Source organism: Rhinoderma darwinii, chromosome 4 (assembly GCF_050947455.1).
Source record: "Rhinoderma darwinii isolate aRhiDar2 chromosome 4, aRhiDar2.hap1, whole genome shotgun sequence".
Classification (NCBI taxonomy): domain Eukaryota; kingdom Metazoa; phylum Chordata; class Amphibia; order Anura; family Rhinodermatidae; genus Rhinoderma; species Rhinoderma darwinii.
Window position 1 is genome coordinate 341,360,857 of NC_134690.1, and position 144,179 is coordinate 341,505,035.

Consider the following 144,179-nt stretch of genomic DNA (forward strand, 5'->3'; position numbering starts at 1 on the left):
GTCACCACGTAATGGTAAGAGCAGAGTTCACAGCAGCACAGAGTATTTCAGGAGATGAGCGTGCGGATCTTGTGCGGGGTGGTGACTTGCCAATCACGTGAAGGTGTTATTGAGGACAGGAGTGGAGGAGAGGTAACAGACTGAGCTACGTAATGGTAAGAGCAGAGTTCACAGCAGCACTGAATCTGCACGCTCCTCTCCTGAAATACTCTGTGCTGCTGTGAACTCTGTTCTTACCATTACGTAGCTCAGTCTGTTACATCTCCTCCACTCCTGTCCTCTATAACACGTTCACATGATTGGCAAGTCACCACCACGCACAAGATCCGCACGCTCATCTCCTGAAATACTCTGTGCTGCTGTGAACTCTGCTCTTACCATTACGTGGTGACTTGCCAATCATGTGAAGGTGTTCTTGAGGACAGGAGTGGAGGAGAGATAACAGACTGAGAGCTACGTAATGGTAAGAGCAGAGTTCACAACAGCACTGAATCTGCACGCTCATCTCCTGAAATACTCTGTGCTGCCTTAAACTCTGTGGACAGGTCAGGATCCTGTTTCTTTTAAATGCTGCACTGTAGCGTAGCCTTATATAGTGGATCGAGCGGGTTCCCTAGCAGCATTTAAAAGAAACAGGATCCTGACCTGTCCACAGAGTTTAAGGCAGCACAGATTATTTCAGGAGATGAGCACGGGCAGCCGTTCGTTTTTCCGAGCCGTGCTCCCATCATGCACACGACCGTAAAAACACCCGTTATTGCGGGTCGTAATTACGACCCGCAATAACGGGCTCATAGACTTCTGTTACCCACGGGTACCTTTCCGTATTCTCACGGGAAGGTGCCCGTGCCGTTAAAAAAATAGAACATGTTCTATTTTTCTATTTTACGGGCCGTGCTGCTATAATTATAATGACAGCACGGTTCGCAAAAGCGGCCGGCTGCCCGTGGCCGGCCGGCCGTGCTCGTAGTTACGAGTCGTAATTACGAGCACGGCCCGTAAAATAAAAAAATAGAACATGTTCTATCTTTTTAACGGCACGGGCACCTTCCCGTGAGAAAACGGGAAGGTACCCGTGGCTAACAGAAGTCTATGGGCCCGCTATTTCGGGTCGTAATTACGACCCGTGATAACGGGTGTTTTTATGGTCGTGTGCATGAGGCCCCGTAATGACGGGTGGCTACATGTGTGCACCCGTCATTACGGCAGCGTTGCTAGGCGACGTCAGTAAGGGTATGTGCACACACACTAATTACGTCCGTAATTGACGGACGTATTTCGGCCGCAAGTACCGGACCGAACACCCTGCAGGGAGCCGGGCTCCTAGCATCATATTTATGTACGATGCTAGGAGTCCCTGCCTCTCCGTGGAACTACTGTCCCATACTGAAAACATGATTACAGTACGGGACAGTTGTCCTGCAGAGAGGCAGGGACTCCTAGCATCGTACATAAGTATGATGCTAGGAGCCCGGCTCCCTGCACTGTGTTCGGTCCGGTACTTGCGGCCGAAATACGTCCGTCATTTACGGACGTAATTAGTGTGTGTGCACATACACTAAATAGTCACTGTTCAGGGTGCTGAAAGAGTTAACTGATCGGCAGTAACTGTTTCAGTACCCTGGACAGTGACTACCGATCACAGTACCTGTAAAAAAAAAGACGTTCATACTTACCGAGAACTTTCTGCTTCCTCCAGTCCGGTCTCCTGGCCGTTGCCTTGGTGACGCGTCCCTCTCGACATCCGGCCCGACATTCCTTGATGACGATGCAGCCTTGTGAGCGCTGCAGCCAATCACAGGCTGCCGCGGCCTCTGCAGCCAATCACAGGCTGCAGAGGCCTCTGCAGCCAATCACAGGCTGCCGCGTCAGAAAAGGTCGGACTGGAGGAAGAAGAGGGACTCGTCAACAAGACAACGACCGGGTACGTATGAAATGCTTTTTATTTTATTTTTAATCAGCAGCCTCTTTTCTCTATCAGTGATTGATAGAGATAAGTGGCTGCCGATTTGTATAATGTTTTTGACCGGGTTCGGTCAAAACGGGTTCGGCCGAACCCGGTGAAGTTCGGATTCGCTGCGAACCGAACTTTACCGGAAGTTCGGACCGAAACCGGGTTCGGTTGTCCCGGTTCGCTCATCTCTAATTGTGTGAAGGCTGCAATACTGTGAATCGCCGCTACATCCGTGACGACGATTCACAGTGAGCAAGTAGAAATGAAGAGGAAGCAGCGCTCGGACCGACCCATCAGCTATTGATGGCCTATCCTGAGGATGTAACTACATTGTACTGCGACACACGCCACACGAACGTATTTCGGGCGCAAGTCCCGGACCGAACACACTGCAGGGAGCCGGGCTCCTAGCATCATAGTTATGTACGACGCTAGGAGTCCCTGCCTCGCTGCCAGACAACTGTCCCGTACTGAAAACATGTTTTCAGTATGGGACAGTAGTTCCACGGAGAGGCTGGGACTCCTAGCATCGTACATAACTATGATGCTAGGAGCCCGGCTCCCTGCAGTGTGTTCGGTCCGGGACTGGCGGCCGAAATACGTTCCGTCCTTTATGGACCGAACATGCTCGTGTGAATCCAGCAGCCTCACACAAAAGTTTTGTATTTTTTTAAGCTGGTTCACAGAAAAAAATAATTGCAAATTCTACTGGACCAACTGCCTATTTAGAGACAGGCAGCAGCTCCAGGAGCGACATCATAAGGGTAGGAACACACTAGGCGGATATGCTGATTAAAACTCCACAGCTTATCCGCCCTGGTAGCCGCAGGGAATTCCGCCAGCAAAACCGCACCAAATAGTGGCGCAGGTTTTGTGAGGCATGTCCGCTGCGGGAATCCTGCTGGGAAAAAAAGTTTAGACTTGCCCCGGCCGTAGTCAAGGCGACGCGTCTCTCTTCTGAACGAAGCCCGGCCTCCTGGGATGACGCTGTAGACCATGTGACCGCTGCAGCAGTCACATGGGATGAAACGTCATGACAGGAGGCCGGGCTGCGCTAAGAATAGAGGATCGCGTCGCCAGGACTACGGCCGGGGTAAGTCTAAACTTTTTTATAAATTAAAAAAAATACCTTTTTTTTTCTCATTTGTGATTTTTGCGGCTGAAGCGCAGCATTTCCACAACAGAGGAGCAGCGATTCTGCAGCATAAATTGACTTAAAAAACCACACCACAGGTCAATTTTTTTTGCAGCGTGTGGATGAGATTTGTTCAAATCTCATCCACTCTGCTGCGACTGTTATACGCTGCGGATTTTCCGCAATAAAACGTGTTGCATAAAATCTGCAGTGTTCACGCCTAGTGTGTTCCTACCCTAACAATAAGGCCCAGTTCACAGAGTTTTTGGGCCTTGATATTGACTTGGACACTGCGTCGGAATCAGGGCCACAAAACATCCAAAACCGCCTCCCATTGATGTAATCTGAAATCAATGGGAGCCAGTCGCGGAAAAAATAAAAAGCGGCATGTCCTTTCTTGCCGCGGTTCCACCTCTGACCTCCCATCGAAATCAATGGGAGGCAGAAAATGCATTTTTCGCTGCGTTTTTTGTCTGCTGTCCTCAATCGCCGCAGGCAAAAAACGCAGCAAAAAACGGAGCAAAAAACGCAGCAAGATAGTGTGGGCAGGTCAAAATCTTTAAGGAATATTGAGGCAGATTTTTTCTGCCTGCAAAATACTCTGTGTGAACAGGGCCATACATAATCAGCACTTTGAGACACTTTACTCACTGTGTCAGAAGAGCTGCTGGCTCCCACTCCAGTCCTCGTTGTCAGGCGATGTCTTCCAGGCAATGTCTTCGGTCCAGACGTCCAGTTCTTCACTGCCAGCCAGGCTCCAGAAATGGCGGGGATCGTAGAACGCCTGCCGCCGCGCTACATTTGGACTCCTCCCCCTCTCCTTACGCAGCTACGCGGAGGAGGAGGAGGCGGAGGAGGAGGAGGCGGAGGAGGACGAAGAGGACGAGGCGGAGGACGAGGCGGAGGAGGAGGAGGACGAGGAAAACGAGGCGGCGGAGGAGGCGGAGGAGACGGAGGCAGAGGAGGAGGCTTAGGAGGACGAGGTGGAGGAGGACGAGGCTTAGGAGGCGGAGGAGGAAGAGGCAGAGGAGGACGAGGCTTAGGAGGCGGAGGAGGAGGTTTAGGAGGACGAGGCGGAGGAGGACGAGGCTTAGGAGGCGGAGGAGGGCGACGAGGCTTAGGAGGATGAGGCTTAGGAGGACGAGGCTTAGGAGGACGAGGCGGAGGAGGAGGACAAGGCTTAGGAGGCGGAGGAAGACGAGGCGGAGGAGGACGAGGCTTAGGAGGCAGAGGAGGACGAGGCGGCGGAGGAGGAGGAGGAGGCGGAGGAGGACGAGGCTTAGGAGGCAGAGGAGGAGGCTTAGGAGGACGAGGCGGAGGAGGATGAGGCTTAGGAGACGGAGGAGGACGAGGCTTAGGAGGCAGAGGACGAGGCTTAGGAGGACGAGGCTTAGGATGACAAGGCGGAGGAGGACGAGGAGGAGGAGGACGAGGCATAGGAGGCGGATGAGGCGGAGGAGGACGAGGCTTAGGAGGCAGAGGCGGAGGAGGAGGCGGAGGAGGAGGCTTAGGAGGACGAGGCGGAGGAGGAGGACAAGGCTTAGGAGGCGGAGGAAGACGAGGCGGAAGACGACGAGGCTTAGGAGGCGGAGGAGGACGAGGCGGACGAGGCGGCGGAGGAGGAGGCGGAGGAGGACGAGGCTTAGGAGGCGGAGGAGGCTTAGGAGGACGAGGCGGAGGAGGACGAGGCTTAGGAGGCGGAGGAGGAAGAGGCGGAGGAGGACGAGGCTTAGGAGGCGGAGGAGGAAGAGGCGGAGGAGGACGAGGCTTAGGAGGAGCAGGAGGAGGCGGAGGAGGAGGTTTAGGAGGTCGAGGCGGAGGAGGATGAGGCTTAGGAGGCGGAGGAGGACGACGAGGCTTAGGAGGACGAGGCTTAGGAGGACGAGGCTTAGGAGGAGGAGGCGGAGGAGGACGAGGCGGAGGAGGAGGACAAGGCTTAGGAGGCGGAGGAAGACGAGGCGGAGGAGGATGAGGCTTAGGAGGCGGAGGAGGACGAGGCGGACGAGGCGGCGGAGGAGGAGGAGGAGGCGGAGGAGGACGAGGCTTAGGAGGCGGAGGAGGAGGCTTAGGAGGACGAGGCGGAGGAGGATGAGGCTTAGGAGACGGAGGAGGACGAGGCTTAGGATGCAGAGTACGAGGCTTAGGAGGACGAGGCTTAGGAGGACAAGGCGGAGGAGGACGAGGAGGAGGAGGACGAGGCATAGGAGGCGGATGAGGCGGAGGAGGACGAGGCTTAGGAGGCAGAGGCGGAGGAGGAGGCGGAGGAGGAGGCTTAGGAGGACGAGGCGGAGGAGGACAAGGCTTAGGAGGCGGAGGAGGCAGAGGAGGAGGCTTAGGAGGAGGCTTAGGAGGACGAGGCGGAGGAGGACGAGGCTTAGGAAGCGGAGGAGGAGGAGGCGGAGGAGGACGAAGAGTACGAGGCAGAGGAGGACGAGGCGGAGGAGGAGGACGACAAGGAAAACGAGGCGGCGGAGGAGGCGGAGGCTTAGGAGGCAGAGGAGGAGGCTTAGGAGGACGAGGCGGAGGAGGACGAGGCTTAGGAGGCGGAGGAGGAAGAGGCGGAGGAGGAGGCAGAGGAGGAGGTTTAGGAGGACGAGGTGGAGGAGGACGAGGCTTAGGAGGCAGAGGAGGAGGACGAGGCTTAGGAGGACGAGGCTTAGGAGGACGAGGCGGAGGAGGACGAGGCGGAGGAGGAGGACAAGGCTTAGGAGGCGGAGGAAGACGAGGCGGAAGAGGACGAGGCTTAGGAGGCGGAGGAGGACGAGGCGGCGGAGGAGAAGGCGGAGGAGGACGAGGCTTAGGAGGCGGAGGAGGCTTAGGAGGAAGAGGCGGAGGAGGACGAGGCTTAGGAGGCGGAGGAGGAAGAGGCGGAGGAGGACGAGGCTTAGGAGGCGGAGGAGGAAGAGGCGGAGGAGGACGAGGCTTAGGAGGAGCAGGAGGAGGCGGAGGAGGAGGTTTAGGAGGACGAGGCGGAGGAGGAGGAGGCTTAGGAGGCGGAGGAGGAAGAGGCGGAGGAGGACGAGGCTTAGGAGGCGGAGGAGGAGGCGGAGGAGGAGCTTTAGGAGGACGAGGCGGAGGATGACGAGGCTTAGGAGGCGGAGGAGGACGACGAGGCTTAGGAGGACGAGGCTTAGGAGGACGAGGCTTAGGAGGAGGAGGCGGAGGAGGACGAGGCGGAGGAGGAGGACAAGGCTTAGGAGGCGGAGGAAGACGAGGCGGAGGAGGATGAGGCTTAGGAGGCGGAGGAGGACGAGGCGGACGAGGCGGCGGAGGAGGAGGAGGAGGCGGAGGAGGACGAGGCTTAGGAGGCGGAGGAGGAGGCTTAGGAGGACGAGGCGGAGGAGGATGAGGCTTAGGAGGCGGAGGAGGACGAGGCTTAGGAGGCGGAGGACGAGGCTTAGGAGGACGAGGCTTAGGAGGACGAGGCGGAGGAGGACGAGGAGTCGGAGGACGAGGCTTAGGAGGCGGATGAGGCGGAGGAGGACGAGGCTTAGGAGGCAGAGATGGAGGAGGAGGAGGCGGAGGAGGAGGCTTAGGAGGACGAGGCGGAGGAGGACAAGACTTAGGAGGCGGAGGAGGCGGAGGAGGCGGAGGAGGCGGCGGAGTTGGAGGCTTAGGAGGAGGCTTAGGAGGACGAGGCGGAGGAGGACGAGGCTTAGGAGGCGGAGGAGGCGGAGGAGGACGAGGCTTAGGAGGCGGAGGAGGAGGCAGAGGAGGACGAGGCGGAGGAGGACGAGGCTTAGGAGGCGGAGGAGGAAGAGGCGGAGGAGGACGAGGCTTAGGAGGCGGAGGATGAGGCAGAGGAGGAGGTTTAGGAGGACGAGGCGGAGGAGGACGAGGCGGAGGAGGAGGAGGACGACAAGGAAAACGAGGCGGCGGAGGAGGCGGAGGCTTAGGAGGCAGAGGAGGAAGAGGACGAGGCTTAGGAGGCGGAGGAGGAAGAGGCGGAGGAGGAGGCAGAGGAGGAGGTTTAGGAGGACGAGGCGGAGGAGGACGAGGCTTAGGAGGCGGAGGAGGAGGACGAGGCTTAGGAGGACGAGGCTTAGGAGGACGAGGCGGAGGAGGACGAGGCGGAGGAGGAGGACAAGGCTTAGGAGGCGGAGGAAGACGAGGCGGAAGAGGACGAGGCTTAGGAGGCGGAGGAGGACGAGGCGGACGAGGCGGCGGAGGAGGAGGCGGAGGAGGACGAGGCTTAGGAGGCGGAGGAGGTTTAGGAGGACGAGGCGGAGGAGGACGAGGCTTAGGAGGCGGAGGATGAGGCAGAGGAGGAGATTTAGGAGGACTAGGCGGAGGAGGACGAGGCGGAGGAGGAGGAGGACGACAAGGAAAACGAGGCGGCAGAGGAGGCGGAGGCTTAGGAGGCAGAGGAGGAGGAGGACGAGGCTTAGGAGGCGGAGGAGGAAGAGGCGGAGGAGGAGGCAGAGGAGGAGGTTTAGGAGGACGAGGCGGAGGAGGACGAGGCTTAGGAGGCGGAGGAGGAGGACGAGGCTTAGGAGGACGAGGCTTAGGAGGACGAGGCGGAGGAGGACGAGGCTTAGGAGGCGGAGGAGGAAGAGGCGGAGGAGGACGAGGCTTAGGAGGCGGAGGATGAGGCAGAGGAGGAGGTTTAGGAGGACGAGGCGGAGGAGGACGAGGCGGAGGAGGAGGAGGACGACAAGGAAAACGAGGCGGCGGAGGAGGCGGAGGCTTAGGAGGCAGAGGAGGAGGAGGACGAGGCTTAGGAGGCGGAGGAGGAAGAGGCGGAGGAGGAGGCAGAGGAGGAGGTTTAGGAGGACGAGGCGGAGGAGGACGAGGCTTAGGAGGCGGAGGAGGAGGACGAGGCTTAGGAGGACGAGGCTTAGGAGGACGAGGCGGAGGAGGACGAGGCGGAGGAGGAGGACAAGGCTTAGGAGGCGGAGGAAGACGAGGCGGAAGAGGACGAGGCTTAGGAGGCGGAGGAGGACGAGGCGGACGAGGCGGCGGAGGAGGAGGCGGAGGAGGACGAGGCTTAGGAGGCGGAGGAGGCTTAGGAGGACGAGGCGGAGGAGGACGAGGCTTAGGAGGCGGAGGAGGAAGAGGCGGAGGAGGACGAGGCTTAGGAGGCGGAGGAGGAAGAGGCGGAGGAGGACGAGGCTTAGGAGGAGCAGGAGGAGGCGGAGGAGGAGGTTTAGGAGGACGAGGCGGAGGAGGACGAGGCTTAGGAGGCGGAGGAGGAAGAGGCGGAGGAGGACGAGGCTAAGGAGGCGGAGGAGGAGGCGGAGGAGGAGGTTTAGGAGGACGAGGCGGAGGAGGACGAGGCTTAGGAGGCGGAGGAGGACGACGAGGCTTAGGAGGACGAGGCTTAGGAGGACGAGGCTTAGGAGGAGGAGGCGGACGAGGCGGAGGAGGAGGACAAGGCTTAGGAGGCGGAGGAAGACGAGTCGGAGGAGGATGAGGCTTAGGAGGCGGAGGAGGACGAGGCGGACGAGGCGGCGGAGGAGGAGGAGGAGGCGGAGGAGGACGACGAGGCTTAGGAGGCGGAGGAGGAGGCTTAGGAGGACGAGGCGGAGGAGGATGAGGCTTAGGAGGCGGAGGAGGACGAGGCTTAGGAGGCGGAGGACGAGGCTTAGGAGGACGAGGCTTAGGAGGACGAGGCGGAGGAGGACGAGGAGTCCGAGGACGAGGCTTAGGAGGCGGATGAGGCGGAGGAGGACGAGGCTTAGGAGGCAGAGATGGAGGAGGAGGAGGCGGAGGAGGAGGCTTAGGAGGACGAGGCGGAGGAGGACAAGACTTAGGAGGCGGAGGAGGCGGAGGAGGCGGAGGAGGCGGAGGAGGCGGCGGAGTTGGAGGCTTAGGAGGAGGCTTAGGAGGACGAGGCGGAGGAGGACGAGGCTTAGGAGGCGGAGGAGGAGGAGGCGGAGGAGGACGAGGCTTAGGAGGCGGAGGAGGAGGAGGAGGCAGAGGAGGACGAGGCGGAGGAGGACGAGGCTTAGGAGGCGGAGGAGGAAGAGGCGGAGGAGGACGAGGCTTAGGAGGCGGAGGATGAGGCAGAGGAGGAGGTTTAGGAGGACGAGGCGGAGGAGGACGAGGCGGAGGAGGAGGAGGACGACAAGGAAAACGAGGCGGCGGAGGAGGCGGAGGCTTAGGAGGCAGAGGAGGAGGCTTAGGAGGACAAGGCGGAGGAGGACGAGGCGGAGGAGGACGAGGCTTAGGAGGCGGAGGAGGAGGCAGAGGAGGAGGTTTAGGAGGAGGCTTAGGAGGACGAGGCGGAGGAGGACGAGGCTTAGGAAGCGGAGGAGGAGGAGGCGGAGGAGGACGAAGAGGACGAGGCAGAGGAGGACGAGGCGGAGGAGGAGGAGGACGACAAGGAAAACGAGGCGGCGGAGGAGGCGGAGGCTTAGGAGGCAGAGGAGGAGGCTTAGGAGGACGAGGCGGAGGAGGACGAGGCTTAGGAGGCGGAGGAGGAAGAGGCGGAGGAGGAGGCAGAGGAGGAGGTTTAGGAGGACGAGGCGGAGGAGGACGAGGCTTAGGAGGCGGAGGAGGAGGACGAGGCTTAGGAGGACGAGGCTTAGGAGGAAGAGGCGGAGGAGGACGAGGCGGAGGAGGAGGACAAGGCTTAGGAGGCGGAGGAAGACGAGGCGGAAGAGGACGAGGCTTAGGAGGCGGAGGAGGACGAGGCGGACGAGGCGGCGGAGGAGGAGGCGGAGGAGGACGAGGCTTAGGAGGCGGAGGAGGCTTAGGAGGACGAGGCGGAGGAGGACGAGGCTTAGGAGGCGGAGGAGGAAGAGGCAGAGGAGGACGAGGCTTAGGAGGCGGAGGAGGAAGAGGCGGAGGAGGACGAGGCTTAGGAGGAGCAGGAGGAGGCGGAGGAGGAGGTTTAGGAGGACGAGGCGGAGGAGGACGAGGCTTAGGAGGCGGAGGAGGAAGAGGCGGAGGAGGACGAGGCTTAGGAGGACGAGGCGGAGGAGGAGGACAAGGCTTAGGAGGCGGAGGAAGACGAGGCGGAGGAGGACGAGGCTTAGGAGGCGGAGGAGGACGAGGCGGCGGAGGAGGAGGCGGAGGAGGACGAGGCTTAGGAGGCAGAGGAGGAGGCTTAGGAGGACGAGGCGGAGGAGGATGAGGCTTAGGAGACGGAGGAGGACGAGGCTTAGGAGGCAGAGGACGAGGCTTAGGAGGACGAGGCTTAGGATGACAAGGCGGAGGAGGACGAGGAGGAGGAGGACGAGGCATAGGAGGCGGATGAGGCGGAGGAGGACGAGGCTTAGGAGGCAGAGATGGAGGAGGAGGAGGCGGAGGAGGAGGCTTAGGAGGACGATGCGGAGGAGGACAAGACTTAGGAGGCGGAGGAGGCGGAGGAGGCGGAGGAGGCGGCGGAGTTGGAGGCTTAGGAGGAGGCTTAGGAGGACGAGGCGGAGGAGGACGAGGCTTAGGAGGCGGAGGAGGAGGAGGCAGAGGAGGACGAGGCTTAGGAGGCAGAGGAGGAGGCAGAGGAGGACGAGGCGGAGGAGGACGAGGCTTAGGAGGCGGAGGAGGAAGAGGCGGAGGAGGACGAGGCTTAGGAGGCGGAGGATGAGGCAGAGGAGGAGGTTTAGGAGGACGAGGCGGAGGAGGACGAGGCGGAGGAGGAGGAGGACGACAAGGAAAACGAGGCGGCGGAGGAGGCGGAGGCTTAGGAGGCAGAGGAGGAGGCTTAGGAGGACAAGGCGGAGGAGGACGAGGCGGAGGAGGACGAGGCTTAGGAGGCGGAGGAGGAGGCAGAGGAGGAGGTTTAGGAGGACGAGGCGGAGGAGGACGAGGCTTAGGAGGCGGAGGAGGACGACGAGGCTTAGGAGGACGAGGCTTAGGAGGACGAGGCGGAGGAGGACGAGGCAGAGGAGGAGGACAAGGCTTAGGAGGCGGAGGAAGACGAGGCGGAGGAGGATGAGGCTTAGGAGGCGGAGGAGGACGAGGCGGACGAGGCGGCGGAGGAGGAGGAGGAGGCGGAGGAGGACGAGGCTTAGGAGGCGGAGGAGGAGGCTTAGGAGGACGAGGCGGAGGAGGATGAGGCTTAGGAGACGGAGGAGGACGAGGCTTAGGAGGCAGAGGACGAGGCTTAGGAGGACGAGGCTTAGGAGGACAAGGCGGAGGAGGACGAGGAGGAGGAGGACGAGGCATAGGAGGCGGATGAGGCGGAGGAGGACGAGGCTTAGGAGGCAGAGGCGGAGGAGGAGGCGGAGGAGGAGGCTTAGGAGGACGAGGCGGAGGAGGACAAGGCTTAGGAGGCGGAGGAGGCAGAGGAGGAGGCTTAGGAGGAGGCTTAGGAGGACGAGGCGGAGGAGGACGAGGCTTAGGAAGCGGAGGAGGAGGAGGCGGAGGAGGACGAAGAGTACGAGGCAGAGGAGGACGAGGCGGAGGAGGAGGACGACAAGGAAAACGAGGCGGCGGAGGAGGCGGAGGCTTAGGAGGCAGAGGAGGAGGCTTAGGAGGAGGAGGCGGAGGAGGACGAGGCTTAGGAGGCGGAGGAGGAAGAGGCGGAGGAGGAGGCAGAGGAGGAGGTTTAGGAGGACGAGGTGGAGGAGGACGAGGCTTAGGAGGCAGAGGAGGAGGACGAGGCTTAGGAGGACGAGGCTTAGGAGGACGAGGCGGAGGAGGACGAGGCGGAGGAGGAGGACAAGGCTTAGGAGGCGGAGGAAGACGAGGCGGAAGAGGACGAGGCTTAGGAGGCGGAGGAGGACGAGGCGGACGAGGCGGCGGAGGAGAAGGCGGAGGAGGACGAGGCTTAGGAGGCGGAGGAGGCTTAGGAGGAAGAGGCGGAGGAGGACGAGGCTTAGGAGGCGGAGGAGGAAGAGGCGGAGGAGGACGAGGCTTAGGAGGCGGAGGAGGAAGAGGCGGAGGAGGACGAGGCTTAGGAGGAGCAGGAGGAGGCGGAGGAGGAGGTTTAGGAGGACGAGGCGGAGGAGGAGGAGGCTTAGGAGGCGGAGGAGGAAGAGGCGGAGGAGGACGAGGCTTAGGAGGCGGAGGAGGAGGCAGAGGAGGAGGTTTAGGAGGACGAGGCGGAGGAGGACGAGGCTTAGGAGGCGGAGGAGGACGACGAGGCTTAGGAGGACGAGGCTTAGGAGGACGAGGCGGAGGAGGACGAGGCAGAGGAGGAGGACAAGGCTTAGGAGGCGGAGGAAGACGAGGCGGAGGAGGATGAGGCTTAGGAGGCGGAGGAGGACGAGGCGGACGAGGCGGCGGAGGAGGAGGAGGAGGCGGAGGAGGACGAGGCTTAGGAGGCGGAGGAGGAGGCTTAGGAGGACGAGGCGGAGGAGGATGAGGCTTAGGAGACGGAGGAGGACGAGGCTTAGGAGGCAGAGGACGAGGCTTAGGAGGACGAGGCTTAGGAGGACAAGGCGGAGGAGGACGAGGAGGAGGAGGACGAGGCATAGGAGGCGGATGAGGCGGAGGAGGACGAGGCTTAGGAGGCAGAGGCGGAGGAGGAGGCGGAGGAGGAGGCTTAGGAGGACGAGGCGGAGGAGGACAAGGCTTAGGAGGCGGAGGAGGCAGAGGAGGAGGCTTAGGAGGAGGCTTAGGAGGACGAGGCGGAGGAGGACGAGGCTTAGGAAGCGGAGGAGGAGGAGGCGGAGGAGGACGAAGAGTACGAGGCAGAGGAGGACGAGGCGGAGGAGGAGGACGACAAGGAAAACGAGGCGGCGGAGGAGGCGGAGGCTTAGGAGGCAGAGGAGGAGGCTTAGGAGGAGGAGGCGGAGGAGGACGAGGCTTAGGAGGCGGAGGAGGAAGAGGCGGAGGAGGAGGCAGAGGAGGAGGTTTAGGAGGACGAGGTGGAGGAGGACGAGGCTTAGGAGGCAGAGGAGGAGGACGAGGCTTAGGAGGACGAGGCTTAGGAGGACGAGGCGGAGGAGGACGAGGCGGAGGAGGAGGACAAGGCTTAGGAGGCGGAGGAAGACGAGGCGGAAGAGGACGAGGCTTAGGAGGCGGAGGAGGACGAGGCGGACGAGGCGGCGGAGGAGAAGGCGGAGGAGGACGAGGCTTAGGAGGCGGAGGAGGCTTAGGAGGAAGAGGCGGAGGAGGACGAGGCTTAGGAGGCGGAGGAGGAAGAGGCGGAGGAGGACGAGGCTTAGGAGGCGGAGGAGGAAGAGGCGGAGGAGGACGAGGCTTAGGAGGAGCAGGAGGAGGCGGAGGAGGAGGTTTAGGAGGACGAGGCGGAGGAGGAGGAGGCTTAGGAGGCGGAGGAGGAAGAGGCGGAGGAGGACGAGGCTTAGGAGGCGGAGGAGGAGGCGGAGGAGGAGCTTTAGGAGGACGAGGCGGAGGATGACGAGGCTTAGGAGGCGGAGGAGGACGACGAGGCTTAGGAGGACGAGGCTTAGGAGGACGAGGCTTAGGAGGAGGAGGCGGAGGAGGACGAGGCGGAGGAGGAGGACAAGGCTTAGGAGGCGGAGGAAGACGAGGCGGAGGAGGATGAGGCTTAGGAGGCGGAGGAGGACGAGGCGGACGAGGCGGCGGAGGAGGAGGAGGAGGCGGAGGAGGACGAGGCTTAGGAGGCGGAGGAGGAGGCTTAGGAGGACGAGGCGGAGGAGGATGAGGCTTAGGAGGCGGAGGAGGACGAGGCTTAGGAGGCGGAGGACGAGGCTTAGGAGGACGAGGCTTAGGAGGACGAGGCGGAGGAGGACGAGGAGTCGGAGGACGAGGCTTAGGAGGCGGATGAGGCGGAGGAGGACGAGACTTAGGAGGCAGAGATGGAGGAGGAGGAGGCGGAGGAGGAGGCTTAGGAGGACGAGGCGGAGGAGGACAAGACTTAGGAGGCGGAGGAGGCGGAGGAGGCGGAGGAGGCGGCGGAGTTGGAGGCTTAGGAGGAGGCTTAGGAGGACGAGGCGGAGGAGGACGAGGCTTAGGAGGCGGAGGAGGAGGAGGCGGAGGAGGACGAGGCTTAGGAGGCGGAGGAGGAGGCAGAGGAGGACGAGGCGGAGGAGGACGAGGCTTAGGAGGCGGAGGAGGAAGAGGCGGAGGAGGACGAGGCTTAGGAGGCGGAGGATGAGGCAGATGAGGAGGTTTAGGAGGACGAGGCGGAGGAGGACGAGGCGGAGGAGGAGGAGGACGACAAGGAAAACGAGGCGGCGGAGGAGGCGGAGGCTTAGGAGGCAGAGGAGGAAGAGGACGAGGCTTAGGAGGCGGAGGAGGAAGAGGCGGAGGAGGAGGCAGAGGAGGAGGTTTAGGAGGACGAGGCGGAGGAGGACGAGGCTTAGGAGGCGGAGGAGGAGGACGAGGCTTAGGAGGACGAGGCTTAGGAGGACGAGGCGGAGGAGGACGAGGCGGAGGAGGAGGACAAGGCTTAGGAGGCGGAGGAAGACGAGGCGGAAGAGGACGAGGCTTAGGAGGCGGAGGAGGACGAGGCGGACGAGGCGGCGGAGGAGGAGGCGGAGGAGGACGAGGCTTAGGAGGCGGAGGAGGTTTAGGAGGACGAGGCGGAGGAGGACGAGGCTTAGGAGGCGGAGGAGGAAGAGGCGGATAAGGACGAGGCTTAGGAGGCGGAGGATGAGGCAGAGGAGGAGATTTAGGAGGACTAGGCGGAGGAGGACGAGGCGGAGGAGGAGGAGGACGACAAGGAAAACGAGGCGGCAGAGGAGGCGGAGGCTTAGGAGGCAGAGGAGGAGGAGGACGAGGCTTAGGAGGCGGAGGAGGAAGAGGCGGAGGAGGAGGCAGAGGAGGAGGTTTAGGAGGACGAGGCGGAGGAGGACGAGGCTTAGGAGGCGGAGGAGGAGGACGAGGCTTAGGAGGACGAGGCTTAGGAGGACGAGGCGGAGGAGGACGAGGCTTAGGAGGCGGAGGAGGAAGAGGCGGAGGAGGACGAGGCTTAGGAGGCGGAGGATGAGGCAGAGGAGGAGGTTTAGGAGGACGAGGCGGAGGAGGACGAGGCGGAGGAGGAGGAGGACGACAAGGAAAACGAGGCGACGGAGGAGGCGGAGGCTTAGGAGGCAGAGGAGGAGGAGGACGAGGCTTAGGAGGCGGAGGAGGAAGAGGCGGAGGAGGAGGCAGAGGAGGAGGTTTAGGAGGACGAGGCGGAGGAGGACGAGGCTTAGGAGGCGGAGGAGGAGGACGAGGCTTAGGAGGACGAGGCTTAGGAGGACGAGGCGGAGGAGGACGAGGCGGAGGAGGAGGACAAGGCTTAGGAGGCGGAGGAACACGAGGCGGAAGAAGGACGAGGCTTAGGAGGCGGAGGAGGACGAGGCGGACGAGGCGGCGGAGGAGGAGGCGGAGGAGGACGAGGCTTAGGAGGCGGAGGAGGCTTAGGAGGACGAGGCGGAGGAGGACGAGGCTTAGGAGGCGGAGGAGGAAGAGGCGGAGGAGGACGAGGCTTAGGAGGCGGAGGAGGAAGAGGCGGAGGAGGACGAGGCTTAGGAGGAGCAGGAGGAGGCGGAGGAGGAGGTTTAGGAGGACGAGGCGGAGGAGGACGAGGCTTAGGAGGCGGAGGAGGAAGAGGCGGAGGAGGACGAGGCTAAGGAGGCGGAGGAGGAGGCGGAGGAGGAGGTTTAGGAGGACGAGGCGGAGGAGGACGAGGCTTAGGAGGCGGAGGAGGACGACGAGGCTTAGGAGGACGAGGCTTAGGAGGACGAGGCTTAGGAGGAGGAGGCGGACGAGGCGGAGGAGGAGGACAAGGCTTAGGAGGCGGAGGAAGACGAGTCGGAGGAGGATGAGGCTTAGGAGGCGGAGGAGGACGAGGCGGACGAGGCGGCGGAGGAGGAGGAGGAGGCGGAGGAGGACGACGAGGCTTAGGAGGCGGAGGAGGAGGCTTAGGAGGACGAGGCTTAGGAGGACGAGGCGGAGGAGGACGAGGCGGAGGAGGACGAGGCTTAGGAGGCGGATGAGGCGGAGGAGGACGAGGCTTAGGAGGCAGAGATGGAGGAGGAGGAGGCGGAGGAGGAGGCTTAGGAGGACGAGGCGGAGGAGGACAAGACTTAGGAGGCGGAGGAGGCGGAGGAGGCGGAGGAGGCGGAGGAGGCGGCGGAGTTGGAGGCTTAGGAGGAGGCTTAGGAGGACGAGGCGGAGGAGGACGAGGCTTAGGAGGCGGAGGAGGAGGAGGCGGAGGAGGACGAGGCTTAGGAGGCGGAGGAGGAGGAGGAGGCAGAGGAGGACGAGGCGGAGGAGGACGAGGCTTAGGAGGCGGAGGAGGAAGAGGCGGAGGAGGACGAGGCTTAGGAGGCGGAGGATGAGGCAGAGGAGGAGGTTTAGGAGGACGAGGCGGAGGAGGACGAGGCGGAGGAGGAGGAGGACGACAAGGAAAACGAGGCGGCGGAGGAGGCGGAGGCTTAGGAGGCAGAGGAGGAGGCTTAGGAGGACAAGGCGGAGGAGGACGAGGCGGAGGAGGACGAGGCTTAGGAGGCGGAGGAGGAGGCAGAGGAGGAGGTTTAGGAGGAGGCTTAGGAGGACGAGGCGGAGGAGGACGAGGCTTAGGAAGCGGAGGAGGAGGAGGCGGAGGAGGACGAAGAGGACGAGGCAGAGGAGGACGAGGCGGAGGAGGAGGAGGACGACAAGGAAAACGAGGCGGCGGAGGAGGCGGAGGCTTAGGAGGCAGAGGAGGAGGCTTAGGAGGACGAGGCGGAGGAGGACGAGGCTTAGGAGGCGGAGGAGGAAGAGGCGGAGGAGGAGGCAGAGGAGGAGGTTTAGGAGGACGAGGCGGAGGAGGACGAGGCTTAGGAGGCGGAGGAGGAGGACGAGGCTTAGGAGGACGAGGCTTAGGAGGACGAGGCGGAGGAGGACGAGGCGGAGGAGGAGGACAAGGCTTAGGAGGCGGAGGAAGACGAGGCGGAAGAGGACGAGGCTTAGGAGGCGGAGGAGGACGAGGCGGACGAGGCGGCGGAGGAGGAGGCGGAGGAGGACGAGGCTTAGGAGGCGGAGGAGGCTTAGGAGGACGAGGCGGAGGAGGACGAGGCTTAGGAGGCGGAGGAGGAAGAGGCAGAGGAGGACGAGGCTTAGGAGGCGGAGGAGGAAGAGGCGGAGGAGGACGAGGCTTAGGAGGAGCAGGAGGAGGCGGAGGAGGAGGTTTAGGAGGACGAGGCGGAGGAGGACGAGGCTTAGGAGGCGGAGGAGGAAGAGGCGGAGGAGGACGAGGCTTAGGAGGACGAGGCGGAGGAGGAGGACAAGGCTTAGGAGGCGGAGGAAGACGAGGCGGAGGAGGACGAGGCTTAGGAGGCGGAGGAGGACGAGGCGGCGGAGGAGGAGGAGGAGGCGGAGGAGGACGAGGCTTAGGAGGCAGAGGAGGAGGCTTAGGAGGACGAGGCGGAGGAGGATGAGGCTTAGGAGACGGAGGAGGACGAGGCTTAGGAGGCAGAGGACGAGGCTTAGGAGGACGAGGCTTAGGATGACAAGGCGGAGGAGGAGGAGGACGAGGCATAGGAGGCGGATGAGGCGGAGGAGGACGAGGCTTAGGAGGCAGAGATGGAGGAGGAGGAGGCGGAGGAGGAGGCTTAGGAGGACGATGCGGAGGAGGACAAGACTTAGGAGGCGGAGGAGGCGGAGGAGGCGGAGGAGGCGGCGGAGTTGGAGGCTTAGGAGGAGGCTTAGGAGGACGAGGCGGAGGAGGACGAGGCTTAGGAGGCGGAGGAGGAGGAGGCAGAGGAGGACGAGGCTTAGGAGGCAGAGGAGGAGGCAGAGGAGGACGAGGCGGAGGAGGACGAGGCTTAGGAGGCGGAGGAGGAAGAGGCGGAGGAGGACGAGGCTTAGGAGGCGGAGGATGAGGCAGAGGAGGAGGTTTAGGAGGACGAGGCGGAGGAGGACGAGGCGGAGGAGGAGGACGACAAGGAAAACGAGGCGGCGGAGGAGGCGGAGGCTTAGGAGGCAGAGGAGGAGGCTTAGGAGGACAAGGCGGAGGAGGACGAGGCGGAGGAGGACGAGGCTTAGGAGGCGGAGGAGGAGGCAGAGGAGGAGGTTTAGGAGGACGAGGCGGAGGAGGACGAGGCTTAGGAGGCGGAGGAGGACGACGAGGCTTAGGAGGACGAGGCTTAGGAGGACGAGGCGGAGGAGGACGAGGCAGAGGAGGACGAGAAGGAGGAGGATGAGGCTTAGGAGGCGGATGAGGCGGAGGAGGACGAGGCTTAGGAGGCAGAGGCGGAGGAGGAGGCGGAGGAGGAGGCTTAGGAGGAGGAGGCGGAGGAGGACAAGGCTTAGGAGGCGGAGGAGGCGGAAGAGGAGGCGGAGGAGGAGGCTTAGGAGGAGGCTTAGGAGGACGAGGCAGAGGAGGACGAGGCTTAGGAGGCGGAGGAGGACGAGGCGGAGGAGGACAAGGCTTAGGAGACTTAGGAGGACGAGGCGGAGGAGGACGAGGCTTAGGAGGCGGAGGAGGACGAGGCTTAGAAGGCGGAGGAGGAGGCGGAGGAGGAGGCTTAGGTGGACGAGGCGGAGGAGGACGAGGCTTAGGAGGCGGAGGAGGAGGCGGTGGAGGACGATGCTTAGGAGGCCGAGGAGGCCGAGGAGGAGGCCGAGGAGGAGGAGGATGCGGAGGACGAGGCTTAGGAGGAGGAGGAGGAGGAAGAGGCTTAGGAGGAGGAGGAGGCTTAGGAGACTTAGGAGGAGAAGGAGACTTAGGAGGCAGAGGAGGACGAGGAGGAGGAGGCGGAGGAAGACGAGAGAGGACGAGGATTAGGAGGACGAGAGAGGACGAGGCTTAGGAGGAGGACGAGGCTTAGGACGAGGCTTAGGAGGAGGAGGAGGAGGCGGAGGCTTAGGAGGCAGAGGAGGAAGAGGCGGAGGAGGACGAGGCTTAGGAGGAGCAGGAGGAGGCGGAGGAGGAGGTTTAGGAGGACGAGGCGGAGGAGGACGAGGCTTAGGAGGCGGAGGAGGAAGAGGCGGAGGAGGACGAGGCTTAGGAGGCGGAGGAGGAGGCGGAGGAGGAGGTTTAGGAGGACGAGGCGGAGGAGGACGAGGCTTAGGAGGCGGAGGAGGACGACGAGGCTTGGGAGGACGAGGCTTAGGAGGACGAGGCTTAGGAGGAGGAGGCGGAGGAGGACGAGGCGGAGGAGGAGGACAAGGCTTAGGAGGCGGAGGAAGACGAGGCGGAGGAGGATGAGGCTTAGGAGGCGGAGGAGGACGAGGCGGACGAGGCGGCGGAGGAGGAGGAGGAGGCGGAGGAGGACGAGGCTTAGGAGGCGGAGGAGGAGGCTTAGGAGGACGAGGCGGAGGAGGATGAGGCTTAGGAGGCGGAGGAGGACGAGGCTTAGGAGGCGGAGGACGAGGCTTAGGAGGACGAGGCTTAGGAGGACGAGGCGGAGGAGGACGAGGAGTCGGAGGACGAGGCTTAGGAGGCGGATGAGGCGGAGGAGGACGAGGCTTAGGAGGCAGAGATGGAGGAGGAGGAGGCGGAGGAGGAGGCTTAGGAGGACGATGCGGAGGAGGACAAGACTTAGGAGGAGGAAGAGGCGGAGGAGGCGGAGGAGGCGGCGGAGTTGGAGGCTTAGGAGGAGGCTTAGGAGGACGAGGCGGAGGAGGACGAGGCTTAGGAGGCGGAGGAGGAGGAGGCAGAGGAGGACGAGGCTTAGGAGGCGGAGGAGGAGGCAGAGGAGGACGAGGCGGAGGAGGACGAGGCTTAGGAGGCGGAGGAGGAAGAGGCGGAGGAGGACGAGGCTTAGGAGGCGGAGGATGAGGCAGAGGAGGAGGTTTAGCAGGACGAGGCGGAGGAGGACGAGGCGGAGGAGGAGGAGGACGACAAGGAAAACGAGGCGGCGGAGGAGGCGGAGGCTTAGGAGGCAGAGGAGGAGGCTTAGGAGGACAAGGCGGAGGAGGACGAGGCGGAGGAGGACGAGGCTTAGGAGGCGGAGGAGGAGGCAGAGGAGGAGGTTTAGGAGGACGAGGCGGAGGAGGACGAGGCTTAGGAGGCGGAGGAGGACGACGAGGCTTAGGAGGACGAGGCTTAGGAGGACGAGGCGGAGGAGGACGAGGCAGAGGAGGACGAGAAGGAGGAGGATGAGGCTTAGGAGGCGGATGAGGCGGAGGAGGACGAGGCTTAGGAGGCAGAGGCGGAGGAGGAGGCGGAGGAGGAGGCTTAGGAGGAGGAGGCGGAGGAGGACAAGGCTTAGGAGGCGGAGGAGGCGGAAGAGGAGGCGGAGGAGGAGGCTTAGGAGGAGGCTTAGGAGGACGAGGCAGAGGAGGACGAGGCGGAGGAGGACAAGGCTTAGGAGACTTAGGAGGACGAGGCGGAGGAGGACGAGGCTTAGGAGGCGGAGGAGGACGAGGCTTAGAAGGCGGAGGAGGAGGCGGAGGAGGAGGCTTAGGTGGACGAGGCGGAGGAGGACGAGGCTTAGGAGGCGGAGGAGGAGGCGGTGGAGGACGATGCTTAGGAGGCCGAGGAGGCCGAGGAGGAGGCCGAGGAGGAGGAGGATGCGGAGGACGAGGCTTAGGAGGAGGAGGAGGAGGAAGAGGCTTAGGAGGAGGAGGAGGCTTAGGAGGCTTAGGAGGCTTAGGAGGAGAAGGAGACTTAGGAGGCAGAGGAGGACGAGGAGGAGGAGGCGGAGGAGGACGAGAGAGGACGAGGATTAGGAGGACGAGAGAGGACGAGGCTTAGGAGGAGGACGAGGCTTAGGACGAGGCTTAGGAGGAGGAGGAGGAGGCGGAGGCTTAGGAGGCAGAGGAGGAGGCTTAGGAGGACGAGGCGGAGGAGGACGAGGCTTAGGAGGCGGAGGAGGAAGAGGCGGAGGAGGACGAGGCTTAGGAGGGGGAGGAGGAGGTTTAGGAGGACGAGGCGGAGGAGGACGAGGCTTAGGAGGCGGAGGAGGAGGACGAGGCTTAGGAGGACGAGGCTTAGGAGGACGAGGCGGAGGAGGACGAGGCGGAGGAGGAGGACAAGGCTTAGGAGGCGGAGGAAGACGAGGCGGAAGAGGACGAGGCTTAGGAGGCGGAGGAGGACGAGGCGGACGAGGCGGCGGAGGAGGAGGCGGAGGAGGACGAGGCTTAGGAGGCGGAGGAGGCTTAGGAGGACGAGGCGGAGGAGGACGAGGCTTAGGAGGCGGAGGAGGAAGAGGCGGAGGAGGACGAGGCTTAGGAGGCGGAGGAGGAAGAGGCGGAGGAGGACGAGGCTTAGGAGGAGCAGGAGGAGGCGGAGGAGGAGGTTTAGGAGGACGAGGCGGAGGAGGAGGAGGCTTAGGAGGCGGAGGAGGAAGAGGCGGAGGAGGACGAGGCTTAGGAGGCGGAGGAGGAGGCGGAGGAGGAGGTTTAGGAGGACGAGGCGGAGGAGGACGAGGCTTAGGAGGCGGAGGAGGACGACGAGGCTTGGGAGGACGAGGCTTAGGAGGACGAGGCTTAGGAGGAGGAGGCGGAGGAGGACGAGGCGGAGGAGGAGGACAAGGCTTAGGAGGCGGAGGAAGACGAGGCGGAGGAGGATGAGGCTTAGGAGGCGGAGGAGGACGAGGCGGACGAGGCGGCGGAGGAGGAGGAGGAGGCGGAGGAGGACGAGGCTTAGGAGGCGGAGGAGGAGGCTTAGGAGGACGAGGCGGAGGAGGATGAGGCTTAGGAGGCGGAGGAGGACGAGGCTTAGGAGGCGGAGGACGAGGCTTAGGAGGACGAGGCTTAGGAGGACGAGGCGGAGGAGGACGAGGAGTCGGAGGACGAGGCTTAGGAGGCGGATGAGGCGGAGGAGGACGAGGCTTAGGAGGCAGAGATGGAGGAGGAGGAGGCGGAGGAGGAGGCTTAGGAGGACGAGGCGGAGGAGGACAAGACTTAGGAGGCGGAGGAGGCGGAGGAGGCGGAGGAGGCGGCGGAGTTGGAGGCTTAGGAGGAGGCTTAGGAGGACGAGGCGGAGGAGGACGAGGCTTAGGAGGCGGAGGAGGAGGAGGCGGAGGAGGACGAGGCTTAGGAGGCGGAGGAGGAGGCAGAGGAGGACGAGGCGGAGGAGGACGAGGCTTAGGAGGCGGAGGAGGAAGAGGCGGAGGAGGACGAGGCTTAGGAGGCGGAGGATGAGGCAGAGGAGGAGGTTTAGGAGGACGAGGCGGAGGAGGACGAGGCGGAGGAGGAGGAGGACGACAAGGAAAACGAGGCGGCGGAGGAGGCGGAGGCTTAGGAGGCAGAGGAGGAGGCTTAGGAGGACAAGGCGGAGGAGGACGAGGCGGAGGAGGACGAGGCTTAGGAGGCGGAGGAGGAGGCAGAGGAGGAGGTTTAGGAGGACGAGGCTTAGGAGGCGGAGGAGGACGACGAGGCTTAGGAGGACGAGGCTTAGGAGGACGAGGCGGAGGAGGACGAGGCAGAGGAGGACGAGAAGGAGGAGGATGAGGCTTAGGAGGCGGATGAGGCGGAGGAGGACGAGGCTTAGGAGGCAGAGGCGGAGGAGGAGGCGGAGGAGGAGGCTTAGGAGGAGGAGGCGGAGGAGGACAAGGCTTAGGAGGCGGAGGAGGCGGAAGAGGAGGCGGAGGAGGAGGCTTAGGAGGAGGCTTAGGAGGACGAGGCAGAGGAGGACGAGGCTTAGGAGGCGGAGGAGGACGAGGCGGAGGAGGACAAGGCTTAGGAGACTTAGGAGGACGAGGCGGAGGAGGACGAGGCTTAGGAGGCGGAGGAGGACGAGGCTTAGAAGGCGGAGGAGGAGGCGGAGGAGGAGGCTTAGGTGGACGAGGCGGAGGAGGACGAGGCTTAGGAGGCGGAGGAGGAGGCGGTGGAGGACGAGGCTTAGGAGGCCGAGGAGGCCGAGGAGGAGGAGGATGCGGAGGACGAGGCTTAGGAGGAGGAGGAGGAGGAAGAGGCTTAGGAGGAGGAGGAGGCTTAGGAGGCTTAGGAGGAGAAGGAGACTTAGGAGGCAGAGGAGGACGAGGAGGAGGAGGCGGAGGAGGACGAGAGAGGACGAGGCTTAGGAGGACGAGAGAGGACGAGGCTTAGGAGGAGGACGAGGCTTAGGACGAGGCTTAGGAGGAGGAGGAGGAGGCGGAGGCTTAGGAGGCAGAGGAGGAGGCTTAGGAGGACGAGGCGGAGGAGGACGAGGCTTAGGAGGCGGAGGAGGAAGAGGCGGAGGAGGACGAGGCTTAGGAGGGGGAGGAGGAGGCGGAGGAGGTTTAGGAGGACGAGGCGGAGGAGGACGAGGCTTAGGAGGCGGAGGAGGACGACGAGGCTTAGGAGGACGAGGCTTAGGAGGACGAGGCTTAGGAGGACGAGGCGGAGGAGGACAAGGCTTAGGAGGCGGAGGAGGACGAGGCTTAGGAGGCAGAGGACGAGGCTTAGGAGGACGAGGCTTAGGAGGACGAGGCGGAGGAGGAGGATGAGGCTTAGGAGGCGGAGGAGGACGAGGCTTAGGAGGCAGAGGCGGAGGAGGCGGAGGAGGCGGAGGAGGAGGCGGAGGAGGAGGCTTAAGAGGACGAGGCGGAGGAGGACAAGGCTTAGGAGGAGGAGGAGGAGGCTTAGGAGGATGAGGCGGAGGAGGACGAGGTTTAGGAGGCGGAGGAGGAGGAGGCGGAGGAGGACAAGGCTTAGGAGGACGAGGCGGAGGAGGAGGAGGAGGACGAGGCTTAGGAGGAGGACGAGGCTTAGGACGAGGCTTAAGAGGAGGAGGCGGAGGCTTAGGAGGCAGAGAAGGAGGCTTAGGAGGACGAGGCGGAGGAGGACGAGGCTTAGGAGGCGGAGGAGGAAGAGGCGAGGAGGACGAGGCTTAGGAGGGGAGGAGGAGGCGGAGGAGGAGGTTTAGGAGGACGAGGCGGAGGAGGACGAGGCTTAGGAGGCGGAGGAGGACGACGAGGCTTAGGAGGACGAGGCTTAGGAGGACGAGGCTTAGGAGGACGAGGCGGAGGAGGACAAGGCTTAGGAGGCGGAGGAGGACGAGGCTTAGGAGGCGGAGGACGAGGCTTAGGAGGACGAGGCTTAGGAGGACGAGGCGGAGGAGGACGAGGAGGAGGAGGATGAGGCTTAGGAAGCGGATGAGGCGGAGGAGGATGAGGCTTAGGAGGCAGAGGCGCAGGAGGCGGAGGAGGAGGCGGAGGAGGAGGTTTAGGAGGACGAGGCGGAGGAGGACGAGGCTTAGGAGGCGGAGGAGGAAGAGGCGGAGGAGGACGAGGCTTAGGAGGCGGAGGAGGAGGCGGAGGAGGAGGTTTAGGAGGACGAGGCGGAGGAGGACGAGGCTTAGGAGGCGGAGGAGGACGACGAGGCTTAGGAGGACGAGGCTTAGGAGGACGAGGCTTAGGAGGCGGAGGAGGACGAGGCGGAGGAGGAGGACAAGGCTTAGGAAGCGGAGGAAGAAGAGGCGGAGGAAGATGAGGCTTAGGAGGCGGAGGAGGAGGCGGAGGAGGCGGAGGAGGACGAGGCTTAGGAGGCGGAGGAGGAGGCAGAGGAGGACGAGGCGGAGGAGGACGAGGCTTAGGAGGCGGAGGAGGAAGAGGCGGAGGAGGACGAAGCTTAGGAGGCGGAGGAGGAGGAGGCGGAGGAGGAGGAGGCGGAGGAGGACGAGGCTTAGGAGGCGGAGGAGGAGGCAGAGGAGGACGAGGCGGAGGAGGACGAGGCTTAGGAGGCGGAGGAGGAAGAGGCGGAGGAGGACGAGGCTTAGGAGGCGGAGGATGAGGCAGAGGAGGAGGTTTAGGAGGACGAGGCGGAGGAGGACGAGGCGGAGGAGGAGGAGGACGACAAGGAAAACGAGGCGGCGGAGGAGGCGGAGGCTTAGGAGGCAGAGGAGGAGGCTTAGGAGGACAAGGCGGAGGAGGACGAGGCGGAGGAGGACGAGGCTTAGGAGGCGGAGGAGGAGGCAGAGGAGGAGGTTTAGGAGGACGAGGCGGAGGAGGACGAGGCTTAGGAGGAGGAGGAGGACGACGAGGCTTAGGAGGACGAGGCTTAGGAGGACGAGGCTTAGGAGGACGAGGCGGAGGAGGACGAGGCAGAGGAGGACGAGAAGGAGGAGGATGAGGCTTAGGAGGCGGATGAGGCGGAGGAGGACGAGGCTTAGGAGGCAGAGGCGGAGGAGGAGGCGGAAGAGGAGGCTTAGGAGGAGGAGGCGGAGGAGGACAAGGCTTAGGAGGCGGAGGAGGCGGAGGAGGAGGCGGAGGAGGAGGCTTAGGAAGAGGCTTAGGAGGACGAGGCAGAGGAGGACGAGGCTTAGGAGGCGGAGGAGGCGGAGGAGGACAAGGCTTAGGAGACTTAGGAGGACGAGGCGGAGGAGGACGAGGCTTAGGAGGCGGAGGAGGACGAGGCTTAGAAGGCGGAGGAGGAGGCGGAGGAGGAGGCTTAGGTGGACGAGGCGGAGGAGGACGAGGCTTAGGAGGCGGAGGAGGAGGCGGTGAAGGACGAGGCTTAGGAGGCCGAGGAGGCCGAGGAGGAGGCCGAGGAGGAGGAGGCGGAGGACGAAGCTTAGTATGAGGAGGAGGAAGAGGCTTAGGAGGAGGAGGAGGCTTAGGAGGCTTAGGAGGAGAAGGAGACTTAGGAGGCAGAGGAGGACGAGGAGGAGGAGGCGGAGGAGGACGATAGAGGACGAGGCTTAGGAGGACGAGAGAGGACGAGGCTTAGGAGGAGGACGAGGCTTAGGACGAGGCTTAGGAGGAGGAGGAGGCGGAGGCTTAGGAGGCAGAGGAGGAGGCTTAGGAGGACGAGGCGGAGGAGGACGAGGCTTAGGAGGCGGAGGAGGAAGAGGCGGAGGAGGACGAGGCTTAGGAGGGGGAGGAGGAGGCGGAGGAGGAGGTTTAGGAGGACGAGGCGGAGGAGGACGAGGCTTAGGAGGCGGAGGAGGACGACGAGGCTTAGGAGGACGAGGCTTAGGAGGACGAGGCTTAGGAGGACGAGGCGGAGGAGGACAAGGCTTAGGAGGCGGAGGAGGACGAGGCTTAGGAGGCGGAGGACGAGGCTTAGGAGGACGAGGCTTAGGAGGACGAGGCGGAGGAGGACGAGGAGGAGGAGGAGGAGGATGAGGCTTAGGAGGCGGAGGAGGACGAGGCTTAGGAGGCAGAGGCGGAGGAGGCGGAGGAGGAGGCGGAGGAGGAGGCTTAAGAGGACGAGGCGGAGGAGGACAAGGCTTAGGAGGCGGAGGAGGAGGCTTAGGAGGATGAGGCGGAGGAGGACGAGGCTTAGGAGGCGGAGGAGGAGGAGGCGGAGGAGGACAAGGCTTAGGAGGACGAGGCGGAGGAGGTCGAGGCTTAGGAGGCGGAGGAGGACGAGGCTTAGGAGGCGGAGGAGGTGGCGGAGGAGGAGGCTTAGGTGGACGAGGCGGAGGAGGACGAGGCTTAGGAGGCGGAGGAGGAGGCGGTGTAGAACGAGGCTTAGGAGGCCGAGGAGGCCGAGGAGGAGGAGGCCGAGGAGGCGGAGGACGAGGCTTAGGAGGAGGAGGACGAGGCTTAGGAGGAGGACGAGGCTTAGGACGAGGCTTAAGAGGAGGAGGCGGAGGCTTAGGAGGCAGAGAAGGAGGCTGAGGAGGACGAGGCGGAGGAGGACGAGGCTTAGGAGGCGGAGGAGGAAGAGGCGAGGAGGACTAGGCTTAGGAGGGGGAGGAGGAGGCGGAGGAGGAGGTTTAGGAGGACGAGGCGGAGGAGGACGAGGCTTAGGAGGCGGAGGAGGAGGACGAGGCTTAGGAGGACGAGGCTTAGGAGGACGAGGCTTAGGAGGACGAGGCTTAGGAGGACGAGGCTTAGAAGGACGAGGCTTAGGAGGACGAGGCGGAGGAGGACAAGGCTTAGGAGGCGGAGGAGGACGAGGCTTAGGAGGCCGAGGACGAGGCTTAGGAGGACGAGGCTTAGGAGGACGAGGCGGAGGAGGAGGCTTAGGAGGAGGCTTAGGAGGATGAGGCGGAGGAGGACGAGGCTTAGGAGGCGGAGGAGGAGGAGGCGGAGGAGGACAAGGCTTAGGAGGACGAGGCGGAGGAGGTCGAGGCTTAGGAGGCGGAGGAGGACGAGACTTAGGAGGCGGAGGAGGTGGCGGTGTAGAACGAGGCTTAGGAGGCCGAGGAGGCTTAGGAGGCCGAGGAGGCCGAGGAGGAGGCCGAGGAGGAGGAGGCCGAGGAGGCGGAGGACGAGGCTTAGGAGGAGGAGGAGGACGAGGCTTAGGAGGAGGACGAGGCTTAGGACGAGGCTTAAGAGGAGGAGGAGGAGGCGGAGGCTTAGGAGGCAGAGAAGGATTCTTAGGAGGACGAGGCGGAGGAGGACGAGGCTTAGGAGGCGGAGGAGGAAGAGGCGAGGAGGACAAGGCTTAGGAGGGGGAGGAGGAGGCGGAGGAGGAGGTTTAGGAGGACGAGGCGGAGGAGGACGAGGCTTAGGAGGCGGAGGAGGAGGCGGTGTAGAACGAGGCTTAGGAGGCCGAGGAGGCTTAGGAGGCCGAGGAGGCCGAGGAGGAGGCCGAGGAGGAGGAGGCCGAGGAGGCGGAGGACGAGGCTTAGGAGGAGGAGGAGGACGAGGCTTAGGAGGAGGACGAGGCTTAGGACGAGGCTTAAGAGGAGGAGGAGGAGGCGGAGGCTTAGGAGGCAGAGAAGGATTCTTAGGAGGACGAGGCGGAGGAGGACGAGGCTTAGGAGGCGGAGGAGGAAGAGGCGAGGAGGACAAGGCTTAGGAGGGGGAGGAGGAGGCGGAGGAGGAGGTTTAGGAGGACGAGGCGGAGGAGGACGAGGCTTAGGAGGCGGAGGAGGACGCCGAGGCTTAGGAGGACGAGGCTTAGGAGGACGAGGCGGAGGAGGACGAGGAGGAGGAGGATGAGGCTTAGGAGGCAGATGAGGCGGAGGAGGACGAGGCTTAGGAGGCAGAGGCGGAGGAGGCGGAGGAGGAGGCGGAGGAGGAGGCTTAGGAGGACGAGGCGGAGGAGGACAAGGCTTAGGAGGCGGAGGAGCAGGCGGTGGAGGAGAATTAGGAGGAGGCTTAGGAGGATGAGGCGGAGGAGGACGAGGCTTAGGAGGCGGAGGAGGAGGAGGACAAGGCTTAGGAGGTGGAGGAGGACGAGGCTTAGGAGGTGGAGGAGGACGAGGCTTAGGAGGCGGAGGAGGTGGCGGAGGAGGAGGCTTAGGTGGACGAGGCGGAGGAGGACGAGGCTTAGGAGGCGGAGGAGGAGGCGGTGGAGGACGAGGCTTAGGAGGCGGAGGAGGCCGAGGAGGAGGAGGCCGAGGAGGAGGTGGCCGAGGAGGAGGCGGAGGACGAGGCTTAGGAGGAGGAGGAGGACGAGGCTTAGGAGGAGGAGGAGGCTTAGGAGGCGGAGGAGAAGGAGGCTTAGGAGGCAGAGGAGGACGAGGAGGAGGAGGACGAGAGAGGACAAGGCTTAGGAGGATGAGAGAGGACGAGGCTTAGGAGGCGGAGGAGGAGGCGGCCCAGGTAAGCTGTCTCTGCGTCGCTGTCCTTGTGTGCCCGTTGGTGCGTCTCGCTCGCGGGTGTGCGCTCCGGCGCTCGCGGTTAAGCGCAAGCACGAGCGGGCGGGCGCGCGCACAAGCGGGCGGTGTTTGACGGCCCCACGACGAGAGGGGGGGCCCGCAGCTCACGACATTACTTTGGTGAAAAGAACAGGCCCCATTGCAGGGGCCTGTTTTTTCTACCGAATGCAAGTCGTGGCAGTTGCCGGGCCCCCCTTTCAATTAGGTTTGGCCGGGCCCCTTACAGAAGTACCCCTAATACCCCCCTGATGGCGGCCTTGACTCCACAGAACACGTTTCCACTGCTACAGAGTCCAGTAGCGGCGTGCTTTAGACCACTCCATCCGACGCTTGGCATTGTGCTTGATGATGTAAGTCTTGCATACAGCTGCTTGGCCATGGAAAACTATGCCATGGAGCTCCTGGGCACAGTTTTGCGGATGTTAATGCCAGAAGAAATTTGGAACTCTTCAGTTATTGAGTCAGCGGAGCGTTGGCGACTTTTATGCACTATGCGCCTCAGCAATCGGCGACCCCGTTCTGTAACTTTACTTTGTGGCTGAGTTCCTGTGGTTACACTTTACAATAATACCACTCATAGTTTATCAGTTTATTGTGGAATGTCTAGAAGGGAAGACATTTCATGAACTTGACTTGTTGCAGCGGTGGCATCCTATTAAAGTACCACGCTCTAATGCAGTGCACTCTTTAGAATGACCCATTGTTTAAAAAAATCTTTGTAAAGACAGACTGCATGGCTAGGAGCTTGATTTTGTACACTTGTAGCAATGGGACTAAATGAAACACCTGAATTCAATGATTAAAAGGAGTGTCCCAATACTTTTGTCCATATAGTGTACTTGACAATTGGTAATATAGGGACCACACAAACACTGTGTTCCAGTTAAGCCGATAGTCCTGTTAATGTAAAGTACAGTTAAGTTTACCGCTCAGACGGCACTAGTAACTGTCCAATATCATTCAGCATGGACACACTCTCGCAGAAAAATGCAGTGGACAATCCGCAATCCAATGAGGGTGTGGATGGTAATTCTTAATGTAATTTATTACATTAAAATTGTATTTTCCGCGTGCCGAGCATGGTACTGTCAAGGTTGCTGAAAAAGTTAGTGCAGCCCATTAACTCTTTCAGCACCCTGGACAGTACCATGCTCGGCGCACGGAAATTACAGGTTCGGTCAGAACTAGTTCGGTCCGAATCTAACTTTTTCGTGAAATTCGGCGAACTAGCCGAACCGAACTTTTCATAAGTTCGCTCATCTCTACACCTGACTATGCCCCTAATATACTCTGCCCAGCTTACATATGCCCCACATTATAAACTGAAACACCAGTAAAACTCCAAACAAAACTACTACCAAGCAAAATCCACGCTCCAAAAGCTAAATGGTGCTCCTTCCCTTCTGAGCCCTACAGCATCCCCAACCACCGATTAAATCCGTATATATGCTATCACCATACCTGGGAGAACCCTTTTAGCAATTTTTGGGGTGTGTCTCTCCAGTGGCACAAGCTGGGCACGACATATTTGCCACTGAAATGTCACATCTAGGGAAAAATTTAAATTTTTACTTTGCACCATCCAGAGCACAATCATTTATGGAAAAGACCTGTGGGGTGAAAATACTCACTACACCCCTTAATAAATGCCTTGAGGGTGTAGTTTCCAAAATGGGGTCACTTCTCAGCGGTTTCTTTTATTATTTCACATCAGATCCTCTGCAATTGTGAACCAATGCTGTGTAAATTGCCAAATTAAGCCTCAATTTCGCATGGTACTCTCTCATTCCTGAGCCCTGTCGATAGTCCAGTCAAAAGATTAGGGCCACATGTAGGGTGTTTCTAAAACCGGGAAACACAGCATAATAAGTAGAGAGTTGTCTTGTTATGGTGGCACAAGCTGGGCACCACATATTGGCATATCTATGGAAAAAATACAATTTTCACTCTGCAACATCGAGTGCACACTAATTTCTGCAAAACACCTGCGGGGTTAAAATGCTCGCTACACCCCTAGGTGATTACTTTGAGGGGTGTAGTTTCCAAAATGGGTTCACTTGTGGGGGGTTTCCACTGTTTTAGTTCCACAGGGGCTTTGCAAATGCGACATAGTGACCAGAAACCAATCCAGCAAAATCTGCACTCCAAAAGCCAAATGGCGCTCCTTCCCTTCTGAACCCTGCCGTGTGCCCAAACAGCAGTTTATGACCACATATCGGGTATTGCCGTACTCGGGAGAAATAGCTTTACAAATGTTGTGGTTCTCTTTTTCTTTTATTTATTGAGAAAATGAAAAATTTTGAGCTAAAGCTACGTCTTATTGAAGAAAAAGGATTTTTTTTATTTTCACTGCCCAATTCTAATAAAATCTATGAAACCCCTGCAGGGTCAAAATGCTCACTACACCCCTAGATTAATTCCTCAAGGGGTGTAGTTTCCTAAATGGAGTAATTTTTTGGGCATTTTCATTGTTTTGTTCCCTCAGGAAGGCAAGAGCCCTTCAAACCTGACACGGTGCCCAAAATATTTTCTAAGAAAAAGGAGACCCCAAGACTCACTAGGTACGCCTTTGCTTCTGAGACCAGTGCTTCAGTCCATTAGCACACCAGGGCCACATGTGGGATATTTCTAAAAACTGCAGACTCTGGGCAATAAATATTGAGTTGCATTTCTCTGGTAAATCCTTCTGTGTTACAAAAAAATTGGATAAAATATTAAATTCTGCAAAAAAAAATTGCAATTTGTAAATTTCACCTCTACTTTGCTTTAATTCCTGTGAAACTTCTAAAGGGTTTAACCCCTTGAGTACCCAGCTCATTTTGGCCTTGAGGACCAGACCCATTTTTTCAAATCTGACATGTGTCACTTTATGTGGTAATAACTCCGGAATGCTTTTACCTATCCAATTGATTCTGAGATTGCTTTCTCGTGACATATTGTACTTTAGTTTAGTGCAAAAATTTGGTCGATAAATTCATTGCTTATTTGTGAAAAACACCAACATTTAGCGAAAATATGAAGAAATTATGATTTTTCCAATTTTAAATGCATCTGCTTGTAAAACAGATGGTAATACCACACAAAATAGTTACCAATTAACATCTCCCATATGTCTACTTTATGTTTGCATCGTTTTTTGAACGTCCTTTTATTTTTCTATGACCTCACAAGGCTTAGAACTTTAGCAGCAATTTCTCATATTTTTAAGAAAATTTCAAAAAGCGATTTTTTCAGGGACGAGTTCAGTTCTGAAGTGGTTTTGAGTGCCCTATATATTAGAAACCCCCATAAAACACCCCATTTTGAAAACTGCACCCCTCAAAGTATCCAAAACAGCATTCAGAAAGTGTTTCAACCCTTTAGGCGTTTTACAGGAATTGAAGGAAAGTAGAGCTGAAATTTTCAAATTTCATTTTTTTTTACAAAATTCATATGTAATACATTTTCTTCTGTACCACAGAAGGTTTTACCAGAGAAACGCAACTCAATATTTATTGCCCAGATTCTGCAGTTTTTAGAAATATCCCACATGTGGCCTTAGTGCGGTAATGGACTGAAACACAGGCCTCAGAAGCAAAGGAGCACCTAGAGGATTTTGGGGCCTGCTTTTTTCAGAATATATTTTAGGCACCATGTCAGGTTTGAAGAGGTCTTGTGGTGCCAAAACAGTGGAAACCCCCAAAAGTGACCCCCATTTTTTAAACTACACCCCTCAGGGAATTTATCTAGGGGTGTAGTTAGCATTTTGACCCCACAGGTATTTTGCTATATTTTCTGGAGTTAGTCTGTGAAAATGAAAATCTACTTTTTTTCTGGAAAAACGTAAAAATTTCTAATTTTTGCAAGAAATAAAGGAGAGAAAGCACCCCAACATTTGTAAAGCAATTTCTCGCGATTACGGAAATACCCCATATGTGGTAATAAACTGCTGATTGGACCCACAGCAGGGCTCAGAAGGGAAGGAGCCCCATTTGGATTTTGGAGCTCTGATTTTACTGGAATGGTTTTCAGTGCCGTGTCACGTTTGCAACGCCCTGTAGGGACCTAAACAGTGGAATCCCTCCAAAAGTGACCCCATTTTGGAAACTATACCCCTCAAGGAATTTTTCTAGTGGTATAGTTATCATTTTGACCCCACAGGTTTTTTGCTGAATTTATTGGAATTAGTCTGTGAAGATGAAAAGAGACTTTTTTTGGGAAAAAACACAGAATTTTCTAATTTTTATAAGGAATAAAGGAGAAAAAGCACCTCAACATTTGTAAAGCAATTTCTCCTGATTACGGAAATACCCCATTATGTGGTAAAAAACTGCTGTTTGGACCCACGGCAGGGCTCAGAAGGGACGGAGCGCCATTTGGATTTTGCAGCTCAGATTTGGCTGAATTGGTTTCTGGGGGCCATGTCGCATTTGCAGAGTCCCTGAAGTACCAGTACAGTAGAAATTCCCCAGATGTGATCCCAATTTGGAGACTATACCCCTGAAAGAATTAAATTAGAGGTGTAGTGAGCATTTTGAGCCCTCAGGTGTTTTATAGATTTTATTAGAATTGGTCCGTGAAAATGAAAACATTTTTTTTTTCCAATAACCTGTAGCTTTAGCTCAGAATTTTTCATTTCCACAAGGAATACAGGAGAAAAGACACCCCAAAATGTGTTACACAATTTCTCCTGATTACGGAAATACCCCATATCTGGTTGTAAACGGCTATTTGGACATACGGCAAGGGCTAAACGGAAAAAGTGCAATTTCGTTTTTGGAGTGGAGATTTTACATAATTTGTTTTTGACGCCATGTTGCATTGCGCTGAGGTACGAGTACAGTGAAAACTCCCGAGAAGTGACCCCATTTAGGAAACTACACCCCTCGAGGAATTCATCTAGAAGTGTAGTGAGCATTTTGACCCCCAAAGGTTTTGCAGAAATTAGTGCACAGTGGATGTTGCAGATTGAAAATTGCCATTTTCCACATATATGCTATTTCAGTGCCCAATGCGTTGGGCCCAGCTTGTACCACTGGGGACATACGCCCCATAAATTGTTAAGCGGTTCTCCAGAGTACGGTAATACCCCATATGTGGTCATAAACCGCTGTTTGGGCACACTGCCAGGCCCAGAAGGAGCGCCATTTGGCTTTTGGAGCGCAGATTTTGCTTGGTAGTAGTTTTGTTTCGTGTTTTACTGGTGTTTCAGTTTATAATGTGGGGGCATATGTAAGCTGGGCGGAGTGTATCAGGGTATATGTAATCTGTGCGGAGTACATACATTTTTTGCGTGACACACTGTCGTTTTTATTGGTACCATGTTTGGCTACGCGCGACTTTTTGATCACTTTTTATTCAATTTTTTTGGAAACAACGTGACCAAAAAGGAAATTCTGCTATTGTTTTTTATGGTATTTTTTTTACGGTGTTCACCGTGCGGGATAAAAAATATGATATTTTTTTAGGTCAGGCCGATACGAACGCGGCGATACCTTTATGTCTAGTTTTTGTCTTTTTTTTTCATTTTTTTTCTAATTATAAAGGGCTTGATCAGGGAAACAAGGCGATTATTGTTTTTATTACGTAAAACTTGTATTTATTTATCAAAAACTTTTTTTTTAACTTTTTTTTCACTTTTTATTTTACACATACTACACTGCACTACTTCTGTATGTACTGATGTAGTGCAGTGTATTGTAACTGTCACTTTACAACTGACAGTTGAGCCTATTACGTCCTGCCTTGGGCAGGACCTAATAGGCTCCCGTACCTGGCAACCAGGAAGCCATTGCTAGGCTTCCTGGTTGCCATTGCAACCATCAGAACCCCGCCATTTTTCGCGGGGGGGGGGGGGGCAATGGGGTGCAGAGGGAGCCCCCTCCCTCTATATCAATCACTTAAATGCCGCTGTCGCTATTGACAGCGGCATTTAAGGGGTTAAACTACAGCGATCGGAGAGGACAGTGATCGCTGTAGTTGCAGTGGGATGTCGGCTGTATATTACAGCCGACATCCGATGAAGATGGAGCGAGCACAGCTCCTGTGCCCGCTTCATCCTCAGGGCGTTACTATACGCCCATTTTCGGGAAGGGGTTAATAAAAAGTGTTTTGTTTTTTTTTTTACACCGCTTTCTCTGATCTCCTCACGTATCTCACAGAAGTGAGGAGATCAGAGAAAGTGACAGGAGCTTTCTCCTGCAGACGACGTCACAGACGGCTGTGATTGGTCAGTCTTCAGAGACTGACCAATCACAGCAATCGCCGGCATTGGGGACTGCTAATTGGTCCCCAGGCCGGTAGCAGAGACGGTTAGCGGTCAATGACAGCTGCCGCCGCTGTTCTGTCACTATGTGATTTCACATAGTGACAGTTTATTCGTGCGCCGTAATAGTACGTCGAAGGTACGCTGGAATAAGCGGCCAGCGACGTACTATTACGTCGAAGGTACGCAAGGGGTTAAGAAACTTTCTAAATGTTGTTTTGAATACTTTGAGGGGTGAAGTTTTTAAAATGGGGTGACTTATTCAGGGTTTTTAATATATATAGACGTCAAAGCCACTTCACAACTGAACTGCCCCCTGTAAAAATAGCCTTTTGACATTTTCTTGAAAATGTGAGAAATTGCAGCTAAAGTTCTAAGCCTTGTAACGTCCTAGAAAAATAAAACGATAAAAATAAAACGATATTCAAAAAATGATGCCGATCTAAAGTAGACATATGGGGGATAACTGCCTGTCTTACAAACAGATACATTTAAATTTAGAAAAATGCTAATTTTTGCAATTTTTCACTAAATTTTGGTGTTTTTCACAATTAAATACTGAATGTATCGAGCAAATTTTGGCAGTAACATAAAGTCCAATGTGTCACAAGAAAACAATCTCAGAATCGCTTGGTGATAGGTGAAATCGATAGGTGAAAGCATTCCGAAGTTATTACCACATAAAGTGAAACATGTCAGATTTGAAAAATGAGGCTCTGTCAGGAAGGTCAAAAGCGGGAAGGGGTTAAATGTTGATCTAACATGATCGTCAGGAGGCATGTTTTTTTTCTCTAATTGGGCAGATTGACTCCTTGCATGTGTCATATTTCAACCTGACTAACTATGTAACCGTTAGTAATGATATGTAATTTACAGAAGAAGAGCACAGGGAATGAAGACATAGGGTGCTGGTAGTGATTGATAATATCTATTAGGACCTAGTGGTATCTTACAATAGTTATATCTTAACACTACGTAGGAAAATAACTATTGAAACTATATTTAGCTTTTACAGTCTACTAGAACGTCATCATAAGGGGTCACTTTCTTACAAAGATGAACTTTGACTACAAATGTAAATTTCCAATTGATATGAAAAAAAAGAAAACCTTAGCTGACTACAGTCTGTCCAGAATTTTCTATACCACCTCTGCATTTTCTACCAGGTACATACATAATTCTGTCTGTCTGGTTATAATGTATGTCTTAAATAAATATTATTTTGATTTATTTCTCTTATAGTAAAATAATTCATTGATTACAAGGTATGTCCCAATACTTTTGTCTATATAGTGTATGTCAGCCATTAACAAAAGTCACTCTTATCAGTTATCAGTTTATTTAGCTATCTGAGCCATGCGCTCTGATTGTTTATTAATTTGAGGGTATTGTGGAGCAATTGCGGCTGCTCTGATTAAAGTGGTTGTCCACTACCAGACTACTGATGACCTATCCAATGCATAGGTCATCAGTATATCATCGGTGTTGGTACGACACCTGGACCCCCCACTCATCAGCCGCTCCGGTGGCCTGCGGGCACCGGATGTTATTGCGCATTATGCGATGTACGGAGCCGGAAGCAGTTGGCTCCGTATGTAGCATAGCGGCTGTGCTGCAGAAACTAACTTTATTTACTACAGCTTGAACGCTATTCCGTAGCCAGAGCCAACTGCTTCCGTCATGTACGCCCAGTGCCCGGAAGCCTGTTAGTCCTGCTTCCCCCACCCACACACAGTAATTGACAGCTTTTCCAGCATGAGCGTAATCCCCGGCTGTGCTGTGGCTGGGGATTCCACTCCTAGAGGAAGTCCCAATGGTGCTATCTACAGGAGGAGGGGCTATCTATCTTCAAGGGGGTGTGACACTATCTATGTGGACACTGGGGCACTATATAGGGGCACTATCTACTTGGGCACAATCTACATGGGCAATGTGTCACTATCTACAAGGGAACTGGCACTAGGGGCAGCTAAGGGGCATTATACTGTATAAGGACAGCTAGAGGGCATTATACTCTATGGGGCAGCTATGGGGCATTATGCTGTATGGGGCAGCTTAGGGGGCATTAAACTGTATGGGGGTAGCTCTGGGGCATTATACTGTATTGGGAAGCTATGAGGGCATTATACTGTATGGGGGCATCTGTGTGGGAATTATACTGCATGGGGCATTATACTGTATGGGGGCATCCATGTGGGAATTATACTGTATTGGGGCATTATATGATATGGGCAGCTATGGGGGCATTATGCTGCATGGGGCAGCTATGGGGCATTATGCTGAATGGGGGAATTTGTTTTGGCATTGTACTGCATGGGGGCATCTGTGTGGGCATTATACAATTTGGGGACATCTGTGTGGGCATTATACTGTATGGGCGCATCTGTGTTGGCTTTATAGTATATGGGGGCATCTATGGGTCAGTATACTGTAAGGTGGCAGCTATGGGGGCATTATACTGTATGGTGGCAGCTAGAGGGCATTATACTTTGTTGGGGCAGCTATTTGGTATTATACTGTGTGGGAAGCACTATGGGAGCATGATACTGTGTGTGCTGAAAGAATAAAAAATAGCCGTGCCGCGCTGTGCACCGCAGCGGTTGTCCCCTTTGTGATACTTGAAGGTATACCACTGTCTACAGGGAGGGCTGTATAGCACTGTATGGGGAGGCTGTATAGCCCTGTCTACAAGGGGAGCTGTATAGCTCTGACTACAGGGGAGGGGGGCTGTATAGTACTGTCTTCGGGGGAGGCTGTATAGCACTGTCTACAGGGGGCCTGTGTAGCGCACTGTCTACAGGGGGGCTGTATAGCACAATCCTACAGGAGTGGCTGTATGGCACTATCTACAGGGGGGCACTATCTACAAGGGCGGGCTGTGTGTGGCACCCAGGGGAGGGGGGCCCAGGCAAAAGTTTGCTATGGGGCCCAGTGTTTCCTAGTTATGACCCTGGGCCTGAGCTCAGCTTCTCACACTCTATCCTATGCTGTCTTCAGATTGAATAGCATTAGAGCCCTTACAGATTTACTTTCAATGTCTCAGAAGCAGCTATTGTGAAGGAATTATTTTCCTGTAAAAAACTTCCCTCAAAAAAACTGGTGCTGATGGGGGCTAACGTGAGAGGTTTGGCAGGTCAGACAATACTGAGCAACTTTCTCCTTGCCAGCATCAATTCTGGGTCTCCAGACCCAACTACTTGCAAAATCATTTATACATACAATACCTGTAGCATGTCTAGAACAACCTTATATAATTTTTTAGGTAAAAAAAAAAACATTCAGCTTCCCACAGCAAATTCCCTTTATGGGGATGATTAAATTCCTACAATTCTTACAATCTTTTAGATGGCGATTTCATCAATACCAAGTTAAGAAAATTCGGCATAACTAAATGTTTAGTAGTTATTTTATATTATGTTTATCATAAACAAAAGTCTCACAGGACAATTAAATGGGGGGCTAGGCAATCCCAAACATCCGGATTATCGCCTCCCAAGTAACAAATAGAAACTCTACAATATCATATTTATTCACAAAAGAAGGAGTCATATACTCCTTACTATATTACTCCTTCTATACTGGTAAGTAGAAGAATCTCAATTTTATTAAATCACAATAAGTATTACAACTGTACACAGAGAATTCAAATCAGTATAACTGTATATGGGCTACATATAGAATCATCCACATCAAATTGCAATAGTATCTCAAACATAAAGGATTAAATAACCATTTCAAACAGAAGAGAGACTACGATGTGGAATACTAAAAACAAAGTGGGTATAGAGTACCTAATGAATCACAAATACAGTGTTTGCCACCAAATGCATTTACCAATAATATGCAGTGATGGGTAGATATCTCAATACATAATACTACAAAATAGGTTCTTAATGAATCAACAAAGGGAGGAGAGAGTGAAGGTATTAATCCTAGGTATTTATCAGCAGACCATATAGTAAGGGAACACAACAAGGACTAGTGATGTAAACTATCATATAAAGGGAAAAACCTTCAACCCCAATCAAAAAGATAAAGTCCCAAAGGTAATTAAGGACCAAGTGACTTACCCATAGTGATGGTATGTCCTGTATGCCCAGGAGATCCCCCGACATTTCGCGTGGGTAGCTTTTATCACGCAATTTTTAGTTTTTTCCTTCTTTTTATTTTATTACAGAAACTGTGCCACACTTCTACACGGGCTGTGTCTGGCATTGCAGCTCTTCTCCATTCAAGCTTCAATACTAGACACAGCTCATGGACAAGAGTGACACTGTTTATGAAAAATCATACAACTGCGTTAAAAACATTTGCCTAGGCTGCCAAACACCTTCTCCCACCTCTGCTTCTTATATGCAATTAAAAAGTGCATTGTACACTGCATTTTATGGCATGTTCAGACATGGCAGACTGGTTGTGTGTTTCCACTGCAGACAGTTTGCAGCAGAATTTCGCAGCAGATTCATATTTAACCGGTTAAGGACTAGGCTGTTTTACAGCTAAATGACCAGAGCAAATTTCACAATTTTGCTATGCGCTTCTTTAGTTGACTATAACTCTGCAGGTGAATAAAGTTCATCTTTGAATTTTACACGCTTTTTAAAGGACAGATAGGGCTTTGTTTTAGTGGGATTTGTCAGTATATATCATTTTTATTTTTTTCTCTAAAGTGGGCAAAATTGGAAAAAAATGCAAGAATTTAGCAATTGCGTCAGTTTATGCTAGCATTTTTCACACACGGTATGGACCACGGACAAAATTCATCTCCTTTCACATTCCTCCACTTCTCCCGTGCATGGGGATACCAAATATGTGTGCCTTATTCACTGTGCGGGCATGTGCCAGGGCTTGGCATAAAAGGAGGCTTTTTGGCCTTTTCGGTCCAGGAATTTTGCATTTGATTTTATAGCAGCATACTGTTTTCTGGGGGGCCTAATGCTGCTGAAACATTGGAAACACCCCATAAATTACTTCATTCACACAAGTAGACCCCACAAGGTTTCCTTCAAGGGGTTTATCATATTTTTAGCAAGTCCAGTTTTCTTTTGAAAGTTTCTTGAATAAGATGGAACAAAATAAAATCAGCGCTTTTTTAGCAAATGCGTCAGTTTAGGCTAGTATTTTTCACACACGGTATAGACCACGGACAAAATTCATCTCCTTTCACATTCTTCCACTTCTCCCGTGCATGGGGATACCAAATATGTGTGCCTTATTCACTGTGCGGGCATGTGCCAGGGCTTGGCATAAAAGGAGGCTTTTTGGTCCAGGAATTCTGCATTTGATTTTATAGCAGCATACTGTTTTCTGGGGGGAGTAATGCTGCTGAAACATTGGAAACACCCCATAAATTACTTCATTCACACAAGTAGACCCCACAAGGTTTCCTTCAAGGGGTTTATCATATTTTTAGACAGTCCAGTTTTCTTCTGAAAGTTTCTTGAATAAGATGGAACAAAATAAAATTAGCTTTTTTTTAAACAAATGTGTCAGTTTATGCTAGCTTTTTCACACACAAAATGGACCACGGACAAAATTAATCTCCTTTCACATTCTGCCACTTCTCCTGAGCATGGGGATACCAAATATGTGGGCCTTATTATCACATAGAGATGTAGGAGGGCGGACGATAGAAGAAGCTTATTTCACAAATCGCTTTTTTTCAAAGCTGGTTTTACAAAACTCAACAGAGTTTCTATAACACTTCCAAAATATCTGCTCTTGAAGCAGAAATCCCAAAATATTCATCTAGGGGTATAATGGGAATTTATTTTTTGGGGTTTTCTAAAATAAGAAATTGCAGGTTTATGCAAATGGAGCTCTCCAGCAGATGAACTTTGGAAAACATCAAACATGACATCCACCCCCCCCCCCCATTCCCTCCCTCACCCTTGGAGTAAAATCAGGGGAAAAATAAAAAAGTAATGTAGGGCAAATATATTTTCAACGAATTAACTAAAAGCTAATAATTCAGAAGAGTGTGGTATTTTTTAAAACATGGCTCAATGCACAGGCCTGGTTGCGAGGGACATGAGGGACAGAAATATCAGGAATCTTTGCGGTGCCCGTCTTTTCTGCAGACGCGGCACTTCTTCTGGGGGTTGCTTCTGCTTGGTGTTGGGGGAATCCGACTGATGAAGTGTCTTTCAGTCAGTCGCGTGACATCCTCAGACTGGGGGCATTCTCGGGTGTCCTGAACATCAAAAATGAGGCCTTCAATAATTTTTTCCTGGAAATCCAGGTATGTGTCTCTGCCTCTGTTTTTTTTGTAGAGCACAAATGAATTGTGGATTGCCACCTGTAAAAGATAAATGGCCACTTTTTTGTACCAGGTTTTAGTTTTGCGTTTTACTAAATAGGGCTGTAAAACCTGGTCGCTTAAATCCACCCCCCCATGTACTTGTTATATTCGGACACGCTCACTGGTTTGTGCTTGTCCGATGTTGCCCCTCTTTCCCTCACTGCCACTGTTCCTGCGGTATGAATCGTGCTTAGCACATACACATCTTTGCGATCCCTGAACTTGACCGCCAGCAATTCCTCAGATGCATAAGCACAGGAGTCCCCCTTTACCATGTGCTTCCCCACTAATTGCTGTGGAAAACCAATTCGGTTTTTGCGCATGGTACCACATGCCCCAGTCCTTGCAGCATGCAAATGCCTAAACAGGGGCACACTGGAATAAAAATTGTCGCAGTACAAGTGGTACCCCTTGTGAAGCAGAGGCTGCATTATCTCCCACACGATCTTACTGCTGGTGGAAAGATCAGGGGGCATCCAGGAACATTTATTGTGCGGTCCCGCCCTTCATAAATCCTGAAGGCGGTGGTATATCCTGACCCGCTTTCACACAATTTGTAGAGCTTAACGCCATATCTTGCCCTTTTTGAAGGTAGATATTGGCGAAAGCTAAGTCTGCCATGAAAGTTGAGGAGGGATCCGTCCACGCTTACATTCTGCTCAGGGGTGTAGAGTTGCAGAAATACATTATTCAGGGAATTTATCAGTGGTCTTATTTTGAACAACCGATCCCGGTTTGCATCGGTACTTGGGGGGGCCTGTGCGTTGTCATTGAAGTGGAGGAACCTCATTATTGTCTCATAATGAGACCTGGGCATTACTGCAGAATATACTGGGGTTGCTTGGGCGGGTCTTGTTGACCAGTAAGACCTAATGGAGGGCTTTTTGACAATACCCATATTTAGGGTGAGCCCCAAAAATTTTTTTAATTCCTGCAAATTGGTGGGCGTCCAATCTCTGGCATGGGTGGATGAAGGTTTCTGCCATATATATTGCGTGGCATATAAATTTGTTTCGTGGACAATCTGATTTAGGATGTCGTCCGTTATAAATAAATGGAAGTAATCCATTTGGACAAAATTTGAATTGTCCACGGTTATGCCAGGAGTGGCAGTAAATCCGTGGATTCTAGGCCCAAAGGATGGGGCAGGTGCCCATACAAGAGCCTGGACTGGAGGGACCAGGCTGTCCCATGCTACAGCGCTACTTGGCCCTGCGCTTTCATGTTCTGCAGTTTCAACTGCATCAGGGACAACGTCCCCTGAAGATGAACCTGAAGTGACGCTGTCAACGTCACTACCTAAAACAGGTTCCATCTCTGACGCCATCTCTGATGCGGTCTCCGACTCAGACCACAGCATGGCGTATGCCTCCTCGGCGCTAAACAACTTCCTCGCCATAACGTAACTAACACAAACACTAACTAAACAATTTTTTTATTTTTTTTATAAAACGCAGAAACTGCTATATATATCTACACTACCGCTGACAAAAAAATAAACCGCTATTGCTATATATATTATATATATGTGGATATATATATAATTATATACTCCCTACCTGCCTATTCTAATAGAATAAAAGAAAGAAAGGTAGATAGAAAAAAAGATAGATGGATAGATAGATTGTATAGATAGATTGAAATCTATCGATACAGAGAATGTTTTATTGTGTAACTGTATTTTTTTTCACTGCAATCTTCTGGCAGCAATTCTCTCGAGTCTCTTCTTCTCCTCAAACTGAAACAATGTTTGAGGAGAAGAAAAGAGGCAGGAGATTTGCTGCCAGAAAAGTCAAAATAAAACAAATGTGGTCGCTGTGATAGGTTTTCACAGCGACCACATGTTCAGGGACCATCAGATTGGTCCATGATACTCTGCCCAGTGCCCAGAGCTGTTGGTAACAGCGTGGGCACAGGGCTGTGTGCACGCGATCGCGTGCACACTGTTTTATATGCAGAAATGCATGTGATCGCTGTGATTGGTTGTCACAGCGATCACATGTTCAGGGGCCAAAAGATTGGCCCCTGACATTCTGCCCAGTGCCCATGGCTGTTAGCAACAGCCAGGGCATAGAGCTGTGTGCACGCGATCGCGCGTGCACAGTCTCTGAAGTGCCGCCGTAAATAGTCTATAGGGCGGACTTCAGAGACCCTGACCGCTGGCCGTATAAATACGGCCAGCGGTCGGGAACCTGTTAATTGATTTATATGAATTTTTATTTTGGTGAGTGCAAATGTTGCGGAGTAAATCTGTGCGAAAAATAGCTGGTAGGCAGAATTTACATTCTGCAGCATGTTTATTCTGTTGTGGAGAAGCAGCAGATTTACACTGCAGACTTTACCCTTTACAATGCGACAGATACTCTGCTAAATACACAACAAAATCTGCATGTAACATATGCAGAATTTTTCACAGATCCGTTGCGGATTTGCAGCAAATTTGAGGCGTAATTCTGCAGCAGAAATTCTTAGCCATGTCTGAATGTGCCCTAAGGGTATGTGCACACGGTAGCAGGCTTTTACGTCTGAAATGACAGACTGTTTTCAGGAGAAAACAGCTGCCTCGTTTCAGACGTAAAAGCTCCTCCTCGCATTTTGCGAGGCTTCTCTGACAGCCGTAAATTTTGAGCTGTGTTTCATTGAGTTCAATGAAGAACGGTTCAAATTACGTCTGAAAGAAGTGTACTGCACTTCTTTTGACTAGGCTGTATTTTTACGCGTCGTCGTTTGAGGCTGGGTTCACACGACCTATTTTCAGACGTAAACGAGGCGTATTATGCCTCGTTTTACGTCTGAAAATAGGGCTGCAATACGTCGGCAAACATCTGCCCATTCATTTGAATGGGTTTGCCGACGTACTGTGCAGACGACCTGTAATTTACGCGTCGTCGTTTGACAGCTGTCAAACGACGACGCGTAAATGGACTGCCTCGGCAAAGAAGTGCAGGGCACTTCTTTGCCACGTAATTTGAGCAGTTCTTCATTGAACTCAATGAAGCACAGCTCAAGATTTACGAGCGTCTCAGAGCGTCTCAGACGCCTCGTAAATTACGAGGAGGAGCATTTACGTGTGAAACGAGGCAGCTGTTAACAGTCTGTCTTTTCACACGTAAATGCCTCTCATCGTGTGAACATACCCTGACAGCTGTCAAACGACGACGCGTAAATGACAGGTTGTCTGCACAGTACGTCGGCAAACCCATTCAAATGAATGGGCAGATGTTTGCCGACGTATTGTAGCCCATAATACGCCTCGTTTACATCTGAAAATAGGTCGTGTGAACCCAGCCTAAGAGTTAAAATTGATTGACAAATAATGTACATCATAATAATTGTTTTTTAACCTTTATATGCATGCTCAAACACAATGCTTTCCTGAGAGTATTTCAATTTGGTGAATATAGTCATATGATTACAAACCAATGTGATTCTCTAAATGCAAGATCTAAAAACAACTGCAATAAAAATTTCATTACAAATGTAAGCCTGACCAGCATCTTCCTGACACCATGATTTCACCACTTATCAGATTCAGTAAGATAAATGGACACGTATGGACTATTGATATTCTGTCTCTAAGGGCTGACATGTTCCGTATTACAAGACAGTGATTAGTTTATGTTTGGAAAGTAGAACGTCTGTTAGCTAAAACCAAAGTATATTAGTATTTTTTTTCTGCTTACGCAGAAAATTCATTTGAAAGTGACAAGTAAAGAGAATTATGTTGTTACATTTGCTAAATTTGCAGCTACAATAGAGAAAAAAAAGATTCTACCTATGTGACCAAAATGAAATAAAATAAATAAAAAAGTTGTCTGTTAGGACTCATGCATACGAACGTATTTTTGTACTCCCGTAAATACTGGTGTAAATACGGGTCCTTGGTCACACGTATTCGACCGGTATTGCACCAGTATTTACGGACCCGTGCCCGTAAATACGTGTCCGGTGTCACCCGTATTCCACCTGTATTTTTCGGGCACGTTTTCGCTGCAAAATTACACTGCAGTAATCGGCAGCCCTTCTCTCTATCAGTGCAGGATAGAGAGAAGGAACAGCCCTTTCCGCAGAAAAAGTTAAAGAAATTCATACTTACCCGGCCGTTGTCATTGTTGACGCGTCTCTCTCTTGACATCCAGTCCGACCTTCCTGGATGACGCGGCAGTCCATGTGACCACTGCAGCCTGTGATTGGCCTGTGATTGGCTGCAGCGGTCACATGGGCTGAAACGCCATCCCAGGAGGCCGGACTGGAGGAAGAAGCAGGGAGTTCTGGGTAAGTATGAACGTCTTTTTTTTTTTTACAGGTTGCTCTATATTGTGATCGGTAGTCACTGTCAAGGGTGCTGAAACAGTTACTGCCAATCAGTTAACTCTTTCAGCACCCTGGACAGTGACTATTTACTGACGTCGCCTAGCAACGCTCCCGTAATTACGGGTGCACACACGTAGTCATATGGGCCTGCCCGTGCCGTAATTACGGCCTGAAATAGGACATGTTATTATGGCCGTAATTATGGCCCGTAATTACGGGCGTTTTTACGTTCGTGTGCATGGGGCCTTAATTTAAGTTTTTATTACTATATAGCCATTTTTTAAAGGATTTTTCTAATCAAGACAACCCATTTTAAGCTTTGGGTGTAAATTACCTTTAAAGGGGGTTTTCTCCAAATAAATATTACATTTCCCTGTTAGATCATGCAAAAAATATAACAATTTTAAAGAAAATTAAAAAAATGTTCCCGTGTCTAGATATTGTTGCTACACACATTTATTATGGTGCCCCCTAGTGTTCTTTTGATTCCATCTTAGAATGTCCATTTATTGTGTGCAGTTTTGGTGGGAACATAGGTTCAGTAGCAAAGTCCCACTGCCCGGATGCTCTTGTACACTGGTGGCGGAATGATTCTTGCTATTGTGTACGCCAGCCAATAAGAATCGGCTTCTTCTCACTGGCACTGAACACATCAAGTGGGCATTCTAAGAGGGAATCAAAAGAACCGCAGGAGGGGACATAACAAGTATAAAACAGCAATATCTAGACACTGGAGATTTTTTTTTAATATTACAATTTAGAAATTGTTATGTTTTGCAAGATCTAACTGAGAAATTTAATATTGAAGCGGCAGAAAACCCCTCTAAGTATCATGCTACTGAAATTGTTTATTGCTTGTTAATCACAAAAAAACATAACTTTTGTAATATCAACCATTGAAAAAAATATATATAACACAACTACATCAATTACATAAATAGAAAAATACTAAAATACAATTTACAACCAAGTGCTTCAAAACCCACCCTAATAAATATACAGTGTTAATTATAATACATTTATAACTAAACACAGTTTGTGGTTGCAAAATAATAAATTTTTTACCAAGTTGCTGCTGCTGAACATGAACCTGGAATGGTGACCAGTTCTGAACAAGACAGCCCTACATGAAAATAAACACAGATTCATCAGTGGGATGAGGAGATTTTTACTACTATTTCTGTTTTGACAGGGCAAGCATCAACTACAGTGAAGGTTCTTATAGACACAGACAATGCCTATCTTCCAATAGATATACAAACTGGGATAACATTTCAGACTCAGATCTAGCAACAGACATTTTGGAGGGATTGTCTTATTTTAAGACCACCATCTGATCTGTGCTTGTGAATAATCATGTATATACCAACTAACACTGTCTAATTATTTGGGTATTACTTATTTAGGTATGGAACTGCTTCTTAATTGTATATAACTTTTTTCTTTGTATTTCGTTAATCTTTTTTTTTTTTTGGTTAGGTGGTCTATGGCTGTCCAGTTGCGGGCAAGAGCTGATCCGGAATAATTATCCATTTTATCAAATATCGTTGGATTCCTTCCTTTACCTAGGGTCCTATGCAGCATGGGGGACGCGACTGCGATCTCCACTGCGCCTGCGCGTTCGGTTTGATGCGGTCGATGTTGATTCCTGCCTGTCAGCTGATGGCCAGGGGTCACATGGACAGGCGTCACGAATTCCGGGGGAGTGAGTGGGATTGGCTGATTTGCAGACCGCTGCCGAGGATGTGGGGGAGGAGTTTACTGTTTATTATGACTCAGAGTCCCGGAGTGAGGCATGCCGCTGATATCAATGCGAGCATGCTTCCGTGGTGTACAGCAGAATACCTGCTGTTGAAGTAATATCGCTGGCATCCCGGCCAGAGTGACCAAGTACAGACCCCTGATGATAAGTACAAGAAATGCGTAGGGTCGTGTTAATGAGGAATTGTAGCATTGGGGACAGTGTGAATTGTTGTATCCTTTAACACTGGGAGTTCCAGGTGCGGTTATCGCGGGCTCTAGTGTGTTTCAAGGTTTATACTACTGGTTTGCCCATGGTTATATGCTGATTCCGTTCTGATATCTGTTATAAACATACTGAGTCATAGAGGGTTCGCAATGGTATCAGGACTCAGTAGTTTACTGTTTAATTCATTTTTAAATTCACACGGTGGGGCTTTTGTCACGGTGGTGATTGTACCCCTGTTTTTAGAGAGTTATCTAAATAAACTTATATTTTACTCATATATCACTTCAGTGAATCCCTATTTCGTTAATCTAGTTGTGGAAATGTAATATGTTTTTTTAATACACAATATTAAATAAATTATTTTGATTGCTACCTTATCTGTACGATATTGGACTGATGTAGCAATATACTGTTCGATACTATGTGATATTGTCATTCGCATATAGAAAGTAAATCAAAAGGAAGTAGAAAATGTTTATACTGTTGAACCAGAAGGAATTAAAGATCGACTCCCCCAAATTAAAGCAGTTGACTCATGTAGATAACCCTTGTTTGAGTGGGTCACCTTAGCTATCAGATGGTTGCCTCGAGTCTGATAGTTGTTATGTCTGGGGGAAGCCAGGTCTGGTTTCATATTTCCACTACAGTTGCTCCGTAAATTGGGTCTCCATTCTTCCTCATAGTGGAGGTCCCAAGATCGATCTCCTCTATGACATCCTTATACACTTATAAGGTCTACGGTTAGGGATTATCTTCATGAGACAAATCCTTTAACTTCAATTCAGGTTCTTTATTAGTATTACATACATCGACATGTTTCAGACCCGAACCGAATCTGGACATTTGATTTGGTTTGGGCATGAAACACATTGATGTATGGCCCACTAAAAGAGAACCTGAATGAACGTTAATCAGGGTGACTGGTCTTTAATTCCTTCTGGTACAGCAGCACTGGGTGTCAACCATTCTTCTACTGCTTTCTGTTAATCAACTACCGATCCACAGAAGTGAATTCCGGAGGGTTTCTAGCAGCGGCAGGATCATACACTAAATGCACATAGGTTATTGTGCTGCCAGCACCACATGTAGCGGTAAATTCCCACTCTGGATTGTGCAATTTTTGTCTTAAGTAAATTATTTTGGAAAAAAAACAGGTTAGGTTTGTAACAATATAGAATCCAGGCAATAAGGAACAGCAGGGAATTATAAAAGAACAACAGCAGCTCCTCAATTTTAGCGATAATGGTTCTATCAAGACCTTAGACCTCCAAGCTGCTGTGAACACTTCTGTTCATACTCAGCTCGAAGCCTTGATTTCAGGAAAGCAAAAGATCTGTAAGACTTCTTTCTTTTAATAGCGTCTAATCTTGAAAGAGTTCTATTATCTTTTCTGTTACTCTTTTATTCCAGCTTTTATTTCCTTCATAGATTCTTGTAGAAAGTCTTTCTTCTCTAGAATATATATTTAAGCAAATCCCCTGTGTCGCTCCATCCAGCTGGTTACATAATAAAAACTAAACTGCTGTTTATATAAATCTGTTAATAAAATGGATCTTGCCGTCTACTTAATGGTGGAGAACTGTGAGGAATTTATTAAATGTTAAAAAAAAAAGGTAAAATGTACCATTACCATTACCATGTTCAGCAGAAGATTCTGCGTTGAGAAATGAACTGTTAACTTTATATTGGAAGATACGATTATAACTTGGTAGTTGCAAAGCCAATTGATGAGAAATACTGCACATGAATTGTATGATAAATCAGAATAAAATCGAGGTATTTCACAGACCACTAATCTAAAACATTTAATGTTCAGCCAAATTCCCTGGCACAGATGTATATTACTGAAGGGAACAGTCACAAAAACTTTGATAACTTTTTGTGTTTTATAGCATTTATAGTTTCTCTAGAGAGCAAAATTTAGGTGAATTACCTTGTATAAATTATATCATGTTAGTTAATTTTTTTAAATTTTTTTTCCTCTCCAGTGGAAAAAAATAAAATAAATTTGGTATGTGTGTTGTACATGGACATAGTTTTCTTTTATTTAGTATTCTCTTAATCATAATCATGAAGAAACATGTATTGATACAGTGATTCCCTTGAAAACTTCTTATGATATCCACATCAGTGTATACATTCAAGTTTCTAATCTAGAATTAGAAATTAATATTCTATGCTCGTTTGGTAGCTTTATTCACTTACAGGAGGTGAACTTTATTTATTTTAGCATCGGAAGAGTAGGAGAAGACTTTAATTGCTGTAGCCCTTAATTTCCTCCCTGGTGATGTCAACTACAGAGGGAACTTGATAGTTTATTACAGCAGCCCTGATGCTGAGTCAAGTAGTGTGTTGGAATGTACTAACAGGGGAGTGGGGGATGGATGTACAAATGTAATGTGGGCTAGCAGGCTTGTAGAAACAGTGTCCGGTGACTGTGCTGCAGTTCCACTGACTGTAACATGGCAGTAACAGCTTTGTCAACAAAAATAATGCTAAAGTTATGGTTCTCAGAGCATAGCAACACTAAGATAAATGATTTGTCTAAAAAAAAGTGTTTTTATTGTGGAAAAGTAGTAAAACATAAAAAAAAAACTATATAATTTGGTATCACCATAATTGTATTGACCCACAGAATCAAGTAAACATGTAATTTATACCACATGGCGTACGTCGTAAAACTAAATTTCAAACACAATGGCAGAATTGCTGGGCTTTTTTTCTACCCCCTAAAAATAAATTAATAAAAGTTATACGTACCCCAAAATGGAGCAATAAAAAATGTACAATTCAAATCTGCAAATATAAATAAAGAATTTACCAAAAAAAAAAACCTCAGCCTGCATAAAAATACTAGTCATCATGCGTCTATGTCGACAGAAAAATAAAAAAAGCTTTGGCCCTTGAAATACGGCAATGAAAAAACAAACCAAAATGGCTGTGTCCTAAAGGTCAAAATAGACCGTGTCCTTAAGTAGTTAAAGTTACTATATTAATACAAAGACATAATTTCTTTACAAATTATGGATACTTTTGCACTGAATTTTTTTTAATGTTCATTTGCTTCCTAAATGCAAAATTAGGCAACTTTCTAAAAAGTCTTTCCTACAATTTTGCTGCTATAAACTCCTGTATCTGACATAGATCCGACAGCACGCTGTTCCTGTTGGGGCTGACCTTATGATCTCCCTCTGTGCTTCCCCCTCTCTTCTCCCATTATTAGAGATAGCAGCAGGGAGGGGGAGGAGGATGCACACATCAAATCACAGTGATGAGAGGGAGGAAAGCATCCAAGTCTAGTGCAACTTTTTTTTTTCTTATCTCCAGATGTCCACTAACATACGTAAAAACATTTTCTTTTTCTGTCAAAGGTGTCCATAGCCTTTAATTTAGCATCTGAAATTCCCACGTTTATCAGATATTCTGAATTTTCTAATAGTCATAAAAAAGCATGCCATGTTAAATCCGTAAGGGTTGAGAACCTCAAAATGTTAGTTTTTAAATGTTTTCAATGTATTTTCTATCTCCACCCCTTCTAAGTGGGCAGGCTCTTCCTGGCGTAAGAGCTGTGATCAGCAGATGGTCTACATATGCTATTTTACCGACACACTCAGAGACAGAGAAAATGCAGCTGCATCTCCCTCCTACCTCCTGTCTACTTCACTATCCCATATTAATAAAAGGCCAAATAGGCCAAAAATTCTCGGGATCGGTTGGGGACCCAGTGGTCAGACCCCAACTGATCAGTTATGCCATATCCTAACTTGCTATGATGGGAGAACTGCTTTACAAATATATTACTCAATTAGACATCATTTTATATGCAAATATATAAATATTGTCGGTGTAAATATTACTGTATCACAAGACGTGTATATAAGGATCATATTATATATTTGTATTTCTGTTCTGTCCTGGAACACTATATTTTATGATCTTATTGTCTACATTTTGTAAATGTAAGCAATGTTCAGTAATTAAGTGAATTTATCACTGTGATGCGATAACTTGTACTTTTACAGACACTGTCTCTGAGGCATTTTGAGTAATGTATTCAGTTCGCTCTCACAGAAAGTTTGAAAAAGAATGTAATAAAAGTGATATACTGTACTTTTCTATTAAGTATTCAGTCCTCTTACTAGTGTAGTAGAAAAACGAACAACTTAGGCATCAGTCAAATGACTTTTAAGGATACAAAAGGGCAAGTTTTATTTCAGTGTAATTTTTTTCTGTACTGGTCTAAAATCGAGCTGATACAACAACTTATGATTGTGTAGGTTCTAAATAGGGAAAAAAAAATCAGAAATTAAATTAAAAAAAATAATTTGTTTTTTTTTAGCTTTATTTTATGAGGTACTTGTTTCGAGCAATAAAATATACCCTAAAAATAAATCCTCAGTGATGATGCCAACTATATGTACATTTTCTAATGAATGACATCTCTATATGTCTATGAACAAAGACACCATTTTAGTTTTACATTTATTTCCCTCCTTTAGTTATAAATGCAGCCTCTAATAATGGCACTAGGGTAAAACTGAAAAAGTTGGTGGCCAGGGAAATTTTTTCTGTGTTTTAGGTAACATTTATTCTGTGTGACATGGTGTATTACTGCATGGGCGCCTGGTGTTCCCATACAAAAAGCGCTCATGTCATACAAGATGTCTGATACTGGTTCATATGAATTTGAAGATGTGGGGGTTTTTACTTTGGGGTATTTTTTGGTCTTCTTTTTCATTTTTTTAATTGTATTTTACTGATTGTATTTATTTATGTTATATATTTTATTCCATTTATTCATTTACATTTCTATTTATGTATTACTTTTCTTGCTTTTTACATTATTGGGCCTTAGGATAGCAGGGAAAACATGATCTGTGTATTTCCTGCTTGTCCCCACATAACTAATATTAATACAATGGTAATAGATGATTGTTACCCATGATCTGAATACAGGAACATGCAGCGAAAACACAAATTATGTCTTCCCCGCATGTCCTCTAGCCCCCTTTCTGGGGATGGCATATAGGAGTTAACCTAACCTTAAATTGGTTCATTGGCATTGAATGTAAAAGTAAAAAATATCTGGTTGTATAATTGTGTTAATACCAGATGGTGCAAATAAACATCGGGAAAAAAGTAATAATTTTTAAATTAATCTTTTCCACTATGGGCCTTATGTATCGGTATTCTCAAAGCGCAAAAGTGGCTTTGTTAGCTACTGCACTTTCAGTTTTCATTTTTATATTATAAATAAAGAGTAAAAGAGTACGTATGATTAAAAAAATAATAATACATGCTATTCAAGCCAGTGTAAATGGATGATGTAAATTAGATGTAGTGTAGCCAGAAATGTTGTGAGTAACATTTATATTTTGGGCCTGTTTAATTTCCTTTGCTGTATAATGTTCCCCAATTTTCCCCCAATGCTTGCTGTTACTGTTGTAATTTTAGAGTTATTTTGTTAAATCTGAACGAATCAGATATCTCCCCTATTGCTCCCTGTCTCACAGTATATGATTAACAAACACACACCATACCGCACCACACCACACCACACCACACCACACACACTCACACACATTGAGGGATAGTTACTGCAGCTGCATCCCCCTCCATCCTCTTACTACTGTTTTCTATTTACTGTTTTACACTAGAAAGAGGTATCTGAACATTTACAGGGAACTGCATAGGCATGGAATGAGGGAATATAGGCTGATGGAAGATGAGGAAAAGTATAAAAATTAAAATATAAAATTGTAACAATAGAATTGCTTGAAAAAATTAAAATCTGCACTATTTGAATACCAAGGTCTATAAAGTAACTTTTACTGTCATAATAAATGATGTTTACATATTTCTAATTTTTTTTGGGAAATAGCATTATCTTAAATTAAATAAAATATGTGATTACTTATTTAACACTTTGACAGTGGACCCTAATGTATTCTAGATATTATACAAAACAGTAGAAGTCAAAATGTCGGCACTACTCACAGTCCTCATTTATCCTGGGAGTGGGTATGGCCATGTTCAGACCTGGCGGAATTACTGTTGAATTCCGCTGCGGACAGTCCACAGTGGAATTCTGCAGCAGACGGTTTTTACATTTGTTTCTATGCATTTTTAGGAAACTTAGTTCAGACATTGCGGAAAATAACTGTGTGGAAATTAGGCTGCGGTGCAGAATTTCCCCTCCGCAGCATGCATATTATGTTGCGGAGAAACAGTGGAATTTCACTGCGGATTTCAGCCTTTGCAATGCAAAAACTGAAATCTGTGGCAAGTCCGCTGTGATATCTTCAACGTCTGAATTACCTGTCAAATATGCAAATGTTGCTGCAGATTCGTTGCGTAATTGCCCCGAATCTGCACCAACATTTGCAGTGGAAAAATTCTGCCACATCTGAACATGGCCTATGTCTCCAGGGGCTAAGAAAGGTATCACCGTACCTCCAAACTTTCTAGTTTTTTGTGGAATTGTCCCGGAAAGCAGATTTTTGCAAATATGCCTAAAAGTTGGTGATTCTGTGAGATTTTGTGGGTGCTCCAGTGTGGATTTGGGTTGAAGCTTAAAACTTTCCTACAAAAAAGGAAGATTCAATTGTTGGAAGGTCTGTATTATATATGTGTAAGAAATAATGAACCTGCATCATATATTTGTCTTAAAAGCTTAAAGTTTAAATCTATTCAATTATCTATTAAATCTAATTGGTCAACCTTCAGTATTTTGCCTTTGGTAACGGCCAACATTGCAACATTTAGCGCTACAGGATCATAGTTTCAAAATTTGACATGCACAGGCTATTATGTCATTAAGGGCCTGTTCACATCAGCGTTCGCTTTCCGAAGAGGGGTTCCATCGGAGGTTTCTGTTTGCATCACCATTGATATCAATGGTGATGGTAACATTGCTAATGGTTTCAGTTTGTCACCGTTCCATCAAAAAAACAGAAACCTGCCGGAACGGTGACAAACGCAAACCATTAGCAATGTTTCTGTCACCATTGATATCAAAGGTGATGCAAACGTAAGCTGTGGTTTCTGTTTGTCTTTTCGTTGCGGGGTTCCATGACGGAAACCTCTGCCAGAAACCCTCAACGGAAAGTGAACGCTGATGTGAACAGGCCCTTATAGACATATGACATTACATTACAGTGAAGTTTATGATTTAAAAAAATAGCGACGCAAAGGAAAAAACACATTAACAATATTGTCTTTTAATAAATCATTTCCAATGAATAAAATGATTTAATAGTAAAAAAAAAACACCTACACATATTATATATCCCTGAACTTGTAATAACACTGACAATAAAGTTATTTTGTCAAAATGGTAAGCGACATACTAAAAAAAAAAATCTAAGGAGGAATTGCATCTTTAATTAGTTCCTGGAATTAAAAAAAAATCAATATAAAACAAACATTAATCTATACTCTATGTACCCCCAAAAAATGGTCTAAATAATCTTTAACCTGTACCACAAAAACCTAGGCCCTAAATAGCTATGTAGACATAAAATTAAAAAAAATATTAGTTAAAAGTTATGATTTATTGAATGCTATGAGGCAAAAATGACAAAAACTGGAAGCCAAATTGGCTTGGTTCCTATGGGGATAAGGACTGTGCAAAAAGTAATCACAAATTTAAAGATGGAAAATTATTTCGAGGAAATAGCTATACGAACAATAGCTCAATCTGCTTTCATCTTATCCATGCATACTCTAAAAAGATAATTTGGATCATTAGCTACTCTATTGTGAGCAAAGAAAGAAACGAATAGCACACATATGGTCATGATCCTGAGTTTGCAGACAAGAATTATATTGCTTTATGAATGAGTAAATAGATGATGGGGTGGATGAAGTTAGTATTTATATGTACAAAGAACATTTAACAACTAAGATATTATACATTCATTTGAAGTTAATAATTTAGGAAAATTAATCTTATCCTTTTAGTAAAGAAAGTCCTAGACATAATCTCCAAGCAGAATCATAAAGAAATAACATCCATTATACCAGCAGTTCTTTCTTAAGTGAATGATTTTAAAATTATTTTAAATTCACAAAACTTCATGGAAGTGTCAGAGAAAAAAAAAAAAAATCTTATGGGTTACTTCTTTAGTCGACTACGATATCGTTGCCACAAAAAAAAACAGAAACCTTATAGAATGGAAACAAACGGAAACCAACTCCAGCGAAAGCATTACCATTGAAACGGTTTCCATTTGGCTTTCCATTTATAGGTTCCTCCGACCGGAAAGGTTAAACGAACCCATGAACGGAAGCCTGACACTGATGTGAACACACCCTAATCTCAACTAATTGTAGCATTGAAATTATAATAAGTAGCACTAACTACTATGTCTAGCTGTGAACAGAAATAAATAAAAATAACTCTCACGCATACAAATAACGTTGCTACTTTTTAACAGTTGATTTTGAAATAATATATATTATGTATTGATCTGCTAGGCCACACAGTTGAGGTAAGTAATTTAAAAACAGTCTAGTACACATTTGGTTTGTGTTTTAATCCACATAATTGAGATGCTTTGTTTAAAAAATTTTTAAATAAAAATAAAGTACCCACGCATAAGCCTGTCAAATGTATGGAAAAAGGATGGTCTTCTGAGATTTTGTTGCTCATTAAAGCCTATGATAATGTTATAATATTTGTTGTATATTTATTTGTCTACTTTGCATAGAAATGTAAAAAAATTTGCCCCATAAGGGCATGTGCACACAGGGCGGATTCCACAGTTCAACCCCCCTCCCTCTCTGCTTCCCTTGATTGACAGGGGCCAGGCAGGGTACTAGGCGAGTTCACGCCTGGCCCCGTAGTGTAGTGAATGCAATACAGAGAAGTAGGTAGTTGATGGTGGTCAATTATGCTGACCTGATGGTGACCATCCAAACCAGTGGTGGTCCAGTGGGCCCAATGGGCTGTAGGTATTTATGGGTTGCAGCCTGGATTCCGGTCTGGATCAGGACCGGCCTCTTTTTCAGGAAAGGTACAAGTGATAAAAATCTATGCATACATGCAGTTTATATACAATTGCAAAGGCTAGGAGTGAAAAAGCCGATTAAACGTAATTCCGATGTGTAGCCTCAGGGTTCAAGGTCACAGACATCGGATCTGATCGTTGATAGACAGATTGACATCAATGTTGACTGTCTGAAACAGTGGATTAAAAAAACAAAACAACGAATAAGAATATTTCTAAAATCATGTATAAATTGAGTGATCATTTACAAATATGGTAGTAAAACCTAGTAGTAGTCTTAGACACAATTCTCAACGGCAGGGCATAAAAAGCTCCTAAATGGGAATACTAAGTGAAACAGAACCAGTGCTATAGACCGTTGCTATAGTTACCACACGCTAAATGGTTTGCGGAATATGGAAGCTTAGAGGGCTCAAAAGTAAAATGTAAATCCGATAGTTTTTCTACGGAAGCCTGTAGTGGTCAAAATGCCTATACGCAAAAATTACCACCTAGTACAAGGGAGGATTTTCAATTGTATTCATCATGCAGAAAATGTCAGAACCAATGGAGCTACCAAAGGATCGGCTGTACTGTTACAAACAGTAGCAGGGATTATCTGTGGGGAGGAATGAATTTCAAGTAAATCTATCGGGGTAAGTTACCTTTACGTCACTAGAAAGCATATTCCAGACAGACGGAGAGAGGGAATCCTATTTAATGACTTAGTAGATCAGCAAAAAATCAGATCAGCAAAAATCACAAGATCAGCAAAAAATTCTGCTACATTATCGCTCCTAGATACTGAAACAATGATCTTATCGCTTTGTTATTTTTGTTCAACTGTAAAAGAGTTATTTATTTCGAAAATTGCAATAAAAATATTAAAAAAAAATAAATAAAAATAGCAGATCTATCCGGCAATGAATACATATATAAAAATACGTACATAGATTTCTTGAGGAATTATACGAAATATAAAAAATATAGATATTAAAATATATATACACATAAAACCTACCACACTTGTTGATTTTAAAGTAAACATGTTAGTATTGAATGGGAGGAAAAGCAGACAACATGGACGGGGAAGGGGGGAGGTGAATGGGAGTAGGATGCGGAGAGATGATCAGTTCCAGGGATGACGGCCGGTTTGTAGGAACGTTATACAAAGCATAGGGACAGGACAGATGGTGGATTCGATTTAGAGCAGGGTGCGGCAGTTGATTCTTTATGGAACAGTCACTTATATAGTGATCTTATAAGGAGAGGTTACAACAGTTCATCCTAATAATTGGTATTTTAACATTTCAAATAATAGTCTCTGTTACTTAATTTAAACCTAAAGGTGTTAATGTACTTAATTTATATATCAAATATACTTCCCTTTTGCAAAGGGAGTTGTATCTATCTTGTCGATTTTCCGCTATCTGGTCAATGGGTGTAAGAGTGTAGCCATTCAAATCACCATTATGCACCATAGTGCAGTGTTTTGAAATGCTGTTTAAAAGAAATGTATTACTACAGTTCGATCTGTGCTTATTCAGGCGACAATGTAGCGGTTGAATGGTTCTTCCTACATATTGTATATTGCAAATGCAGCTCATTAAGTATACAGTTAGGTCCAAAGTTATTTGGATACTGTCACAAGTTTTGGCATTTTAGCTGTTTACCAAAACATATAAAATATACAGTTATATAATAAATATGGGCTTAAAGTGCAAACTCTCAGCTTTAATTTGAGGGTATTCACATCCTAATTTGAGGAAGGGTTTAGGAATTACAGCTCTTTAATATGTATGTAAAGGATTTGCCAGACACAGCTTCTGTGTCAACGCCTGTGTTTAATCAGCCTGCATCTGTGCCTAGGTCTGCTAGAGTGACTCGTTCTGCTACCATTCAGGCTGGTAGGCTGAGGAAGTGGAAGAATCTATCGCAGCCTGGCCAGACAGTCCTAGCTCCCGCCCTTGGTCTACTTATACCTTCATTTGCTGCTTGTCCTTTGTCTGTGATTCACTCGCTTCCTGGCTCTGCTGTTCCTGCTTTTCCTATTGTCCTCTGCTTCATATTGACCCTGGCTTTACTGACTACTCTCCTGCTCTGCGTTTGGCACCACTTACACTCCTGGTTTGACACGGCTCGTTCACTACTCTTGTTGCTCACGGTGTTGCCGTGGGCAACTGCCCCATTTCCCTTAGCTACTCTGTACCCTTGTCTGTTTGTCTGTCGTGCAGTTATTGAGCGTAGGGACCGTCGCCCAGTTGTACGCCATCACCTAGGACGGGCCATGCAAGTAGGCAGGGACTGAGTAACAGGTAGATTAGGGCTCACCTGTCTGTCTCCCTACCCCGTCATTACATAATCACAGGCCCTATACCTTTTCTACCCTGGTCCCTGACACAACTATGGACCCCCTTGAGGCCCTGACTCAGCAAATGCAGGGTCTCTCCCTACAGGTCCAAGACCTGGCTCAGAGATGCAACCAGTGTGATGCGACCCAGGTGGTGCCCTCCACCTCACCTCTTGAACCCCACCTCAAGTTGCCTGACCGGTTCTAAGGGGACCGGAAGAATTTTTTTTTCCTTTCGGGAGAGTTGTAGGCTCTATTTCCGTTTCAGGCCCCACTCCTCAGGTTCTGAGAGCCAGCGAGTGGGTATAATTATGTCCCGGCTCCAGGACGGCCCCCAGGAATGGGCCTTCTCCTTGGCTCCTGATGCCCCTGAACTTTCTTCTGTTTAATTTTTTTTTTTCTGCTCTCGGGCTCATCTATGACGAGACTGACAAGACTGCCTTTGCCGAGAGTCAGCTGGTGACCTTCAGGGTAAGAGACCCATTGAGGTGTACAGTTCTGGCTTTAGGAAGTGGTGTGTAGCATCTCGGTGGAATGACCCAGCCTTGAGGTGCCTGTTTAGATTGGGTCTGTCGAACGCCCTGAAAGACCTGTTAGTTAGTTAGTTACCTCTCTTCTGACTCCCTAGATCAGGTTATGGCTTTAGCGGTACGTCTTGACCGACGTCTCAGGGAACGACGACTTGAACGTTTTTGTGCCTTCTCCTCTGGCTCCCCTATTATGGCTCCCGAGGTTCCGTTGCTTCATTATTTCACGGAAAACTCGAATGAACCAACGCAACTCGGGGCCGCCGTGTCTCCCCAACAATGCAGAGAGCTCTGCAGGAAGAATGGTCTCTGCTTCTACTGTGGGGATGACAAGCATCAAGTTAACGACTGTCCTAGGTGTAAGAATACTCCAGCCAGAAAACTTCCGCACCTAAGTGACCATCGGGGAGGTCACTTGGGCGCACAGGTATTTCCCGTAAATACGAAACATAATAAGGTCTTGCTTCCCTTTCAGGTCTCGTTTGATGGTAGGTCTGCCACCGGCAGTGCCTTTGTGGATTCAGGGTCTTCTGCTAATATTATGTCTGTGGAGTTTGCTATGTCTCTAGCTATGCCATTGATTGATTTGCCTAAACCTGTCCCGATAGTGGGTATCGACTCCACTCCACTTGCTAATGGTTATTTTACGCAGCATACCCCTGTTTTTGAAATCATTGTTGGCTCCATTCATTTGGAGCAGTGTGTTGGTGATACAGGGATTATCGTCCGATTTGGTTTTAGGCCTTCCTTGGTTGCAGATGCATAATCCCACGTTTAACTGGAATACTGGGGATCTTACTAAATGGGGTAATGAATGCATGACGTCCTGTTTTCCCATTAATTTGGTTTCTCTCGCTGAGGAGGTGAACACTCTACCTGAGTTTATTCAGGACTTCGCTGATGTTTTTTCTAAAAAAGCCTCTGAAGAGTTACCTCCTCATAGAGAGTACGATTGCACAATCGATTTAGTACCAGGAGCTAAGCTCCCTAAAGGTAGGATATTTAATCTCTCTTGTCCCGAACGTGAAGCCATGAGAGAATATATCCAGGAAAGCCTGGCCAAGGGTTACATTCACCCCTCTACTTCTCCGGTAGGTGCTGGCTTCTTCTTTGTAGGGAAGAAGGATGGTGGTCTTAGGACGTGTATCGATTACCGAAACTTGAATAAGGTCACTGTAAGGAACCAATATCCCCTTCCTCTGATTCCTGATCTTTTCAATCAGGTTCAGGTAGGCTCAATGGTTCTTTAAGTTTGATCTTCGGGGGGCTTATAACCTTATCCGAATCAGAGAAGGGGATGAGTGGAAGACTGCGTTTAACACGCCCGAAGGTCATTTCGAATACCTCATCATGCCCTTTGAGTTGTGTAATGCTCCCGCGGTCTTCCAGAATTTCATAAATGAGATTTTAAGAGACTACCTGGGGATATTTCTTGTAGTGTACCTTGATGATATACTTGTGTTTTCCAAGGACTGGTCCTCCCACATTCAGCATGTCAGGAAGGTGCTACAGGCTCTTCGGGAAAACAAACTCTTTGCTAAAACCGAAAAATGCGTGTTTGGGGTGCAGGAGATACCATTTTTGGGTCAAATCCTCACTCCTAACGAATTCCGCATGGACCCTGCCAAGGTTCAGGCTGTGGCTGAATGGGTCCAACCTGCCTCCCTGAAGGCTTTACAGTGCTTCCTGGGGTTTTCTAATTATTACAGGAGATTTTTTGCTAACTTCTCGGTCATCGCTAAGCCTCTTACGAACCTTACTCGCAAGGGTGCTGATCTTCTCCACTGGCCTCAGGAGGCGGTCCAGGCTTTTGAGATCCTTAAGAAATGCTTTATCTCTGCCCCAGTGCTGATTCAGCTTAACCAGATGGAGCCATTCATCGTGGAGGTTGGCGCCTCCGAGGTGGGAGTGGGTGCTGTCTTGTCCCAGGGTACTAGGTCTCTCACCCATCTCCGTCCCTGTGCTTACTTCTTCAGGAAGTTCTCCCCCACTGAGAGTAACTATGACGTTGGCAACCGCAAACTCTTAGCCATTAAATGGGCATTTGAAGAGTGGCGCCACTTCCTGGAGGGGGCTAGGCACCAGGTAACGGTCCTTACTGACCACAAGAATCTGGTTTTCCTAGAATCTGCCCGGAGGCTAAACCCGAGACAAGCTCGATGGGCATTGTTTTTTACTAGATTCAACTTTGTGGTCACCTATAGGGCTGCGTCTAAAAATATTAAAGCTGATGCACTGTTGCGTAGTTTCATGGCCAGCCCTCCTCCGGAGGAGGATCCTGCTGGTGTTTTGCCCCCAGGTATAATCATATCCTCTGTTGATTCTGACTTAGTCTCCGAAATTGCGGTTGATCAAGGTTCAGCTCCCGAGAATCTTCCTGAGAACAAGCTGTTTGTTCCCCTGCAATTCCGGCTAAGGGTACTCAGGGAGAATCATGACTCTGCACCATCCAGGCATCCTGGGTACCAAGCACCTCATTTCTAGAAACTATTGGTGGCCTGGATTGCCTAAAGACGTTAAGGCCTTCGTCGCCGCTTGTGAAATTTGTGCTAGGTCCAAGACGCCCAGGTCCCGACCAGCAGGCTTACTATGTTCTTTGCCCATTCCCCAGAGACCTTGGACCCATATCTCCATGGATTTTATCACCGATTTGCCTCCGTCCCAAGGCAAGTCGGTGGTGTGGGTTGTTGTAGACTGCTTTAGTAAGATGTGCCACTTTGTGCCCCTCAAGAAACTACCCAATGCCAAGACGTTAGCTACCTTGTTTGTCAAACACATCCTGCGTCTCCATGGGGTTCCTGTCAATATTGTTTCTGACAGAGGGGTACAATTTGTTTCATTGTTTTGGAGAGCTTTCTGTAAGAAGCTGGAGATTGATCTGTCCTTCTCCTCAGCCTTCCATCCTGAAACTAATGGCCAAACTGAGAGGACTAATCAGTCTCTAGATCAATATTTAAGGTGTTTTATCTCTGACTGTCAAGATGATTGGGTCTCCTTCATTCCCCTCGCCAAATTTTCCCTTAATAACCGGGTCAGTAACTCGTCAGGGGTCTCCCCCTTTTTCTGTAATTTTGGGTTTAACCCACGGTTCTTCTCCTATTCTCCTGGTGGGTCCAACAATCCCGAGGTAGATGTCATTCATCGGGAACTGTGCACAGTCTGGGCCCAGGTTCAGAAAAACCTTGAGGCGTCCCAGAGCATACAAAAGACTCAGGCAGATAAAAGACGTTCTACTAACCCCTTGTTTGTGGTCGGGGATTTGGTGTGGCTGTCTTCAAAAAATTTGCGCCTTAACCCCTTCAGGACCCAGCCACTTTTGGACCAAATGACACAGCCTAATTTTTTAAATCTGACGTGTGTTACTATATGGGGTAATAACTTGGGAATGCTTTTACCTATCCAAGCGATTCTGAGATTGTTTTCTCGTGACATATTGTACTTTAAGTTAGTGAAAAAATTTGGTCGATATATTCAATATTTTTGTGTGAAAAACACCAAAATTTAGAGAAAATTTGCAAAAAATTTGCATTTTCCAAATTCAAATGTATCTGCTTGTAAGACAGATGGTTATACCACACAAAATAGTTACTAGCTAACATTTCCCATATGTCTACTTTAGATTGGCATCATTTTTTGAACATCCTTTTATTTTTCTAGGACGTTACAAGGCTTATAAGTTTAGCAGCAATTTCTAAAATTTTCAAGAAAATTTCAAAAGCCTATTTTTTTAGGGATTAGTTCAGTTCTGAAGTGGCTTTGAGGGCCTTATATATTAGGAACCCCACAAATCACCCCATTTTAAAAACTGCACCTCTTAAAGTATTCAAAATAGCATTTAGAAAGTTTCTTAACCCTTTATGCGTTTCACAGGAATTAAAACAAAGTGGAGGGAAATTTGCAAATTGAAATTTTTTTTGCAGAAATTCCATTTGAATCAATTTTTCCTGTAATACTGAAGGTTTTTACCAGAGAAACACAACTGAATATTTATTGCCCTGATTCTGCAGTTTTTAGAAATATCCCACATGTGGCCCTAGTGTGCTACGGGCCTGAAACAAAAGCCCTAGAAGCAAAGGAGCACCTAGAGGATTTTTGGGCCTTCCGTTTCTTAAATTATATTTCAGGCACCATGTCAGGTTAGAAAAGGTCTTGTGGTGCAAAAACAACGGAAACCCCCCAAAAGTGACTCCATTTGGGAAACTACAGCCCTAGAGGAATTCATCTAGGGGTGTAGTGAGCATTTTGACCCCACAGGTGTTTCATAGATTTAATTAGAATTGGGCAGTGAAAATGAAAAATTACATTATTTTCCAATAAGATGTAGCTTTAACGCAAAAGTTTTCATTTTTTTCAACAAATAAATGAGGAAAAGCACCCCAACATTTGTAAAGCAACTTCTCCAGAGTACAGATATACCAAACATATGGTCATAAACTGCTGTTTGGGCAAGCGGCAGGACTCGGAAGGGAAGGCACGCCATTTAGCTTTTGGAGCGCTGATTTTGCTGGATTCATTTCTCTGCACCATGTCACATTTGTAAAGCTCCTAAGGTACCAGTACAGTGGAAACCCCCCAAAAGTGACTGCATTTAGGAAACTACACCCCTTGAGGAATTAATCTAGGGGTGTAGTGAGCATTTTGACCCCACAGGTGTTTCATAGATTTCATTAGAGTTGGGCAGTGAAAATTAAAAATTACATTATTTTCCAATAATATGTAGTTTTTTTTTTTAACAAATAAATGATGAAAAGCACCATAACATTTGTAAAGCAACTTCTCCAGAGTACGGAAATACCCAACATGTGATCATAAACTGCTGTTTGGGCAAGCGGCAGGACTCAGAAGGGAAGGCACACCATTTAGCTTTTGGAGTTCAGATTTTGCTGGTTTGATTTCTCGGCAACATGTCGCATTTGTAAAGCTCCTAAGGTACCAGAACAGTGCAAAAAAAGCGACTCCATTTGGCAAACTACACCCATTGAGGAATTCATCTAGGGGGGTAGTGAGCATTTTTACCCCATAGGTGTCTCATATATTTTATTAGAAATGGGCAGTGAAAATGAAAAATTACATTATTTTCCAATAAGACGCAGCATTGGTTCAAAATCTTTCATTGTCTCATCAAATAAAGGAGAAAAAGCACCATAACATTTGTAAAGCAACTTCTTCAGAGTACGGCAATACCCCACATGTGGTCATAAACTGCTATTTGGACACACAGCAAGGCTCTAAAGGGAAGTAGCGCCATTTAGTATTTGGAGTGGAGATTTTACAAGATTCGTTTTTTGACCCCGTGTTGCATTGAGCTATAGTACCAGTACAGTGGTACCCCCGATAAATTACCCCGTTTTGGAAACTAGATCCCTCAAAGAATTTATCTAGGGGTGTAGTGAGCATTTTGACCGCACAAGTGTTTTGCAAAAATGAGTAAACAATAGATGTTGCAGATTGAAAATTGCTGTTTTCCACAGATATGCCATTTCAGTGCCCAATGTGTTGTGCCCAGCTTGTACCACCATAGACACACATCCCATAAATTGTTAAGCGGGTTCTCCAGAATACAGTAATACCCCATATGTGGTCATAAATTGCCGTTTGTGTACACGGCCAGGCTCAGTTGGACCACCATTTGGCTTTTGAAGCGCAGATTTTGCTTGGTGTTTTAGTGGTATTTTATCTTATAATGTGGGGGCATATGTAAGCTGGGCAGAGTACATCAGGGTATATGTAAGCTAGGCGGAGTACATCAGGGTATATGTAATCTGTGTGGAGTACATCAGGGTATATGTAAGCTGGGCAGAGTACATCAGGGTATATGTAAGCTGGGCGGAGTACATCAGGATATGTGTAATCTGTGCGGAGAACATCAGGGTATATGTAATATGTGAGGAGTACATCAGGGTATATGTAATCTGTGAGGAGTACATCAGGGTATATGTAATATGTGAGGAGTACATCAGGGAATATGTAATCTGTGCAGGTACATCAGGGTATATGTAATATGTGCGGGTACATCAGGGTATATGTAATCTGTGCGGAATACATCAGGGTATATGTAAGCTGGGCGGAGTACATCAGGGTATATGTAAGATGGGCGGAGTACATCAGGGTATATGTAATATGTGAGGAGTACATCAGGGTATATGTAATCTGTGCGGAGTACATCAGGGTATATGTAAGCTGGGCGGAGTACGTCAGGGTATATGTAATCTCTGCGGAGTACATCAGGGTATATGTAAGCTGTGCGGAGTACATCAGGGTATATGTAATATGTGCGGGTACATCAGGCTATATGTAATCTGTGCGGAGTACATCAGGGTATATGTAAGCTGGGCGGAGTACATCAGGGTATATGTAAGCTGGGTGGAGTGCATCAGGGTATATGTAATATGTGAGGAGTACATCAGGGTATATGTAAGCTGGGCGGAGTACATCAGGGTATATGTAATCTCTGCGGAGTACATCAGGGTATATGTAAGCTGTGCGGAGTACATCAGGGTATATGTAATATGTGCGGGTACATCAGGCTATATGTAATCTGTGCGGAGTACATCAGGGTATATGTAAGCTGGGCGGAGTACATCAGGGTATATGTAAGCTGGGTGGAGTGCATCAGGGTATATGTAATATGTGAGGAGTACATCAGGGTATATGTAAGCTGGGTGGAGTGCATCAGGTCATAACAGGATGATGTAATAATGGGGAGAATGAATAATCCATGGATTGGTGTGGTCGCTTTGAACCAAACCTTTATACACAGGCCGGGTTTATTGGGTATTATACAAAATATCTGCGCTCACTTATTGCCTAATCTTTGACTTCTTCACCAGCCCTATAAGCCGCACAAGGCCCTAAAGTTTCCTCATCTCCGCTGTGTCCATGGGGTCCACCTGGGGGGTCCAGCAAATGATGATGTGAGGTGTTTAGTGAAATTCTACTGGACCTAAAAATTAGTCTGGGCCGTCATTTAGAATCATTTTGCATCATTGCGTTTTGAGAGTCATAACGTGTTATTTTTCCGTTAGGGCGTGTGTGAGGGCGCGTTTTTTGTGGAACGAGCTGTAATTTTTATTGGTTCCATTTTGGGGGAAATGAGATTTTTTTATCATTATTTATTCCATTTTTTGGGAGATGAGGAAACCAAAAAACAGCCATTCCAGCACGTTTCTTTTTTGTTTGTTTTTTACAGAGTTCACCGTGCAGTATAAACAACATGTTAACTTTATTCTGCGGGGCGATACGATTACAGCGACACCAAATTTATATCGTTTTTTTTACGTTTCACTGCGTTCCCACAATAAACATACTCTTTTCTAAAAAAATCATGTTTTAGTGTCGCCATTTTCTGACAGCCATAACTTTTATATTTTTTCGTTGATATCGCTGCGGGATGGCTTGTTTTATGCGTGACGAACTGTAGTTTCTATTGGTACCATTTTGCGTTACTTGCAACTTTTTGATCACTTTTTCTTAAAAACTTTTTGAGACAAGATGACCAAAAAATAAAATACTGACATTGTTTTTTATTAAAAATTTTTACGGTGTTCACCGTGCGGTAAAAATAATGTGATTTTTTTATAGATCAGGCCGTTCCGAACGCGGCGATACCTATTATGTATAGTTTTTTTTTCATATTTTCATTTTTTTTCTAATAATAAAAGGAGTTGATCAGGGAAACAGGGCAAGTGTTGTTTTTATTATTTATTTATTATTTATTAACTTTTATTTATTTATTTTTCTTTCACATTTTTTTTTAAATTTTTTACTTTTTCTTTTACACTGACCTGGGGACTTGAAGATCTGGTCTTCTGATCCCCGGTACGATGCACTGCACTACTTATGTAGTGCAGTGCATCGTAACTGTCATTTTTCATTTGACAGTTAGCCGATTAGGTCCTGCCTCGGGCAGGACCTAATGGGCTACCGTACCTTGGCAACCAGGAAGCCTAGTAACGGCTTCATGGTTGCCATAGCAACAATGTGATGTGACTGAAGACAGAAGCAGCCGGATGAATTCTGAAGTGTTCAGGGATATACTTTTTGCTCAGATTCAACCAAATGCAGCAAGGTTGTTTGGACGTCGCTTCACAGTACAGATGGACAATGACCCAAAACATACTGTGAAAGCAACCCAGGAGTTTTTTTAAGGCAAAGAAGTGGAATATTCTGCAATGGCCAAGTCAATCACCAGATCTCCACCCGATCGAGCATGCATTTCACTTGCTTAAGACAAAACTTAAATGAGAAAGACCCACAAACAAGCAACAAGTGAAGACAGCTGCAGTAAAGGCCTGGCAAAGCATCACAAAGGAGGAAACCCAGCGTTTGGTGATGTCCATGGGTTCCGGACTTTAGGCAGTCATTGCCTGCAAAGGATTCTCTACAAAATATTTAAAAAAAACATTTTATTTCCGGTAATGTTAATTTGTCCAATTACTTTTGAGCCCCTGAAATAAGGAGGCTGTGTAGAAAAATGGCTGCAATTCCTAAACGTTTCAGGACATTTTTGTTCAACCCCTTGAATTAAACCTGAAAGTCTAGACTTCAATTGCATCTCAGTTGTTTCATTTCAAATCCAATGTGGTGGCATGCAGAGCCCAAATCATGAAGATTTTGTCACTGTCCAAAAAAATCTGGACCTAACTGTATAATGACTGTCTCTATGATAAGCGGGGAGTGACAAAAGGGGACTGTGGTGGAGGCAGGGAGTAGGTACAAGGTAACATGGCCTCTGTAAGTGGAAGAAGGCAGTAGCAAGGCGGAGATGCCAAGTGGCAGGGAGTAGATACTAGAAGGCATGATCAGGTGGCACACAGATAAAGGGGCTTTGTAGGGGAGAGTGCACACCTTGGCAGGGGCTTTGTGGGGGAGGGAGGCAGGTGGCACTCAGTCCACGCACCGATCCAAACTTTTGATATGTCTATATTTTTATATGCCATAAAGACATATCAAAAGGTTGGATCAGTGGGGTCCGAGGCTAAGACCCCCACCATTGCTGAAACGAAGGTGTGCAAGCGCTCAGCTGAGGACTTTGCACTAATGGCTGTGATCAGCACTCTCTGTCAGGCTAAAAAAGGCTTCTGAGTGGTTCTGCACCTTAGTTTCAGCAATGCTGGGGGTCTCAGCCCCCTAGGCGCCACTGATCCAAACTGGCAAAAATGGCATTTCATCCATTGAATAAAAAAATAATTAGATGAAATCTATCTTATTGCCCAAATCTATCATATTGCCCTTATTTCCCATTTAGAATTTAGAACACTTTGGTTGCTAATGCTATAGACCAACATAGAAAACCATATATAATTATAATGCACATATCATGAAAATTTCTGATGGATTTTTTCAGCATTGTCAGCCATATTAGTTCTTATAGAGTTAATATCTCTGTCACACTATCAATCAGAGGATCCTCTCTGGAGTATTGCAGTGTATTATAAAAGCGATTAAAAGATTGCACAGTAAAGCCCCCTAGTGGGACAAAAAAAAAAAGTTCAATAAAGTTTAAAAATAAAAAATAAAAGTTAACAATTAATTTTGAAAAAAAAAGGGTTTCTACTGTGTAGCAGTAGGAAAACACAAAAAACCTATATAAATTCGGTATTGCCACAATCGTAACGACCCACTGAATAAATGTGAAAGAAGTATTCGGCACACTCTTGGAAAAGTTAAATTATTTTTTTATTTTAATTTTCTCTGTGATGCCAGTGGCTTAAGTGAAACGTTTCGGTCGTGCGACCTTCATCAGGCACTAAGGAGATATATACAGGTGATATAGACATATATAGGCAAATTCCATATACATAATTAGGATATAGTACATTAATAATTTCCAATTATATACATATACAGACACTATCTAAAAAAGATAGAAATGCATACAAAAACTTAAAACATGAACAGTACGGAGCACCAAGTGTCCAGGAAATGGTCAAATTACAAATGAATGCATGATGCAAGCCACGGATCAGCAAGTGACGTGTCTGGATTTAAAGGAGACGGAATGGATCCTGTCTGAGTAAATTCTATTAAAGAGGTAATAGACATAGATACAAACTTAGACAAACTGAGACAAGAAGGGCCAGTACAGCTGGTATATGTAAAGCAGGTGCCAAGAGGAAACATAGCTGAAAATAATGACAATGATCTAGAGATAGTTTTTGGAGCATGCATAGATGCCATGTGAAGCCAGGACCTACATAGGTAGTGGAGTACATCAGGAGTTTACATAATATTGCAAAGATAATAGAGAGTTTCTTACCTCAGCCGTTCTGGGGACTGTTTAGACATTTTTACTGGCGCTGGTTGCATAATAGCGGCTTGCCACTGGAAAAAAGGCGCTAGTTGTCCCTGTTTGCATGCTGCCATTAAAAAGGGGAAGCAGCTGTGTCTAATGTCCGGTGCGTGCCTTGTGACATCACCAACGACATTGCCGCATGCGCAGTGGACAGGACGGCGGAACTGCCGTGCGTTCCACTATAGCTAGGGGTGTAGAGGCGTGGACCGCATCGTGGCGAAATGACATCGGCAGAACGTTGTGTGAAGCAAAGTTGCCATGGAGACATAGGTATGTAGCACTTACGATCTGTGAATGATTCACAGGAAACAAACTGCAGTAGCTGATCAACTCAGGATCGTGGAAATCTAAGAGGGGAGGTGGTGGGAATGAATGAAGGAACTAAAATGAAAAATGAGAATAGAGAAACTCGGAAAATACTTAGAACCTGCACTGAAAGGATAGTAAAAGTTTGTTTGTAAAATTAAACGAGTAACAAAAAAAAAAAAGGGGGGTGAATTTAGTCTTGTGGTGCCCAAAAGCTCTGAAAGGAAACAGTAGTTTAAGCTAGGTCAGTCAATCAAGAAAGCAGTCCCCGTTGCGACATAGTATGGCTCAGCGAGTCTGAATGAGAAAGAGAATAGATGTTGATACGGGTAAAAATAACATCATGGAATATATAGCATTTTTATCTTATCTATTGTTTTTTACAAAAAAAACTGTTTATCTCATATTCCCTATTCAGATATTTTTGTTCCAGAGTCTGTAGTTTATGAATCCAGAAGGCCTCTCTGCGTTTTAGGTTTCGGATTCTGTCGCCTCCTCTTCTAGGGCCTGGAACATGCTCAATTACTTGGAACTTTAATTGAGAAATGTTGTGTTGATATTTGAAAAAATGTGCTGGGATCGGCAATAGAGTTTTCCTACAACCTGTGTTAGATTTATGCTGGCCAATTTTATCTTTAATGCGCTGTGTCGTTTCACCTATGTATGCTAGGCCACAGGGGCATTTAATCATATAGATGACAAAATTGGTGTTGCAGATGAAGTACTCCCTAACAGGAATACCCTGTTCTGAATGAGGGTGATAGGTTTTGTCCCCCCTAATGATGTGTAAACATCATAGGGATGATCTACAGGGGAAGGTGCCCATCTCTGGAGTGATGAAAAAGGCTTGCCTTGGTTGCCTTATTGATGAACCCACATCGGCTCTAACCAGTTTATTCATAAGGTTTTTAGGTTTTTTTTGAGCATGGTAAGAATGGAGATTTAAATTCCTCACTTTGACGGTAGGCTTCACTAAGTAGGGGCCAATACTTCCTAATGCTGTGATGAATTTTGTATGCGCGTGGATGATATGCATGTATGAATGGGATGCATTTATGTCTCCCTGGGGTGACACGTGGTAGGTTCTTGTGCTGTTAGTAATGTTCTCTCAGGATAGCCCCTTTTAAGGAATTTATTAGTCATATTATGCATTTTGTTATTTCTTGATCAGAGTCATCTACTATCAATAAAACACCTGGTTGTATTGGGATCTAGGTAGTAAGGTTTTGGTAGCCAGGGGTGGCAACTAGAGTAGAGGAGTAGGCATTTTTTATCAGTCTCTTTAGTATAAAGATCTGTGCTAAGTCTACCATATTCATCTTTCTTCACCAGTGTGTCTAGGAAACTTATCTCTGTTATACTCTGGTTGAGGGTGAATTGTAGCTCGGGCCATATGTTTTTGAGGTGTATTTTAAAATCCTGGAGGCTATCTAAGGGGCCATGCCATAGGCAAAAAATATCGTCAATGTACCTCTTACGAATTAGGGCATGCTTTTTGAATAGTGTTCGGATAAATAAAATGTTCCTCAAACGATGCCATGAAGCAATTAGCATAGGTAGGGGCCACATTGGACCCCATTGTTGTCCCTTGTAGTTGTACGAAAAATGTGTTCTCAAAGAGAAAATAATTCTCAGTCAGTTTAATGTGGAGTAGGTCATCACTTAGATCCATGATCTTAGGATATTTCCCTGTATTACTCAATATTTCCTGCACTGCCTCTAATCCTTTGTTGTGTTGGAAAGACGTATATAGGCTACAAACATCAAAGGTCACCAGTATTTGGTTAGGTGGTAATTGATCACTTGTTCGAATGGATGATAGGAAAGATGTAGTGTCAAGTAGGAAAGACCTAGTGTTTTTAACAAGGTGCGTGAATAATTCTTCCATTAACATTGATAAAGGTGAAAAAACGGAGTCGTTAGATGCTACTATTGGTCAGCCTGGAGGTTTGTCTAGTCTTTTGTGAACTTTTGGTAAGATGTAGAAAACCGGTATTACCGGGTGTCTGTTTGTTAGAGATGTGACAGTCTCCTGGTCTATGGTACCATTGGCCATGTGTTTCTTCAAAATATTTTGAACTCTATTTGAGATTTGGCTAGTGGGATCGTGGTTAAAAGGTTTATATACCGCTCGGTCTCGTAGTTGTCTATGGACTTCCTCCATGTATGTAATCCTGTCCATAACTACTATGGCTCCCCCTTGCCTGCTGGCTTAGTGATTAAATCTTTGTTGCTCGTGAGGGAGAGAAGGGCCTGTCTGTCAACATTACTCAGGTTGGTATGGCATTTATAAGGACCCAAGCCAAAATCATGGCGAAAGGTCTCCACATCTCTGTGGACCAGTCCCACGAATGTCTCAAGCGGGGGCGATATTTTAGGGGGAGAAAACAAACTTTTGTTCCTCAGCCCTAGGTCTTTGGAGGTGACCATGGAGGTCACAGTTGTTGTAGACTAGAGGCTTTGGGTTTCCCCCTTGTTGGAGAAAAACACCCGGAGGCGTAAAGACCTAAAGAAGCGGTTTAGATCCATGTCCAATAGGAATAGGTCATATCTATAAGTAGGACAGAAGGATAGGCCTTTTTGTAGAAGAAGAATTTGCGCCAGGCCCAGAGATTTAGAAGAGATGTTCATAACTAGTGATTGCGGGGTGTGAGTCATACCTGAGACCTTGTCGCCATCCACCGGCTTGCTTCCCCTGTGTTTCCCACCTCTCCTCGTCCTTTCTTGGCTATCTGTCTCAGCATTGACCTAAAAAATTGTTGCTGTAGTTGTAGTATCCTGGATGGTAATAATCCATTTGATTGGTGTTGTCCTCTGCATTGTGATCCTGTTATGGTAAATCCTTCCTGCCATCTGTAGACTCTGTTGTTTGAATAATCCTCCTGGTCTCTCTGGAACTTTCTCCTTTTCTGAGCTTCGATCTCACTTCGATGTGTGTTAAGATTGGATTTTAATTTGCTATCAAAATCCGCGTAGTCGGAGGTCGATAGTGTAGATTTTAGTTGTTCTGCGGCTGTGGCCTTGTTGCTTAGATATATTCTTTTAAAGATATGACACCGTCAATGTCATAAGGTCGAAACTGCATTCATTTAATATGTGTTCAAACTGCGTGCAGTAATCCTGGTTGTCCTTGAAGATAGTGGGCCTAATTGGCATCCGTAGGCCTCTCGTAATGTGTTGCACCCTTATGTATTCGGCTTATGTAGCGCTGTGTATCTCCTGATTTATAAGTAGCCAGAGGCAGAGCTTAATAGGAGCACAAAGATGGCAGACATGGAGCCTTTATTAGGCCCCAAGGCTGCTATAGCAACCTTCGCCACCCCGAAATAGCATTGAGGGGGCGCGATGAGCTGCTAAAGAGGGTCGCCCCCTATTTATAACGATTTAAATGCAGTGATCGCTATTGACCGCAGCATTTAACGGGTTAAACGAGTGGGATCGCGCTCGAGTGCAATCCAACCCGTTACTGTAAAGTGTTGGCTGTAACATACAGCTGACACCCGCATCGTATTTAGCGGGTTCATTCCGTGAGCCCCTTCCATACTTCCCCTACCCGGCTGTGACGTATGGATACATCAAATGTCGGGAAGGGGTTAAAGAACTTTGTTCTGTTATTTCTGTCCCTCTCTTCATAATATTCAGAGATTCTCTAGTGACTGGTATAGTGCCAAGGGACTGGCACAGGTTAAATGTGGTGCCTATTTTCAAAATGGACTCAAGGTCTTCTCCGGCTAATTATAGACCAGTAAGCTTAAGGCTCTGTCACCAGATTCTCAAATCCATATCTCCTATTGCATGTGATCAGCGCTGCAATGTAGATAACAGTAACGTTTTTGTTTTTTTAAAACGTTCATTTTTGGCCAAGTTATGAGCTATTTTATATATATGCAAATGAGCTTTGAAATGGACAACTGGGCGTTTTTTTTCGTTATGTCCAACTGGGCGTGTATTGTGTTTTTAACTGGGCGTGTTTACGTGTATGACGGTGACCAATCAGTGACCAGTCAGCGTCATACACTCCTCTCCATTCATTTACACAGCAGCGATGTGTAGCCACATACACAGAGATTAACGTTAATCAAGTGTCCTGATAATGAATACACATGAAATCCAGCCTGGACGTCATGTGTATTCAAAATCCTGACACTTCTGACTCTTTTCTTTGAGATTTCCAGCAAGGGAAACTAAATCTCATTTACCTCCGTAATCTCGCGAGATTACGCGTGGCTTGCTGGAATCTCACAGAAAAGATTCAGAAGTGTCAGGATTCTGAATACACATGACGTCCAGGCTGGATTTCATGTGTATTCATTATCAGAACACTTGATTAACGTTAATCTCTGTGTATGCGGCTGCACATCGCTGCTGTGTAAATGAATGGAGAGGAGTGTATGATGCTGACTGGTCACTGATTGGTCAGCGTCATACACGTAAACACGCCCAGTTAAAAACACAATACACGCCCAGTTGGACATAACGGAAAAAAAACGCCCAGTTGTCCATTTCAAAGCTCATTTGCATATATATATAAAATAGCTCATAACTTGGCCAAAAATGAACGTTTTTAAAAAAACAAAACGTTACTGTTATCTACATTGCAGCGCCGATCACATGCAATAGGAGATAGGGATTTGAGAATCTGGTGACAGAGCCTCTTTAACATCCATTGTGGGAAAAATGTTTGAAGGGCTATTGAGGGACTATATATTATGAGCGACAGCCAGCACGGTTTTACCTACGGACAGTTGTCAAACCAACCTGATTTGTTTTTATGAAGAGGTGAGCAGAAGCCTGGACAGAGGGACCGCAGTGGAAATAGTGTTTTTTGACTTTGCAAAGGCATTTGACTGTGTCCCTCATACACCTAATGGGTAAATTAAGGTCTATAGGTTTAGAAAGCATAGTTTGTAATTGCATTGAAAATTGGCCCAAGGACCGTATCCAGAGAGTTGTGGTCAATATTTTTTCACTGAATGGTCACGGGTTATAAGTGGTGTACCCCAGGGTTCAGTGCTGGGACCATTATTATTCAGCGTATTTATTAATGATATAGTGGATGGGATTATTAGCACTGTTTCTATTTTTGCAGATGACACGAAGCTACATAGTATAGTTCAGTCTAAGGAAGATGTTCACAAATTACAAGGCGATTTGGACACATTGAGTGTTTGGGCATCCACTTGGCAAATGAAGTTTAATGTAGATAAATGTAAAGTTATGCATCTGGGTACCAAAAACCTGCATGCTTCATATGTCATAGACGGAGATATACTGGGAGAGCCATTTGTTGAGAAGCATCTGATTGTACTTGTAGTTTATAGGCTAAATAACAGCATGCAATGTCAATCAGCTGCTTCTAAGGCCAACAAGATATTGTCGTGTATTAACCCCTTCCCGACGTTTGACGTATCTATACGCCAAAGTCAGGTAGGGGAAGTATGGAGCGGGCTCACGGAGTGAACCCGCTTCATACGATGCGGGTGTCAGATGTTTGTTACAGCCGACACTTCAGAGTAACGAGCGGCATCGCGCTCGAGCGCGATCCCGTTCGTTTAACTCGTTAAATGCTGCGGTCAATAGCGAATGCAGCATTTAAATCGTTAGAGAGGGGGGTGAGCCCCTCTAACAGCTCATTGCACTCCCCGCAACGCAATCGCAGGGTGGCGATGTTTTCTATGGCTGCCTGGGGGCCTAATGAAGACCCCCAGGTCCACCATCTTTGTGCATCTATTAAGCTCTGCTGGTTGAAGACCCCTAGGGGACTAACAAAAAAGGAAAAATTAGTTAAATAAAGTTTTTTTGTGTAAAAAAAAAAATTACAAAATTAAAAGTTCAAAAAAAATACTTTTTTCCATTTCCCCCCCCCCCCCTAGAGCATAGTAAAAAAATAAATAAATAAACATAATTGCTATCACCGCGTCCATAAAAGTCTGAACTATTACAATATACAATTATTTAACCCGCACGGTGAACGCCGTAAAAAAAAATTGTAAACGCCCGAATCTCTATTTTTTGGTCACCTAATCTCCCACAAAAATGAAATAAAAAGTGATCAAACCATCGCATGTACACCAAAATGGTATTATTAAAAATTACAGCTTATCCCGCAAAAAATAAGCCCTCATACCACTTAATCGACAGAACAATAAAAAGTTATGGCTCTCGGAATTTGGCGACACAAAATAAATTTTCGTTTTAACACTTTTTACTTGTAAAAGTAGTAAAATATATAAAAAAAACTATATATATTTGGTATCGCCGTAATCATATTGACCCACAGAATAAACTTAACATGTTGTTTTAATTGCACAGTGAGTTCCGTAAAAACGGCGTAAAAAAAACCATGGAGAATTGATGTTTTTTTCATTTTCTACCCCACAAATAATTTTTTTCCAGTTTCCTAGTACATTATATGGCAAAATAAATGGTGCTACGACTCATCCCGCAAAAATCAAGCCCTCAAAGTACTATATCGACGGAAAAATAAAGACGTTATGGCTTTATGAAGGTGGGGAGGAAAAACGAAAATTAAAATCTGAAAAAGGGCTGCGGCGGGAAATGATTAAAAGAGGTATGGACTCGCGGGACAGGAATATAATATTACCACTTTAAAAAGCATTAGTGCGGCCTCATCTAGAATATGCAGTTCAGTTCTGGGCTCCAGTTCATAGAAAGGATGTCCTGGAGTTGAAAAAAATACAAAGAAGAGCAACGAAGCTAATAAGGGGCATGGAGAATCTAAGTTATGAGGAAAGACTAAAAGAGTTAAACCTATTTAGTCCTGAAAAAAGACGACTAAGGGGGGACATGATTAACTTATATAAATATATGAATGGCCCATACAAGAAATATAGTACAAACCTGTTCCATCTAAAACCCCCTGAAAGGACACAAAAGACAAGGGGAGATGCCCTCCGTCTGGAGATAAAAAGATTCAATCTCCAGAGCCTTCTTTAACCCCTTCAGGACCAAGCTCATTTTGGCCCTCAGGACCAGACCCAGTTTTTCAAATATTACATGTGTCGCTTTATGTGTTAATAACTTCGGAATGCTTTTACCTATCCAATGATTATGATATTGTTTTCTCGTGACATATTGTACTTTAGGTTAGTGAATAAATTTGGTCTATAAATACATTGCTTATTTGTGAAAAACAGTAAAATTTTGAGAAAATTTGAAGAATTTCAGATTTTTCTAATTTTAAATGTACTTGCTTCTAAAACAGATCGTAATACCACACAAAATAGTCACTGATTAACATTTCCCATATGTGTACTTTATGTTGGCATCGTTTTTGAACATCCTTTTATTTTTCTAGAACGTTACAAGGCTTAGAACTTTAGCAGCAATTTCTCATATTTTTAAGAAAATTTCAAAAGGCTATTTATTTCAGGGATGAGTCCAGTTCTGAAGTGGTTTTGAGGGCCCTATATATTAGAAACCGCCATAAAACACCACATTTTGAAAACTGCACTTTCAAAGTATTCAAAACAGCATTCAGAAAGTGTTTCAACCCTTTAGGCGTTTCACAGGAATTGAAGGAAGTAGAGGTGACATTTTCAAATTTCATTTTTTTTTTACAAAATTCATTTGTAATACATTTTTTTCTGTAACACAGAAGGTTTGACCCGAGAAATGCATTTCAATATTTATTGCCCAGATTCTGCAGTTTTTAGAAATATCCCACATGTGACCCTAGTGTGCTAATGGACTGAAGCACAGGCCTCAGAAGCAAAGGAGCACCTAGTGGATTTTTGGGCCTCCTTTTTTTTAGAAAATATTTTAGGCACCATGTCAGGTTTGAAAAAGTCTTGTGGTGCCAAAACAGTGGAAACCACCCAAAAATGACCCCATTTTGGAAACTACATCCCTCAGGAAATGTATCTAGGAGTATAGTTAGCATTTTGACCCCACAGGTTTTTTGCTAAATTTATTCGAATTAGTCTGTGAAAATGAAAATCTACCTTTTTTCTGAAAAAACTCAGAATTTTCGAATTTTTGCTAGGAATAAAGGAAAAAAAAGCACCCCAACATTTGTAAAGCAATTTCTTCCGATTACGGAAATACCCCACATGTGGTAATAAACTGCTGTTTTGACCTACGGCAGTGCTCAGAAGGGAAGGAGCGCCATTTGGATTTTGGAGCGCTGATTTTACTGGAATGGTTTTCGGTGCCATGTCGCGTTTACAACGCCCTGGAGGGACCTAGACAGTGGAAACCCCCCAAAAGTGACCCCATTTTGGAAACTATACCCCACAAGGAATTTTTCTAGTGGTATAGTTGGCATTTTGACCCACAGATTTTTTTCTGAAAAAACATAGAATTTTCTAATTTTTATAAGGAATAAAGGAGAAAAAGAAGGTCAACATTTGTAAAGCAATTTCTCTTGATTACGGCAATACCCCATATCGGGTAATAAACTGCTGTTTGGACCCACGTCAGGGCTCAGAACGGATGGAGCACCATTTGGATTTTGCAGCTCAGATTTTGCTGAATTGGTTTCTGGGGGCCATGTCACATTTGCAGAGCCCCTGAAGTACCAGTACAGCAGAAATTCCCCAGGTGTTATCCCATTTTGGAGACTATACCCCTCAAAGAATTAAATTAGAGGTGTAGTGAGCATTTTAATCCCTCAGGTGTTTTATAGATTTTATTAGAATTGAGCTGTGAAAATGAAAAAATATTTTTTTCCAATAACCTGTAGATTTAGCTAATTTTTCATTTCCACAAGGAATACAGGAAAAAAAGGCACCCCAAAATGTGTGACACAATTTCTCCTGAGTAGGGAAGTACCCCATATGTGGTTGTAAACTGCTATTTGGACACACGGCACGGGTCTAAAGGGAAAAAACTCAATCCCGTTTTTGGAGTGGAGATTTTACAAACTTTGTTTTTGGCGCCGTGTTGCATTGCGCTGAGGTACCAGTACAGTGAAAACCCCCGAGAAGTGACCCCAAAAAACAGAAATTTTCTCGCTGTTTTTTTTATACATTTTTAACGGCGTTCTCTGTGCAGCATAAACAACATGTATAATTTATTCTGCGGTTCGATACGATTATGGCGATGCCAAATTGATATAATTTTTATGTTTTACTACTTTTACACAATAAAAACAAATTTTTCTAAATAAAATGTTTTAGTTTCACCATATCCTGAGAGCCATAGCTTTTTTATTTTTTTGTTGACAGAGCTGTGTTGGGCTTGTTTTTTGCGTAACAAACCGTAGTTTTTATTGGTACCACGTTTGGGTATGTGCGACTTTTTTATCACTTTTTATTCCATTTTTTTTAAACAACGTGACCAAAAATGGAACTTCTGCCATAGTTTTTTATTGTATTTTTTTTTACGATGTTCACCGTGCAGGATAAATAGTCTGATATTTTTATAGGTCACGCCGATATGAACGCGCCGATACCTATTATGTCTAGTTTTTGTATTTTTTTCCATTTTTTTCTAATTATAAAGGGCTTGATCAGGGAAACAGGGCGATTATTGTTTTTATTACGTAAAACATGTATTTATTTATCTAAAACTTTTTTTCACTTTTTATTTTACACACACTAGGGGACTGGAAGATCTGATCTTCTGATCCCCTGTACAATACACTGCACTACTTATGTAGTGCAGTGTATTGTAACTGTCATTTTACAACTGACAGTTCAGCCTAATACGTCCTGCCTCGTGCAGGACCTAATAGGCTCCCATACCTGGCAACCAGGAAGCCATTGCTTGGCTTCCTGGTTGCCATTGCAACCATCAGCACCCCGCGATTTTTCACAGGGGGGCAATGGGGTACAGACGGAGCCCCCTCCCTCTGTGTCAATCACTCAAATGTCGCTATTGACAGCGGCATTTGAGGGGTTAAACGGCGGCGATCAGAGAGAACTGGGATCGCCGCCATTGCAGCGGGATGTCAGCTGTATACTACAGCCGACACCCGCTGAAGATGAAGCGCGCACAGCTGCTGTGCCCACTTTACCCTCAGGGCATTACTGTACACCCATTTGCGGAGATGACCCACTAAAAAGGACGTACAATAACGCCCATTTGCGGGAAGGGGTTAAGGCCCTTTTACACACGACCGTTAAGCTGCTGGTGCAGCAAGCGCTGATCAATGAGACATGGAATAGCCTACCACAGGAGCTGGTGCAGCAGTAGATGGCTTTAACCCCTTCCCGCCGCAGCCCTTTTTCAGATTTTCATTTTTTCCTCCCCACCTTCCAAAAGCCATAACGTCTTTATTTTTCCGTAGATATAGTACTATGAGGGCTTTATTTTTGCGGGATGAGTTGTAGTTTTTCGTAGCACCATTTATTTTGCCATATTATATACTAGGAAACGGGAAAAAATTATTCGTGGGGTAGAAAATTTAAAAAACAGCGATTTCTTCATGGTTTTTTGCTCACCGGTTACTTTATTCTGTGTGTCAATACGATTATGGTGATATCAAATATATATAGTTTTTTCTATATTTTACTACTTTTACAAGTAAAAACCTAAGTGTAAAAAGAACATTTATTTTGTGTCGCCAAATTCCGAGAGCCATAACTTTTTTATTTTTCCTTCGATTAAGTGGTATGAGGGCTTATTTTTAATAATACCATTTTGGTGTACATGCAATGGTTTGATCACTTTTTGTTTAATTTTTTGTGGGAGATTAGGGGACCAAAAAATAGAGATTGTAGAGTGTACAATTTTTTTTACGGCGTTCACCATGCGGGTTAAGTAATGATATATTGTAATGGTTCAGACTTTTACGGACACGGCAATACCCCTTCTTTCTAACGATTTAAATGCTGCGGTCGCTATTGACAGCGGCATTTAATGAGTTAAACGAGTTTGTTACTCTGAAGTGTCGGCTGTAACAAACAGCAGACACCCGCATCGTATGAAGCGGGTTCACTCCGTGAGCCTGCTCCATACTTCCCCTACCCAACTTTGGCGAATGGATACGTCAAATGTCATGAAGGGGTTAAAAAACGCTTAGATAATTTCCTAGAACTAAAAAATATCAGCTCCTATTTCAATGTGTAGAATTTTAGTTTCATCACTTCACTTTTTCCCTTCCCTTTTTTTTTAACTTGATGGACATATGTCTTTTTTCAACCATACTAACTATGTAACTATGTAACTATGTAACTAAGTAATATACAATGCAGAAATCAGAAACCAGAAATGTAATTGAAATAAAACAGCACAGAGTCCTATCAAGAAACTGAATAATATAATTGTGTTTTTCCATAATGGTTTGTTTGGCTTTAGTCAGAGGACCTGTAAAATGAAAAGTAAGGATTGATGCATATTAAATTCATTTTACAATTCCAAAAAGTAATTTAAATTTTCAGACATGCACAAACAGCACTGTTTGGAAAATATCATTCTGCAGTGCTAATCTTAAATTTAAAGAGAACATGCATTCTGCATATTAATTTTTTGGAGACACTATTTTAATCAGAGCTGTGTCTGGTTGTGCTGATATATTTTTCATTTAAGATTTGTAGCATGCTAGTAACTAATTTTGCTAATAAAATTATTATTTGTCTATGAGTTATTTAAATGTACAAATTTTATATTAACTGTCGTGTATGCTTAAATGGATTGTTTGCTTTGAACATTCCTGTTTTATTAGGTACTATTACGATAAGCTGATCACGGGTTGTCTTGCTGCTGGGTTCTCAAGCGATCAGCTGTACTCTATTGGTGAATCCGGCAACAAGTGTTCAATTGTCCTGCAGTGCCACCGCAGGGAAAATTAAGCATTACACAGAAGTCAATGGGTCCTCCAAAAAGAGAAATGCGCTTTTTATTGGCTGTGGCTAAATGATGAAACTCCTTTAAGGCACCCCTATCTATTTAGGATAAGTTCTTAAATAAGTTATTTGAAAATAGGTTCCCCATTGGCAAGGGTGCTCCTGCTTGCAGGGTTGGGCTAAATGTGATAGTTGTGTTGCGGTGGCTTTGGTCACCATGCTGTCCTATACTCAATGTATGTAACCACATGATTTAAGCATGTGGACATATACAGAGGAAGGAAGGACAAAAGGAGGGATGAAAGCAAGCAAGGAAGAAAGGAAAGAAAGAAGGACATCATTTTGGATATTTACCTGAAAATATGTTGTTAATATTATAATTTAGCACCAATAAAATTTTTTGCAAAATGTTAAGAAGTACCCAGTTTCAAAACAAAAATATATAAACCAATACCTACACACTGTATATTCAAATATTACATTCGTAATGTGTAATCTGATATGAATCAATTTATAAATATAATGGGAATAAAGATCATTCAGTGCCCTGTTTCTACTCCAATAATACAATGGTACCATAGGGAACTCTTGTTCCTATCACCTGCTTTGCCAGCTGCCATGCTTTTAGCAATCAACATTTGTTAAAAAAATAAAAATATTTTTAAGTCAAGATTTGAAATGTCTGCCCTTTTCCTAGATAAGTGACTTGTATAACACAGACCTGAGCTATTTTCTTTATTAGTCTCTTTCTTAGTCTCCTATTAAGATTTGAAATCATTTGTCAGTTCCTCTAATAATAATTTTTTCTGGTAATAGAAATGAAAAAAAAAAAACTTTAGATACTTTGTAAATTGAAAATTAATGAAGCACAAATCAATACATGCAATAATTTATGAAGGTCTCATTGTTTTCTAGTCCCTTTATCAATAATTCCGGCTTATATATCTTGCTGATACAGAAGTCAAGGATTAGTGGCATTATCATGAGCTGAAAATGCAGTGATAGCAGTGCAGTTTACAGAAAAACATATCTGCATTGATTCAGATAAGCAAGATTCTAGTGTATCTCAATGTATTGGGTATGAGGTGAACTCATGCCAATAATCTGATGGATACATTAGAATGAATAGCGTCAAAGATTTAAGGGATTCATTCAAGTTGTGAATAGTAATGAGTGAATGATATCTTCACTAACCTATCGGCCACAAGGTTATTGATAATGATTTAGCACGGCTACTGTGCTTTAAGAATATTCGTACTCCTCTTTTACCCTTAAAGGCGTATTCCCAAAATGGACAATTTTACCTATCCACAGGCTAATTATGTCCACAGTAATTCAATGTAGTAACAGAAAATATGTTAAAAAAAATAGCCCATTCACTTATGGTGACATTTAGCATTAACTTCCATATTGGCTCTAGCACATGGCCATATGCACGTGTGCCGTTACTCTGCAGTTCTCTGCTTCTTCAATATTTTGACTGTTCAGCATCTCAAGGCCACTTACTCCACTATATTGATGGTATGGAGCTCTACAGTATATATGAGCGTATCGATTATACACAAATTGAATTCAATACGAATTTTCCAGAAGTTTCGGATTTGCAAAATCCCAAACTTTAAGGGTTTACAGCACATGAATCACGGCAAAATGGCAGCCACAGGCGAGCACCAGCCATAATTTAAGAGATTAGAAATTTGATCACATGACCTTGGGTGGGCGTCGCCATAATACCTTGCAGACAGACTTCCCAAAGTGCACTGCGGTTGGCCCTCCCAATCATGAGGTGTATTCTGTAGGTGGATTACTTATTTACACTATTATAACCCCAACCAAGAAATGGCACTGGTTGGATATAGTCAGGGGCGTAACTAGGAAAAACTGGGCCCCATAGCAAACTTTTAACTGGGGCCCCCTTCACCTAGGTGCTACACGCAGTCCCCTTTGTAAATAGTACCCCCGGTAAATTGTGCCATACAGCCCCCCTGTAGACAGTGTAACACCCCCCTTGTAGATAGTGCCCCCCTCCCCTTGTAGAAAGTGCCTTACAGCCCCCTTGTAGATAGTGCCCCCCACCTCCCCTGTAGATAGTGCCATACAATCCGTCTGTAGATAGCGGCATACAGCCCCCCTGTAGATAGCGCCATACAGTTCCCAATGTAGATAGTACCATACAGCCCCCCACTGTATAGTACAATACAGCCCCTTCTTGTAGATAGCACTTCCACCTGTTACTGTTACACAGCCCCCTCTGTAGATAGCGTCCCCACCTCCCCCTCGTAGAGTGCCATATAGCCCCCTGTAGATAGTGCTATACAGCCCCCCTGTACATAGCATCATACAGCGCCCCTGTAGATAGCACCATACAGTCCCCTGTAGATAGAGCCTTACAGCCCCCTGTAGATAGCGCCATACAGCCCCTCTCTGTAGACAGTGTGACACAGCCCAATTGTAGATAGTGCCATACAGCCCCCTGTAGATAGCGCTATACAGCCCCCCTGTAGATAGCAGCATACAGCAGCCCCCCTGTAGATAGCGCCCCCAAACAAATAAAACAAAAAAACCTTATACTTACCTAGGCCCGGTTCTCACGACGAATGGAGCTTCTACACAGCCTCCTCAATGCGACGGGATCCTTGCAAAGGTCAGCATTATCCAGTGACGTCATCACGCCGGCCTGCGCAGGGATTCCGTCCCTGCCCCTGTTAGACCGAACGGCCTGTAGCCTAATTAAAGGAGTTTCGCTCATCTCTAAAGTTCTGCTTACCTTCAATAGATTTATATATACATTGCTTACTCTTGTATCTATTTCTCACTGGTACAACATGCTGCATCTACTATATTGTTAGCTTATTTTAAACATATTCCTTCTAATGTTATCATATTAAGAATAGCTATGTTTAAAAAAAACATTCCAATTGTTCCTTATTTTTTTAACTTTATTAAGGCGGGATTCACACGACCGGGTCCCGCCCGAGCCCGAGTATCGGCCGGTAAAATCGGCCATTTTTCCCGGCCGGTTTGCATAAAGTTTTGCATCCGTTCCGGGCCGGGCAGATCTGGACAGTGACATCAGCGGCAACTCCTGAAGGGGAATCCCCATGTGTTCGCAAATAGCGAATAGCAAATAGCAGAGCGGGGAGATACCTCCCTGCTCTGCTATAGTGGCGTCGCTATAGTAGTAGCAGCCGCAGCAGCAGCAGCTGCTAGCGGCGCCATGGAAGGTGTCGCCGGGCCAGGGCGCTTTTAACAAGCAGGGGAAGGGAGCCAGCGCAGCGCTCCCTCCACCTGCTGTACACCCCGGCCCTGCCACACAGTGTACAGCGTAGCCATTCGTCCGAATGGCATCAACTCCTCCTCCTCACATGCACTCTGCGCTGTGAGGAGGAGGAGATAGAGCGCAAGCCATGGAAAACCCGGCCATCACTCGGGACACATTCCGGTGATGGCCGTGTATTACCCGGCCCCATAGACTTCTATGGGAGCCGGGCGGACGGGTACCCGGCCGAAAATAGAGCATGTCCTATTTTTTGACGGCCGGTTTTCCCGGCCGTCAAAAAATCGGTCGTGTGAATAGCCCCATTAGGGGTCTACTATTCCTAATGCAGCCGGGTGCCGGCCGATTTATGAACAGCCGGCACCCGGCCAGGAAAACCTGTCGTGTGAATGAGGCCTACATTTTTAAAAACTGTCTTACTGATATGTCATATGCCTTCTGCTCATTGCATTGAATTATTTTTCTGTAATGACAGCCTCATTATATATTTGACAAATCTATATTAATCCGTTCATGCAAACAGGTGTAGCATTACATTCTAATTGTGGTCTACAGACTGCAAAAGGACATAATGGTAAAATCATTGTATGGCACGGACACAGGAGCTGTGCCCACTACATCCACAGTGGGTGCCAAATGTAATATACAACCGACATCCCACTGCAATTATCGGAATTGGAGCTACCTCCGATTCTGGCCGTTTGACCCCTTAGATGCCGCAATTAATGGCGACCGCAGCATTTAGGTGGCTACAGTGGAAGGGCGTTCCCTCTGTCACCCCATCGATGCTTCATGACATGATCGCTGGGCACCAATGGGTTACCATGGCAATCAAGGGCCTAACAATGGACCCTAGGCTTGCCATGACTATATGCCTATTAAGCCTTGCCAATAGCATTTTTAAGTCCCTTAGGCCGAGTTCCCACGGGTCGTAAAATCTGTGCAGCGCATCCAACCTGGAACCTGTAGCACCTTTCGTCCGAACTGAATTTCCACTGCGAAAAAAAAAGCTGTAGAAAAAAAAAGCTATTTATACTCCCTCTTCTCTGTGTGTAATCAGGCCTCCCTGGATGACATTGCAGGCCATGTGACACTGCAGCCTGTGACTGACTTCAGCGGTCACATGGGATGCAATGTCATCCCAGGAGGCCAGACTGCAGGGAGAAGGAGAGAGTCCTCGGTATGATTTTTTTTTATGAGTTGCGATATTTGCAGCGGATATCGCTACGATTCCGTAGCAAAAGTCGAAACACTGGCTTTCTGTTGCGGGCATTGCATCCCCATTGAATTCAATGGGAAAAAGCCGCAACAGAAAAGCAACGAAAATGCAGCATAAATTGACATGCTGCGGATTTATATTCCTATATATTCCTATATTCCAATTTATTAACGTTTACGCTGCGGGTTTTTTCTGCAGCATGGGCAGTCATTTTTCGGATTTTCACTTTTGTTTATTCCTCTCCACTTTCCAAAAGCCATAACTCTTTTATTTTTCCATCAATATTGCCGTATGAGGGCTTGTTTTTTGCGGGACGAGTTGTAGATTTTCACAGCACCATTTTTTGTACCATAGAATGTAGTGGGAAACGAGAATTTTTTTATGTGCGGTGCAATAGGAAAAAAAACAGTGATTCCTCAAAATTTTGGGTGGTTTTGTTTTTACGGCGTTCACCGTACGGTAAAAATGGCACATTATCTTTATTCTGCGGGTCAATACTATTACAGCGATACCAAATTTATATAGTTTTCTTTTACTACTTTTACAAGGAAAAAACTGATTGTTAAAAATAAAATGTGAGTTTTTTCGCCACATTCTCAGAGCCATAACTTTATTATATTTCCGTCGATTTAGCGGTGTGGGGGCTTATTTTTTTCAAGGCGAGCTGTAGTTTATATTAGTACCATTTTGGGATATGTGAGACTTTTTGATCACTTTTTATTTCATTTTTTTGTGGGAGATGAAGGGACCAAAAAACAGCAATTCTAATGTTTTTAATGTTTTTATTTTTTTACGGCGTTCACCTAAAATAATGATATATTGTAATAGTTCAGACTTTTACGGATGCGTCAATACCAGTTATGTTAGCTTTTTATTTTTTTTTACATTGTGCTTGAGGAAAAATGGGAAAATGTTTTTATTTGAGCTTTTCATTTAGAATTTTTATTTATTTGTTAAAAAAAACTTTAGTTTACTGTTTTTTACCATTTTTACTTGTCCCCCTCGGGGACTTTAACCAGCGATCGTTAGATTGCTTGCACGATATACTGCACGATATACTAATGTATTGCAGTATATCGTGATTCTAACAGTCTCCTATGAAGCCCTGCTGGAGGCAGGGCTTCATAGGAGTACAAAGATGGCGGACCTGGGGGACTTCATCAGGCCCCCAGGCTGTCATGCCAACCAGCGGCACCCCCCGATATTGCCGCGGGGGGGGTTGCATTGGGACGTTACAAGGAGTCGCCCCCCTGTTTTTAGTCATTTAAATGCCCCCCTGTTTTTAGTAATTTAAATGCCGCGATCGCTATTGAATGTGGCATTTAACGGGTTAAACAAGCGAAATCGCGCTCAAACGGGATCCCGCTCATTACCCGGAAGTTTCAGCTGAAACACACAGCCGACACACTGGCTCTATGGAGCGGGCTCAGCCCGTGAGCCCGCTCCATATTCCCCCACCCGGCGTGCGCCGTATATATACGGTGGATGTCGGGAAGGGGTTAAATCTCATCCACTTTGCTGCTACTGTAAATGCTGTGGAATTTCCTCACAGAATTCCGTTGCGGAAATTCCTCAGCATTTACACGATGTGGGAACCCAGCCTAAAAAAAAATGTTCACAGTAAAAATAAAATAAAACTATTTGTTCCGAAAAAAAAAAGTGTTTTTATTCAGCAATTTATATGTGCACCAAAATGGTTCTATAAAAAAAAATTCTGACTTGTACTGTAAAAAAAACAAGCCAACATACAGCTAAATTAATGGAAAAATAAAAAAAAATTATGTCTCTATGGAATGCAGTCTCATGAAAACGATTTTGTGTCTATGAAATGTGCTATTATTGTACAAAAGTAGTAAAACATTAGAAAAACTATATATTTGTTACCACTGTACTCATAGCAACCCATAGAATAAAGATAACAAATTATTTATGCCGCACGAGGAAAAATTAAATTTAAAACGCAAAAAAATCATAGTGGAAATGCTGTTTTTTTCAATTGACCCTAAATGTTTTTTTTTATAAAAGTTAATTAATAACTTATAAGTACCACGCAAAAATAAACAAGCCCTCATACAGCTCCGTTAACATGTAGCAACAAAACTAATATAACTAATAAATTACAAAAAAGGTTTTATTAATTTACAAATGTAGTAAAAATAAAAAAACAATATAAATTTGGTATTTTTGTAGTCCTAACCACCTGAAGAATTATGTTACATATCATTTTTACCGCACAGTCAACCCTGTAAAAGGGAAGTATGTAGTGTTCTCCCGGACTGAGCTTTCTCCATACTTAGAGGGCGACGGCTGGGTAATAAAGCCGACACCTCACTGCAACAGGCGGGATCAAAGATCACTTTGACTCTGCCAATTTAACCCCTTAAATGCCGCTGTTAATCGTCAAACGTCAAAAGTATTAAAAGTTTAAAAAAAAACTTTTCCCATTTTTTCTCTAGAGCAATGTTAAAAAAGATAAAGGGTAACATAACTGGTATCACCACGTCCAAAAGTCCAAACTATTAAAATATAGCATTATTTAACCTGATCAGTGAATGCCATAAAAAAAAAATATATATAAAACGCCAAAATTGCTGTTTTTTTGGTCACTTTAGCTCTCAAAAAAAATTTTATAAAAAGGGATCAAAAAGTTGCATTACCCCAAAATGTTATCAATAAAATTTACAGCTTGCGCCGCAAAAAAAATAAGCCCTCACATCGCTCAATCGACAGAAAAATAAAAAAAAGTTATGGCTCTCAGAATATGGAGACACAAAACAATTTTTTTTTAGCAAACAGTTTATTTTGTATAAAAGTGGTAAAACATATAAATTTGGTATCACAGTAATCGTATCTCAAGAAAAAGCTTAACATGTAGTTTTTACGGCCTGATGGAAGCCGTAAAAACAAAACCACCCAAAAAATGGTGTAATCACAGTTTTTTGCCCATTTCACCCCACAAATATTTTTATTTATCAGTTTCCCAGTACAATATGCGGTACAATAAATGGATCCATTAAAAATATACAACTTGTCCCGCAAAAAACTAGCCCTCATATGTCCATGTTGACAAAAAAATTATGCCTTTTGGAATGCAGGGAGGAAAAAAAATGAAAAAATTAAGATTGGCCGTGTCCTAAGGAGTTAAAAGAGATTTAATTAAAAAAAAAAACTGTCTTGGGGTATGTTCACACGGCAGCGTCCGTAACGGCTGAAATTACGGGGATGTTTTCAGGAGAAAACATCCCAGTAATTTCAGCCGTAACGGCATGTGCAGGCGCTTTAATGCCGCGTCCATTACGGACGTAATTGGCACTGCTTTTCATTGGAGTCAATGAATAACGGCTCCAATTACGCCCCAAGAAGTGACAGGTCACTTCTTTGACGCGGGCGTCTATTTACGCGCCGTCATTTGACAGCGGCGCGTAAATATACGCCTCGTGTGAACAGACAAACGTCAGCCTATTGCTTTCAATGGGCAGATGTTTGTCAACGCTATCGAGGCGCATTTTCGGACGTAATTTGGGGGTTAATACGCCCAAATTACGTCTGTAAATAGGCCGTGTTAACATACCCTTACTGTCCTTAACATTTACAGATTATATGATAGAATTTAGTGCCAAGAAACTGTATTTTCACTGCTCTTTAAACCTTAGATGACCACAATCTGTTTATCTACCAGGGTTGCAAACTGTTTGTAACTTTATAGACAGTCTTCAAAAAAATGGATGTTATTTTTTTTACTGCCATTCATATAAACTTAGTTGTGATCGAGAATAGCTGTATTCTGTGTATCAGATACATGCAGTTCAGCTAAACTGATGAGTTTGGTAAAGGCTGGGTTCACACGACCTATTTTCAGGCGTAAACGAGGCGTATTATGCCTCGATTTACGCCTGAAAATAGGGCTACAATACGTCGGCAAACATCTGCCCATTCATTTGAATGGGTTTGCCGACGTATTGTGCAGACGACCTGTAATTTACGCGTCGTCGTTTGACAGCTGTCAAACGACGACGCGTAAATTGACTGCCTCGGCAAAGAAGTGCAGGGCACTTCTTTGCAACGTAATTTGAGCCGTTCTTCATTGAACTCAATGAAGAGCAGCTCAAGATTTACGAGCGTCACAGATGCCTCGCATAATATGAGGAGGAGCTTTTACGGCTGAAACGAGGCAGCTGTTTTCTCTTGAAAACAGTCTGTCATTTCAGCCGTAAAAGCCTTTCATCGTGTGCACATACCCTGAGAGAGAACGATAAAGCTTCTATGTATAAAGAATACATACAAGCTGCATCATAAAAAGTAAAACCGTTTTTTAAGAAAATTTAATTTTCAAGTTGCATAAACAAATTACACATTTAATTAATAAAAATTTAAATTTGCTTTCAAAGGTGTACATAGACTGACCATACTGGTTATGTTTTGATACCAAATCAAAGCCCCATCTATGTTACACACCAAAAAAAATATTTGGCTAAAGTATAAAATAAAATAAATATTCATCATTACAATGTGTCATTCTAAAAGGTTACATTTTGCTATGGACATTCAGGCATTTGACGGCCTTCGTCCTGTAAGGGTTACAAATGCAGACCATCTCTGACAGCGAATAATGCAGAAAGCCCCCAAATGTCAAGCAGAAGACGACTCCATTTGGAGCTGACTTCGGAGCCACTCACTTGCGACTAGGGTCTCTTCCTAATGAAATGATTCTCAAACGACCTATTAGACCTTATTGATTTATTGATCTCTGGCGTGTGCAATGTTAACAACAATATATATGATGCAATTAAAAGTAGACATGCACATGATTTGTATAGATAGAGTGGGTCCCCAGAGTCATTTCTAGTGGGCCCAATATCCAAAAAGAGTGTTCTTCCAAATTCTTCTGTTGATTGGAAGATGCAGCAATACTTAAAAAACAACAAAGATAAGAAATTAGACATGTATACTGGTGCTGATTACCAATTTCTCATCATTATTTAGCAGTTTTAGTACTGTCTTTACAATATATATATATATATATATATATATATATATATATATATATATATATATATATATATATATTTACATTGTATTTGCAGACATCAATGTTATTTATTAAACAAAAATTTTTGTACAATTTTTAATGACTATTCCTTGAATGACAGATTAGTAATAGATAAGAAAGTAGAAATCTATGCAATCGGTAACACTGAAATAAGAATTAAATATCACTTTTCTTTTCAATCTGTCTAACCTTTTTTAAATGGGTTAATCCTTCATGGTTCAAACAGGTTGTAGTGATCTATAGGACAAACATCTATGGGCCTGCACATCTAATAACCCCAACTTTTTAGTGCATTGATTAATGATTCATTAATCAATGGCCGGTTTGTTTTGATGGACCTGAAGATCATAAATTATAAATCACTTTTGGGATGTTATAATTAGGAGCAGGAGTTAAAATATTTATTATCAGTCTGAACTAACCATAGAGATGGACATCATAGAAAAACATGTTTAATGTTTATATACAAATAGCTTGACAGGAAATCTATGTGTTGAACTTTGTAGCCTCCAATTTATTTTGTAAAGGCCAGAAAATACATCCAGCTATCAACATTAATTGACGTCCCAAAGTCAACTCTTTGTATATAGCAATCCAAAAAGATCATCTCAAATACAAGACGTCTTAACTGAGCGTATACTGTATATAGAGCAACTTCATGTCACATTATGTTTAAAGACGGCTATATGTTTCCATTGTTAGACAATTCCCAAGAGCACAGTGGCATCCATAATTCTTAAATGGAAGAAGTTTGGAACAACCAGGACTCTTCCTAGAGCTGGCTGCCTCACCAAACTACAGAAAGTAATCGGGGGAGGAGGGCCTTAGTAAGAGAGGTGACCAAGAACCCAATAGTCACTCTGGCTGACCTCCAAAGATCCTGTGTGCAGATGGGAGGAACTTCCAGAAGGTCAACCATCACTTCAACACTTCACTAATCTGGGATTATGGCAGAGTGGCCAGAAAGAAGCCTCTCCTTAGTAAAAGACACATGAAAGCCTGCCTGGAGTTTGCAAAAAAAAAAAAACACCTAAAGGACTCTCAGACTGTGAGAAACAAGATTCAAAGGTTTGATGAAACCAATATTGAACATTTTAGCCTCAATTCTAAGCATCATGTCTGGAAGAAACCAGGCAAAGCTCATCACCTGCCCAATAAACTCCCTATAGTGAAGCATGGTGGCAGAATGTGGGGGTGTTTTTCAGCAGCTGGGACAGGGAGACTGGTCAGGTTTGAGGACAAGAGGAATGGAGCAAAGTACAGAGATATTCTTAATGAAAATCTGATCCAGAGTGCTCTGGACCTCAGACTGGGCCGAAGGTTCACCTTCCAACAAGACAATGACCCTAAGCACACAGCCAAGACAACACAGGAGTGTCTTAGGGACAACTCTGTGAATGTAATTAAGTGGCCCAGCCAGAGCCCTAACTTGAACCCAATCGATGGTACACATCCAACCTGACAGAGCTTGAGAAGATCTGCCGAGAAGAGTGCCAGAAAATCCCTAAATCCAGGTGTGCAAACCTTGTGGCATCATACCCAAGAAGACTGGAGGCTGTTATGACTGCCAGAGATGCTTCAACTAAGTACTGGGTAAAGGGTCTGAATACTTATTTTGGAAAAAGGATATTCCTCAGCACATCCACAATATGTAGTATAAAAAGAGCTTTATTTGGTTATCTTTAAAAATCCATAGAGGACACACGTAAGGCGTATTACAGCTGTGTTCTCTATGGATTTTTAAAGATGACCAAATAAAGCTCTTTTTATACTACATATTGTGGATCTGCTGAGGAATATATTTTTTAGAAATATTGAATTTCTTGTCTGTCTACGAGCCCCCCTTCCAATTGTACGTCATTGAGGAACTACAGATCCCAGGACGAAATATTGGGTGAGCACACTTGTGGCTTTTTGCTGCTGTCTTTTTTTGTCTGAATACTTATGTCAATGCAATATTTTAGTTTTTCCTTATTAATAAATTAGCAAAGATTACTAACATTCTATTTCTGCTTTGTCATTAGGGGTGTTGAGTGCAGAATGATGTGGAAAAATAGATATATCTTATTTATCTTTCTTTAGCACTAGGCCTCAACATAGGAAAATCTGAAGACTTTCCAAATTCCGAATGTTTTATATATATATATATATATATATATATATATATATAAAAAGAAAATTTGCAGCACTCCAATATGAAAAAAATGGTGGTTTATCAGACTTGATAAAGATCCTATTGTAGGATTGAAACGTTGCTGCTGTATTTGGAGTGAATAAACCAACATTTTTTTCATATTGGAGTGCTGCAAATTTTTTTTTTCTATACCTTACATTCCGTCCGAGGATCGGGACGTTTTGCTGGGCACCTGGTCAATAATTTCTGTGTGAGTGCTGCTGTTTTCTTTTTCTATTTACACGCAAACACATAGATAGAGAGCAGCGACTAGCTAATAGTGTATTGTAATCTTATTTGAGGGTTGTCAAAAATCATCAGGGTACATCAAAGTCTTACTCAGGATGTGCAAATTATCAGCTGCTAGAGGATGGCTTTATGTGCTAGGAGAATGGAATTATCAAGTCAGATTTCCTTTGAAAGTGAAGGATGAGTCATGTAACATCAAAGTCTTTCACAATATTCAAACAATTTTAGTCAACAGAAAAAGGAATAAAATATGCAAGCGAAAAATAAATATGTAAACTTACTAGAGCTATACACTACCGTTCAAAAGTTTAGGGTCACTTAGAAATTTCATTATTTTTGCAAGAAAAGCACAGTTTTTTTTTCAATGAAGATAACATTAAATTAATCAGAAATACACTCTATACATTGTTAATGTGCTAAATAACTATTCTAGCTGCAAACGTCTGTTTTTTAATGCAATATCTACATAGGTGTATAGAGGCCCATTTCCAGCAACCATCACTCCAGTGTTCTAATGGTACATTGTGTTTGCTAACTGTGTTAGAAGGCTAATGGATGATTAGAAAACACTTGAAAACCCTTGTGCAATTATGTTAGCACCGCTGTAAACAGTTTTGCTGTTTAGAGGAGCTATAAAACTGACCTTCCTTTGAGCTAATTGAGAATATGGAGCATTACATTTGTGGGTTCGATTAAACTCTCAAAATGGCTAGAAAAAGAGAGCTTTCATGTGAAACTCGACAGTCTATTCTTGTTCTTAGAAATGAAGGCTATTCCATGCGATAGAAATTGCCAAGAAACTGAAGATTTCCTACAACGGTGTGTACTACTCCCTTCAGAGGACAGCACAAACAGGCTCTAACCAGAGTAGAAAGAGAAGTGGGAGGCCCCGCTGCACAACTGAGCAACAAGACAAGTACATTAGAGTCTCTAGTTTGAGAAATAGACGCCTCACAGGTCCTCAACTGGCAGCTCATTAAATAGTACCCGCAAAACGCCAGTGTCAACGTCTACAGTGAAGATGCGACTCCGGGATTCTGGCCTTCAGGGCAGAGTGGCAAAGAAAAAGCCATATCTGAGACTGGCTAATAAAGGAAAAGATTAATATGTGCAAAAGCACACAGACATTGGACAGAGGAAGATTGGAAAAAAGTGTTATGGACAGACGCATCGAAGTTTGAGGTGTTTGGATCACACAGAAGAACATTTGTGACACACAGAACAACTGAAAAGATGCTGGAAGAGTGCCTGTTTGAAGGAGAAAATTATTATTTCAAATAAAAATCATTATTTCTAACCTTGTCAATGTCTTGACTATATTTTCTAGTCATTTTGCAACTCATTTGATAAATATAAGTGTGAGTTTTCTTGGAAAACACAAAATTGTCTGGGTGACCCCAAACTTTTGAACGGTAGTGTACATCAAAGAATAACTTTAAGAACCAAAGTCTTAAAAAGCATCCCAATGATACACAAAACCACCAACAACCGGCAATTAGTAGAGATGATGGAATCTTTAAATATCTACTTTCTAGTGATCCTCCAAAATGTGCATCTCATATAGATTTTGACATTTCTAGCAAAGATGCTTACTTCACAAACAATGATCTCCCTTCAGATTGATGTGGTTACATGTTAAAGGGCTGGGGTAATAGTGGGGTTCAATTACTAGTGTCGCCCACTACTACTACCTCCTTTATATCAGGGTCACTAGGGTTATGCCTACCATTCTCTTGTATTAATGTTAGTCTACTTGCTTTGCTAGTAAGTAAGTGTATACGACTGCGTAGTAAATAAAGGCTAATATTTTTTAACACAAACAGTAGTCACACTTAGATATAAAATACACCAAACACAGTAAATAATCACAGTATAGTATCAGTGCATACCAATACGCATAATAACCTTATATGTATTGAATACACTGACCCTACATGGCACAGTATAAACAAGGTATCACATTCCTAATCTATACCACCACCCACTTACCTAACATAATTCACGATATAGCATCAGCATAATAACTACACGTGCCACAGTACCAGTACAATATATTACAATACTATACTAACACACACCCACTTAACTAACATACATACAAATTACAGTGCACTCACTCATGCTTGCTTCTGTGACCCACCTCCACCTGGCTCTAACTTTCCCTATACAGTCAAGGGGTTAAATACCAGTGGAAATCTGTAGAGTGTAACCAGGGAACGTAGAGTTATGGGGAGAAGGGTAGGAGAGGGGAGAGAGAGGGGAGGATACTTAGCACATGTGGTCCTAGGTTGTTGAGTCAGGAACAGAGAGCTGTAGGTGTCTGATGGGCCGGAGACATGTGCAAGAGGGAGATCAGCATGCCAGTTTCCCCCTCTTATACCTTGTCCGTGCACATCTGTGTGACATCACATGATCATGCATGTGCAAAGGGGGGGACATGTGATTGTTTATGGCTCCCCCCATGGAAGCTCATTACCTGGCGAGGGGGGAGGGCAAGCAGTGGGAATCTTTTGCCCCCCCCCCCAGAATCTCGAGGGGGAGGGAGGTAAATTTATCAGTGGGGATGTCCTGTGGTACATGAGTTCATCACATGATGCATCCCCAATTACCTCTCTGGTTCCCTGCAGAGTATGGAGACAGGAGATCAAAGGTAGTATCTCCTGTCTCACACTCTGCTAATCAAATCAGGACAATGACTAATTGTCATTGTCTTCTTTTCAGCAGATACCCATGACCAGGTCTGTGTTTCTACAGACCTGGCTCCTGGGACATCAGGATCTACATATTATATATATATATATATATATATATATATATATATATATATGTAAATGTACATATATACACATGTATATATATATATATATGTATACATATATATATATATATATATATATATATACACACACTACACATACCCCCCCCTCCATCTCCATTGAAAGGGGACACTTCCCTTTACAGTACACTATCTGGCCTAAAGTATGTAGACACCTGACCATCAAAATGGGCTTGCTGAATATCCTATTCCAAAATGGATTTTGGCCCCCTTTTGCGGCTATAACAACCCCAGTCTTCTGGGTAAGCTTCCACATGATTTTGGAGTATGTGTCTGGGAATTTGTGCCTATGCAGTGAAAAGAGCATTATTGAGGTCAGATTGATGTTGGTTAAGAAGGTCCGGGTTGAGTCAACATTCCTATTCATCCCAAAGTTGTTCGATGAGGTTGAGTTCTGGGCTCTGTGCAGGCCAATCAAGTTTCTTCACAACAAACTCTTTTATCCATGAATGTATAGAACTTGCTTTGTGCACAGGCGCACAGTCATGCTATAGCAAAAAGGGTCTTTCCAAAAATTAAAAGTATACAATTGGGAATGTAAAATGTTTTTAGAGGCTGTAGAATTAACATTACGATTCACTGCAAATAAGGAGCCTAGTCCAATTTCTAAAAAAAACATCCTCAGATAATTATCTATTATTTTACAGTATTCACTGTACATTCTGGTAGGTAGTGTTCTCCTGGCATCTGCCAAACTCGGATACATGCACCATACTGCTGGACAGTGAAATTTGATTAATCACTCCAGAGAACAGGTTTCCACTGCTCCAGAGTCCAGTGGTGGCATGCTTTAGACCACTCCAGTGGGCACTTGTCATTGCACATGGTGATCTTAGGCTTGTGTGCAACTCCCATGGAAGCACCCAATGGAAACCCATTTTATGAAGCTCCAGGCGCACAATTCTTTCCCTGATGTCACTTCCAGAGGCAGTTTGGAACTCTTTAGTGAGTGATGCAACAGAAGATAGGCAATTTTTAGATTTTAACCGCTACAGCACTCGGCTGTCCCATTCTATGAGTTTGCGTGGTCTAACGCTTTGTGGCTGATCTGTTGTTAATCCTTGATGCTTCCACTTCACATTCAAATTATTTACAGTTGACTAGGACAGATAAAGCAAATTTTCACATATTAACTTGTCATTATAACCACGTGCCACATGTAAAGTCATTGAGCTCATTAGTACAACCCATTCTACTACCAATATTTGTATATGGATATTGCATGACTGTGTGCTTATTTTTATGCACCAGCTTGCAATAAGTGGGGCTTAAAGGGGTTTTCCGGAAGTAAAAAATGACTTTTAATTAAACTAAACAATAAAAAACATTTAACTTTGTAATGTACTTACGTTTGATTAGCTGGCTGTATCGTCGTATCCCCTCTTCGGTCACGTGACCGCTTGTCCATGTAAAATTTGCACTTCCTGCGCATACCCGTCCATTCGCGCCTAACTTCAGGTTTGCGGTTTCCGGTTTTCACAGTGTACGGTTACGTCATAAATGACGTAACTGTATCACGTGTTTTCCCCATCTGCTTAGAGCATACGTGGTTGACACTACCACGCATGCTCTGTTAAATGATATGGCTGCGTCTTCAGCAGCAGTGTTTCATTGCGCATGCGCTAGTTTTAATATGTGGTGTCGGTGTGCACTGTGACGGCCGTGTCTGCCGTAGCTCGCTCTCTCCTTCTCCTCCTCACAGTCCGAAGCGCATGTGAGGAGGAGGAGGAGGGTGTTTATTTGCTCACTGTAGGAGCGGAATCCCCAAACCCGGGATTGGGGATTCCGCTCCAGAAGTCACAGACTTCACTGTGTCCATATATGGACAGTGACGTCAGGGACTAATGAAGCGGAATCCCCGCCGATGTGGCCGGGGATTCCGCTCCAAGAGAAGTCACAGACTTCACTGTGTCCATATATGGACAGTGACGTCAGGGACTAATGAAGCGGAATCCCCGCCGATGTGGCCGGGGATTCCGCTCCAGGAGAAGTCACAGACTTCACTGTGTCCATATATGGACACAGTGACTTCTGAAGCGGAATCACCGGCGAATTGGCCGGGGATTCCGCTCCAGGAAAAGTCACTGACTTAACTGTGTCCATATATGGACAGTGACGTCAGGGACTTCTGAAGCGGAATCCCCGCCGATGTGGCCGGGGATTCCGCTCCAGGAGAAGTCACTGACTTCACTGTGTCCATATATGGACAGTGACGTCAGGGACTTCTGAAGCAGAATCCCCGCCGATGTGGCCGGGGATTCAGTTCCAGGAGAAGTACCTCACTTCACTGTTCATATATGGACAGTGAAGTGAGGGATTTCTCCAGAGCCGTCCCCTACAGGAAAGTACGGAGGGTGGCATTGCCTACAGGGGGGCTATGTGGCATTACCTACAGTGGGGAAAATGTGGCATTACCTACAGGGGGGCTATATGGCATTACCTACAGGGGGGCTATGTGGCATTACCTACAGGGGGGGCTATGTGGCATTACCTACAGGGGGGGCTATGTGGCATTACCTACAGGGGGGGCTATGTGGCATTACCTACAGGGGGGCTATGTGGCATTACCTACAGGGGGGGCTATGTGGCATTACCTACAGGGGGGGCTATGTGGCATTACCTACAGGGGGGGCTATGTGGCATTACCTACAGGGGGGGCTATGTGGCATTACCTACAGGGGGGGCTATGTGGAATTACCTACAGGGGGGGCTATGTGGCATTACCTACAGGGGGGGCTATGTGGCATTACCTACAGGGGGGGCTATGTGGCATTACCTACAGGGGGGCTATGTGGCATTACCTACAGGGGGGGCTATGTGGCATTACTTACAGGGGGCTTTTTGGCATTACTTACAGGGGGCTGTGTGGCATTACTTACAGGGGGCTGTGTGGCACTGCCTACAAGGGGGATGTGTGGCATTGCCTACAGGGGGGCTGTGTGGCATTACCTACAGGGGGGCTGTGTGGCATTACCTACAGGGGGGCTGTGTGGCATTACCTACAGGGGGGCTGTGTGGCATTACCTACAGGGGGGCTGTGTGGCATTACCTACAGGGGGGCTGTGTGGCATTACCTACAGCGGGGCTGTGTGGCATTACCTACAGCGGGGCTGTGTGGCATTACCTACAGGGGGGCTGTGTGGCATTACCTACAGGGGGCTGTGTGGCATTACCTACAGGGGGGCTGTGGCAGTATCTATAGAAGGTAGTGTGTGGCATTATCTACAGGGGGCAGTGTGTGGCAGGAAATTGAGAAAATTAAATTCATCCGTTTTTAAAACGGACAAGGAAAAAAATGTGTGCAAAACGGGTTAAAAACAAAAGCATGGCCCAGAACGGAACAGATGCAAAACGGCCGAGAAAACTGACCAAAATCGCCGTTTTTTATAGGCCGACACTCAGACCCTCTCGTGTGAATAGAGCCTAAAGTAGTTGATGACGCGCCGTGTCTTTACACAGTCGAAAGTGCTATCTTAGCAAAGACACGGAGCGTCATCAATCACAGAACACGCCCCCTCCTCTGACAATCTCGTCGTCCACACCTTCTCATCCTTCTTCACACTTGTAGTTCCCGCACTGTGTGTGTATGTGTATATATATATATATATATATATATATATATATATATATAATTTTGTGTGTGTGTATGTATATGCGTGTGTGTGTATATATATATATATATATAATTTGTATGTGTGTGTATATATATATGCACACATACACAAAATTTTATATATAAAAATATATATAAATAGTGAGACACACTAAGGCCTCATGCACACGACCGTAGCCATGTGCACGGCCGTGATCTTCGGGTCGGCCTGCCCCGGAGTGTCACCCGCGAGCCACCCGCATCCATTATTTTCTATGAGCCTGGACCGCAGAACACGGCCGTACTAAGAAATGTCCGTTCCAGGGTCCTGGGCCATGCACGGACCTTGGAAACCACGGTCGTGTGCATGGGTCCATAGAAGTGAATGGGCCGAAATTCTCTCGTGGATTTTCGGGGGAATTGCGCCCACAAAAGCACGTTAGTGTGTATGGGGCCTTACATACATTTATAGTAAATTATGTAAAAAAAAAGAAACGTTTTACCATTGTTTGGAGTAGTGTTTGGCGTTTGCTTCACTGTAAGGCCCTGTTCACACAGTTATTTGCAGGCAGAAAATTCTGCCTCTAAATTTCGCTTGAATTTTCAGGCAGATTTTGATCTGCCTCCACGCCGTTTGCCACGATTTTCGCCCGCGGGCATTGAGCGCAACGGGCAAAAACGCTGCGAAATACGCTTTCTCTGCCTCCCATAGATGTCAGAGGGAGGTCAGAGGAGTAAACGCCCGAAGATAGGGCATGTCGCTTCTTTTTCCCTCAATGGCCGCGGGCAAAAAACGTGGCAAACGGCATGCAGGCAGGTCAAAATCTGCCACCAAATTCAAGACAGAATCTTGATGCAGAATTTTCTGCCAGCAAAAAAACTGAAACTAATACAGGATCTATTGGAACAGATCCAGCAGCAGGTGAGGTAAATGTGCTGACTGGATTGTGTGTACCAAGATGTCGGACTTAGGTGGAGTGGGCAGACTTAGGGCATGTTCACTCGGCCTATTTTCGTCCGTTTTTCAGGCCGTAAACTCCCGAAAAACTACCGAAAAATCCGAAGGAGCGTTTTTTGATGTGTTTTTTTACACATAAAAAAACGACCGCGAAAAAGAAGTGCAGGAATCCTCTTGAGACGTTTTTCCATAGACTGTAGTGAAAAAAGCTCCAAAAACGGGCGTAAAATCGCGATTTGCACAAAAAACTTCTGAAAATCAGGAGCTGTTTTCTCTTGAAAACGGCTCCGTATTTTGAGACGTCTTTGCCTGTGAACATACCCTGACATTTATCAGGCTGTGGAAGGGGCGGGGGAGGGAGACGGGTGCCTGTACTTGGATCAGGGATAGATGGAGACACAAAGGATAATGATGATTATTACTGTGTAAGGGCTTATCCAGACGAACGTGTAATACGTCCGTTCAACGCGCGTGATTTTCACGCGCCTCACACGGACCTATATTAGTCTATGGGGCCGTGCAGACTGTCTGTGAGTTTCATGCAGCGTGTGTCCGCTGCGTAAAACTCACGACATGTCCGATATTTGTGTGTTGTTCGCGCATCACGCACCCATTGAAGTCAATGGGTGCGTGAAAATCAATCGCAGCACACGGAAGCACTTCCGTGGTACGCGCGTGATTCGCGCAACAGCAGTAAAAAGTATGAATGAAAACAGAAAACCACGTGCTTTTCTGTTTACAAACATATAAACAGTGTCATAATGATGGCGGCTGCGCGAAAATCACACAGCCACGCATCATACGGGGCTGACACACAGAGCTGTTATGTAACTTTTGCGCGCACAAAACGACGTGTTTTTTGCGCAAGCAAAAGGCACCCGCTCGTGTAATCCGGCCTCAGACAGTGTGCAGGGAGGGAGCGTCTGCCTGTAATCTGTAATTAGAGCAGGGAAGGACCATGTGACCATAGAGGGGCGTGTCAGTATGCAAATAGCTGAGGTGCTTTGGAGGAAGGGGGAGGCTGCAACTGTCTCCTCAGATGCAGCCGGGGATCATGGGTATAGTGGGTTACAAGACAGGAAACAGCCAGTAAGGGATGTAAACAAACAGCAAGGGATGTAAACAAACAGAAAAAGCAGCAGTGAGGATGGAAATCAAACAGAAACTGGTTAGAAGTTTAACCGGTTAAGGACTAGGCTGTTTTACAGCTAAATGACCAGAGCAAATTTCACAATTTTGCTATGCGCTTCTTTAGATGACTATAACTCAGCAGGTGAATAAAGTTCATCTTTGAATTTTACACTCTTTTTAAAGGACAGATAGGGCTTTGTTTTAGTGGCATTTGTCAGTATATATAATTATTTTTTTTTTCTCTAAAGTGGGCAAAATTGGAAAAAAATGCAAGAATTTAGCAATTGCGCCAGTTTATGCTAGCATTTTTCACACACGGTATGAACCACGGCCAAAATTAATCTCCTTTCACATTCTTCCACTTCTCCCGTGCATGGGGATACCAAATATGTGAGCCTTATTCACTGTGCGGGCATGTGCCAGGGCTTGGCATAAAAGGAGGCTTTTTGGCCTTTTCGGTCCAGGAATTTTGCATTTGATTTTATAGCCGTATACTGTTTTCTGGGGGGCCTAATGCTGCTGAAACATTAGAAACACCCCATAAATGACTTCATTCACACAAGTAGACCCCACAAGGTTTCCTTCAAGGGGTTTATCATATTTTTAGCAAGTCCAGTTTTCTTCTGAAAGTTTCTTGAATAAGATGGAACAAAATAAAATCAGCACTTTTTTAGCAAATGCGTCAGTTTAGGCTAGTATTTTTCACACACGGTATAGACCACGGACAAAATTAATCTCCTTTCACATTCTTCCACTTCTCCCGTGCATGGGGATACCAAATATGTGTGCCTTATTCGCTGTGCGGGCATGTGCCAGGGCTTGGCATAAAAGGAGGCTTTTTGGCCTTTTCGGTCCAGGAATTTTGCATTTGATTTTAGAGCCGCATACTGTTTTCTGGGGGGCCTAATGCTGCTGAAACATTAGAAACACCCCATAAATGACTTCATTCACACAAGTAGACCCCACAAGGTTTCCTTCAAGGGGTTTATCATATTTTTAGCAAGTCCAGTTTTCTTCTGAAAGTTTCTTGAATAAGATGGAACAAAATAAAATCAGCACTTTTTTAGCAAATGCGTCAGTTTAGGCTAGTATTTTTCACACACGGTATAGACCACGGCCAAAATTCATCTCCTTTCATGTTCTTCCACTTCTCCCGTGCATGGGGATACCAAATATGTGTGCCTTATTCACTGTGCGGGCATGTGCCAGGGCTTGGCATAAAAGGAGGCTTTTTGGCCTTTTCGGTCCAGGAATTTTGCATTTGATTTTAGAGCCGCATACTGTTTTCTGGGGGGCGTAATGCTGCTGAAACATTAGAATCACCCCATAAATGACTTCATTCACACAAGTAGACCCCACAAGGTTTCCTTCAAGGGGTTTATCATATTTTTAGCAAGTCCAGTTTTCTTCTGAAAGTTTCTTGAATAAGATGGAACAAAATAAAATCAGGACTTTTTTAGCAAATGCGTCAGTTTAGGCTAGTATTTTTCACACACGGTATAGTCCACGGACAAAATTAATCTCCTTTCACATTCTTCCACTTCTCCCGTGCATGGGGATACCAAATATGTGTGCCTTATTCGCTGTGCGGGCATGTGCCAGGGCTTGGCATAAAAGGAGGCTTTTTGGCCTTTTCGGTCCAGGAATTTTGCATTTGATTTTAGAGCCGCATACTGTTTTCTGGGGGGCCTAATGCTGCTGAAACATTAGAAACACCCCATAAATGACTTCATTCACACAAGTAGACCCCACAAGGTTTCCTTCAAGGGGTTTATCATATTTTTAGCAAGTCCAGTTTTCTTCTGAAAGTTTCTTGAATAAGATGGAACAAAATAAAATCAGCACTTTTTTAGCAAATGCGTCAGTTTAGGCTAGCATTTTTCACACACGGTATAGACCACGGTCAAAATTCATCTCCTTTCACATTCTTCCACTTCTCCCGTGCATGGGGATACCAAATATGTGTGCCTTATTCACTGTGCGGGCATGTGCCAGGGCTTGGCATAAAAGGAGGCTTTTTGGTCCAGGAATTCTGCATTTGATTTTATAGCCGCATACTGTTTTCTGGGGGGCCTAATGCTGCTGAAACATTAGAATCACCCCATAAATGACTTCATTCACACAAGTAGACCCCACAAGGTTTCCTTCAAGGGGTTTATCATATTTTTAGCAAGTCCAGTTTTCTTCTGAAAGTTTCTTGAATAAGATGGAACAAAATAAAATCAGCACTTTTTTAGCAAATGCGTCAGTTTAGGCTAGCATTTTTCACACACGGTATAGACCACGGTCAAAATTCATCTCCTTTCACATTCTTCCACTTCTCCCGTGCATGGGGATACCAAATATGTGTGCCTTATTCACTGTGCGGGCATGTGCCAGGGCTTGGCATAAAAGGAGGCTTTTTGGTCCAGGAATTCTGCATTTGATTTTATAGCAGTGTACTGTTTTCTGGGGGGCCTAATGCTGCTGAAACATTAGAAACACCCCATAAATGACTTCATTCACACAAGTAGACCCCACAAGGTTTCCTTCAAGGGGTTTATCATATTTTTAGACAGTCCAGTTTTCTTCTGAAAGTTTCTTGAATAAGATGGAACAAAATAAAATTATTTTTTTTTTTTAACAAATGCGTCAGTTTATGCCAGCTTTTTCACACACAAAATGGACCACGGACAAAATTCATCGCATTTCACATTCTTCCTCTTCTCCCGTGCATGGGGATACCAAATATGTGTGCTTTATTCATGGGCATGTGCCAGGGCTTGGCATAAAAAGAGGCTTTTTGGCCTTTTCGGTCCAGGAATTCTGCACTTGATTTTATAGCCGCATACTGTTTTCTGGGGGGCCTAATGCTGCTGAAACATTGGAAACACCCCATAAATGACTTCGTTCACACAAGTAGACCCCACAAGGTTTCCTTCAAGGGGTTTATCATATTTTTAGCAAGTCCAGTTTTCTTCTGAAAGTTTCTTGAATAAGATGGAACAAAATAAAATCAGCACTTTTTTAGCAAATGCGTCAGTTTAGGCTAGTATTTTTCACACACGGTATGGACCACGGCCAAAATTCATCTCCTTTCACGTTCTTCCACTTCTCCCGTGCATGGGGATACCAAATATGTGTGCCTTATTCACTGTGCGGGCATGTGCCAGGGCTTGGCATAAAAGGAGGCTTTTTGGCCTTTTCGGTCCAGGAATTTTGCATTTGATTTTATAGCCGCATACTGTTTTCTGGGGGGCCTAATGCTGCTGAAACATTAGAATCACCCCATAAATGACTTCATTCACGCAAGCAGACCCCACAAGGTTTTCTTCAAGGGGTTTATCATATTTTTAGACAGTCCAGTTTTCTTCTGAAAGTTTCTTGAATAAGATGGAACAAAATAAAATTAGCAATTTTTTAGCAAATGCGTCAGTTTATACCAGCATTTTTCACACACGGTATAGACCACGGTCAAAATTAATCTCCGTTCACATTCTGCCACTTCTCCCGTGCACGGGGATACCAAATATGTGGCCTTATTTATCACATAGAGATGTAGGAGGGCGGAGGATAGAAGAAGATTATTTCACATATCGCTTTTTTTCAAAGCTGGTTTTACAAAACTCAACAGAGTTTCTATAACACTTCCAAAATATCTGCTCGTCCACACTTACATTCTGCTCAGGGGTGTAGAGTTGCAGAAATAAATTATTCAGGGAATTTATTAGCGGTCTTATTTTGAACAACCGATCCCGGTTTGCATCGGTACTTGGGGGGGCCTGTGCGTTGTCATTGTAACCTCATTATTGTCTCATAACGAGACCTGGGCATTACTGCAGAATATACTGGGGTGGCTTGGGCGGGTCTTGTTGACCAGTAAGACCTAATGGAGGGCTTTTTGACAATACCCATATTTAGGGTGAGCCCCAATTTTTTTTTTTATTCCTGCAAATTGGTGGGCGTCCAATCTCTGGCATGGGTGGATGAAGGTTTCTGCCTTATATATTGCGTGGCATATAAATTTGTTTCGTGGACAATCTGATTTAGGATGTCGTCCGTTATAAATAAATGGAAGTAATCCATTTGGACAAAATTTGTATTGTCCACGGTTATGCCAGGAGTGGCAGTAAATCCGTGGATTCTAGGCCCAAAAGATGGGGCAGGTGCCCATACAAGAGCCTGGACTGGAGGGACCAGGCTGTCCCGTGCTACAGCGCTACTTGGCCCTGCGCTTTCATGTTCTGCAGTTTCGACTGCATCAGGGACAACGTCCCCTGAAGATGAACCTGAAGTGACGCTGTCATCGTCACTACCTAAAACAGGTTCCATCTCGGACGCCATCTCTGATGCGGTCTCCGACTCAGACCACAGCATGGCGTATGCCTCCTCGGCGCTAAACAACTTCCTCGCCATAACGTAACTAACACTAACACTAACTAAACAAATTTTATTTTTTTATTTTTTTTATAAAACACACAAACTAAGGCCCCATGCACACGACCGTGCCCGCAATTGCTGTCCGCGATCGCGGGCACGGCCGGCCGCTGACTGACAGCCGCATTTTCGGGCCGTGCTCCCATACAAAGTATGGGAGCACGGCCCGCAAAATGCGAAAGAACGGACATGTTCCATAATTCCCGGAACATTTCCACGGCACTGACACCCTTCCGTAGTGCTACTGAAAGGTGTCAGCGTTCAATGAAAGTGAATGGCTCAGTTTTTGCGGACCGCAGTTGAGGTCCGCAAAAACGGAGGTTTTTTGCTGTCGTGTGCATGGGGCCTAACTGCTATATATATCTACACTACCGCTAACAAAAAAATAAACCGCTATTGCTATATATATTATATATATGTGGATATATATATAATTATATACTCCCTACCTGCCTATTCTAATAGAATAAAAGAAAGAAAGGTAGATAGATAGAAAAAAAGATAGATGGATAGATAGATTGTATAGATAGATAGAAATCTATCTATACAGAGAATGTTTTATAGTGTAACTGTTTTTTTTTTTTTTCACTGTAATCTTCTGGCAGCAATTCTCCCGAGTCTCTTTTTCTCCTCAAACTGAAACAATGTTTGAGGAGAAGAAAAGAGGCAGGAGATTTACTGCCAGAAAACTCAAAATAAAACAAATGTGGTCGCTGTGATTTTCACAGCGACCACATGTTCAGGGACCATCAGATTGGTCCCTGATACTCTGCCCAGTGCCCAGAGCTGTTGGTAACAGCGAGGGCACAGGGCTGTGTGCACGCGATCGCGGGCACAGGGCTGTGTGCACGCGATCGCGTGCACACTGTTTTATAAGCAGAAATGCATGTGATCGCTGTGATTGGTTGTCACAGCGACCACATGTTCAGGGACCATCAGATTGGTCCCTGATACTCTGCCCAGTGCCCAGAGCTGTTGGTAACAGCGAGGGCACAGGGCTGTGTGCACGCGATCACGTGCACACTGTTTTCTATGCAGAAATGCATGTGATCGCTGTGATTGGTTGTCACAGCGATCACATGTTCAGGGGCCAAAAGATTGACCCCTGACATTCTGCCCAGTGCCCATGGCTGTTAGCAACAGCCAGGGCATAGAGCTGTGTGCACGCGATCGCGCGTGCACAGTCTCTGAAGTGCGGCCGTATATATACTATACGCCGGACTTTAGAGACCCTGACCGCTGGCTGTATATTTACGGCCAGCGGTCGGGAACCTGTTAATAGGGGGTATTAGGGAAGGCAAATCAAGGCTGGGGGACATTTTTTAGAATTTTTTTTTTCCTGGACAACACCTTTAAACCCATGAATTCAATAATTAGGAGGGTTGTGCACATACTTTAACCCCTTAATGACCGGGCCATTTTGCACGTTAATGACCAAGGATTATTTTTTGTTTTTCCACGGTCGCATTCCAAGAGTCGTAACTCTTTTTTTATTCCGTCGACATAGCCGTATAAGGGCTTGTTTTTTCCGGGACGAGTTGTATTTTGTAATTGTACCATTTTTAGATGCTTACAATATATTGATTAACTTTTATTAACTTTATTTTAGGAGAGAATTGAAAATAAGCAGCTATTCCAGCATTGATTTTCACGTTATAAGTTTACGCCGTTTACTATGCAGCGTAAATAACATGTTAACTTTATTCTATGGGTCGGCACGATTACGGGGATACCAAATATGTAAAGGTTTTATATGTTTTTTCTATGTTTGCACAATAAAAAGCCTTTTAGAAAAAAATTACTTGTTTTTGCATCGCCGCATTCCAAGAGCCGTAACGTTTTTATTTTTCCGTCAATGTGGCCGTACGTGGGCTTGATTTTTGCGGGACAATGTGTAGTTTTCATTAGTACTATTTTGGGGTACATAGGACTTATAGATTAACTTTTATTTTATTTTTTATGGGGGGAATGGGAGAAAAGAGAGAATTTTGCCGTTGTTTTTTGCGTTTTCTTTGGACGCCGTTCATCCGGCGGTTTAATTAATGTGTTCATTTTATTGGTCAAGATGTTACGATCGCGGGGATACCATATATGTGTATGTGTGATTTGTTTTGACCGTTTTATTAAATAAAACCACTTTTTGGGGCAAAAAAGTAGTTTTATTTGACTTTGACTGTAATTTTTTATTTTTTTTTCACAAACTTTATTTAACTGTTTTACATTTTTTTTTTTAGTCCCACCAGGGGACTTCACTATGCGATGTGCCGATCGCATATATAATGCTTTGGTATACTTCGTATACCAAAGCATTATTGCCTGTCAGTGTAAAACTGACAGGCAACCTGTTAGGTCATGCCTCTGGCATCGCCTAACAGGCAGATGCTGAAGACAGACCTGGGGGTCTTTGTTAGACCCCCGGCTGTCATGGAAACCCGACGGCGACCCGCGATTTGTTTGCGGGGGCGCCGATCGGGAGACAGAGGGAGTTCCCCCTTCTGTCAAACACATTAAATGCCGCTGTCACTATTGACAGCGGCATTTAATGTTTTAAACTGCCGGAATCGGCGCGCGCTTCGATTCCGGCAGTTGCAGCAGGAGCCAGGCTGTGTATAACAGCCGTGCTCCTGCTGCTGATCGCGTGTGTACACTGGCAGTACCCGCGCGATCACAGGACGGATATATCCGTCCTCCTGCGCGAACTAGCAGCTGCTGAGGACGGATATATCCGTCCTTCGGCGTTAAGGGGTTAAAGAGGCTCTGTCACCACATTATAAGTGCCCTATCTCCTACATAAGGAGATCGGCGCTATAATGTAGATGTCAGCAGTGCTTTTTATTTAAAAAAAAAAACAATCTATATTTACCACTTTATTAGCGTTTTTAGATTTATGCTAATGAGTTGCTTAATGCCCAAGTGGGCGTATTTTTACTTTAAACCAAGTGGGCGTTGTACAGGGGAGTGTATGACGCAGACCAATCAGCATCATGCACTCCTCTCCATTCATTTACACAGCGCATAGGGATCCTGTTAGATCGCTATGTGCTGTCTTATACTAACACATTAACAATACTGAAGTGTTTAGACAGTGAATTCCACGGGATGTCTATTCACAATCTCTGCACTTCGTTACTCTGTCTGTGGTAGATACAGCAGGGGTAAATAACAGGTGTAACTACCACAGACAGAGTAATGAAGTGCAGAGATTGTGAATAGACATCCTGTGGAATGTCTATTCACTGTCTAAACACTTCAGTATCGTTAATGTGTTAGTCAAACACTCCCCTGTACAACGCCCACTTGGTCTAAAGTAAAAATACGCCCACTTGGGCATTAGGCAACTCATTAGCATAAATCTAAAAACGCTAATAAAGTGGTAAAAATAGATCTTTTTTTTTAAATAAAAAGCACTGCTGTCACCTACATTATAGCGCCCATCTCCTTATGTAGGAGATAGGGCACTTATAATGTGGTGACACAGCCTCTTTAAGCTGTATAGTGTTTATGAAATTAATGATTTTTAACAAAAATTCTGCATGTTATACGTATCTATATACACAAATTGAGCCAAAATTCTGTGTGAACTATGACAGTGTACAGCATGGCTGTACACCATTTTATTTGCAGTAGTTGCTGTTAACTATTTTGTCAGCGTAGCAAAGCTTTCTTACTGTAGCCTTACAGTGTCCGTGCCAAGATGCACATGGGCCGTTCAAAACACCTATTTAAAGGCGGCTACAAGCCGCTACTATGTGCAACTTTTACCCCTGTAACATGGTTTTAAATAATAAGATTAATTTAACATTAATTTAAATAGATTTTCTTATAAGTGTCCTAATGGAAATAAATGCACTAGAATTAGAGGGGTTGTATGGGATTAAATTAAGGTCTGTTTTTGTTTTTTTTCCAGAAATAGCACCACTCTTTATTATACCCCAGCAATCTCTAGTGTTATTTTTTATAATGCATATTCTCAATTTCCCACCACCTCCATCCCCTCCACACAAGTGAAGCTCCCAAAGTAGGGCCAGCTGGCCACCATATGGTGCACCTGTAGTGGGGCCATCCGGTGTCTACAGCTCATTTCCCAGCCCCAAAATGAAAGTCTATATCTAAAATAAAATGTTCATTTTACCCTGGCACCTATATCATTATCAGCAGCTTGGACAAAGCATCCTATTGGTTGAGCAAATAAATTTAAAGGCAGAGGTCCTGTATAATACATGTTTTTTACATGTTGCCAACATATTCTGCACTATTGTGCCCAGAATGTATTCTCTCAATACATGTATACACAGCGTCAACAAATATCATGCATACACAGACACACATGCTAGGGCTAATTTCATAGGAAACCAATTTATTATACCTGTATGTTTTATCTAAATATTGGTGAAGACCTATACAAGCATAAGGAGAACATACCAATTCCACTCAAATGCTGTCATAGTCAGATTTGAAACTTAAAGAGGTTGTCTCACCATGACAACCCTTGCTTTTATACCGTATTAGGGAATATGGACTTCATAGAAGGGGATCCCTCGCGGCATTACAAGGACGGCCATCGGTCTGAATGGCTGGCATGTAATGCTACTTGCGAAATGTGAGGCTGGCCGCGGCTTCCCCTGGCTATCATAGGGTATAGAGAAGCCAGATCTGGCTTCTTTTAAAAGTATAAAATTGGTATCCACTGAGCAACATTGCAAAAATAATTATAACCTAATAGTATAATTATTTATAAAAACTTATCAATCTCTGTCTATATTGAATTACACTTGTCTTTCTCTTAAAAAGTTTTTAACTACAATTTTTTTTATGCTATCACAAAATTATGAAATGTGCTTTGTAGCTTTACCTCCACTGTTCCATTTATCCAGTCAAATAGAAAAGAACTGTCAGAGTTTAACTTCAAGTAATGTCTTTTTCCCTATAAAGAGATTAATGTTTTAGCGACAGCTATATTTTAGGGATTATTTCTACAATACCTGAGAATGGTTTCAGATACGAAATTGAAGCAAAGGTTAATATGATCTAATTTTTGGAAATATTTCAAGTAGAAAGGTTTCATAGGGGCATGTTTAGAAATGTGCATCATATGACCATGAACAAAAAGAAAGCCCAGGGATCAGTCTACTTACTTCTGATACTCATAATTTAAAAATGATAGAAAATACCACTGGAAAAATAAAGAATAATTCTATGTTTAAATAAAATATGGCCAGACTATAAATAGAAAAGTTACTGCATGTTCTTGGAAATCGTACTAAGGAACCTATACACAGAGTAATGTAATATACTGCAACACACTAAAAATCATGATGTATGCTGCTATCAAAAACATGTTAAAATGCAAATGAAAACATAAGGTATGATACCTATTAGATTCCCATTGTCTTCTAACTTTAAATTTTTTTCTCTCTCTCTCTCCCTCTCCCTCTCTCTAGCACTGAGTGGTAATACAGCCTTTATATTTATTATTTATTTTTCTATATATTACAGCTTTTCCCATGTTCAAATTGGGTGGATACACTGTTAATTTTCAATGCAGATTTTTCTTTTAGAAAATCTGCAGCTTTTACAGTATCAACAAAGTATATGAGATTTGAAAGAAATCTCATCCTCATGCTGTGGAAAATCAGCTCAGAATACATGCATAAATTGCAGTGTAAATTTTAAATCCTCAGCATGTTTATTTTGCTAGATTAGTTTCTTGGCCCATGTCGCATTTGCAGAGCCCCTGAGGTACCAACTCAATGGAAACCCTTGAGAGGTGACTCTATTTGAGGAACTACACACCTTGTAAAATATCTATCTAGGGCAGGGGTCTCAAGCTCAGCCAGGTAAATGGGCAGCACATAGAAAAAATGTGAAGTTGCCGGGCCGCATTACTTTCAAATTCGATACAATACAACATTATTGTTAATGAGTTAGCTACTTGAACTACTATAACAATACTACATTACGATAATAATACTACATTACTATAATAATACTACATTACTATAATAATAGTGCTAGGTTTAAACTTAACGGAAATTTGCGAGTTTACTCCATGTGCTTATTTTAACAATCTAGTTTTTCAGTTTAAGTCTCGCTAAATGCAGTCTGGCTGCTCAGTTGGCACGTTTGGCAGACACAAGAATGTCAAGATTGGACACTCCCTTCTTAGATAGTGCCACAATGACCTCTGTAGATAATGCATCAGTGCCCTCTGTAGACATTGCCATAGTGCCGTCTGTAGATACTGCCACAGGTCCCTCTGTAGATAATGCCACCCCATGTAGATAATGCCACACTGCCCTCTGTAGATACTGCCACACTGCCCTCCGTAGATAATGCCACAGTGCCCTATGTAGATATTGCCACAGTGTCCCCTGTAGATACTGTGACGCTGCCCTCTGTAGATACTGCCAGAGTGCCCTCTGTTGATAGTGCCACACCCCCTTGCATATAGCACCATCCCCTGTAGATAGTGCTACCTCCCCCGAAGAGTGCGCCATTGGGACACCTAGGAGTGTATTCCCCATATACTCCTGGAGCGGAATCCCCTGCCAGAGAGTTGGAAACGGGGATTGCACTCCAGGAGTAGCCACTGACATCGCTGCCCATATATGAATCCAGGACGGTTGGGAGGTATGACCCAGGGGGAATGTAGCACTATCTACAGGGGGGTATAGGGCAATATCTACAAGGGGCGTTGTGCTATCTACAGGAAGCTGCGTGGCCATTGCTCACCTACCACCAACGGACTGCACTCCTTCATGACGTCATGAAGGAGCACAGGCGCATTCCTCTTTCGGCCTGCTCTCTCCTCTCCCGAGGGAGCTACGGTGCCCTGCGGATCACAAACGACAGCTGCAGGGGCCGCATGCGGCCTGCGGCCCGTTTGTTTGAGACCCCTGATCTAGGGGTACAGTGAGCATTTTTACCCCACAGGTTCCTTAATAAACAAAGGAAAAAAAGCCGCCCAACATTTGTAAAGCAATTTCTCCCGTGTATGGCAATACCCCATATGTGGTCATAAACTGCTTTTTGGAAACATGACAGGGCTCAGAAGAAAAGGAGAGCCATTTGTTTTTTATATTGCAAATTTTGCTGGAATGGTTAAGAACGCCATGCGGCCTTTTAAAAGTCCCTTAGGTACCATAAAGTGGAAACCTCCAGAGATGACTCCATTTTTGAATCTACACCCCTAGATAAATGCCTTTTGAGCATTTTGACCCCCACGTGTAAATTAGTGCACAGTGGATGTTGAAAATATAAATTTTTCTATATATGCCATTTCAGTGCCCAATATGTTGTGCCCAGCTTATGCCACTGTGATAAGACAGCTCTCAAAATATTATGCTGTGTTTCCTGGTGTTAGAAACACCCTACATGTGGCCCTAATCTTTTGCCTGGATATACGACAGGGTTTAGCACTGAAAGAGTACCATGCGCATTTGAGGCCTAATTTGGCAATTTACACAGCATGAGTCCTCAATTGCAGAGGCTCTAATGTGAAATAATAAAAGAAACCCCCAAGAAGTGGCCCAATTTTTGGAAACTACACCCCTAAAGGCATTTATTAAGTTGTGTAGTGAACATTTAGACTCCACAGGTGATTTCCAGAAATTAATGTGCTGCGGATGATGCAAATTGAAAATTGCAATTTTTTCCATTGATATTCCATTTCTGTGTGCAATATGCTGTGTCCAGCTTGTGCCACTGGAGACACATACCCTTACATTTTTAAGTTGGTTCTCCCGGGTATGGCAATGCAATATATTTAGAGGCATTCCTATTGGGAAAACAAAATAAATGATTATTGATTTACGCAGAAAAAAAGAGATAGTGGTGCCGGTGTCTATTCTAAATCAGGAAGTGGAGAGATTCAGATCATACAAATATTTGGGTATATATATTTGGACCAGAATTTGGATTGGATCGAGAATACAGAAAAGGTGTACAAAAAAGCAATGAGCCGGTTGTATTTTTTACGGAATTTGCGCTCGTTATATGTGTGTGATAAAATGATATTAATGTGGTCGCTAGCGTTATATTTTATTGTGCTGTCTGTTGGGGAGGTAACATTAGAGAAGCTGAAAAGAATAAATTGAATAAGGTGATCAAAAAGGGAAAAGTGATCATGGTTAGTGAGGTGCCTTTATTTGAGGAGGTATTAAATAAAAGGTTATTAAGGAAGATTAGTGCAATTAAATTAGAGGAATTGCATCTGTTGCATAGCATTTTAATCGATAAGCAAAGCTGTGTTAGTGATCGATTGCTACAATTTCGATGTAGGAAAGTACGATTTAAAAGATCTTTTATGCCAAAAGCTATTGCACTTTATAATATGTTTTGTAGTGTGTGATGATGCTTTTTAATACATATTTTATTATATGTTGTCGATGTATGTTGTATTGTTTTTGTATAATATGTACTGTAAATGGGAGTTACAACTGTAAACCAATTTCCCTCTACGGATAAATAAAGTATCTATCTATCTATCTATCTATCTATCTATCTATCTATCTATCTATCTATCTATCTATCTATCTATCTATCTATCTATCTTGTCGTGGAAGCCAATGGCTCAAAATATATTAGACTGAAATTTATATGAGTGTTCCAACAGACATTCACGCCAGGAACTTTATCCAGCATCCTAATCAGGATATTTCATACCGATATATATATCGAGAGAGGAGAAAAAACACACAGACGCTGCTGATATGCTCAAAATACTCCTCTGGAGGTTTATTACCAAACTCAACTATAATAATATCATTCAAATGGGGTGTAGACTTGAGGTTAACCAATCAGAGTCAATGTGACAATAAATCTTATTCAGCCAATTACAGACATACGATACATTCCAGATACATAATTATAATTCTTCCCACATCAGGTTTGCAGGTGACCTTATCTCTCCTGGCAAGAATGTTCCTGTAAGATGGGGGAGGCATTCCCACAAGCATATTTCCCACCCTCCCATCTCACTCCCTGTGCCTTCTCTGCAAGCTTCGTATGGAACCAGGGTCAAAGATAAAACATACGAAATCAACATTACTTGTGTTAAAGGAACAATGACTTTCTTATTCACTACAAAAGAGCCAAGATGGGAATTCCAGACAAGATGGCTGCTGCACGAAATTAAATCATTTAAACATTATTATAATCACTTTCACATAATACATATCTTAGTAATTCAGCATCCTGCTTGATAATTCATAATGTAATTTCATACAGAGAATATAAGCAAATAAACCATCCTTCACAAACCCCCCTTTTCTCATATTAAATTACAGAAATGATATATTATGATTATAAAACTCAAACAATATATCAATAGGGCCACAACTATTATGATGCCATCACCAATGTCCGGTTTGGGTGTAGGGTCCCACCAGTGTGTTGACAAGACCTGTACATCATCATCATCCTCTTCTATCTTCTGCTCTTCACTGACTGTCACCCTCAGGGTAACCCACACAATTATGGTGTCAGACTTTACGGTGGTGTCCAGTGGTATTATTACCCCCTCCTGGTCACTTACTTATTAAAACACTTGGATACTGCTAACGGGTTCACTCAGTTTTTTTCTTTGCTTTACTTTGACCTTTGCTGATGTCATCAGTACTTGGCTTGGTCCTTCTCATCTGTCAGACACACCGTCTCTTTTAGTATACATCACCGGGCTGTACTGTGAGCCTGGGGTGAGTTCCCACATAGACGGATTAGTGGAGTTTTATTATGAATACCGCAAACCCTCCGCATCTGTCCTCTTCCTCCGGTAAGTTACTTGTCTGCACGGCTGCTTAGAATTGTGGCACTGTCGTCAGTTCATGACAAACGCATTATACTGGCTCAGGCTGCTCCTGCCGCACCTCAGTGATGGAGTTCATCATGTTAAAGTCTTTTAGTTCATGTTTATTGGCACTTGCTGGGGACCCCCAACCCTTGTCAATTGTTAAAATAAATGCTAATCTGGTGATATCATCTACGTAATATAAAAGTTGTTCTAAGTACATACAATAACAATGTCAGGCCCTTAACCCCTTCCCGCCCAATCACATACAGTTATGTGATTAAAACTGGTGTCTTACCGCCTTTTCACGTAACTGTACGTGATGGAGATGAAGCTGGCTCAGGAGCTGTCACCATGAGGTATCGGCCAAGACCGGAGCTAGCATCCGATCCGGCCGATTAACCCCTCACATGCTGCGTTCAATAGAGATTGCAGCATGTGAGGAGTTTATAGCCACCGGCACCCCAGAAACGTGATCGCTGGGTTGCCGGTGGCTGCAAAGGTGATCGGAGGGCTAATGCTTACCTCCCGGTCCACTAGTAACGGAATCCTCCTATGCCCCGTCGTCGGCGGGGCCCAGGAGGCTTCCGGTACCATCGGCAAGATGGCGCCGGCTCAGCTTCCGGCTCAGAAGGCGTCATCAGCAGTGGGTGTCCGCTGTATGTTACAGCGGACACCCCGATCTATCGCCAGGAACCGGAGCTAGCTCCGATTCCTGGCATTAACCCCTTCGATGCAGCGATCCATTGTGATCGCTGCATCCTAAAGGCTTGTAGCAAATCGGCAGCCTTGCCACGCGATGGAAAGGCTGGCGACTGTTACTATGGCAACAGGAGCCCTAACAATGGACTTCTGTCTGCCGTTACGTAAGCTGATTAGGCCCCGCCCAGAGGCGGAGCCTGATCGGCTTGCTATCAGTGAACAACTGAAGTTCCAATACATTGCACTACATAGGTAGTGCAATGTATTAGAACATCAAACAAACAGTTGGACCTTCAAGTCCCCTACTGGGACTAAAAAAAAGTGTAAAAAAAAAAAAAGTGTAAAAAAAGTACAAATAAAAGTTGTAAAACATACAATAAAAGTTTCAAGTAATGAAATAAAAACACAATCGCCCTTTTTCCCTTTATCAAGTCATTTATTATTGAAAAAAATAATAAAGCCATACATATTTGGTATCGCTGCGACTGTAACGACCTAAACTATAAAAATATTATGTTATTTATCCAGCACAGTGAACGCCATAAAAAAAAAACTCAAAAACACTGCCATAATTACAGATTTTTTGGTCACTGTCTTCCAAAAATTGAAATAAAAAGTGATCAAAAAGTCGCATCTATCCAAAAATGGTACCTATAAAATCTATACCTCGTCTCGCAAAAAACAAACCCTCACACAGCTCCATCGACGAAAAAAATTGAAAAGTTATGGCTCTCATAACATGGCGACAGAAAAAATACATTCTCTTTCCAAAAGTGATTTTATTGTGCAAAAAGTTATAAAAAAGTTCTATAAATTAGGTATCGCCGGAATCGTACTGACCCGCAGAATAAAGGTAACATGTAGTTTATAACGCATGGTGAACGCTGTATATTAAAAAAAATAACTTAAAAAACTATGGCAGAATTGCTGTTTTTTTGTCACCTTGAATCCCAAAAAAAGGATAACAAGTGATCAAAAAGTTCCATGTACCCCAATATGGTACCAATAAAATCTACAGCTCGTCCCGTAAAAAAAGAGCCCTCATACCACTACGTCTATGAAAAAATAAAATAAGTTAAGGCTCCAATAAGTCAGGAAAGAAAAATATCCAGTTGTGCCGGCCCGAGGGGAATATTTCTTCTGTTTCAAAAGGCGATGTATCAAGGCACTAAAATTAGGGAACCAGGAAGGGGAGGGCCCAAATATATCTGCTGGAAGCGAGGCCGCCCGTATTATACCAGGACAATGCAGTGTCCCGGCAAAATTCCCCAAACTGCAAAGGTGCGGAGTGGACCAAAAGGATAAGGAAGGACATTTATCAGTGCGACACCGGCCTGTGCAGAAAGGATCGATCACAGCATAATACACATCTATGTATCATTTTTTTTTACCCCATTATTATACCACCTGACTATGCCCCTGATGTACTCTGCCCAGCTCACATATGCCCCACATTATAAACAGAAACACCAGTAAGACTCCAAACAAAACTATTACCAAGCAAATTCCACGCTCCAAAAGCCAAATGACGCTACCAACTATCTAAGCCCTACAGTGTGCCCAAACAGCAGTTTACGTCCACATATATGGCATCGCCATACCCGGGAGAAACCTTTTAACAATTTTTGAGGTGTGTGTCCCCAGTGGCATAAGCTGGTCACGACATATTTGACAATGAATTGGCATATCTAGGGAAAAATTTTAATTTGTTCCTTCGGCAGCGCAATCATTTATGGAAAAGACCTGTGGGGTGAAATGCTCACTACACCCCTTAATAAATGCCTAAAAATGAATTTCTGCAAAAACAAAATGAAATTTGAAAATTTCACCTCTACGTTGATTTAATACCTGCGAAATGTTTAAAGGGTTAAGAAACTTTCTAAATGCTGTTTTGAATACTTTGAGGGGTGAAGATTTTAAAATGGGGTGACTTTTTGGCGGTTTCTAATATATAAGGCCCTAAAAGCCGCTTCACAACTGAACTAGCCCCTGTAAAAATAGCCTTTTGACATTTTCTTGGAAATGTGAGAAATTGCTGCTAAAGTTCTAAGCCTTGTGACGTCATAGAAAAATAAAAGGACGTTCAAAAAATGATGCCAATCTAAAATAGACATATGGGTAATGTTAATTAGCAACAATATTGTGTGGTATAACTGCCTGTCTTACAAGCAGATACATTTACATTTAGAAAAATGCTAATTTTTGCAATTTTTCACAAAATTTGGGAGTTTTTCACTGATAAATATTAAATTTATCGACCAAATTTTTCCACTATCATAAAGTCCAATGTCTCACGGGAAAACAATCTCAGAATCGCTTTGATAGGTAAAAGCATTCCGGAGTTATTACCACATAAAATGAAATATGTCAGATTTGAAAAAATGGGTCTGGTCCTGAAGGCCAAAATGAGCTTGGTCCTGAAGGGGTTAAACTAAATCAAACACAAATTTATATAAGAAAAACTTCTCTGTCCCACTGGACAGGGCACCTAGAAGATGTGTAGTTACTGGGTACATTGTATTTGCACTTGGTGTTACTCTTTTCAGCAGGATTTGTACCTTGTTTTCAGCTGATTCCCTGGGACAGCTCCAACTCACAAAAATATACACAGATTCCACATGTTTATCTGACAAATGTCGCAAACCAATTTTTCTTAGTCTAATTTGTATTGCCTAGGAAGGCCTCTCAAGGTCTGTTCTCTTCGTGGGAGGCGGGTATGATAAGGTTGGCACCGGTCTGCCAGGACTGTTCTGTAGGCAAATCAAACAGCTCTAACAGAATTTACCAGCATCAGCTGTAAAAACCTGGGACATACCAATTAGATCTTACCAAATCGATCCTTGCAGTCATGGGGCATATGTGAGGTCACACCATCAATGCAAAGGCCATCAAGAGTGCCTTGGATGCCACCGGTTTACCTTCCTTTATCCATCCACATTCTGTTAGAATCTGGTTTTCACGCCTTCCACTGCCAGTTGGACACTTCCTGTGGAGAACAATCTTTTCATCGCTTAATCATTAATTAATCTTAATCAGATAATTCAATTGAAGAAAAACATTAACAAATAACATCTTTACATTAAACGTTCACATTGAGCAGTAACTAGAAGTGATACATGCAACCAAATTTTTCTTCTTTTTATGTATATATACATATACAGTATATATATATATATATATATATATATATATATATATATATATATATATATATATACTGCACAGAATTTTCTGCTCTAAAGTTTTCCTTTCACAACAGCAAAAATAAATAAATAAATAAATATGTTTTCAAATGGGAATATTCCGCTTCTGTACCTGACGCATGCCTCCAATAGTCCAATCCAATGCTAAGGCTGGTCTAGAAGTTTACATAAAACTTAACCTCAGTATTTAATATTCCCACAACACTTACAGTTATTAAACAAACTAAGGGTATGTTCACACGGCCTTTTTACGGACGTAATTCGGGCGTTTTTGCCCCGAATTACGTCTGAAAATAGCGCCTCAATAGCGCTGACAAACATCTGCCCATTGAAAGCAATGGGCAGACGTTTGTCTGTTCACACGAGGCGTATATTTACGCGCCGCTGTCAAATGACGGCGCGTAAATAGACGCCCGCGTCAAAGAAGTGACCTGTCACTTCTTTGGCCATAATTGGAGCCGTTATTCATTGACTCCAATGAATAGCAGCGCTAATTACGGTCGTAATTGACGCTGCGTTCAAGCGCCTGCACATGCCGGTACGGCTGAAATTACGGGGATGTTTTCAGGCTGAAACATCCCCGTAATTTCAGCCGTAACGGATGCCCTCGTGTGAACATACCCTAACTTTGGGATGGTATCTAGAGAACTGCTGACATCTTATCACTGCACAAACATCAGTTCAATACTTGGGATAAAAACGATTCCCCTGTCACTACACACAACTTCTGCAGTGGGGAAGATACAGGCCAGGCTTCAGGCCACCCTGAGAACAGGTCTACACATACGAGCACCTTTTCATACACACCTACCTCGGGTAGTTGTATGTTCTGCAGTCACTGTAATGGGTAATCTGGCCGGGCTGCACTTTTCACTTGTACCTTTTCTGTTTTAACTATGTCATGCCGTGCGCACATCATGCAGGCTGCTACAAACCTAGTGGTGGCATTATTATATCCAGGGACAAGCCAATATACTGATACCTGGCTGCACATACTCTTGTTGTCAGTTCTGTCATCTCTTATGCTCTCAATTGTCTTACCCGATGATCCAATAAAGTTCCTACTACCAATGGGCCCATAATTGTGGGTGATGCCAAAAGCGTACCTAAAGTCAGTGTAAATGTCGGCCGTCTTACCTTTTGACAGGTTTCAAGCCTCAGCGAGCACCTCCAGCTCTCCTCCTTGAGATGAACAAGAAGGTGAGAGTGGTTTCTGGATAATTTACCTCGTGCCTCATATCCTGTCCTGTACATACTGTATATGATCAAGTATCTCTACATTACAAATTTACATTGGAAACCCATGTCACATATAGATAGAACATTTCAAAAGGATGGAGTTTTATTTTCCCACATTCATCTGTTAATCCAGGACACTTGTAAACCCCACCCTCACCAGGTCCTGTAAATACCTAATTAACCCGTTAGTGACCGGCCCATAGTAATTTTATGTCGGTCACTAACGGGCCTTATTCCGAGGCCATAGACTTTTTACGTCGCAGCATCGGAATAAGTAAACAGAGCAGGGAGCTGTCAAATCTCCATGCTCTCAGCTGCTAGAGGCAGCTGAGGGCTGGGAGCGTCCCTGCTCTGCCGGGTGAGATCGATATCAGTATCGATCTCACCCGTTTAACCCTTCAGATGCGGTGCTGAATAGCGTGCACCGCATCTGAGCGGTTTTGGAGAGAGGGAGGGAGCTCCCTCTCATCTCACTGATACCCGGCGATAAAATCGCCGAGTGTCAGTGTCTCCGATGGCAGCCGGGGGCCTAATAAAGGCCCCCAGGTCTGCCTGTAATGAAAGCCTGCTAGAACATGCCGGAGGCATGACCTAGCAGATGCTTGCCCGTTTTAAACGGACAGGCAGTAATACACTGCAATACAGAAGTATTGCAGTGTATTATAAATGCGATCGGAGGATCGCATAGTGAAGTCCCCTAGTGGGACTAGCAAAAAAGTAAAAAAAAAAGTTTAATAAAGTTAATAAAAAAAAAATGTGAAAAAAAAATGAAAAACCCACTTTTTCCCCTAACAAACTGCTTTACCATTAAAAAAGCAAAATAAAGTAAAAAAGTTACACATATTTGGTATTGCCGCATCCGTAACGACCCCGACTATAAAGCTATTACATTACTTAATCCACACGGTGAACGCCGTAAAAAATTTAATAAAGAACGACGGAAAAATTGCTGTTTTCTGTGAATCCTGACTTTAAAAAAATTTGATTAAAAAGTGATCAAAAAGTCGCATCTACTCCAAAATGGTACCAATAAAAACTACAAGTCTTCCCGCAAAAAAAAAGACCTCATACAACTGCATCGGCAAAAAAATAAAAACGTTACGGCTCTTCAAATATGGAGACACAAAAACAAATAATTTTGAAAAAAAAGCGTTTTTACTGTGTAAAAGTAGTAAAACATACAAAAACGATACAAATTTGGTATCGTTGCAATTGTAACAACCCGCTGAATAAACTTATTGTGTTATTTATACCACACGGTAAACAGCATAGATTTAAGACGCAAAAAAGAGTGGCGAAATTTCAGATTTTTTTCTAATCCCCCCCAAAAAAAGTTAATAAAAGTTAATCAATAAATAATATGTACCTCAAAATGGTGCTATTAAAAAAATACAACTCGTCCCGTAAAAAACAAGACCTTATACCGCTATGTCGACGCAATAAAAACGTTATAGCTCTTGGAATGCGACGATGGAAAAACGTAAAAAATAGCTTGGTCATTAAAGGAACAGTGTCATCACAAATAATTTTTTTATATGTTAAAGATGTTAGTGCTTTAATAAAAACGTTTATATTCATTTGTGTGTTTGTGTTTTACTGTTTCTTATTTTTACACTTTTTCTTCCCTATGGGGGCTGCCATTTTTTGTTCCATTTCTGTGTGTGTCGATTAACGACACACACAGACATGGAATACGGCAGCCACAGTCCCATAGGGACTGCGAACGGCTCCCGTCCCATTGACTGCCGTGTACGGCGTCTGTGTGGGAACTGCGCATGCGCCGCTCCCACACAGTCCTATTCGAAATTGGCGCCGTCCGGTGCCATTTTCCTGTGGACCGGAAGTCGCGGCCGGACAGTAATATTACTACTTCCGGTCGCGGCTTCCGGACTTGTGCACATGGAACAGCGGCAGCAAACGGAGCGGACGGGCCGGAGGGAGCCGCGGCGGCAGGAGCAGGTAAGAGATTTCAATGTATGTTAGTGTTTGTGTGTGTTTACTACTGTATGTAAACCTACTACACTGTGGGTTACCTCAAAAAATGGCGACACACAGTGTAGGAGGTTAAACCTTTCAAACCCCTCGTTTACCCCGGCACTAGCCAGGATAAAGGAGGGGGGGATGCTGAGAGCTCACTAGAGCGAGGGCTTTTAACCCAATGTTGCAATGCTGCAATTTTGGGAACTAGCTCCATCTAGTGACCAAAAATGGGTAGTATTATAAATTAGAAATAATTTATAATATTTCCTGACTCGCGAAAAAAATAAAAAAAATTTGAACAATGTTTAATCACCCACACACTAAATGTTTAATTTTTTTAAAAAAAACATGTTTTTCTGGCAACACATTCCCTTTAAGGTCTAAAATAGGCTGGTCATTAAGGGGTTAATACAAAAACAAACAAATTATGTTACTGAAATCTGGCATAAAATGAACTATGTTCAGACAATTTTTTTTATTTTTTTTGCCTTCTCCCCATCTAAATCTGTAAAGACTCATCTGTGTGTGACGTCACCTCGCCTCCTGTGTAAATTTGCTGGAGGGGGATGGTCTCTTACACAATACCTCATATTAGGTGGAGACTACAGCACAGCATACCTAGTGCCATATTTACCGTTCTGGAAGGATCTGGAACCATCTATACAGAAAAACCTCAACATTTAGGTTACTGTCTTACACATTTAATCTGGATTACTCATTGGGGTCTCATACACATTTTGTAGACCTCCTAGAACCAAATTCATTAATTCAAAACAAAATAAAATACAAAACAAAACAAAATTGTACCTGATCAGTCCACTCACTACTCCTTCCTATTTGGACTCTGCGAAAGTAATGTAGCAGGGTTCAAAACTACATATCTCAACATAATAAGGTCAGGCACTCTATCTGGGGGGCACTAGTTTGGTCCCCTGTAATACACAATAGCCTGGAACAAAAATGACTTTCTCCTGACATAAATACATTTTATCTTTAAAATGACTTGCAACCATTTATCTGTAAAACATCACACATTTTTCAAAAATAACATTTAGGCAGCACTATAGCACGTGCTTCATGTGTGAAAACAAAAACAAAACAATTGTAATTAGTTATTCAATAAAACAGAAAATAATATATCTGCTAATATAAATTACTGCAAACCAATAAACTTTAAATAAGAATAGAGAACAGTGGGGGTACATACATTTTCAAGACCCCGTGTCTCACAATATCTGTATTTTAATTCATTTGAATTGACATCAAAACGTTCCAACATTAAATCTTATCACATCATAACACATAATTATGCAACGTAACTTTTATCTTTTTGCAGACAAATCCAGCAGGCTGTAATATTTTTCTTGCTTGGTGTAGTTACGGACAACAGCGCATGCGCAAAGATAATAAACATTCCTTTACACAGAAAAGAGGAACTGATTTTGAACCCATACACAAAACACTAAGGGCATGCCCAGACGTGGCGGATTTCTTCCGCAACTGTCCACATCAATGCCGCACAGAATCTGCGTTGCAGATTCTGTTGCGGCTCTGCCCAAAATGGGCATTAAATTGATGCGGACTAGCCGTTGCGTATTGAGGTGAAAGTACTTCCCTTCTCTCTATCAGTGCAGGATAGAGAGAAGGGACAGCACTTTCCCTAGTAAAAGTAAAAGAATTTCATACTTACCCGGCCGTTGTCTTGGTGACGCGCCCCTCTTTCGGCATCCAGCCCGACCTCCCTGGATGACGCGGCAGTCCATGTGACCGCTGCAGCCTGTGATTGGCTGCAGCCGTCACTTAGACTGAAACGTCATCCTGGGAAGCCGGACTGGTGGAAGAAGCAGGGAGTTCTCGGTAAGTAGGAACTTCTATTTTTTTTACAGGTTGATGTATATTGTGATCGGTAGTCACTGTCCAGGGTGCAGAAACAGTTACTGCCGATCGCTTAACTCTTTCAGCAGCCTGGACAGTGACTATTTACTGGTGTCGCCTAGCAACGCTCCCGTAATTACGGGTGCACACACGTAGTCACCCGTAATTACGGGAGCCCCATTGACTTCCTCAGTCTGGCTGTAGACCTAGAAATACATAGGCCCAGTCAGAATGAAGAAATGTCATGGTAGTAAAACCAATACGCTCCGCAGCACACATAACATCTACATAACATCTGCGGACTTCATTGCGGAATTTTGAATCTCCATTGAAGTCAATGGAGAAATTCCGCAATGAGTCCGCAACCAGTCCGCCACACGTCCGCAACAACCATTGTATGCTGCGGACACCAAATTCCGCTCCGCAGCCTATGCTCCACAGCGGAATTGTCCGCAACGTGCAAACTAACCCTACTAAAAAGCTATGGAAGGCAATGGAGAAATTGGTCCGCTGCGGATTTCCGCTGCGGAGTATCCGCAGCGGAATTTCAGAGCAATTCTGCCACGTCTGGCCATGCCCCAAGAGTTTTTTTTATTTTTTTTATAGATATTACTGCTGTTAAAAATAAGAACATACAATATAGATCTGCTTTATTGTGGCCACTAGTTTCAAACTTCACACATGTTACATTACACACATCACACATCACACAGATGTCACATCACACACGTTCACATTACACTCCCCCTGTTCTGACCCACATTAGTCACTGCAATGTACCTGGCTGCTTCGTTTTCTTCACTCTTCCTATCAAAATTGACACCTGTATTCAAATTGTACTTTCTCACATCAACTTACTTGTAACCACCTGTAATCACTTACTTTGTCCTTTTAACTTATGCCTTGTCCTGGCCATCCACCGTCCCTTTCTCAACTTTCCACAAACCATTCTATTTATCACATGCAAACAACCATCTTACCGCTGCCAGCCTCTTCAACAATTTTTTTACAGTGTGTTATTTTGCCTTCACATACTTTACAATTAAAGCTTCAGCTCCTTTTGCTCATTCTACTATAATGATGGACGGGACCCGTGCCTTAAGGCTGTCCCGCATTTTTCTCGCACTTCCTCCTGACCCCATGGTCGGAGAGCAGTAGGGTGATTTCCGGTAAATCCCCCACCTCCAGGCAAACTGGCCACGTTTGCCGACAGATATCTCAGACCAGTCTATCTCCTAAACTGTCTTACCAATACGATATCAAAAGTCGTTCCTCCAGACATTCTAGCAGTAGGATCTCCTTTCCTCTCATCCCTCACTGTATTGAACATCAAGAACAGACAAAATGCTGCCAACCAACAATTGCAAGAGCAAATTCTTCAACACAATTGACATTCATGAACCTCCATTGAATCGAACAGGAGTTGGTCACATTCATTTCAAACATCTACAATCCCTCACTGCCGGGGTATAGCTTTTGGTTCATACAGGAGGACCCTTACACACAGTATTACAAGATGGCAGTGTGTGCTAAAAGTGTATCAATGATTATTCAAAACTACATTCAAAGTTTTCCCTGTTGCACTGTATTCTCCATTATCAGGACTTAACCATTGAAGCACTTGTGGTACTACAGGATATTACTCACAAATATCTAACTTTTCTCTCACCTACAGACAGTCAGCACCTCCCAACTATAATCCCAGAGCAAACGGGTAACAGAACAACTATTAATCCTGAATGATTTTACACAACTAAATAACAAATAACACACTACAACAGAGCAGCAAGAACAAGTTTTTTTCCTCACTGTCCACACTACAATCTTTTCATTTCAAATACTACACATGTGAGTTACAACTTCTCTCCGCCATGCGCTACGTCACTGCATTCCAAAGGGGGAAGTCTTACACTTCTCACAATTTTTTCTGGTTAACAATATAATTGCTGGCAAAAATTCTCTTATGTCTTTCATATCAACAGTTCAAGATCACGTTCAAACCTGCAATCGTTCATCACACAAAAAGTTTCAACATACCTTTTTGGATCCATCTTTCATACCACTGCTGGACAAAGTGCCACATCCAGAAGATGTGACGTCATGACAGCTAAATTCCGAGGCTTACGCAATACATGTGTGAATAGTGTAAGAGTAAGCTCCTTACCTACCCTGTTTTTTTTGTAATTCACAGATGCAAAGCCACACCTCTCCAGAGACAGCTATCAGACGAGCAATCTCCTGGGTTTTTTCGGCATCATTACTGTCGTGGAAGTCAATGGCTCAAAATATATTAGACTGAAATTTAGATGAGTGTTCCAACAGACACTCACGCCAGGAACTTTATCCAGCATCCTAATCAGGATATTTCATACCGATATATATATCGAGAGAGGAGAAAAAACACACAGACGCTGCTGATATGCTCAAAATACTCCTCTGGAGGTTTATTACCAAACTCAACTATAATAATATCATTCAAATGGGGTGTAGACTTGAGGTTAACCAATCAGAGGCAATGTGACAATAATTCTTATTCAGCCAATTACAGACAAACGATACATTCCAGATACATCATTATAATTCTTCCCACATCAGGTTTGCAGGTGGCCTTATCTCTCCTGGCAAGAATGTTCCTGTAAGATGGGGGAGGCACTCCCACAAGCATATTTCCCACCCTCCCATCTCACTCACTGTGCCTTCTCTGCAAGCTTCGTAGGGAACCAGTGTCAAAGATAAAACATACGAAATCAACATTACTTGTGTTAAAGAAACAATGACTTTCTTATTCACTACAAAAGAGCCAAGATGGGAACTCCAGACAAGATGGCTGCTGCACGAAATTAAACCATTTAAACATTTTTATAATCACTTTCACATAATACATATCTTATTAATTCGGCATCCTGCTTGATAATTCATAATGTAATTTCATACAGAGTATATAAGCAAATAAACCATCCTTCACACTATCTATCTATAAACTGCTGTTGGGCACACTGTGAGGGTATGTTCACACAGCTTATTTTCAGCCGTTTTTCAGGGAATAAACGCCCCAAAAAATGGCTAAAAATATGGAGGCTGAATGCCTCCAAACATCTGCCCATTGACTTCAATGGGAAAAACTGCGTTTCGTTCCCACAGGGCGTTTTTTTACGCGTCCGTTTGTAAAAACAGCGCGTAAATAAATGCCCAGTAAAAAAGAAGTGAATGTCACTTACTTCTTGAGCCATTTTTGGAGCCGTTTTTCACTGTCTCAATAGAAAAACAGCTCCAAAAACGGGCGTAAAAAATGCATCAAAAAAAGCTTGATGCTTTAAGAATGGCTGAAAATCAGGACATTTTTCGCTTGCCATGTGAACATACACTAAGGCTCAGAACGGCGTATCTTTGGCTGTGATCTGGCTTAGCTGCATACATTTTTCAGTTCCTGCTTCAGCCCGTGTGGAGAAGGAGATGGGGAGCAGCGGGAGACCTGCTGACAGCGTGCAGGCAGAGGAGGAGAATCTGTAATCCTCCTCTATTCACATCGTTGTAGATTACCCCAGGGGGAGGCGTAATATGAACTTTTATTCATGGTATCACCCCCTTGTCAATCAGAGAGCAAACCTGCCCCCTAATTGTCACATACGTGGGTTTTGTTTTGTCAGAAAAGGAATGAGAAGATAAGCACCTAAAAAGGCTGTTTATTGATTCCACGACCTGGATATTTACCAGCATCTGGATTGTGGCATCAAATAAGTTGCATCAAGCACTCGCACCACTTGCACACACAAACAGTAATAAAGTTTGTACACTATCCCCAGCCTGTCTGTCCTGATCTTTAGCATTCAATCCACTGACCGCTTCTCTAGCGATACCTGTTACACAATACATTCCAGGAGATCAGCAGCATATACAGGTATACATCATAAGGAGGAAGGAGCAAATCCCCAATAGTGGTTGTGCGCGCAGGAAAAATGTCTCAGGTCCAAGGAGACAGCTTGTATACAATAAATATGAAACTGCAGCACTCAAGAGATTCCAAAAATGTGTTGGGAATTATTCACCAAGCATAGAAAAACTTGCATCGTTTCAACCCATATTGGGTCTTTTTCAAGCATCATTACAATGAGTCAGTGCACACTTTGCATAGCACATGGCTAGTGACATCATTTCCTGTGTATAATTTAATACAAACTATACAATCCATTACAGATACATAATAAAAACCTTTAAATACCTCCCATAATACCTGTGTAGTACATAGTCTTATATTCTGTGAAGATCACCAAGGAAAAAAGGAGTCAAGGAGGAGATCTGACATACAATATCTACAGTATTCACAATTCATCATTGCGCATGCCCAGCGTCCACTACTCATCCTTGCGCATGCCCAGCTTCACTCGTTTCCATGGATAGCAGATTACAGCCAGCGTGAGAGTGACTGCACATGCGCATATGCGAGAGAGCTGTGCATGCGCCCCCGCACTTCACATTCAGAGCCGCTACCTATCCTAATATGTCATACGATTACTAGGAGACCTCTGATGCTAAAATGACACACACAGATAGGGATATAGACATCCCTTCAGTGGATCAGACATCAAATGGGGTAACAGTATCGGGCTAAAGAGACCAATTATTTAACTCTACCCTGACCACTTAGAGCTCCTACCTGCGCTGTTGGGGACACGGTCGGCTAATTCAGCCATAGTATTCATATATTATGTTATATATAATGGGGTTATGCCTATTCCGGACCTAGGAAATAAACATACACAATCCTCATCAGTGGTTTTTAGTACACCTTAGGTTTTTAAATCTACTATGTTTTTGACATGTTTACACAGGATATTCAGACTGTGTACAGGTTAACCTAAAACCGGTCCACAGACAGGTGTATTATAACTCAAGACAAGCCACTATATTATTTTTATTTGTGTTTTATTATTAATAATTATTTATAATTATTATTTATTTGAATGCCTTAATTTCAAGGGGTTTCTCTAGTGGCAGATCGCCTTTACATTACTGTGTTCTACCTCTATAGGTATAGTACATATATTACAGCAATCAAGTGATAGGATAATACTGTAAATGTTGTACTTAATTATTTATGTGACTTCATGAATGTTTTATTAGTTCAGGGGTGCTTTTAAGAAAATGTTCCTATTAAATAATACACAGTTTGGTTGCTGATTTCATTGTGAGTTTTCTTTTTACAAGATTGAAGAAATATACTGGGAAATATTTGCTACTTGTCAGATAGAAAAGCAAAAATGTTGAGAAGTTTAGCAGTAGAACTTGAGTAATTGTACAGTTTCAGTACAGTTTGTCAAATAATTCATTTATAGCTTATTCTCTATACCATGTCAGTCACAGTGATTGGCGAAGGATCTGCTATAATGAATGACCCAGACTTACAAAATTATGTGGTTTTAACCATATGTTCCTCTTAATGTGACTCTCTTCAGAGGAGAAGCCAAAGGAATTAAACTCAAAGCTTGGAAGCTTTTCATCGTTCTTTGACATTTTACTGTATGTTATGTTGTGATAAGTGTTCTCTTCATCCCAATGGACTATTTTCAAATTGCATATTCCTCGAATCCAATTAAATATTTTTTTTGTCTTTAGTGAAGGGTTTGCCTGAACTTATGGCACATTTCCCAAAAAAAAAAAAAAACAACCATTTAAAACATTGACTTTATATCAGAATTTTATTTAATGTTTTCATTAGGCCGACCATACAAATTTCTCTGCTGTTCACTACTCAAAAGTTTTCGGTGCAATTTAGATGTTCTAGATGTCTTCTTTTGTATGTTTCTCACCCAAATAAATAGAACATGTATAAATACGACTAATAGACTATATTAACAATAAAGATAATATTATGATGTAAAAAATTTACTAGTCTTTCTGCCCTTCAAAGAACTGATGATGTCTTCATACATATATATATATATATATATATTATAATTTCACCTTAATGTATATTCTGATATGTCATGGAGACATGTCAAAGAGGAATTCTGTGAGGGATTATGAACTTAGATGTTGCATGTTCCTCAAAACAAATTGGTCGTGGATGTTTTTTAAAGGCCCTTTCATACGAGCCGATGATCGTGCCCATCAGCACACTTTCGAACGCTCATTCCCAATCATTGTCCCTGTGTAAACATGCCAAAGGATCCACCAACAAACGTGCAAACTCGTTTGTCGACTAATCGCATCTTTTATGCAGGCATGAAAATCATTGTTTGTCAGCAGCACATTTTCCTATGTGAACAGGGATTTGCTACCGACAATAATGAAGCTGAATGTGCCTGAACGATCGCACCAATGATGGTTTGGTCAAATTTAGTATTGACCGTTGCTGCATGTAAACTGAGCTAAACGAGCGCTGATCAACTTACTATATTATTTATCGGCGCTTGTTACCAGCAAAAAATTGGCCCAATAAGGGTTGTTTCTGCAGCAGGTGCATGCATTTCTGCAAGTTCCATTCATATAAAATGAAGTTATTTTAAGTCACAGAAATTTCTGCAGCAAAATCTGTTATGTGTGAATCCATCCGAAAAGAACCATAAAGGCGCATTCAGAAGTGGCGGAAACTTTCCACTGCAAATTTTCCCACAAATTTGCGGGAATTACACACTGAATCTGCTGCAAAATTTGCATATGTGAAGATTCATCCAGATGGGCAGAGTTTGCAGCGCACTTCCTCTCAGTTTCAACCTTTGCATTGCAACATAACTTGTATCACCACGTCTAAAAAAGTCTGAACTATTAAAATAGAATGTTAAATAACTATATAAAATTATTTAACCCACTCAGTGAATGCCCTAAAAAAAAAGTTAAATGCTCAAATTGCTGTTAATTAGTCACCATAGCTCCCCAACAAAATAGAATAAAACGGGATCAAAAAGTCGCATGTACCCCAAAATGGTACCAATAAAAACTGCAACTCGCCCCATAAAAATAAGCCTTCACACCGCTCAATTAATGGAAAATTAATAAATTAAGGCTCTCAGAATATGGCGACACATAACTATTTTTTTTTACAAATAGTTTTTTTATTTATAAAGTGATGAAACATAAAAAAATAAAAATTTGGTATCGCCGTAATCATATCAACCCATAGAATAGAGTAAACACATCGTTTTTACCGCACAAAGGATGCAGTTTTTTGCCCATCTCACCCCACAAATATTTTTTTTTCAGTTTCCCATTACATTATGTGGTACATTAAATGGTGCCATGAAAAACTACAGCTGTTCTGCCCAAAAAACAAGCCCTCATACGGCTATGTCGACAAAGAAAAAACTAAAATTGGCTGTGCCATTAAGGGGTTACATCAGTCCCACAGGATTCAAGAGCTTTACATAGTGGCATGGCTCATTTGTATCAGATAATCTGAATGGATACAGTGGTCTCTTTTGACATCTCTCCTTAAAGGGGTTTTACAGGGATCAAAAAATCTATAAAACTACCTGTAATGCATTTCTTATATGTTCTTGATTTCCCCCCTCCTACTTGAGCAGTACATTTTCTTTATTTTTACTTTCAAGTCAGTTTTTGTCCCTATACTACAAACCATCAAGAGTTCTGGACAGTGGGAAATCTTCAAAGCGAGCCAGTGAAAAAAAAATTGCTGTCATAACTCCTGTGTCAGATGCTCCGTCCCAGCCACACTCACCGTAGCTCCGCCCACTAATCTAACGTCTCTTCCTCCGCCCACCCTCACTCTCCCCACTTAGCAAGAGGGGCGAGCTAGCATTAGCAATAGACCAGCCCTCTAGCGGGACAAGTATTGTGACGTGTCGACACAGGACTTTAGGAGGAGTTTGAAGTGTGCACGTGCCGCTTAGACACAGTGGTAAAAATGCTAGAATAACTGAAATTCCATAAGTGCAGTGAGGGGCACAGAAACTATGGAAGCAGCTAAAATTTCTACAGGAGCTATATTAGAAAGTTACATACAGTGAAGGAAATAAGTATTTGATCCCTTGCTGATTTTGTAAGTTTGCCCACTGTCAAAGACATGAACAGTCTAGAATTTTTAGGTTAGGTTAATTTTACCAGTGAGAGATAGATTATATTTAAAAAAAAAACAGAAAATCACATTGTCAAAATTATATATATTTATTTGCATTGTGCACAGACAAATAAGTATTTGATCCCTTTGGCAAACAAGACTTAATACTTGGTGGCAAAACCCTTGTTGGCGAGCACAGCAGTCAGACGTTTTTTTGTAGTTGATGATGAGGTTTGCACACATGTTAGATGGAATTTTGGCCCACTCCTCTTTGCAGATCATCTGTAAATCATTAAGATTTCAAGACTGTCGCTTGGCAACTCGGATCTTCAGCTCTCCCCATACGTTTTCGATGGAATTAAGGTCTGGAGACTGGCTAGGCCACTCCATGACCTTAATGTGCTTCTTTTTGAACCACTCCTTTGTTGCCTTGGCTGTATGTTTCGGGTCATTGTCGTGCTGGAAGACCCAGCCACCAGCCATTTTTAATGTCCTGGTGGAGGGAAGGAGGTTGTCACTCAGGATTTGACGGTACATGGCTCCATCCATTCTCCCATTGATGCGGTGAAGTAGTCCTGTGCCCTTAGCAGAGAAACACCCCCAAAACATGTTTCCACCTCCATGCTTGACAGTGGGGACGGTGTTCTTTGGGTCATAGGCAGCATTTCTCTTCCTCCAAACACGGCGAGTTGAGTTAATGCCAAAGAGCTCAATTTTAGTCTCATCTGACCACAGAACCTTCTCCCAATCACTCTCAGAATCATCCAGATGTTCATTTGCAAACTTCAGACGGGCCTGTACATGTGCCTTCTTAAGCAGGGGGACCTTGCGGGCACTGCAGGATTTTAATCCATTACGGCGTAATGTGTTACCAATGGTTTTCTTGGTGACTGTGTTCCCAGCTGCCTTGAGATCATTAACAAGTTCCCCCCGTGTAGTTTTCGGCTGAGCTCTCACCTTCCTCAGGATCAAGGATACCCCACGAGGTGAGATTTTGCATGGAGCCCCAGATCGATGTCGATTGTCAGTCATTTTGTATGTCTACCATTTTCTTACTATTGCACCAACAGTTGTCTCCTTCTCACCCAGCGTCTTACTTATGGTTTTGTAGCCCATTCCAGCCTTGTGCAGGTCTATGATCTTGTCCCTGACATCCTTAGAAAGCTCTTTGGTCTTGCCCATGTTGTAGAGGTTAGAGTCAGACTGATTCATTGAGTCTGTGGACAGGAGTCTTTTATACAGGTGACCATTTAAGAGCTGTCTATAATGCAGGCACCAAGTTGATTTGGAGCGTGTAACTGGTCTGGAGGAGGCTGAACTCTTAATGGTTGGTAGGGGATCAAATACTTATTTCTCTGTGCACAATGCAAATAAATATATATCATTTTGACTATGTGATCTTCTGTTTTTTTTTTAAATATAATCTATCTGTCACTGGTAAAATTAACCTAGCCTAAAAATTCTAGACTATTCATGTCTTTGACAGTGGGCAAACTTACAAAATCAGCAAGGGATCAAATACTTATTTCCTTCACTGTATGTCTGGAGGTAGGGTACATTTGTAGATAATTTTACTTCCCTGGAAAACCCCTTTAAGAAACTTCTAAACATGTTTATTGTAAAACGGTACAGTCAAAAACAAGATGTAACTTTGTAACATAAACCTTGTTTTGATTTTGAACCATTTTAAAGTTTTCTGAATACATTGAGCAAGGTAAACATTGGATGTGTTTATTCTGGTTGCCATAGCAACGTGTAGGGTCAAGCACAGTATATATTTTCACATATAGATATGCTCTTTCCTGTAGTCTATACTAGATATGCTAAGATTTCATATTCTTGCAAAAATATAAATAATAGAAATACTGTACATGTCCCTGGTCATACCCATAACAACTAGAATGAAAACAATCGTGATTTCCACAGCTGTCTGCACTAGAAAATAGTTCAAATTGAAACAAAGTTTGTATGAAAAAGTTCTTCATTTCAAGTCTATAAAAATTTAGGGAGTCTCAGACTGGCAAATTTCCTCTTTCAGAACTGTATTTCCCTAATATAAAATAATGGTGTTTAAAATATTATTATGTATTTTGGTTTCTGCTTTTGTTTTTACAGGGGAGATGTGATTCTATCATTTTCAATTAGGTTGTTTGCCAATTTTTGCGATTTTGTTATTCATCAGCTCAGGGAGCATTTCTGCAAAAAAATTGGCCTTATTCACACAAGCGTGTTCAATATGCATCCACAAAAAAACATATAGTTTTTTATGCATATGAATGTCTGTGTTGCGTGAGTGTGGTTTCCGTGTGTCATCTGTTTTTCTTGTCTTTGCACACGGGTGTCATTCGTGTGCTCTCTGTTTTTTTCACACACCTAGAGACTTTAATTGGCAAGTGTGGTCCGCAAAAACGGACCAGAATATGACAGGCTGTGAGATTCTCGCAATGGACACACTCTCTGTGAAAAAAAAACTGATGTGTAAATAGCCCCATTTAATTGAAAGGGTCAGTTTGTTTTTAGACAGCACACTGACGAGAAACTTGTTAGTGTGAATAAGACCTTACACTTCATGTCTTTGTCAGAAAAAAAATAGCATTTAATTGCCAATTGAACTGAAACTCACAAAATGTCACAAGTAAGGCCTCATGCACACGACCGTGCTCGTAATTACGACTCGTAATTACGAGCACGGACGGGCACAGCAGGCCACGGGCAGCCGGCCGTTTTTCCGAGCCGTGCTCCCATTATAAAGTATAGGAGCATGGCCCGTAAAATAAAAAAATAGAACATGTTCTATCTTTTTAATGGCACGGCCACCTTCCCGTGAGAAAACGGGAAGGTACCCGTGGCCAACAGAAGTCTTTGGGCCCGTTATTTCGGGTCGTAGTTACGACCCGTAATAACGGGTGTTTTTACGGTCGTGTGCATGAGGCCTAAGACCCTGTTCACAGCTGCGTCAAGGCATTCCTTTGTTCTGCTTCATCAGAAGAGCAGACCAAGGGAATGCCGGATGCAACTTTTCCTTTGTAACAAGTACACCCCAGGTCACTTTAAGGGTATGTTTACACGAAGTGAGCATAAATGTCTGAAAATACGGAGCTGTTTTCAGGCAAAAACAGCTCCTGATTTTCAGACGTTTTTTTAACAACTCGCGTTTTTCGCTGCGTTTTTTACGGCCGTTTTTGGAGCTGTTTTTCAATGGAGTCAATGAAAAATGTCTCCAAAAACGTCACAAGAAGTGTCCTGCACTTCTTTTGATGATCCGTCATTTTACGCGCCGTATTTTGACAGCGACGTGTAAAATAAAGGCTCGTGGGAACAGAACATCGTAATTCCCATTGAAAGCAATGGGCAGATGTTTGTAGGCGTATTAGGGGCGTTTTTCAGGCGTAATTCGAGGCGTAAAACGGCTGAATTATGTCTGAAAATGGGTAGTTTGCACATACCCTAATGGGTCCAGTCGGCTTTCCGTCGGGTTGTCCGTCGATGTACCTGAAACAATAGCGTAGCATGCTGCGCTAGTGTTTCCTGTAATTCCTTCCCTATTTGCGAGGCCCCCAAGTAAGTCTCCAATGCAGATGTGAACAGCCCCCTATGATGTCATGATTTGCAAATAATAGAAAGCATTTTTTTAAGCTTCGTTTACACTTTGCGGTAAAACACATTTTTACCGCAACATGAAAACTCTTTTGCTGCCAATAACACTATGTACTGAAATCAGGACCAGAGACATTTGACTTGATAATTAAAATTCCATTAATACCTTCCTGAGGGATATCTCCAAGTCTATTTTTTTCAGATACAGACCTTAATGAATTGCAAATAATAGAAAGCATTTTTTTTTTAAGCTTGGTCTACACTTTGCAGTAAAACACATTTTTACCGCAACATGAAAACTCTTTTGCTGCCAATAACACTATGTACTGAAATCAGGACCAGAGACATTTGACTTGATAATTAAAATTCCATTAATACCTTCCTGAGGGATATCTCCAAGTCTATTTTTTTCAGATACAGACCTTAATTGCCTCCATCTAATAAGCATAATTATAAATAATATTCAAGGGTGGAGAGATGTAAGGAAACACCGCCAAACACTGACGTTATCCGATGAGGAATAAGAAATAGATGCCCTATTCTATCTGACTGTTGTTTAACCCCTTAAGGACGCAGCCTAGTTTTGGCCTTAAGGCTCAGAGCCCATTTTTCAAATCTGACATATTTCACTTTATGTGGTAATAACGTCGGAATGCTTAAACCTACCCAAGCGATTCTGAGATTGTTTTCTCGTGACACATTGGGCTTCATGTTCGTGGTAAAATTTGGTCGATATATTCAGTGTTTATTGGTGAAAAATTGCAAAATGTAGAGAAAACTTTGAAAAAATAGAATTTTTCAGAATTTAAATGCATCTGCTTGTAAAACAGACGGTTATACCACCCAAAATAGTTACTAGTTCACATTTCCCATATGTCTACTTTAGATTGGCATCGTTTTTTGAACATTCTTTTATTTTTCTTGGACGTTACAAGGCTTAGAACATAAACAGCAATTTCTCATATTTTTAAGAAAATTTCAAAAGCCTTTTTTTTAAGGTACCTCTTGAGTTCTGAAGTGGCTTTGTGGGGCCTATGTATTAGAAACCCTGATAAAACACCCCATTTTAAAAACTAGACCCCTCAAAGTATTCAAAACAGCAGTTAGAAAGTTTTTTAACCCTTCAGGCATTTCACAGGAATTAAAGCAAAGTGGAGGTGAAATTTGCAAATTTCATTTTTCTTGCTGAATTTCAATTTTATTCATTTTTTTTTCTGTAACACAGAAGGTTTTACCAGAGAAACACTACTAAATATGTATTGTCCAGATTCTGAAGTTTTTAGAAATGTCCCACATGTGGCCCTACTGCGCTCGTGGACTAAAACACAAGCCCTAGAAGCAAAGAAGCACCTAGTGCATTTTGAGTCCTCTTTTTTTATTAGAATATATTTTAGGCAGCATGCCAGGTTTGAAGAGGTGTTGAGGTGTCAAAACCGTAGGAATCCCCCAATAGTGACCCCATTTTGGAAACTACACCCCTCAAGGAATTCATTTAGGGTTGTTGTTACCATTTTGACTGCACAGTTTTTTCACAGCACGTATTTGAATTGGGCTCTGAAATGAAAAAAAATGTCATTTTTTCCAATAAAATGTCATTTGTGATCAAAATTTATATTTTCACAGGGAACAAAATACCCCATTTTGTTGCCCAATTTGTCCTTAGTGTGGCAATACCCCATTTGTGGTGATAAACTGCCGTTTGGGCCCATGGGAGGGCTCAGAAGGAAAGGAGCGCTATATGTTTGTTGGAGTCCAGATTTTGCTGGATTGGTTTTCGGGTGCCATGTCGCATTTGCAGAGCCTCAGAGGTATCAAAGCAATGGAAACCCACCAAAAGTGACCCCATTTTGGAAACTACACCCCTCAAGGAATTCATTTATGGTTGTTGTTAGCATTTTGACCACACAGTTTTTTCACAGCACCTATTTCAATTGGGCTGTGACATTAAAAAAATGACATTTTTTCCAATAAGATGTAATTTTTTACCAAAATTTCTTATTTTCACAGGGAACAAAATACTCAATTTTGTTGCCCAATTTCTCCTGAGTGCATCAATACCCCATTTGTGGCAATAAACTGCCGTTTGGGCCCATGGGAGGCCTCAGAAGGGAAGGAGCGCTGTGTGTTCTTTGGAGTACAGATTTTGCTGGTTTGGTTTTCGGGTGCCATGTCGCATTTGCAGAGCCCCAGAGGTATCAAAGCAATGGAAACCCACCAGAAGTGACCCCATTTTGGAAACTACACCCCTCAAGGAATTCATTTATGGGTAATGTGACCATTTAGACTCCATAGTTTCTTCACAGAACTTATTTGAATTGGGCTGGGAATTAAAAAAATATATATTTTTTCCAATAATATGTCATTTTAGCTCAAAAATTCTTATTTTCACAAGAAATAAAATACTCCATTTTGTTGCCCAATTTGTCCTGAGTGCGGCAATACCCCATGTGTGGTGATAAACTGCCGTTTGGGCCCATGGGAGGGCTCAGAAGGAAAGGAGCACTGTGTGTTCTTTGGAGTACAGATTTTGCTGGATTGGTTTTCGGGTGCCATGTTGCATTTGCAGAGCCCCAGAGGTATCAAAGCAATGGAAACCAACCACAAATGACCCCATTTTGGAAACTACACCCCTCAAGGAATTCATTTATGGGTGTTGTGACCATTTTGACCCCATAGTTTTTTCACAGAACTTATTTGAATTGGGCTGGGAATGAAAACAAAATTATTTTTTTCAAATAATATGTAGTTTTGGGTGAAAATTTCTTATTTTCACAAGAAACAAAATACCCCATTCTGTTGCGCAATTTGTTCTGAGTGCCGCAATACCCCATTTGTTGTGATAAACTGCCGTTTGGGCCCATGGGAGGGCTCAGAAGGAAAGGACCACCATTTGGCCTACTGGGGATTTTCTAGTGCGAAGTCATGTATGCAGAAGCCCCTGAGGTACCAGTACAGTTGAAACCCGCAAGAAGTGACCCCGTTTTAAAAACTACACCCTTAAGGCATTCATCTAGAGGTGTAGTGAGCATTTTGACCGGAGACCTACACCCCATAAACTGTAATGTGGGTTCTCCCGGGTATGGCAATACCCTACATGTGGCTGTTATCAGCTGCCTGGACACACAGCACTGCCCAGAGGGGAAAGACGGGGGGGGGATAAGCTGTGTGGAGTGCATCAGGGTAAGTAAAATTGGGGTAAATTATAAACCAAGGGATGTATGATAAATTTTAAAACACTTTCATACAGAGCTCTGGTTATTCGGGACACGTGTCACATTGATATATTGTGTCATCCATTATCGCCCTCTTATAGCAGACTTTGCACCTCTTTTGACTTTTTCCCTTCTTGCCAGTTTGGGGAACTTCTCCTGGAAAGTGTTGCCCTGGTACGATGCGTGTGGGCTCGCTTCCAGAAGTATTGGGTGCCCCCCCTTCTTGGTCCCTAAAGATTAGGTTCTTGATAATCACCTCTTGAAATTCCAGGAAAGTTCCCGTCTGGCCTGCACATCGACGTAGCATGTACGCATTGTACAATGCCATCTGTATGATGTGCCCGGCCAGCTTCTTATACCACACCGCATGGCGCTGTAGGGCTTAAGGGCTTGATCTTACAAGTCCACACCTCCCATGTACCTATTGTAGTTCAGGATGCAGTCTGGTTTGGGGGTGGCCTTTCCTTCATATATCCTAAACCTGTAGGTATACCCTGATGCCCTCTCGCACAGCTTATACATCTTCACGCCATACCTTGCCCTCTTACCCGGCAGGTACTCGCGTAATTGAACCCTCCCTTTAAAATGTACCAGGGACTCATCAATAGAAATACACTTCTCTGGGGTGTATGCTTGGGAAAACCGGGCACTGGAACGGTCTAATAGGGGTCTCCGTTTATACAAACGGTCAAAACTGGGGTCATCTCGGGGTGGGCACGGCTTATTATCAGTATAATGTAAGAAGAAGTATTGCCTCATTTATTTATTTTTTTAGGTTCCAGTTCAGTTCTGAAGTTGCTTTGAGGGGCCCATATATTAGAAACCCCTATCAAATACCCCATTTTAGAAACTAAACCCCTCAAAGTATTCACAACAGCATTTAGAAAGTTTATGAACCCTTTAGGTGTTTCACAAAAATTTAGAGCAAAGTAGAGGTGAAATTTACATTTTTTTTTTTGTCAGAAAATCCTCTTTATACCATTTTTTTTATAACACAAAAGGATTTATCAGTGAAACGCAACTCAATACTTATTGCCCAGATTCTGCAGTTTTGAGAAATATCCCACATGTGGCCCTAGTGCGGTAATGGACTGAAGCAAAGGAGCACTTAGTGGATTTTGAGCTCTCCTTTTTATTAGGCACCATGTCCGGTTTGAAGAGGTCTTGTGGTGCCAAAACATTGGGAACCCCCCAAAAGTGACCCCAATTTGGAAACTAGACCCCTTGAGAAATCCATTGTAGTTTTCTTGGGGTGCATGCGGCTTTTTGATCAGTTTTTATTCTATTTTTAGGTGGCGTGGTGACTAATAAACAGCAATTCTACTATTGTTTTTTCATTCTATTTTTTTTACAGCGTTCACCGTGCGCTATAAATGACATATTCACTTTATTCTGCGGGGCGATACGATTACGGCGATACCAGATGTTTATAGTTTTTTTTTATGTCTTATGGCGTTTGCACAATAAAATACGTTTTGTAAACAATCATTCACTTTTTGTGTTACCTTATTCTAAGAGCCAGAACGTTTTTATTTTTCAATCAATAAAGCCGTGCGAGGACTTATTTTTTGCGTAACGAACTGTAGTTTCCATCATTACCATTTTTAGGTACATGCGACTTTTTGATCTCTTTTTATTCCATTTTTTGGGAGGTGAAGTGACCAAAGAATTGTGATTGTGGTTCGGTTTATTATTATTTTCTTTTACGGCGTTCACCGTGCGGGATAAATAATGAAATAATTTTGTAGTTCAGGCCGTTACGGACGCGGCGATACCAATTATGTATAGTTTATTTGTTTGTTTATATATTTTTATTAATAATAAAGGACTGATAAGGGAAAAAGGGGGATTTTTACTTTTATTACTTTTAAATCTTTTATTTTCTTATTTTTACACATCTTTTTTTAACTTTTTTTTTACTGTATTACTTTGTCCCACTAGGGGACATGAGGGCAGGAGGCCCTGATCGCTATTCTAATACACTGCACTACATGCGTAGTGCAGTGTATTAGAACTGTCAGCTACTCACTGACAGCAAGCATAGTGGGTCCTGATGTTGTCAGGACCCACTAGGCTTCCGTCTATGGCATAGCCGGACGCCATTGTTTGGTGTCCGGTTGCCATAGTCACCATCGCCGGCCGCTATCGCGTAGCAGGCCGGCGATGGCAGCTTAACCCCTAAAAAGCCGCGATCTCTATAGAACGCGGCTTTTAAGGGGTTAATCAGCGGGGACACAGCGATCGGTCCCCGCTGTAGGAGCTGTGACAGCTGCTGAACAAGACAGCAGCGTCACAGCTCCTGTATGTGTCGGGAGGACGGCCGAAACGGCCGTTACTCCCGAGACGTACTATTACGGCATGGAGCGCGAACGATACAGCTGCCATGACGTAATAGTACGTCAAGGAGCGGGAAGGGGTTAAAGAGGCTCTGTCACCAGTTTATAACTACCCTATCTCCTACCCAATCTGATAGGCGTTTTAATGTAGATAACTACTGTTTTTTGTTTGTTTTTTAAAAACATTTATTTTTGACCAAGTTATGAACATTTTAAGATTTATGCAAATTTGTTCCTGAGGCCCAACTGACTTTTCACCAAGTGGGCGTTGTAAAGAAAAGTGTATGACGCTGACCAAACAGCGCACTAGGGGACTTCACTATGCGATCCTCCGATCACATTTATAATACACTGCAATACTTCTGTATTGCAGTGTATTATGCCTGTCCGTGTAAAACGGACAGGCATCTGCTAGGTCATACCTCCGGCATGACCTAGCAGGCATTCACCACAGACAGGCTGCCGTTGGAGACACAGACACTCGGCGATCTTATCGCCGGGTGTCAGTGGGATGAGAGGGAGCTCCCTCCCTCTATCCAAAACCACTCAGATGCACGCTATTGAGCACCACATCTGAGGGGTTAAACGGGTGAGATCGATCTCACCCTGTCGAGCAGGGACGCCCCCAGCCCTCAGCTGCCTCTGGCAGCTGAGAGCAGGGAGATTTGACAGCTCCCTGCTCTGTTTACTTATTCCGATGCTTCGACGTAAAAAGTCTATGGCATCGGAATAAGGCCCGTTAGTGACCGACGTAGAAACACTATGGGCCGGTCACTAACGGGTTAATAATAACACTAAACATTAGTCATATAATAACTCCATACAGATCTAAACTAATACCATACTGCATTGGTGAAAACAAAAATGTGCATATAGTGCCAGGTTAATCGTGCCCAGACAAATAGTGCCTAAAATGCACATATACAGTAGTTCCTAGATATATAGTGCATACTAATTAAATGGTAAATATTGTGTCCAGATAAACACTCCCATGCTGTTGCTAAAACCCAGATAGCACTATATAGTACCCATATAGATACTGCATACAGTGTCCAGATATAAAGCTCATACATTGCCTAGACAGTTCATGCTACCCGATGCAGTGCTCAGATAAATACTGCATGCAGTGTTAAGATAAAAATCATAGTACCATGTGGTGCCCATATGGATGTTGCATAAAGTGGCCAAATGCCAATGTGACCAGATAAATTGTATATATTGATGGCAGAATAATAGTGCATACAGTGCTTACATAATGATATGCAGCACCACAGTAAATAGTATATACAGTGTCCAGATAAACATTTATATAGAGTGCACAGATAGAGCCTAGATGAACAATACCTACAGTGCTCAATATGCCAAGATAGTGGCTACAGTACCCAATTAGTGTCATACATTGTGCTCATAGTACCATCAAGTTTTCTGTGCTTCCATTACACTTACTACTTTTGCACTTATTCATCCACCTACAAACTGGCTCAATGATGTCTTCACGCTGCGTGATGAAGCTTAAAGCGTAGCTAAACTTTCCCCAAAAAAAAAATATTTAAACTGCTATTATGTCCCTCTATGTGAATACATTACTCCTAGCAATTTTTTTCACTTCAAAGTACCTTTTTTGCAGCTTTTTTTCTTGTGAAACCGTCCACATCTATTTTCTCACACTTCCTGATTCTGGCCGGTTGCAAGGGGCACGTCTTACTGTGTGTGATGTTACGATTTGTCTGTATCTTTCATGAGCAGTGAGCTCTGAGGTAGAACTACAATACTGTGAGCATGCACTGAGCTATGCACAGCAGAACACATTATATATAGAGATGTAAATATGTCTGCACTCTCCAGAAGAAAGGAATCAGAGTTTTTCTTTTTCACTTTCCCTGGCAAGTGCAGGGAAGATAAGACAGGACGGCAACATGCTTGCGGGGGACGGAGCAGTCCTAGTCTTATCTGATGCTAATTAGCAGCTCAGATTACAGTGTC